The sequence below is a fragment of the Ammodytes marinus genome (assembly GCF_949987685.1).
Source record: "Ammodytes marinus genome assembly, chromosome: 20".
Lineage (NCBI taxonomy): Eukaryota > Metazoa > Chordata > Actinopteri > Uranoscopiformes > Ammodytidae > Ammodytes > Ammodytes marinus.
Window position 1 is genome coordinate 4,674,196 of NC_137224.1, and position 144,179 is coordinate 4,818,374.

General features: G+C 41.8%; 5 protein-coding genes across 5 annotated transcripts; 3 read left to right on the plus strand and 2 right to left on the minus strand.

The window, feature by feature from the left end:
• The first annotated feature begins 25,006 nt into the window (after nucleotides 1–25,006).
• On the plus strand, nucleotides 25,007–45,011 carry col1a1b (collagen, type I, alpha 1b). Its single transcript, XM_080049643.1, has 51 exons — nucleotides 25,007–25,217; nucleotides 26,741–26,941; nucleotides 27,525–27,547; nucleotides 27,734–27,769; nucleotides 28,511–28,603; nucleotides 29,252–29,320; nucleotides 29,493–29,537; nucleotides 29,707–29,760; nucleotides 30,136–30,189; nucleotides 30,619–30,672; nucleotides 30,807–30,860; nucleotides 30,968–31,021; nucleotides 31,143–31,187; nucleotides 31,308–31,361; nucleotides 31,527–31,571; nucleotides 31,801–31,854; nucleotides 32,927–33,025; nucleotides 33,130–33,174; nucleotides 33,424–33,522; nucleotides 33,658–33,711; nucleotides 33,828–33,935; nucleotides 34,618–34,671; nucleotides 34,826–34,924; nucleotides 35,223–35,276; nucleotides 35,380–35,478; nucleotides 35,633–35,686; nucleotides 35,812–35,865; nucleotides 35,964–36,017; nucleotides 36,146–36,199; nucleotides 36,342–36,386; nucleotides 36,493–36,591; nucleotides 36,781–36,888; nucleotides 37,244–37,351; nucleotides 37,627–37,680; nucleotides 37,796–37,849; nucleotides 37,985–38,092; nucleotides 38,215–38,268; nucleotides 38,386–38,439; nucleotides 39,108–39,269; nucleotides 39,358–39,465; nucleotides 39,653–39,760; nucleotides 39,989–40,042; nucleotides 40,189–40,296; nucleotides 40,548–40,601; nucleotides 40,707–40,814; nucleotides 41,008–41,061; nucleotides 41,387–41,494; nucleotides 41,600–41,879; nucleotides 42,266–42,456; nucleotides 42,849–43,091; nucleotides 43,625–45,011. The coding sequence occupies exons 1-51, from the start codon at nucleotides 25,136–25,138 to the stop codon at nucleotides 43,769–43,771; spliced, it is 4,353 nt and encodes a 1,450-aa protein (XP_079905769.1). The 5' UTR covers nucleotides 25,007–25,135; the 3' UTR covers nucleotides 43,772–45,011.
• Nucleotides 44,678–50,302, minus strand: sgca (sarcoglycan, alpha). The gene is made up of 10 exons (XM_080049644.1): nucleotides 50,206–50,302; nucleotides 49,937–50,088; nucleotides 49,340–49,406; nucleotides 49,014–49,212; nucleotides 48,449–48,617; nucleotides 47,866–48,074; nucleotides 47,385–47,411; nucleotides 47,021–47,203; nucleotides 46,353–46,379; nucleotides 44,678–46,218 (listed from the first exon to the last, which is right to left on the minus strand). Exons 1-10 carry the CDS (start codon nucleotides 50,252–50,254, stop codon nucleotides 46,212–46,214), a joined length of 1,089 nt encoding a protein of 362 aa, XP_079905770.1. The 5' UTR covers nucleotides 50,255–50,302; the 3' UTR covers nucleotides 44,678–46,211.
• Nucleotides 50,303–53,250: 2,948 nt separating this feature from the next.
• On the plus strand, nucleotides 53,251–76,258 carry LOC307266549 (neurabin-2-like). Its single transcript, XM_080048593.1, has 11 exons — nucleotides 53,251–53,306; nucleotides 53,561–55,063; nucleotides 65,810–65,942; nucleotides 67,198–67,318; nucleotides 67,616–67,720; nucleotides 70,576–70,708; nucleotides 72,450–72,602; nucleotides 72,719–72,772; nucleotides 73,309–73,538; nucleotides 73,889–73,985; nucleotides 74,726–76,258. Exons 2-11 carry the CDS (start codon nucleotides 53,693–53,695, stop codon nucleotides 74,774–74,776), a joined length of 2,448 nt encoding a protein of 815 aa, XP_079904719.1. The 5' UTR covers nucleotides 53,251–53,306; nucleotides 53,561–53,692; the 3' UTR covers nucleotides 74,777–76,258.
• A 163-nt stretch (nucleotides 76,259–76,421) lies between these two features.
• prdm9 (PR domain containing 9) lies at nucleotides 76,422–80,785 on the minus strand. Its single transcript, XM_080049717.1, has 7 exons — nucleotides 80,748–80,785; nucleotides 80,305–80,400; nucleotides 80,134–80,214; nucleotides 79,573–79,844; nucleotides 79,364–79,431; nucleotides 79,034–79,224; nucleotides 76,422–78,676 (listed from the first exon to the last, which is right to left on the minus strand). The coding sequence occupies exons 2-7, from the start codon at nucleotides 80,387–80,389 to the stop codon at nucleotides 76,560–76,562; spliced, it is 2,814 nt and encodes a 937-aa protein (XP_079905843.1). The 5' UTR covers nucleotides 80,390–80,400; nucleotides 80,748–80,785; the 3' UTR covers nucleotides 76,422–76,559.
• Nucleotides 80,786–82,559: 1,774 nt separating this feature from the next.
• Nucleotides 82,560–87,940, plus strand: fbxw10 (F-box and WD repeat domain containing 10; the record flags this gene model as incomplete). The annotated part of the gene is made up of 12 exons (XM_080049676.1): nucleotides 82,560–83,079; nucleotides 83,455–83,610; nucleotides 84,238–84,368; nucleotides 84,493–84,600; nucleotides 84,685–84,791; nucleotides 85,161–85,364; nucleotides 85,498–85,619; nucleotides 85,948–86,102; nucleotides 86,234–86,376; nucleotides 86,537–86,695; nucleotides 86,812–87,005; nucleotides 87,402–87,940. The coding sequence occupies 12 exons, from the start codon at nucleotides 82,560–82,562 to the stop codon at nucleotides 87,938–87,940; spliced, it is 2,538 nt and encodes an 845-aa protein (XP_079905802.1).
• Between the last annotated feature and the right edge of the window lie 56,239 nt (nucleotides 87,941–144,179).

Consider the following 144,179-nt stretch of genomic DNA (forward strand, 5'->3'; position numbering starts at 1 on the left):
TTTCTATACACTCTAAGCTATAGTCAGAAATGCCATTGTTATATGTACAGAGAGGAATAAACAATTTAAGTTCAAGCCAAAATGATCAGTCGATTCATCCATTCGCCATAATATTAATTGCCAATTATCATGGTAACTGATTTATTATTAGTAATTTTTCAAACAAAAAGCCATATTATTCACATTTTCACATTTTATTCACATCGTGCTGCTTTTCTTTGACACAAATGACAATAGCATTAATAACTTAACATCAGTCATGCAAATATATCCACCAAAGGATTTGATTCTCGGATGAAGAGAAATCAATTTTGAGAGGGGGTGCTTTCATAGCATGTAAATAGCCCAAAAAGGAACTGGCTTGCTGTGAAAAGCACTCCCTCTCAAAATACATTTATTTTCATTTTTCTTCATCCAAGAATCAAATCCTTTGGTGGGTATATTTGCATGACTGATGTTAATAAGTGGAGAAAGTTTCATGGGCGTCAGACTTTCCTTGTGGGAGATAGCAACCCTACCCCAACCCTTACCCTACGGGAAATGAATGGAATTCAATGTAAATAGCCCCAATATGGACTGGCTTGCTGTGAAAAGCACCCCCTCTCAAAATACATTTCTCTTAATTTTTGTGGGTATATTTGCATGACCCCCATTGATTTTCTGTAGGGTTAGGGTTGGGGTAGGGTTGCTATTGTGAACACAAGGTTGACGTCACCTTTCAAGTTGATATCCCAACCTTGTTAGCAAGGAGTTGCTTATTGGGGCGACTGTGGCTCAGTTGGTAGAGCGGGTCGGCCGATGATCAAAGGGTTGGAGGTTCAATCCCCGCCCTGCCACCTGTGTCATAGTTGTTGTGTCCTTGGGCAAGACACTTCACCCACCTTGCCTCGGGTGAATGTCGATAGTTAGCCTGCTATGTGTGTGTGAATGGTAACGTGTAAATGGGAACAGGTCTCCCTTGCAAAAGAGTCTTCGGACTCAATGGGATATACCTGTATAAATAAAGGTAAGATTTTCACAGCAACATTTTTATCAATTTTGAGTCGTTTTTATGGTCACCTGATTAAAGTGAGTCCAATACTCACACACTTTTAACTCTGTTTTTGGTCTCCACCATCTCCTGAGGGAAATATCCATGTCTTTAGCAGCTTAATGCTTCACTATGCTCACCAGCCAGTAGCTAACTTTGTGTGACTGACGTGTGGTCCTGAGCAGGTGGGTTTTATGAACTTTTTTTTACTGGAAACAGGTGTGGCCCTAAAAAACTAATAAAAAACACTATGAGAGCTGTGAGAGTCAACCAAAACAGTTCAGTTGTAGACAAGACAATCAGCTGAAACTCTGAAGCTTCTGGGAGTCGCAGAATCAGGTGATACATTTCTTCACATTGTTTTCAAATTGTATTTTGATACAATGTTATTAAAAAAATCTCAATTATAGCGATGTAAAATTAATCTGCACACGTATCAACAATGAATTGATTTGTGGCAGCGCTAATTTCCGTGTTTTCAAATTTCCGAAAGCAGAAATTGACAACAGGCAAAATAGGCTCACGCCAGAGAAAGACGAAAAGATGTTCATTTGAACCGCTAATTTGAAGATCTTAATAAATGATCTGCGACAGGGAGTAAATACAAACGCCACCTTACATATCCATTTGCATAGTTTTAACATCAACATATATAATCATTTGCAGTTATCAAAGCGCCACCTTGAGGGACTTCTCTATTTCTTCTTCTTTTCTATTTCCAAATGAAAGAGATCTCAGGAATGTACAGGATCTTAGCAGGCCTTTAATTTGACCCTTTCTTAAAGCTGTTGGCTCATTTGATTGCATATTATGTTGCATGTTGGAGCTTTGGATGAGAGAGAGAGAGAGAGAGAGAGAGAGAGAGAGAGAGAGAGAGAGAGAGAGAGAGAGAATGGAGGAGGCAGGAATAGGGAGGCCCAGAGAAAGGAGCTAGCAGGTATTCACTGTGTCTGTCTGCTTCTACCATCAGGCTCCCCTGGCAGCAGGAAACAGCCGACCTTTGACATCCAGGTCAACTTCAGAGATCCTCCCAATAACACGGAGTTCCCTCTTGAAGCTACGGTTTTCTGTCTACGAATTTAAAGATGAGAAACTGGCAAGAGAACTATTGTTATCAAGAAAACAAACGTAATCACCACCTGCTCAACCAATAAGCCGCAACACACTATTATGTGATCATAGTTTACAGTGTTTCAGAGACTGTATCGAAGGTAAGAATCTCTGGCTTTAATCCAGGACTGACAAAGGTAGATATAGTTATCCGGTTATGGACAAGAATTTGGGCATTTAACATATAAGTAATTCAAAAAAAAGTAAATGTTAATACTGAAGGAATCATGTCAAAACCAAATTCTACCTGGCAAAAAAAGAATATTGATCTTGTGGTTGATAAAGAGTTAATCTCTTCACTCTTTCACACCCATCTGCACTATGTGATACAGCTCCTCCTTCCAGCAGATGCTTAAGACATGATCTAGAGCAAGTTCTCACATTTCACCAAACAATCCACCCACCCACCCACACTGCTACCTTCCCCTTGAAATATGCCCACCCCTCCACTGACTAACCCCTATTCTCATCAGCCTAATACATCCGCATTCGTCATAGGCTCTGTGTTTACATGGTGCAGTTGCTTGTGAAGTCGGTGTGGGGGGGTTGAAGCTCTAAAAGCTGGAGACAAAGTTGCACTAGAGGGGGCTCTTCCATGGGCGTCATCCACCGCCTCATAAGGAGATGACTCCTCAACACATGGTTTGGATACAGACAGTATGCTATGGTAGAGTTTATGTGGCATTGTTTTTTCTTCATCCGAATTGAAGGTGTTACATTCTGCACAGATTGTTTTAAAGCCACTGTGCTTAATAAAACCTGTATCATTTGAAAAAGTGACGTTACATGGTGGTACTCTCCAGCCGAAAAGAAAGGAGACTGCACTTGGGAAGGAAAGACCATGGAAACAGATGAAGCTAAAACTTAATGCAACATAAATGTCCTATTCCCGATGCATTTTCCTCCTTTGAGTTTTCACTCCAGAGCCCACTGTTACCACACACACTCTCTCCACATTTTGCACAAGTGTTCCACAGTTTGCTGAGACATGCTCCGGTCTTGATCTTCACACACACACACACACACACACACACACTGTTTACTTTCCCTCTTAGCGCAGATATGAGAAACATGCGGCCAGGAGGTGGCACACTCAATTCCTTCATAAGATACTAAATCTTTTGGTCACATTATGTCAAAATGTGTTCAAAGCTACCAGTGCTGCAAACATAAGAATGACCACTTCAGGATAACTAGACTACTGCAGTCTCAAACACAAACACAAGGGCACAGCGGCTTGCGATGTCATCTGTTGCCTCTCAGCTCTGGTCTACAGCTGACTGACACTAATTCCTCTGCCCTGATCTCCTGTGAACATATCAAGTGAAAGCTCTGCTCTCCCATTGGGTAGGGCTGTTTCTTCTCAATGGCCCCATGTCTGAGGAAAAGGCCTCACAGCATGACGGTCCTAGAGGGGTCATACCTACTTTTTAAAACTTTTTTACTTGGGCACTGATGTTGGCTGGATGACCTCTAGGTTTGGATTACATCCAAAGCTTTCAAGGTGTAAAATATTGGAAGCTGTTGTGTACTCACCATTATTCTATGCCTAAGATGCTGAAATTGACAACATGCTAGTTAGCCCCTTTGTTAGCTACACCTCTAAACCAGAGAAAGACAGAAAGATGTTCATCTGAGCCGCTATCTTGTATTTTAATTAAAACCTATAAACACAAAAAATGTTTCAGCCCTATGTACATTTTGATCCAGTCATATTGTTTCAGTCGCCTTCACTTCAGACATACTGTGGGGCAAAGAAAGAGAAAAGCTCCGGTTCATGATTCATCCCCTCTGAACTCAGATGTTTGGTCTGCCAGCAGGCTGAGTGTGATTATAGTGAAAACGATGCGACGCAGACAAAGACTTCACTTGCACCACAATTACAGACTCCACCTTCTGCCTCCCGATCTAAGAGTTCTTCCTACAGAGACAGCTGATGACCCAAGCCTTTATGTGTGTCATTGAGTGTCTGTGTGTGTGCACATTTTAGCCTATTCTATTTTATTTTTTATTTACTTGCATTATCACTGGCATTGGAATCCTCTTTTTCTACACATGTTTTCACTGGGATGCCTATACATCTATCCCAAATTATATGTGTAGGACTTTAAGCCATTTGTTGTCCAGTAATACCCCCCAGAATATATCAAAGCATTTGAGAGCTGTGAAGTGGTCTTGTTAGATGTATGGAGACTGTATAGTTAGTGGAAGTGTGTGTGGGTGGAATATACGTAGCTACAGGTGATATAAAAGAGGTAGCATACCTGTTATGGCTTGTACTGCCCTGAAGGTGCTGGAGAATCACTTTCCCTCTTTCTTTAAACACACACATACACACACAAACACACACACACACACACACACACACACACACACACACACACACACACACACACACACACACACACACACACACACACACACACACACACACACACACAGCGAATGAGGTGTATTTTTGTATAATTGACAATTGGCAAGATAGGAATTTTTGATTGATAACAGAAAAATGTGGTGAAATAATTATGCCGATGATGAGAGTTTCATTAATGAATTTGTAGCTTTACAAAATATCATTAATCAACTAATGACAAACTCCATCCGCTGTTTAAGGGCTCTGGAGAAGGCTAAAGTATAGGCTACACAAAATCAATGAAAATGTCTCCGCAAAACAACTATATGTGCTATATTTTAAAGGTTCGGAGCTTTGTAAATAATGAATGAAAATCTAAAGTGATAGAACTCATAACTTAAGACTGGACATTTCCAAAGTTTAAACCAATGAATGCATCAGCATGTAAGCAGTAATTTCACATTATATCCATACTATAAATCTTTTTACTCTATAGCGATGCCTTCTTCCACTGTACTGTGTAGACGATGCAATAGTTTCCTTGGAAATGTTGTAGATAAAAGTGCAAACTCAGAGTATAGGCTACCCCTTAAAATGCAGTAAAGAAACAATCAAACTGTTAGTAAATGTGTGTTTGTACTCATTGCTGTTTGCATGTGGCGTTTTGCTTAGAGTGAAAAAGCTGCCTGGATCTGATACGTCACAGAAATGTGTTTTGAGTTGGGTGTTGGGATAGTTACTTACACTAAGTTGTGTGCATTTTGATGTATATCAATCAGGGTAAAGGTGTTATTACCATGCATGGCAAATAATTACCATGAGAAAACGTATATGTGACTATGAAAAAATTTCTTTTTTTCAGTGACTAACAGAAAGTCCTGGAGTCTGACTGTTTCAGAGCTGTTTTTCCATTCTTTTCTCCTTAAGGTTTTGTTTCCGAAGCTGAAGTCACAGCGCAGAGCGGAGCCTAAAGTGATTCCAGATGCTTTAAGAATTAAACTCATGTGTGTGGACAGAACAAAAAGACGTTGCCTTTTTCCCCTCATTTATCCAAGCTACTCTTTGTCAACCATCTTTTTCTTGGATACTTTAAATCACACACACATACAATGCACTCAAGAAGAGAATGTTACCTTCCTTTTTTCTGGTGACATTTGGGTAATAAATGAGAAAAAACAAAAGAAAAAAGCAGCTTCCACTCAAGCTGAGATCTCATATTACATGAGTGTGGAGCAAAAGAAAATTGGAACAAAAGCTATTCTGGTCAGAGGTGGGAGGAGTAAATCAGTGCCATGATCTTTTTCTTCAATTCCAATTGCTGTAAACTGGACAATAAAAACCTAAGCACGTGGCAAGGAAACTATATTGCTAAAGGAATGTGTATGTATTTACAATAACAACCCAAAGACAAAATGTATGTTTTCAACGTATACAGTATGGGCTAGGCAGGGAGAGGCAGAGGGTGGGGCTGGGCTGGGGTGTTGTGTGGGTGGGAGAGGGTGGAGTTTGACACTCGCGAGGGGTCTGCAGTGCACTCCTACCTTGTGAACTCTAGGGAAAGACGCCCCGGGGTGGCAACTCTTTTAACTGGGTGCTTCTCCCCCTCCCACTGCTAAGAGATTTTAAAGGGGATGGGAGGGGAGGGGAGGGGAGGGGAGGGGAGGGGAGGGGAGAGGGGTGTTAAGTCAAATAAAGAACTTCAGCAATGTTGGAGACAGGTAGAGACAGGCAAAAAAATTAAAAGCAAGAGGGAGAGAGAGAGAGTGAGAGAGAGAGATAGAGAAAGAGAGAGAGAGTGAGAGAGCAGCATGTGTTAAACGGAGGTGGAGAGTGAAGATGTGGCAGAGAAAAAGACACAGATGCACTTTGTCTCTGCTCTGGTTTGATGAAAGCGCTTTATAAATAAAGTTGGATTGGATTGGATTGGATTGGATGAAGCATAAACAATCAAACTTTGAGCTACTTTATGTCAGGTTTTATTCTAGCAAGGTGAGTGTTAAAAAAAGACCCCAGAGTGGACCAAGGCAGCATCATAGCAACAGACACTATTAGATGTAATATTATGATTGGGGAAAAGCAGACTTGCATTGGGCGATGGTGTCTTGTTGAGAGGCAGAGCTCCAGGAAAACTGTTCAGAGGAGGAATGCAGAACTGTGAAGGTCTTTAAAAAGCCACCGGGCTGAGGGGAGTGCACTGCTGGAGGGTTACATCCTACATAATCTCACGGGTTAATATCAACTTTCTACTGTGGCAAAATGCGAGATCACAGGTGTTTTGCAAACGGAATTCGTTTTAAGGTTCTTTAAAGCTTCAGTGTGTAGAAAGTATTAGTGATTTTCAGAACAGACTTAGTAGAAATGGAATATAATATTCAATAGTTGGTTTTAATTTAGCGCATTATCACTCGAAAATATTCTTAATATTTTGTATATTTTAGCCTTTCATATCTACATACGTATACTGTAGGAGGGGGTGTGCAGCAATGTTAATACAGTAACACAAAACGGACAGACTTAACAGCCATGCTGGTTTTTAAATAAAGTGGGTGTCCTGGGGAAATGCACCTGCTGGAAAACGAAGAAGTACCATAGAATAAATAACTAAATACATCTTTACCTCATCAGTTGATATTGTGGAAAGTCTGAAATGAGGCAGTAGTGGATGATGCCATCTTTAGTAACTAGCTTCTTGTCCTTGAAGGCCACCGTAGCTTCTGTAAATTCCCCTTACAGGAAGGGTTAGCAAGGGAGCGTCACAATCAAGATTTTTCACCAATAGATGACGCCAAAATACATCTTTATTCCACACAGCACCTTTAAGTCAATATCATAAAAAAAAATGAAAGCTTATCTTGTTGCCCAGCCTACTAACAACCCAGGTGGCTTAGCTGTAGCTTAAGTGCAGTCATTAGGGTCAGGAGGGCTGGACGGGGCAGGAAGCTGTGGATCCTGTCTTAACTGTGGGTGGCCACTGTCATTATCAGGTTAAGTATAACCATTAAATTTAATGAAAAGTCAAACGCCATTCACACTCTAAAGTGATTCTGAAAACGGTAGGCGTCCACTTGACAACCCCGTGATGACATATTCCCACATTTACTCTATGCCACGGGTGTGCTGTATGGATAAAGTATAGTGACATCAGATGCTATATGATAATATATTTAGTAATCTGCAGATTATATTCCGTTGTAGGACCTTCAAATTCTTTCCTGAGCTCGACAATGTGCGTTAACTAAAACCATCTGCTGTGAATGAACTCACAAATGTGCTGCAAAGATGATTCACTCTGTTCAAACACAAGACTTTTTTCTTCTGCAAAGAAAACGAAAAAACTGCAATTGACATTCAGCGACGAAAATATTTAATATGTAAAACATGCTCTTCTAGTCTTATTGGAGTTAGATCTTTATGTTTGTATACATTTTCAAAAAGCTCTCATCTAAGACATACTGTAGCTTTGAGTCCATTGTGTAGTGAAGTAAACAGAAGCAGCGTCAACACAGTTAGAAACTGAGATTGAGTGTTAGTTAATGGTGTCAGAGCCAGAGGGTAGTGCAAGTGCATTTTCTTCCATAGTCACCATACAGACTCAGTTTTGCCAGAGCGGACTGCCCCTCCTTCTCTCCCTCCATCCCTCCATCCCCCTTTTCCCCCGTCTGTGGTCGATTCTTAATTTTTTTTTAGTCTCGACACTGTTTTCGTTCCTCCTCTTTGTGCTCCAGCCAAGTATACTCCCATTGTTGATGTGGCAGGCCTGGGAAATGAAAAGTCTGTGCTTGATGTCAGGCAGAGAAGAGAACCTCCTCTTCTTTCTTTTTGCTTGCAAACGTGGACAAAAGAGAAAAAAAGAAAGATGATTTTGGGAAGCTAACACAGTGACACAGAATGTCTGGGTTAACCAATGGCTAGCGGTGGATGGCAAAGTGAAGCCAGCTATGCCTTAGGAGGCTGACCGTTATGTCTGTTTTATTTCATTTAAATGTATTTGTATGCATTAAGCAGTGATCTTAAAAGAAAGGTGGAGAAAGAGTAGGTTGAGTCTTGCGTCCTAGTCTGTTATTATAGCTCAGGTGCTCATTGGAATCAGAAGCTAGGACCGTCATCCCCAAAATATACTCCTAATAATCCAAACTAAAGATGACTATTTGACTCTTTGGGTTACAAGGAAAAATGTATACTTTAATAGTTCTCGATAAATTATTTGATTTATTTTGTCTCAGGGACCAATTATGAGCCAGGAAAAAGAAGAAAACTTTCGAAATCATCTGCTTCTCCAAATTGTAAATCTGTCCAGTAGAGGGACTGCTAAAACAAATGGCAGAGTTTTTCGGGCTATAGTCGAAGTGCTCACAGTGAGTTTCCATGATGTGGAGAAAGAGAGAGAGAGAGAGACCAGACATCTTGCATTTCATTCCACAGCAAAGCCCAGCTGAACACAAACCAGGGAGGGACATGACACTAATCTAAATATGGGCAACCGGCTTTAGCCAATCACAGCCTGAGCATCCATTATATCCCACCCACTCCCACTCCCACTCCCACCTCACCCTAAACCCTCTACCAGTTCATATTGTAGTTTAACAATGTGACGTGGAGACCTCAGATGCTGCTGTTTCTTTTTACCATCCCTAACCCGTTTGGCTCAGAGTGTCTGATTTTTTCTTTCACTGTATAATCTCTCATGGTATTTCCTCTGAAGAGACCATCATAAAGACTGTGTCCTTGCTGAAATATTGAGACTGTGCTACAAAATGTAACAATATCTGCAGATCCTGATGCCTTGATTGCTATTCAATGTAACAGACAAAAAATGCTTAACCAAAAACCAAAAACCCAAATGTTATCCCCACTTATTTTTCAGTATTTTCTTGCTCAAAAATCATGTCATATTTCTCAGAATCTATCACTTCCAAACTTGCTTATCAAGTCTAATCTTTGATACCAGGCAGCTCCATCTGAGCTGTGACGTGGATTCTTAACCCAGATTGGGCAGTTTGATGTGGGCCGGCCAGGGGCGTGCACAGATTCTCTAAGGGGCAGGGGCAAAAAAATTAAAAAGGGCACCTCCTCCATGTGAACAAGTGTGGAACTATGGTTGGGAGGCCAAGTTGTGCGCGCTGACAGCCCCGAAATATTGGGGTGAATATTATTTTTGGCAGAGTTATTACACACACACAGCTGCTGAAATGCCCCTCTGATGTAACTTTAGGGATTAACTGGAGCATGGAAGTGTCCCGACAGGGTGCCACCTTCAGATTAAAAAGGTAGGGGTTCATGTGATAGTGGCCATATGATTTACAAAAAGCTTTATTTGCTCCAAGGTCACACCAGTAGGGCCATCTTAACTGCTCAGATGCCCCTTGTATGGCCATAGTGAAAATGTGACAGGTTCAATAAACTGGTCTGAATAAGGATTTAAAAGTTGGGCACTTAGGCACTCCAAACTAAAAGGGCAGGGCCCCACCTGTGCACACCAGTGGGGCCGGCCTGGGTGGAGCCAAACCTGGTTAAATTCTTGCAGTGTGCATCTGGCCTTAAAGGTGTTGTCTAGTTGAATTCGGGGCAACAACCCTCCCACAAGTGTGAGCAGCTGTCAGTGTCACATGAATTAGCTTTTTACTGATCACCAACAGAATGTGTTTAAACTTACATTCTTCTTTCTGGTTGAAATGGGTTGTGAAGCTCTTGAACTACGGAGTTTTGTTCACTTACAGTAATAGAGTCATATGTTGCCTTATGCAGTAAATTAATAGCAGCACAGTAGACCTGGCTGTGAGGATGCAGTAATGTCAGCATCTCATAAAGCTTAATTGCCATAATCTCTGTGCTGCACATATGGAACGGCAAGAGGTTTCTTACAGGCAGGGGGTCAGGGTTTACACACTTCCATGGTTGGACTGAGAAGGGGAAGCAGGCTGCTTTATGGAGTAATGCAGTCAATGGGGAGGCAACAATTAGCACTCAAGTAGTTAAGACCTTAAACATTACTGTAGTTAGATTTAATGCCAGTCAGTTTACATTCACTCAGTCAGACTGCTCCATTAACTAACACGTTTAGACATGGATTTCCACAACTAAAGATCCTTTATATCTGTTTTGTTTTATCTGAAAATTATGTTTTTAAATTGTGCATATCACCCTGCACCACATGCATGTGAGGGCCCTTGCATATTAATCTACTATCATGTAGTTTAATGATGGCGGAGGTTCACAACAACATTTTTATGTTAACAGATAACAGATGATCATGTGACATGATCAAGAGATAATATAGTGAAGCTGTGAACACTGTATTTTGCACATCAGTCTTCACAGAGGAAGATTTCCAGTCAGAAACTTAGTCTAAATATATCGATCACGCAGTTTGCCGATGCAAAGACAATGTTCTATCAGATCCCAGCAAAAGCATCGAAAAACCATCTGGGTGTGTCCCTCATGGACACATTCATGGTCCAGCCATTAAACACACACAACATAAATACATTGGCCAGAAGACGGTGCAGAGGAGCTCAAGTGTTTGGAAATGGTTTGACCGGAACATACCATTATGTACTAAATCAAAGTTCACTTTCTTTCACCTTTGTCATCTTACCATTATTAAATTGACATGTGTCAGACGTGAATACATTACCTCATCGTGATGCATCCTGCTGTCTCTCTTTCACTCGCTTCCTAAACAAAAGCAAGTACAACCAGCAAGTGCTTTTGTCTGAAGAGGGCGCTAGAACCAACAAAAATGGAAAGTTCCTCTGAGCTACTTTAATGTACAGATGCCAATTTAAGAAACATTTGAAGAGGTCTCTTATTTTTTTTTCTCCAGAGCTGTATGTGTGTTTATGTGAGGAAACAGTTTGTCTTCATGTATATGTCCAGTCTGTCAATATGCTTCAGGCCTATGCGGATCAATAAAGATCCCGACTATTATAAACAACTACGAGTCAGGACTTCATACTGCCTAAGTTGGATTTTTTTGTGATCTTTCTTTAAGGAGCTTCCTCAGCAAGGATCATTGATAAGGAATTTGGGGAGTATCTGCTCATCCCTGGTCTAGTTGGTAAAATGCTGTAGTTTGTGCATTTATCACCCATGGAGCTGAACTTCCATAGAAACACTTCAAATGTTACTGTGGATTGAAACTGGAGCTCTCACAAGATGGCTGCACTTGAACACCTCCCAAGTTTTTCTACGTTTACCCTGTCATTGAGATCCTTGATTAAACTCTGGCCGGATCAGACAGAGGAGAGAGGCATTGCAGCCAGTCTGTCCCATTCAAACCACCTCCCCCTAAGATCTTCTCTGTCTTTCTCTTGCCTCCAAATGTCTGTCTATCTCTCCCTTTCCCTTCCCTTCAACTTTCTCTGTCTCTCTCTCTCTCTCTCTCTCTCTCTCTCTCTAAAATCTGGGGTGTGACATGTACTGTGTTCACTAAGTGAGAAATCTGGATGTCTTTCTCTGTTTCTGTAGTATTTTCAGCTTGGAGTTTTTAATATAAATTTGTCAAAATCTTTCTGGTAATGGCAAAACTACCTGGAAATAAAGGTCTATTCTAAAACTATCTCCCTCTCTCTCTCTCGCTCTTGACTCATCCCGGCAGGAGACCAGGAATAATAGGAGACAGGAAAGAAAGCTCCACGGCGGCTGAGTGTGTGGGGCCAAGGACCAAGCCCAGTGGCCCTTTTTTCTCCTCCACTCTCTAACCCTCTAATTTAGCATTTATTTTAGGATCAGAGTTTATGGAGCTCCAGTCTCAGTTAAACCCTGAAAGCCTGGGACTCAGTTACTGTGATATTCACTCACTGGCCTCTCCTTTCATCATTGACTTACACATGAGAAGATACAAGTCACTCTGGTGTTGAAGAATAATGCTTAACAAACCCTACGAAGACTAGGCTTTTTTAGGACGTTTTTCACACCTGATAGGCCGCTTCCCTTACTTGGTTCGTACCCGCACACCTATCGTTTCCTCTCGCCCATATCAGTTTTGTAACCGAACTCAAATGCAGCGGCATAAGCCACGTGACAAGGTTCTCCTTGCTCAGTGGTCAGATGTGACAGGGGTCAGAAGCAACAAAGTTCCCGAACTGCTCTTCAATTGTTAAGGGGTGGTAGGATGGCCTAGCCCTAGAGGAAAAGTGGCCGACCAGTAACCAGGGGTTCGATCGGTCCGTTCGATCAGTTCGCTAGTTTGGTCCACTTTTGCTGCACACCCGAATAAAATTGCTGGGTTCTTAACTCCCCAAATAAAATGCAGCAAAGGTGGAAACGGACTTGAGTTTGTTTCAATCGAACCAAACAAGGCAGGAGTGAAAGCGCCCTTATACTAAAACGATCACCGTAAGTGTGTTAGGGACACTTGACCAGAATGACCAGACCTAAATGTATAAATTCTTCATTAATATAATATCAGATCATATTCGAGAGGCAAGGTCATGTCAGGAAACTAGGGCGTAAATGCTCCAAAGCTCACCTGAAGTCAGAACTGTCCAGGTGTCCATGCAACATGACTGCTTGAGCAAGTGCAAATTAATGGTCCGAAAATTACAGTGCTTTGTTGTAATGACAGCACAGGGCTTCAGAGGGGACGGCCCAAAGTCTTATACTTTCACTGAAGAAGAAGAATGGAAGGAAGCCTTGGGTTAGCTGTCAGAATGGGATGCTAGCTTTAGCTAGCTATGCTATCTAGCAGGGACTAAAGCTCATACATGCAAGATTCAAATGTTACAAAGGGAAAATGTTTTAAAATGTTATTCAAAGGATATATTCCTGAAAGTTTGGCATGAAGGCTAGGCTACACACAACAGCTCATCTGAGAAAATAGTGTTTGAATGAACATCCCTTATCAAACTTGGTCAATACACTCTTTCCAATTATCCACAATCTTTAGATAGACTAAAATGTTAAAAGACTATGTAAGAATAGAATACAACATTTGTATAACTTTCACTGCACAATCCAAACACACGCCCCCTCTGACCCCTTCATCGCCGCCCTCCATACTTCCTTTCACATCTGAAAGCCGTTAGTCCTGCATTTTCAGGGTGACATAGGAGGCAAGCGTAAATCTTAACTGCTCCTCCTCCTCTAGCAGCAGCAGCAGCAGCGTTAGCGGCGGTTTCTGAACATGTGGTTGGCACCAAGACACCTCATCATGAATCAAATGTTATCTCTTTAAGAAAGGATCTCAACATGGCAAACAATGCATGTAGTTGCATGAAAATATACACAAATGCCACAGTAAAATAATCAAGAAATGCACAATTTCTTAGCTGATAAGATCTTGTATGAAATTTGACTTGAACTAAGTATGAGGGACATTATTTGGATGTGACTTAAAGCTTTTCTAAGTTTCTTATTCACCATGTAGTTGATCTAGAATGACCAAAATATTAGTCTATTCATCAAACCAAATTGTCAATACTAATACTAGTGTATTCTTCTTGTGGGTATTATTTAAGTTAAGTGTTTATTTGATCTGCACATGTAAAGTGTCCCTGGCTGACTTGAAAGGCGCTCACAAATAAATGTATAATGAAAATGTTTGAGATGTAACACTCTGTTGAGGAGAAAACAAGAATTTACACATATGAACTATAACTCAGTTTGCCACGTTCTTTCAATAATGCACAGATAGGCCAGGATGACTCCTACGACTTCAAGCAGTAACACACAATCTATCAAAAAACGAAGGCAAGTCATGGAAAAAGGTTGCGTCTCCATATCTGTGAAGAACTATAGAAACAGCTTTTAGTATTGTTAGTTCTGCACTTTAATGACTAAACAATACCAGCTTTTTTAGTGTGTTTTTGCAGAGGACCAAGATGTCCACCAGCAACAACTTTCTTTGTTTTCCTCAAACATTGTCTTTGCAAAGTGAGAACAATCGCAGAAAAAATGGAAAGAGACAAAAGCGTTTCACGTGGCAGCATTTCGCTCTCATTCTCCCCGTGGAAAGAAGGAGGTGAAAAGAAGGATGGAAGAAGAAGAAGAAGAAGAAGGAGAAGAGAGAGGGCGGCTGTGGCGATTTTAAATGGCTCACTCCCTCTGCTAAACACTGGGTTCGGAAGAGAAGTCATTTTAGCAAATGTTGAACGTTCGGGGAGGGAGAACAGACCACACACTGCATTCTTCTGCGTTGAGGTCACTTTTTTCTTCTTCTCAACCCTTCTGAAGTACTCAGCAAACTTCGGGGCTGGATCCAATGGAGCAATGAAGGGATCTACTGCACATGCTCAGTAGTGACATATCCTAGTGTTGTTTCCTCATTCCAATACAGACAGTTTACTCAATGCATCAAAGAGGATTTATCAATTAAAATGGTTAAAGTTGAGCTACAATAATTGCTACAAAACATAATTAGATACTCAACCATCTATCATCTTTTTAGACTTTGAGGAAAGAAACGGTAGAATATTGTCCTTTATTCAGACTGATTTTAAAATACTTTTTGAGGAATTGTACTATTTATCCGCCCAAACGACAGTCTTAAAAACCCATGGGTGTCTTTCTAATGTCAGCCTGCAGTTGGTTTGCTGAATAGTGACATACTTTGCTCATATGATAGATGTCTAACATATCAGCTCCCCTAAAAAGTTGATCAATATATCATTAAACTTACTTAGAGACCTATGGCTGCCCTTACTATTCTACATGCTGTCATTTACATATTTTTGATTTGCTAGATCCAATAATGTAATAACATTTTTCAAATTCCAAACAAACCACTAAATACTTTGTCATTCTCTTTTAAGCTACATTTATGAGCATTTTGACCTATCAGCAAAAACATTACTCATTGAGTTAAACTTAACTTTACAAAAACAACTTGGTTAAGGTTAGGGTAAATATTGTGTAGTGGTCAAACAAAAGTCAGAAATGGGGCACACACAGTGGTCTTCCTCATCAGAGTCACATGGTTTGTTGACCCATCCATTCAACCTAATCTCCTCCCAGCGAGGCATGTGGCGCATGTAACAAAATCACACTGATCTTTCACTTTACTATTTGTCTCATTTAAAGCTGATTTATACTGCTTTTCTTTTTACATTGTCTTGTTTTTTTTTGTTTTTTTTACAAATATCGTTTTCTGCAAAACACTTGAATTGTTGTCGAAAGGTACACCAATAAACTTGCCTTGACTATCTTCCACTTTTGCTTTATAATAGACAGATAATAATGAACAGGTCCTTGTTAGGAAAATGTATCTGATTTTAGCCATTATATGCAACGACCAATGGCTGAAATTTTCACCTTTCCAAAATAGCAAATGCCTATCTTACATTGATCAAAGAATACATGCTCACATAAACCCACATGTTGCAGATTATTGCACTTAAACTCGCGCTTTAGGCAGAAATTATTATTGAGTAATAAGTAGTTGATTAATATTGAGTCATTAGTAATGGAATACTTTGCCAAGACTGGCCTGGGCACTTCAATCCCTTAAAACACCGCTTTTCTGACATAAATAATACAAACAAACGCAGCGTGTTGTTTAACACTAGGACCCCATTCCTGTGGTTTCCTGCCTAATCCTGGAGGGAGTCCAAGCTAGGAGACATCTTTTCATCCCTCTCTGCCATGTGCTGATGTAACGTTAAGCACTGGGACCAAGGGGCTCTGAGAAAACAACACTGGCAGAGTGTGAAGAGAGCAGGTAACACTGATTCACAGCCTTGTAACAGGGATGAGACACATGTTCCGTTTGCATCACAGCATATTTAGGGTTGGGTAAACAGTTCAGGCAGTGTTTATTCAAGATTTAGTAATATATGTAGTTAGTTAAAGGTGGAGTTATTGATTCTGGAGAACGTTTGTTGTCAAGATCCCTTCTTGACAAAATCATTTAATATCTCCTCACGATCTGCTACCTGTGCATACTGTGTGCTGAAAAAAAATCTGGTGTTAGTACACAGCCTAGGCTCTGTAAATGGGAATGTAAACCATCGGTATGTAAACAAAGGGGGCCCACCATATCTAGCAACAAACCAGTTTACAGAGCCTATAGGCTGTCTAATAACATTGGAACTATTTGGTCAGCGCATACGCAGGACAGATAGCGGATTTTGACAAAAAGTGATTTTGACAACAAGCGTTCTCCAACATCACTGACTCCACCTTTAAGAATGTTAAGATCATAAATGTATTCAAATATGTTTAGTTAGTGAGTAGTTTCTAAGCTTTAAAAATGTGCGCAGACTATCATTGTCTTTGCAGTGTAAAAACTAGGACGTTGTTCGTTTTCGTTTTTCTGTGGCTGAGGGGAGAGTATGAGTCATCCGACAGATGGGAATTTTTTCCCTACATAGTTACAGGCTTCCCTACTTCCATTTCCAGTCCCTCTCAAGTCTGAGGTTACCTGCTGTCTACTGCTAACTCCCTTTCTCCCTTATTCTCTGTTCTCTAGAAATAAGGAAGCTTCTACACGGACACTAACAATCCCACTCTCCCTGTTAAGAAAGCCTAGATGTGTTGTTTGTGACTCTTTCTACTTTTTTTCCTCTCTTCTACTCATCTTTACCTCCTTCGTTCCTCCCATTTTCCCCTCGCATCTGAACATCTCTGTAGGCAGGCAGTATTTATGAGAGCTTGCAGAGGGGGAGGCAGGCAGGCAGCTGGAGTAACGACATTTCCAGACGGGATCTCTGAGCTCATTTCCCCAAAATCATTCCTAGCTAACTCGCCTTGCAACAGATTCAGACTTCAAGCGCCTCGAAGCTAGCTTTTTAAGGCACTTTCACTGTATAAGTTAAAAGTCAAAATGGTGGAACACAGGAAAAATACAAAGTCCTTAGTATGAATACAGTATAGTTGTATTTTAAGGACTTCAAAATGAGCTCTTTTTAAAGCAGCTGATCTCAAAACAACAACAGCAGTTTATTAGACATACTGATGTGCTTATTCAGATGAGAATGCAAAAAAGCAGGAGGGAAAAGTAGAGATAAAATGGATAAGGCAGAGTAGTTAGAGCGCTGACTAACTTTCCCAGATGTTGAGAAGAGACCCCTGAAGAGACGGCAGGTCAACTGGAAACTACGTTCAGGAAGAAGTGGGAAGAAAACTACAACAGTCGACACTATGGCATCACTTTAGTTGCATTTCTCTTCTAAAAGGCATCAGTATCAGTGAAGGGTTAAAAAACAACTAATTGAGTTGATGATTCATAATAGTTCATGACATATGTGTATACTGTGGAGAGAGAGACACATACACACACATACATGAAAACCTGTGTCACTTTTTCCTTTTTTCTGTGTGTGTGTGTGTGTGTGTGTGTGTGTGTGTGTGTGTGTGTGTGTGTCTCCCATCCAGAGAGGAATATTCCATCCCGACATTGTTGTGCTAACTCCCCTCTCGCTGCATTTACCCGGCTCTTCCACATTTTGGGCTATTGTGGCAGTGAAATATGACACCATGGTGCACAGTGGGGCTCTTTTGGGTTTTTTTGTCTTGTGGCCTCTGACGTTGTTCTTAGGTTTAGATTATTAACATAAGCTTCAGATAAGGCTTCCTGTCTGCTATCAGGCGTCTCTGTAGTGTTTTAGCTTGTGCACATCCTCATCTTTGGACATGGGTGCAATAAGCAATCTATTGCTGTAGAACGGCAAAATACTTTTTATATCTCCAAGGGATCATCTTTGAGTTTGAACCATAAACTAACTAGAAAAATCAACAGTCTCTACTCCAAAGGATTTAGTTTATGAGAGACTTAGACCTGCCCTTCCTAAAGATAAACTTCCACACTCCAGTATTCTCTCTCTCACTGCCTGTTTTTAGTTGCCACGCTTGCCAGCAGCAGCCGTGCACATTATCTGAAGTCAGGGAAGGATCCAGTCATATTTTCCATCCCCTCTCTCTCTTTCTCTCTCTCTCTCTGTGTCTGACTGGATGTCTGCGCCGGTGGGAGAGAGAGAGAGAGAGAGGGGGTGGGGGGGAAGAGGGAGGGATGGAGAGCTGGAGTTTGGAGTTTGGATGGGGGCTGGGACAGTGGAGAAATCCAGATGCAGACACTCACGAGAAGAAAGCCAGACCAAGAAACTATGTCTATATCTTTTGTGTATTTGTCTTCAAAGCTAACAGATAGCTGTGTAGCACATCCTACCTCAAATCCTAAAGAAAATACCTTTATATGAAGGGTAAACCAGTGATCTAACCTTCAAATCAAAAGATTGGCAGTTAAACATTTAGCTGTTACACTGGATGGGCCAATGAAGGACGTGTCACAATGATGGAAGCTATGGGTTCCCCACCATTTTCTCTCACGCCCCAAAGGGGAGGTGAAGTGTCATGGTGGGATGATGGGTGGAGCTTACAAGAGGTTGGGTTTCAACAACAGTTTGAATTATTTAAAGGACACCTATTATGCAAAACGCCCTTTTTCATGGTTTTTCAACATTCATATGGATGTGACTTAAGACTCCCAAAGTATGAGAACAAACAACCATCTCTCTTTTTCTCCACCTCCACCTTTCTGAAAAGCTGAGTTCAAAACCCCCAGTCAGATGTTCATCCCCTTATGATGTCATAAGGGCAGAAGCCACACCTCCTCATTACCAACCTAACTAAGCATTACCTCCACCTGTGATAAGCCCAGGCCCTGTGATTAACCGGCAGTTAAAGTCATGGTCAATCAGAGCAGACTGGGCTTTTGAAAGGCAGAGCAGAAAGGCTCTAAAACGGAGCATTTCAGACAAAGACTGCAAAGAGGAGATTCAGCAATGGCCAGGTCATTCTTGAAAAAGATTTGAATCTCAATTAATTTTTGTGAAGTTTTTTGGAAACTATGAAAACAGTTTTCTAGAAGAAACAAGAAATAAGAATGTATGTACTATTTGGCTTTTCTGTTGACATACAATATAAACATCTAATAGATAAATTCCAGCCATTCATTGCCTTCTAGTGCAGAAAATGTCCTTCCTGAATGTAAATGACTATATACTGTATTCGTGAGAGTGGTGCTCAGCCAGCGTGCACTAACCCCAGCCTGGAGAGTGAAAAGACTAAAGTTGTGCGTTCATGAGATGATTGCAGTTCACATAGGGTTCTACTTGAAGTAAGAGTTAGAAGTCGGCTCCAGCTTTCACCCTGTAATTGAGCATTTACCCATAATGCCGCGTGGAGGTTTTCGACTGATGCTATACGGCTCTGAATGAACTTGCAGAGTCTGGGCCAGAGCTGGAAGGTTTATTTTCACTGAGGCGACGGGTGAAGTCACAGTAGTTATTTGCTCGTCTGTACACGTACACGGCAGACTGGAGAGATGTCATGACTGGGAGTGAGTGAAGGGAGCTCTGCTGGAGACCGGAAGTTTACATACATCACAGTATATTATGCATCTTAAAGTCTGCTTCACTATTGTCATATTACCATTATTAATCTCACATAGTCACATATAAATACATTTCCTCATTGCAGTGCATCCTGCAGTCTCTCTTTCACTCGCTTCCAAAGAAAAATGTCAGGGGTATCGTAAAAACACTACCGCTTTTGTCTTTAGGTGGAGCTGAATTTACTTTATAAATCACGACATGCATGATTTATGAAGTAAATGCATCATTAATCTACTTCATTTTCATTCTCACCAAACAATTTGCCAAACATCTATCTGTTCTTTTGACTAATCTTGCTTTGAATTTCTTAATCACATCCACATTAAAACACATGGTGTTTGTTGTGGTAAATAACAAAGGTTTATTGCGTGAATCCTCTGAATGATCACTGCACATTATCACATATCAGCAGCAGCAGGGAAGCAAAGTGCAGCTTTCAGGAGGTTAGTCTGCAAAATAGACACAAATTAAATTATTTACTTAATATGCACATATCAATTTAAGAGTTTGGAAGCACACTTGATACCAACTATTATGGATTTAAAGATATAGTGTGTAGCGCAGGATTTTATACACATCACTGTACAATTTTCCTCATCATACCCTGTAATTTGATGGAAGCAGGTGGGACCGTATTTGGCACAAAATGTCTCTGTGGAGACATTTTTGAGGATAATTAACAAACACCATAATAGTCTGGAACAAAGATTTAAAGGTGCAGTCACCGATCCTGGAGAATGATTGTTATCAAAATCAGTGAGTATCTCGTCATGATCCACATCCTGTCCGTATACTATGTGTGCAAATAAAAAAGGTTCTGGTAATACACAGACACGGCTCTGTAAACTGGTATGTAAACAAAGGGTATAAAAACAAAGGGGGCCAACCATAGCTAGCAACATGCCGTTTACAGATCCTATAGGTTGTGCATTAACTTTTTTTTTCACACACAGTACAGACAGGTAGAGTATTGTGAGGAGATATTCACAGATTTTTCACAAAAAGTGATTTTGACAACAAGCATTCTCCAGAATCACCAATTCCACCTTTCACAGCAAGTAATAGAAGCCTTTAAGCAAAATGCTATTGAGGCATCGTGTCAAAAGAGACATCATATTTAAAAAAAGCAAAAAACAAATAAATGTCCTTAGGCAAAGGCCCTTAAATAAGGTGGAAGAAAATGAGCCTCCAGGCAGATGTGTGAGAGAGAGAGAGAGAGACAGAGAGAGAGAGAGAGAGAGAGAGAGAGAGAGAGAGAGAGAGAGAGAGAGAGAGAGAGAGAGAGAGAGACAGTGAGGGTTCTGCTTTGTTAAGAGTTTGCAGCAGCAAAGGCTCAGAGACGTACAAGTAGAAACACGTGGACAAGGCCAGGCAGATGCTACGTGTTGCTGGCTGCAGCTCACAGACTTGCTGGGGAATGCGCAGCTTGGGATTTTTTTAGTTACAGTGCAAAGCTCTGCCTCATCCTAATGCTGCTGGAAACCCACTCATGCAAAGATGCCCCCTCCAATGAGATATGATAACATAACACATATTGTAATGGTGGACTGTTATTCAAACTGCACTAATAAATCACTTTGGGGGGTAATGTTGGAATATCTAATTGCAACCTCTTGCATTTCTTTAATTTCCCGATGAAGAAGAGTCCTGGAAAAGCTATGTCCATTTAAATAATATGTCCATGATCTGAACCGGTTAATGGATTTAGCCTACTGCTACTTGCCTCATGAAACATTATCCACTTAAATCAGAATCAGATTTAGATTCAGAAATACTCAATTGATCCCCAAGGGGATATTCGGCAATGCATATTAGCATCAGTACAGTACATGTTTCAAGTATAAAGCTGATCGGACTAAGGCTCATGTAGTATCTACAAGCGACCAATGACAAACTTTGGATTGCCTCCCCAAACTCAAATTATTTTACTCCTTCTCCTTTTATCTACAGCTCAAAGACGGTCTTACAAAGATGGACTTCTACCGATCACCTACCAATGTTGAACGTTTCAGATTCTCTTGGCTGAAATATCTGACTCCAGTTCAATTTTCTCTGCTCAAATATGCAAAATATCTTGTCTCTACCAGTTAAAAATGCATGTTCAAATAGTAGGATATTGAATGAAGCTAAAACTCCATAAACTCATTCTGAGCGCTTCCGCCCAAACCACCAGTCTGAACTCTGAGAGCCACCACAGAAGAAAAAATATATTATAGATTGCAGCAACTCCAAACACCAGAAAATTACCAGTTCTATTTTAACACAGTCCTGTGAGCTTCGGCCTCATTTCCCAAGTGGAAAGTCACTGAAAAAGTTGCATACTGTATAAAAGAATGATTCTGATTTTCATCTAGTGCATTTCACACATTCAGAACATGGAGGAAAGAAAGACAGTAAACCCCATAGCCATATCAAGGGGAGAACAGATTTTGGATACAGCATTTTTTTATTTTATAAATAAATAAAAACTATGTACAGGTCTTAAAAAGGCCTATACAAAATGTATCGTAAATCAGAGTTAACAACATATGAACAAATCCTTCAGCAATAATCTTCTGAGTCGTGCTAACAATGATTAGGGAAAGTAGTTGATGTAAGTACATTAGAAGTTGAGATCTTTGGTCCAGAGTATTATTTATATACTATGAAAGAAGACATGATATGGAAGCAAAATACCCAAACATGTCAAAATGACCAGTGCTTGAAAGAACTATGTCTTTGCCTGCAGTGTCTGGCCTTAATGGGCTGCTTGTGTTTTTCAAGTTAAAATCCCAGAAACAGCACACAGGCACAGGTCTTATCAAATGGGTTTCCCCTAAGACAAACAACATGACTTCCCTATTTCCATTTCATTTAAACCACCCTTAAACCTACATCACTATTTAACTCTGAAAAAATTCCCCTCTAATCCTTCTTTATCTTATCTGAAACAAGACACTGAAATGGCTGTGTCTCTTCTTGAAGCCTCATCCATAGTGACTATGTTTCCCATGTCACTACATTGTCTTCATATGTTCAAGAAAGATGATGTAACTCTCCTACAGACTACAATGGACATTACACAAGTGCATGGTATACTGGGGGTAACCTAGGCTTAACACTTGAATAAAACAAGGTGAAAATAGAGATAACTTAAATGGATATTGTCAGCCGCCTGTCTGTTTGACAGGTGTTTGTCTGTTTTGTGCCACCAAAGACAACACCTGCATTGAGATGTTAATGTATGCATATCAACCTGCACATCTCAAGGGCAGAAGAGAAAAAAATGCATTGAAATCTCATATATTTTCTGCTTTTAGAAGCTAGTATGATGTAGTATACCTTAGCTGGTGTAGCTTGGTTAAGATTTTTTTTGTGATGATATTTTGTGTAATCTTTCAATGATTTAGTCATTTGGAAAACCTTAAGTCAGCTCATTGCAATATTTTAGATGTCATACCAGCTACAAGGTTATCTATGATCGTTAGTAAATATAAAGCAAAAATTTATCTTAGGAATCTCCTATCTACAAGTATCGTTCTTTCTTTTCTAATGTTTGTTTGCCGATGGTCTTGTTTGCTGTTGCAGGTCATTTATGATCAGAGGAAAAATAGCCTGTTTCACAAACATTTCAAAGTTCCTCACAGTCTCTGTACGTACTAAGCTTTGGGAAGATGTATTTGGATATTTTGTGTATTTTTTCAACCATTAGTCGATATGATCCTGAAAACTACTGCATTGAGTATTGCATAGGATAAGGTATGCTGATGATCACAGGGAGAAGTTATAGCCAACATTCCCACGCACCTTTGTGCTCACACATCAATAAAAACATACACAATCTATTCCAAAATGTGATTGTTTCCACTACTGAAGACATAGGTCTGACATGATTTTGCACTAAATGTCCATAATAAATGTCTAGGAGGCTATTTATATTCTTCAATGGTCCCAACCAGTGACAACAAGGAAATGTTCCTTGGGTTGAATGGCTAAAAAAAAAGAAATGAGAAAAATAATACAAGGGCAGAGAGTAAATGAAAGGTCAAAGCGGGCCATTCTCTGTAGCTGTAGAAGCTGCAACGTGTCCACAGTGCAACCAGACTGCTTTGTGGATCTGCCAGGTTTTCTTCTCTCTCCCTCCCTGTCTCTCACATCATGGGATGGGCCTGCCTCTTTTCAAAATGATGGATTGTAACACTGGTTGTTGTAGGCTTCATGTTTTAAAAAGTGTTCATTTTGCTTCTTGATTACTGTATTATTGGAAACAAAGATCAAATGTATAGTTTGTAGCCGACATGTCCTTTGGAGTAGCCTTTACACAAGAGGCGGAGAGAAGTTCAGAAGCACAACAATGAGGGGCACATAACAAGATCAATACATGCTCTTCACTTAACTATGCTGCATATAATGTGTGTGTAAAGATATATTTGATCAGTGATATATGTGTTCTGCATGTCCAGTTTGATGGTGAGAAACTGCAGGTGCTTGACACTTGACACAAGATGTATAGGCCCAGAAGGAAAAATGCCTACATAATGACATTGTAGAACATGTACGGGAGAGACGCTCCACATTAGATTAGGCTAAAAAAGTATATCGTTTTGTCCACGTTCATCTCAGGAACCTCAAATAATCTCCATCTGCGCACCGTGCGTAAATTGCTCAACGTGCGTAAATTACGCACGTACTTTAACTGCTAATAATTGAACAGGAAACAAGGTGTTGAAGATCACATGAAAATGATCTAATTTTAAAATGCATAACACCAATCAATCCGGTACTCAGCTGACCTGAATATCCTCAATACATTGGGGCCTTATGAAGGCTATAAGCTTCAAATGATCTGTTGTATTAATAAAAGCATCCAAACGATTGAAAATCCCCTCAGCGGCACAGAACGCAAAAAAGACAAAACACCCGAAAACACCCCAACAAAAGCCTCAACAAGAAAAGTCCATGGAGGAGCAGAAGATGACAAATCGCGTCTGAACGGCGGAGAGCCGTCGCGTGAACGATCATCACCTCACCATCCACGTTTGAGCTGAAACGTGAACTTGTTTGACATGTTTAAAGACGGCCCCCTCTCTCTGATGAAGGAGGGACCCTGGGACTTGAACATGTACAAGTGATGTGGAGCGCACAGGACCTCCCCAAAAAGCCCAGGCATATAAAAGCCAAGCTAAGTCATTTGTTTAGGCAGTAGGGAGTTTCTGCTAGGGTCTGGATTGGAGTTATACACAGACCGGACCCTACCGTGCATGAGTGGCGTCTGAGGAGAGAAAAAAAGGATTCCCCCTTGAAACAAAGAATCTACATGTCTAATATTTAGACATGTTCAGCTTTGTGGATATTCGGTTAGCGCTGCTGCTCAGCGCAGCAGTGCTTTTGGCCAGAGGTCAAGGAGAGGACGATAGTAAGTATCACTTTCAAACATTGATTTGACTTGTGTTGGGACTGTGGCACCCTAAAGGATGTGGATAGCCCGCAAGGATGCTGAGGACTGATCGGGATACCTGGCTCCAGTGGCCACAGATTGTGAAAGTTGTTGCACTGTGGCACTGTGAGATTTTTTCCCTTCGAAATCTGGAAGCGAATAGGACTTTATAGAACTTTTCTTTATTGTTTTCTGGCGTGCAGTTACATGCTGGAGTGCAATGCTGAAGGGAGCAGCTGCGCTATCTCTGATGCGCAAAGACAAGACATTGGGTTCAAAGGGAGTTGATTGAAGCAGACCACAAGCATAAAACGCATTAGGAATGGCAAACCAATATGATGGAATCTTCATTAGATTAAGTTTAGAGAGTGGTTTTCATCACATTTAGAAAAATTACACCCTATTGCAAAGCATGTGCCAAGGTCTGTAGTTTTAGGCAATGCGGTTTCTCTCATGAGTTTTAACATTAACGCATCAAAAATGAGCAGACGTACTTTGTTGGGGAACCAAGCGATGAAGTGGAGACATTTTTGTTTAGGTTTAAGGCTTTTTTAATGTTAAGCATTTTGCACTAAAGGTTCATAAGAATGCATCATTGAATAAACAACATTTTAATCCAGTTTGTGTAAAAGTGGACAGTGTTAGCTGAAAAAAAAGGAGAATGGAAAAATAGCTTGAGGTTGACGTCGACAGTAAAATAGTCTAGACATCAATTAATCACGACATAGAGGAGAGGGTGCGGATTGTCTCGTTTTGTGGGTGAACAGCGACACCAAGTGGCAAATGCTGGAAGTATGCATCCTTCCTCCAAACCTTGGTCCTCCCACCTGGAGGCCCAACCACATCCAGCAGCCTGAAATGTAATTAGGGCCCAGTCACATTTTCCACCCATAGTTTTTGAGGAGGAAATGCTCAATTATATAGGGACGTTTGCTACATACGTATAAGGCCTTTAGGCACCAATGTTATTCTTTATTAGAAGCTGTATTCCTGCTCACAAATAAGTTTACAAACCCCTGATTTTTCAGCTCATTTTAATTTTGTTTCTTTGATTTACTTGCATCTTAATGAAGCCCTAATCTAACTGGAATGACAAAGGTTAAATAAATTATCTCAAATCAACTATAAAGAGGAATTCTGAGAGGAGGAAGAAATCTGCCAAACATACTGTGTGCTATAGGCCAGAAGCCAGAGCTGATTAGTTCACAGTCTCAGAATGAAAAGAACAATACAGATCTGCATGTGGGGGAAATGCTAAATATTTAATTTAAGGAATAATGTGCAAGTTTTGCAAGCAGTGTTGCTGATGTCTGCTCTAAGCCTATTGGGCCACATCTGGTGACCATATGATGCAGCTTTAGCCAAGGCCCAACCACATTTTGCCAGCTCATAGTTTTACATTTTTAAGAGGTTGTTCATCCTCTTTTTTAGGCTATTTCATCCATCCATCTCATCTTATTTACTGTTACCAAACTCACCGTTGTTTTTACTCTTTTTTCCAGGTCCATTTGGTGGCTGCACAGTCGACGGACAGATGTACAATGATAAGGATGTATGGAAACCACAACCCTGCCAGATCTGCGTCTGCGACAATGGCGAGCCCCTGTGCGACGAGGTGATCTGCGAGGACACCTCAGACTGTGAAGACCCCATCATCCCCGACGGAGAGTGCTGCCCCATGTGCCCCGACGCAGAGTATGAGGGTACAGCAACCTCCATCACTACCTCAACACTACTGTGATTTGATTATTAAGGCGTTTGTGGCGCCCCCTTGTGCCTCTCACCTGGACCTGAGGCCCTAAGCCTTCCCTGCTTTTCCTGAGGACTTATCATTCAGAGAAAAAAGAGATTCGCTTTGGATATACCTTTCGATCATTTATATGCATTCTTTTAACTATGGATTATACCTGCTCTATATGGCGAAGTCTGGCAGTGAATGTGTAATTTACCCGACATGCCTATACCTGTGCAGTGACACTGCAGGGTGCAACAGGGGCCTGCACACGCCACGTCTACCAAAACAACATTATTATTTCATATTGTTCGCCCTTTTCCACAGCTGATTATATTTAGAGTCAAATTCCTATGCTTTTGATTCAGTAATGCAATGAAATACTCTTATTTCATGCCTGTACCTGCCAAAGATAGCTCTGACTTGTATTTTATTGCTAGGATTCACCTGAGTACTTAAACAATATTTTGTAAATGTCCAAAGTTATGATTGTGTCCTTCATGAATGTTCGAGACGTGCTGACATTTTTTTTCTTTTCTCTGTTGGTTTTGTAGCTGAACCACAGATTCCAGTGGAGGTATGTCCCTTTAAGTTTATTTATGATTTTGAAAATATTGTGAATGAGACACAAATATTGCTCTCTCTTTTGAGATCCTGGCAGTTTAGTCAAGTTATCACGCCTGCCTACGTTCTAGATGATACACATAATATTTTGGATAAAACAATACAGCGAAGTCTAACTCCATTTTCCATCTGTCCGTAGCCAACCATTGAAGAAGTTGGCGACAAGGGAGACAGGGTATGTCCACATTTTTATGTCCTTCAATGCAAATCTTGACAGTGTTTTTATAGAATAAAAAATGTATCTATCTGCTATAAGGTGCAAACTGACTGCGGCCATAATGTATAAGCGACTTTGTCTTGATAGATATTTTTGAATGTCGTTTCCACAACAATTTACATTGGCTTCTTCCAACCCGTGCATTTTTGCTTGCGTTTGATTATGTTATCATGTTACTTAAAGTAGATTTTACAGTAGCTGCAAAGGCCTTTGTTGTATATCTCACAAAGAGTTGACAGAAAATGTGAAAATATACACAGTGGTGAAACCAATCTAACACTGGTGAAGCTGCTATGACGTAATTGTGGCAGATGACCTTCTATAATTAGGTCACAAGGTCAACAGGTCATCAAAAGTTCAAAGGTCAAATAAGTTACATTAATTGATTAAGTATTATTAAATAACTGTTCAGTAACAACAGCAAGAAAACACCAGTATTGCCACAGTTTGATTTCCAATAAATTGATACATATGAAATCATGTGAGTGACATTACAGAATGTAGAAGGTAAACGTTTAGGGTTTGCTATAACAAATATAATATAAAATTGATTATTATTTCATAGATAGGACATTCTGAAATTATTTTTTTTGGCCTTAAGTTTAGAGGCAACTTTAAAATGAGTAACATTAACAAAAAGATAAACTAATTAGTATAAAAATATTGCTTACTGTCTCCTTCTGCTTCAATTTTCCACAGGGTCCCGTTGGTCCTCCTGGCAACGATGGATTCGACGGACAGCCCGGCCTTCCCGGCCCACCCGGCCCCCCTGGCCCCCCTGGCCTTGGCGGAGTAAGTATCCCTGATTCACAACATCCACGACATCTGGGATTACACGTTATGCAGATGATTCGATTATGTTTGTTGACGTGACACATCTTAAAGAACCTATAGTCCAGGCTAAAACCTTTGTGTCTCCAGAAACCTCTCTTATACCAATTATTCTTTAGTCATTTAATGAGAGAAAATAGCTGACAAAACTTTGTGATAAAGACTGAAGGAAATCTCTTCCATTGTATTTCATCACTGGTGGTGGCATTAGGCTGGCTGGTTCTCAGGAATACGTCTGGGGAAATTCAGAAAAATCTAGTGTTGCTCTAAGCAGTGTGTCCTTAGTTGACACAAAAAAACGTTGCTTATTTATACAGTACCTTGACTTGTTAAAATGTAACTCCAGATCAAATGTGTGTTTGATCTCAGAGAGTCTTAAACTGCTGCTGAAATCTGCATACTTGTAGCAAGTTATTCAGCTTGACACTGAGTTATTGAGTCACTCCAACAAGTCAATTAAGTCTATACAAATAAACCTGATTGATTGATTAATTGATTGATTGATTGCAACTGTACAATGTAACTGTCAGGAAAAAAATTCCTTGCAATGTGCCCCGTGTGATGCTTCTGTGCTGCATTGACTTATAATACACCTTCTCCCTCTTACAGAACTTCTCTCCTCAAATGGGCTTCGTAGACCACTCCAAATCCAGCAGCGCACCTATTCCTGGCCCAATGGTATGAACGCTTCTGTCTTTTTCTCAACATACATTTATTTCTAGATATCCTCTTTAGGCCTGTTGTTGTTGTTGTGGTTGTGGTTGTGTTTTGCTTGCAGTGTGAAAGTTGTTCATGTCACTGTCAAATAGAGAGGATCATTTTTTCATCGTATTTTCCTCATCATTCACAGGGTCCTCCTGGTATTTCTGGTCGTGCCGGATCTCCTGGCGCCCCTGTAAGTATTCCCCTTATCGTTTGACATGACCATTCAGATTCCTCATTTTGTTTCTAGCCTCCGGTCATGTTATATTGCATCAGATACATAACTCTGCATCAAAGATCAATGCACAAACATCACGGAAGATTTTGTAGTAATCTTTTTTTTCTTTCTTGTTGTCCATCAGGGTCCTCAGGGTTTCAACGGGCCCCCTGGTGAGCCTGGAGAGCCTGGAGCATCTGTGAGTATACAATGTAAAGTTTGGTGTGTGGGGAGGGGGGGGAAATATCAGCGTTATCCATATTAATGAGGCCCAACACTGTGATCTTGGTTCCAGTTCATTAGCTTTCTACCCAGAAATATAAATAAAAGATTTCTTATTCCTAGTGTGATATGGAAAGTTATGATACATCATATATATGATATTGATGTTGACATTACTTCCTGTATTCATGGTTCCACTTCCTGTTGTAATAACTGACCCACTGACACACATCTTGAAGCCCCCACCCCCTTTCATATTTTGCCTTAGTTACATAGTAAACATTAACCGAACTTCACTCCAAATAGCCAACATTCATTTGTCCCTTACCTGGTCATGTATTGTGGTTTTCAGGGTCCCATGGGTTCTCGTGGTCCTTCCGGCCCCCCTGGCAAGAACGGAGATGATGTAAGTGATTTATTGATATTTTGTCTTCCCTGTCTATCCATCTTTAAAAGGCACTTCCTGGGAAGTTGTTCGGTTATTTCTCATGTATTAAGAAAAGGCCTTCATTGCTACCTCCTACACTCATTCATTCATTTCCTTGAAGGTTACATCCTGTAGTCGTTTACATCCACACACTGCTCAACACAATAGAGCTTTATTTGCCACACAACCAGGGTTGGTGGTATTTTTTTCTTTTTGGTACAACATACAGTAACAACACATAATCACAGTAATAAAGTGCAGCCATACCATGTCTCATATCTCACCAACAGAACATACTGAAAAACAAAACAAACACCATAGACAAGACAATTCAGAACTACCACAGGAGGCTACATCAAAAATCCTTAATATTGTTCATTAACGGAGTGAGTTGTGTGTCTCCAACAGGGTGAGTCTGGAAAGTCTGGTCGCCCCGGAGAGCGTGGAGCTGCTGGCCCTCAGGTGAGTGATGCTAATACTTCATCTGTAGTAGCAGAAACGATTTAATATTAAAGTAATAGTACTGGACATTATCACACATGAGGAATCTTCATGCTGTTTAGAAAATGTTTTAAAACATTGTTATCCTCCTACAGGGCGCCCGTGGATTCCCCGGAACCCCCGGACTCCCCGGCATCAAGGGACACAGAGTGAGTTTGGCAAAGCATTGAAAACCAAAACCAAATTTTTTTTAAACTGCTTTGTTGATGTAATAAGCGGTGACTGACTTGACTTTTGTGGTTGATCTTGTGCGCAGGGTTTCAGCGGTCTGGATGGATCTAAGGGAGACGCTGGAATCGCTGGCCCCAAGGTAGGATATAGCAGGATGTGCTGATCATAAAACTGAACTGAAAATAAAAGCTTTACAGCCATTCCAATACAATATCCAACATCAATATCTCACAGCTGATTCTTCTTGTGTTTGTCTACAGGGAGAGTCTGGTTCCGCTGGTGAGAACGGTATCCCCGGCGCCATGGTAAGCTTTTGCACTATTGCAATACATTATCTTCCGATTAATTATGTGTTTGTACTTCAGGATGAGATAAGACTATATGTTCTACCATTGTGAAGCTAATGTTGTAATGTCTCTTCTTAGGGTGCTCGTGGTCTCCCCGGTGAGAGAGGCCGCCCCGGACCTCCTGGCCCTGCTGTAAGCACTGCTTTTTTTTCTGTGTAGAATTTCAACTGTTTTATGGGCTCCTTAAGCTCGGACTGCTAGTAAAAAGACATGCTAAGCTATCTATTCTGAAACCTGTTTGATTTGAGTCCATTCTTATCAAATATCCCTTTGACATGATCTCCTCATCCTCTGCAGGGTGCTCGCGGTAACGATGGCAACACTGGCCCTGCTGGACCCCCTGTAAGTATTACTGTTTTAATAAGGTGCCTTAGTTCTACATGCAAATTGTTGTCAGGTTATGTCACCCACATAAAGTAGTGTGCTGACGTCATTACCTGATGCTATATTAAAGGGTGGGACGCACACCTTTGTAATTAGCATTGTAGTATTAGTATTAGTATTGTAATTTGCATTCAAACGTATGGATGTCCCAGTGAATGTCTACTCACATCATGTCTGTCATTTTCAGGGATCCACTGGACCTGCTGGCTCCCCTGGATTCCCCGGTGGTGCTGGAGCTAAGGTAAGCCTCTTGATAAATACATCTTTCATGTCCAAAATCTTTCATGTACAATACATTTGACCATTACAATAGGGTTGTCCCCTCTAAATATTTTATGATGTGTGTCATAACATCTATAATGAATGATTACTTGTACCTTTACAGCCAGGGACAAATTGGGAAGGCATGACACTATTTTACCTATTTTATTAGCCCCTATATCTCATATCTCATAATAATAATAATAATTGATAGGATACATATAGTACTTTTCTAGACACTCAAAGATGCTTTACACACAAATACAAAAAACAAAATACTGAAAATTGGAAGAAATTAAATACATTAGTTGGAAAACTGCAAGGGTTAAGCGCAGTCACCCAAGATGGACTGTAGGGGGCGTAGAAGGGAATAATGTAACAGTTCTGTCATCCTCTCCAGTCATTAGCCAGCTGGTTTAAAAATATAAATATATTTGGCCCAACACTGTTTGCCCCAGGTGAGCACTGTAGCCACCAGATGGCATCAGTAGATCTATAAGAGAACCTGAACTCTTATTCTAATATCCCGTATATATGTCTCACCTATAATGGGTTATTATTGTAAGAAGCAAGAGGAGAGTAGAAATAGCAACCAGGAATGGGACAGCACTAAAAAGAACATTTATAGTGCATACATCTTTTTTAATCAATGGGGATTTTTTATGTTGTTGAAATATTCCAAGCCTTGATTGTGTTTTGATTATGATGATTACAGCTTACAGTGCATGCAAATCCAAAAGGCTGTATCGCAAACATTTTAGAATCTTCCTAGTTCTAATATTTTGAGATGCTGTGTTTTTAAAATTTTCATGAGCTGTAAGCCTATATTATCAAAAAAAAAATTAAAAAATAAAGACACTGTACCTGTTTTCGTTTAGGTGTTATGAATCCAGAATATATGAAAGTTTCACTTTTTGAATTAAATGACAGAAAAAATACCTTTTAAATGATATTCAAATTTTTCTGAGATGCACCAGCAGTTTTGATTGGTTTAGACCCTTTCAATGTTCAAGCTGCAGTATTCTGAGACCCTGTTGCTTTCCGTTTAACAGGGAGAGACCGGACCTCAGGGTGGCCGTGGAAACGACGGACCCCAGGGTGCCCGTGGAGAGCCTGGTAACCCCGGACCTTCTGGACCCGCTGGAGCTGCTGTGAGTAGATACTGGACCTTCATGTAGTGGCATTCTGTGACATCATTATCAACACAACAGAACTGCTGAATGCACTTCCTCATTCCCTCTTCCTCTCTCAACAGGGAGCCGCCGGAAGCGATGGCGGACCTGGAGCTAAGGGAGCAACTGTAAGTACCACGCTCACTGATCAGGCTTAATCTTATGACTCCCAGTGTTGGGGACTAGTGAACTAGTAGTAACAAGTACTTTAACTACCTATGAAGAGCAAATTGGCACTTTTTAGTTCCGGCAAAAAACTTCTGTGCCATTTTTGTTGTTGTTGCTAAAAAAAGCAAGCTTTAAAAGTATATTCTCCAACACTGATGCCACCCTTCTATACAGTCTAAGATGACACCCTGCCTCTCTCTCTCCTATAGGGTTCTCCTGGTATTTCTGGTGCTCCTGGATTCCCCGGCGCTCGCGGTCCCGGTGGAGCTCAGGGAGCACTCGGTGCTCCTGGTGCCAAGGGAAACAATGTGAGTGAACCGTCGATTGTGTGATTTTTCAGTATTCACACGCGATGTGTGGGGGCAATGTGTGTTCTTTGATGTTATATTTTACAATATGATTTAACATGATCTAAATTAACATGTGTGTGTTTCTGCCAACAGGGTGAGCCTGGAAACCCCGGTGCTAAGGGAGAGCCTGGTGCCAAGGGAGAGACTGTAAGTTCCTGAATACATAATACATGATCCAGCATGCAACATTCATTCATCATGACTAAAATTGTGTGATCATAGGTAAAAAAGAGTGTATCTAAAGACCTTGCTTTCTTTCCCAGGGATCCGCTGGAATTCAGGGACTTGCCGGCCCCTCTGGTGAGGAAGGAAAGAGAGGAGCCCGTGGAGAGCCCGGTGGTGGTGGGGCCCGCGGACCCCCCGGAGAGCGCGTATGTTACTATCTCTTTCACATCAACTTCTGTCAGATTCGGTCATTGACGAAATGATGAAAAATATCGATGTTACCCATCCATTTTCCACTGTACTGAACCAACCAATACATGAGTTAGTAAAGCCACAATCCTCCAAACTCAACAATGTTATTATTTCCTATACTCTATCCATGTTCCTACAAAGCATTCGGCAATATTACAGCACGGTAAATTCCCAAGGGGATTCAAGGGTGAAGTTAGAGAATTGTTACCAGCCAATATGTCCCCCTCAATATTTAGAATTAAAAAAAAATTAAAGACAACCCCCTTCTAGGTAAAACTAAAAGTTCAGGGGGTCGAAATGTTTATACGTAATTTATATATCCTTCTTACCTGCAACTATACATATTACCCAATGATTTCAAACTCCCATAAAGTCGACCATACCATCTTAACCTTGCCGACCTCCCATTAATGCAGTGGCTTCTGACTAGCCTCCTGCATGGCAATACAGACAGGGTATTAATATTAGTAGCTAGCTAGCTAGCTTCTGTGTGTCACTAGTATACAGGAAATAAAGTGTTTGACACTCAGAATTTTCTGATCCCCCCCAGCTTAATTCCCCTAATGTTGAAACGAATCATTCATCCATATATACCTCTGATGCTAACATGGGTGCTATGTCTATTTCTTTCATTAGGGTTCCCCTGGTGCTCGTGGATTCCCTGGCTCTGATGGAGCTGCTGGTGGAAAGGTGAGTGTGTGAATCTACCCAATGATCAAAATGGCCCAGCTTTGTTTTTCAGCTCAGTACATCCTCAAATCATTCAAACCTATGTACTGTATAAACAATTAAAAACTATCATGACTCTTTCTCCTGTGCTGACTCTTCTTCTCTTGTGTTAAAGGGAGCACCCGGTGAGCGCGGATCCAACGGCGTTATGGGATCTCAGGGAGCCACTGGTGAGTCTGGTGCCCCCGGTGGCCCCGGAGCACCTGGATCCAAGGTGAGTTCTAGCAGCCATTTTTCTAATCATGAATATTTACATAAAGATTTGAGATTTGAGATTCAAATAGGGACTTTCTCAAATCTCAAATCTTAGATCTCAAGCTTTTAAATGCACGTAAATGTGTTATTGTAAAACACTTTGAGCTGCATTTGTTCTATGAAATGTGCTTACAAATTAAGTTTAATTATTATTATTAAATTTAGCACTGTGGAGTACATTTAATATATGACTTGTGTGTGTTTTGTTCATCTCCATACTCACCGAATGTTTGTCCTACGTGTCCTTCTCTCTACAGGGAATGACTGGTAGCCCTGGAAGCCCCGGCCCCGATGGCAAAGCTGGACCCGCTGTAAGTGCTGACTCTGGATGAAGATTTTTAGAATAAGGAACGTTAGCTGTAACATATACATTAAAGCATGATAAGCGAGCCTTATTTCTATGATGATTTTTAGGGTGTCTCTGGACAAGATGGACGCACTGGACCCCCCGGCCCCGCTGGATCCAGAGGACAGCCCGGAGTCATGGGATTCCCCGGACCCAAGGGAGTCGCTGTGAGTGAACTGTCGTACACATACTATGAAGTTGTACTATCAGGAAGAAATCAGTAATATGTACATCAATTTATGGATCTAAAAGGTATCGGAATACTGATGCAAAATCCTTTCATACAGCAGATGTAAGTGTGGACTGTTTTTTCCCCCCCAGGGTGAGGGTGGTAAGGCTGGAGAGAGAGGACCCGGTGGCGCTACTGGCTCAGTCGTAAGTACTTGATAATTTTTATTCAAACTTAACAAAAGATGCAAAAGATGTTCTTCGACAAAATAAAAGTGCTATAAAGAGCATGAACACTGTTGATAACCCTTTGGTAATGTTCTTATTTTCAGGGCGCTCCTGGCAAAGATGGTGACATTGGTGCCCCTGGACCTTCTGGACCTGGTGTATGTATCCCTTAGCTTTACTCCCAGTAACCATAAAACGATGACAGTACCACTGTTGAAAGGTTTTCTCATCACTTGGTTTGCTTCTTTGTGTTCAGGGACCCGCTGGAGAGAAGGGAGAGCAGGGACCCGCCGGACCCCCCGGATTCCAGGTAGGTTTTGAAGGCCAGCCTGACCGCTTGTCTTTTGTTTGGTTAGAATATTTTTCTAGCTATTTTCTAGCGATGTCACAATCCCACTTGTTAACCTGTAACATTTTCTACCTTTCTTCCTTGTGCAGGGTCTTCCTGGACCCCAAGGTGCTACTGGTGAGACTGGCAAGCCCGGTGACCAGGTAAGAGAATTGTGAACGCCCCTATCTACATTGTGATACATTTTATTAATTGCACAGGTCTAGTTTTAAGGTTGATGTTCTTGTTACCGTAAACAGTTAATATTAAGCCTTCATGATAACCTTCTCCCCTTGTCTTCTCCAGGGATCTGCTGGTGAGGGTGGACCTTCTGGCCCATCTGGACCCAGAGTGAGTATCTCCTTTATGGTTTTTAGAAAACAAATTGTGTCTCTCCCATTAACGATTAACAAGGTTTATCTGGTCTTAAGCTAAACTAAGTGGTATTATCCTTTAGGGCGACAGAGGTTTCCCCGGTGAGCGTGGTGCCCCCGGAGTGAACGGCCCAACTGGAGCTCGCGGATCCCCCGGCCCCGCTGGTAACGACGGAGCCAAGGTAGACACAACACAAAACTCTTTGGTTGTGCGGTTAGGATGTGTATTTGGTGAATATAGAATCCATCCGAAGAAAGAAAGAACGAAACATACATTACCAAGCAATTCGCCGAAATAAACACATATACCAATCACAGTATTATCAGTGGATGTTAATATGAGTATTTCCACGTTTTGTGTGTGTGTGCAGGGAGAGGCTGGTGCTGGTGGAGCCACTGGTGCTGCCGGATCCCCCGGTATGCAGGGAATGCCCGGTGAGCGCGGATCCTCTGGACTGTCCGGTGCCAAGGGAGAGAGAGTAAGTATCACTTTAAGTTTAAAATGTGTGATATGTAAGTTTAATGCTACTGATAGTGAGAGAAAAATGCAAAAAATGAGTTGTAGTGTTTCTTATGACTAAAGGAAAACCAAAACAGTTTGATTAGCTGATTCTCAAAATAGTTGCCAAAATACTAGTGTTTTATTTATTATTTAAATCCAAGTGAGCCTGAATTAATTCCAGGCTCAAGGACATTTGGCCTGAAGTGGTTCATGTTTTTTCAGCCATATACAAAGTTACAACATAGTTTGGTTGCTCTAACCTAAGCTAGGATGGGTTTAACGTTTTTAATATCATCACAAAGTGTCCTAAATGAACTTCCTTTTCTTCTCAGGGTGATGGTGGAGCCAAGGGAGGAGATGGCCTTGGCGGTAAGGATGGCGTGCGCGGTTTGACTGGTGCTATTGGTATGCCTGGACCTCCTGGCACTCAGGGCGAGAAGGTACGGCCAGACACAACTTTGGGTTTTAAAGCTACAAACATCAGCAAATAAAAAGCTTCATGATCTTTTACTGGTTTGGGGTTTTACCATTTCCAGTCTCTGATCAAAGAATATTTGTCCAACATATTTTTGCTTAATATAATTATTAAAAATTCAGTTCAGTTTTGATTTTTGCTAACTTTGATGTTTTAATTTTCGCCTCAAATTGTATTTCCTGGAACAAGATTTCTATGTTTGTCGGTGAAATAAGCATCTCATCTGCTCTGTGGTTTTAGGGTGAGGGTGGCGCTGTCGGAGTTGGTGGACCCACCGGTCCTCGTGGTGCCCCTGTAAGTTCTTACTCCTTCACAACTGACCAGATACACTTTTGTCTAGATGTGTATCTTCAATATACTAGGGTTGTAAATTGAGACCCTAAATCTCCTCTCCTCATGACTTCCACAGGGTGAGCGTGGAGAGTCTGGACCCAACGGACCTGCTGGATTCGCCGGACCTCCCGTAAGAATCTCCAACTGATTTTTGTTGTTGTTGATAGATTAAGATGCTTTTGATTGTGTCACAATATGACAGCATAGTTTAAGATTCAAAATGCTATAGGAACACGTGTATAACTGTTGTCTCCTCCCACCTCAGGGTGCTGACGGTCAGCCTGGTGCCAAGGGAGAGTCTGGTGACACCGGACCCAAGGGTGAGGCTGGTGCTGCCGGACCCGGTGGACCTCTCGGATCTGCCGGTCCTCAGGTAAATAATCACTGATTATTGACTACTTGATGGTTCGATCGAAAGAACACGATTTGACTGCCAATCCCACAGTCAAAGTGCTTGGTTTCTCCCAATAAATGATGATGATTTTTCGTCAACAGGGACCTGCTGGCCCTCCTGGACCCAAAGGTGCTCGTGGTGGTGCTGGACCTCCTGTAAGTATCCCATCAACACTGGAGATTTTGTAGATTGAGATGACAAAAATAGTGAAATCCCTGTTGCTTTATCTACCTTAACATGTGTCGTCTTTTTTATTTATTTTGCGTGTGTAGGGTGCTACTGGTTTCCCTGGACCCGCTGGCAGAGTTGGACCCCCTGGCCCATCTGTAAGTTTCACCCAGTCTACATAACCAGCAACTATAATCAACACAGTATGGACTTTAGTAGTACTTCTAGTAGTACCAATTTCATTCAGACATTCTAAAATATCAATTTTAAAACTTATCCAACAACAAATAGTGTCTGAAAAGGCTTAGGCTGAAGCAAAAAGCTTTTTTATGCCAATCCTATATCCTAAAAAACTAACTTCTCTTCAACCTGTGAATGTCACCATTAGGGATGGGTCCGATCCGATTCAATATTGGTATCGGGTCTATATACATATATGTTTTAATATATCTAAATTGTTTTAACAATTTGAGAAATTAAAATGTTAAGACCATAGCTAATATAATTCAAAAGTGAAGTTCTGATTTTCTTCTGTAATCAAACTATTCAAAGCAGTTAAGATAAACCTTGTTGCATTTTTGTATGTTTGTTGCTTTTTAAATTAGAATTACTGTTTTGCTTCAGCATTCCTAACCTTACACATAACATCGCCACCAACAAAGAAATGTAAATTAATAATTATGATATCGGACAGTATCGGCATCGGCCAATATCCAAAACCCAGATATCAGAATCAGAGCGTACTGAAAAATAGTGGATCGGTGCATCTCTAGTTAATTACCGTCACAATCTCCTAACCTCTTGAATCCTCTGCATGTCTTTATAGGGCGCTGGTGGACCCCCCGGACCCCCTGGACCCGTTGGCAAAGAGGGATCAAGAGGATCTCGCGGTGAGACCGGACCTGCTGGACGTCCCGGTGAGGCTGGTGGTGTCGGTATCGCCGGACCCGCTGGAGAGAAGGGATCTCCTGGCTCCGATGGATCTGCTGTGAGTGTCTGCAGTAGATGTTCCCGTGAAGGTTTCTGTGGTCCCCCTGTGGTTCTTTATTCCTCTAACCTAAGTTGTTCTCTACCAGGGTCCCAGCGGTGCCCCCGGACCCTCAGGTGTCATCGGACAGCGCGGTAGTGTGGGATCTCCTGGACAGCGTGGAGAGCGTGGATCCTCTGGCATGACTGGATCTCTTGTGAGTATTCGTCATGACCAGGGTCCATTGCATTCTGCTAAATGAGACAGAAAGCTAAAATAACCTGCAGTGTTTCCTATCTACAGTAGTAGGACAAAACAGTATCAGAAATGTACACATGAAAGTAGAAGAAAGGACAGGATTAACTGCAGATTAGAGAACTGACCCTCTCTTGCTTTTTCTTCAGGGTGAGCCTGGAAAGCAGGGACCCTCTGGAATGGTTGGTGAGCGCGGAGCCCCCGGACCCGCTGGACCCCCTGGACTGTCTGGTGCTAACGGAGAGGCTGGTCGTGAGGTATGATGAGGCCTCAATTAATCTGCTGTATAGTCATTCTGAATCAGAAAAAATGCATGGAGAACATGGACAGTAGTAGGGTCTACCTACCAATTCATACAGTCACACAGAATGACTAGCCTAGCATGTGGCTGTCCACCATCCGTTGCCATTGAGCTGTTTGATACAACCACACCCACACAAGTATTTTTTTTTAACATCTATGTTTTCTTCGCTGCTCTTCCACAGGGATCTGCCGGTCATGATGGTTCCCCTGGTCGCGATGGTCCTGTTGGCCCCAAGGTAAGCCTTCTACTTTTCATAAATACCACCCCCAAAAAACACAAACTTTCTGCTATGTTTTTCTTGGCAATTTAGTCCCCAATATAAACACAGAATTTGCCTTAGTTGCATACCATCGCCTAAAGATGAGATTGTGTCTCTTATAGGGAGACCGTGGTGAGGGTGGTAACGCTGGAGCCCCCGGACCTCCTGGTGCTCCTGGAGCCCCCGGAGCCTTCGGACCCTCTGGAAAGAATGGAGACCGTGGAGAGGGTGTAAGTTCTCCTTCCTGCTTATCTTGATCCTGTTTAAAGATTTGAACTAAATTTGGTTAAACAATGCACAGATTTAGCTTAGTTTAGTTTATTGAGATCCCCATTAGCTTCTGTCTTAAACAGTAGCTACTCTTCCTGGGGTCTCCAATTATTCCATAACAATATTACATTAGCTGTGTTTCATACATCCAGAGCATTCAGAATCAACAAGCACAACAACGTTCTGATTTGATTGTGATCTTTCCTTTTAGGGACCCGCTGGCGCTCCCGGCCCTGCTGGCCCTGCTGGTGTCCGTGGTCTTGCTGTAAGTTCATCATAACATAATGTCAATCCATGGCATCAAGATAAAAACCTTCCGAGATGTTTTGTGTGTTGGTGTTAACCTACAGTGGCTGTTGCTTTGATTCAGGGACCTGCTGGTGCAAGAGGAGACAGAGGAGAGTCCGGTGAGGCTGGAGACCGTGGCCACAAGGGACACAGAGGATTCAGTGGAATGCAGGGTCTGCCCGGAACCTCTGTAAGTAGAACTGTCTTAGAAGATTTCACATTTCTTAATTTAAAATGGACAACGCACATAATTCATAGTTATGTGTAGATTACTGCATTGAACAATCTCAATTTTTCTCACTTTAGTGGTGGAATTTAAACTCACTTTCTTGAATTCATAATGCCTCTAACATGATATTCACATTATCATCTTCTGCTTCTAGGGAACCAATGGAGAGAGAGGACCTGCTGGCGCTTCCGGACCTGCTGGACCCAGAGTAAGTACAAACAATAGAGCAGCAATGAATAGGTACACCAATAGAAAATTCACTTTGGAAAAAGGCATATGGAATTGCATACAATACATCAAAGTAACATTAATTTGGCTATACACCTATCTAGTTAAGCTAGAAAGAACTAAACAAACCAAAGGGAACAAGATAAATCAAATAAATACAACTAAAGGAATAACATAGTAAACCCTACAGGTTCTAATTGTAGACACATTTACCAGTTCTACAAAGCATTTCAGAATTTCAGAAAGCGGAACTGCTTTGTATTGATGCCCTCTCATCAAGTGATCATGTGCCTTCTGCTCCATAGGGACCTTCTGGATCAAGCGGCTCCGTTGGTAAGGATGGCATGAACGGTATGCCCGGACCCATCGGACCCCCTGGACCTCGCGGTCGCAATGGAGAGATGGGACCTTCCGTAAGTTGCACTGTTATCTTTGTTTGAAACACAGACTTGTACATCCATCACTCCCTGAATGTGTGTGCAGTTTGTTAACCCCCTCGGTGTCTCCACTCCACACAGGGACCCCCCGGACCTGCTGGAGCCCCCGGACCCCCTGGTGCCCCCGGCGGAGTCCCGCCGCCAGTATTCCCAATGCAGGAGAAGGCCCCCGATCCCTTCCGTGGAGGCCACTACCGCGCTGACGACCCCAACGTGATGCGCGATCGCGACATGGAGGTCGACACCACCCTCAAGACCCTGACCCAGAAGGTTGAGAAGATCCAGAGCCCCGACGGTACCCAGAAGAGCCCAGCCCGCATGTGCCGTGACCTGAAAATGTCCCACCCCGAGTGGAAGAGCGGTGAGTGCAGACCGTACAATTCGATACGATACAATAGGATATTACTTTATCGTCCGAACAAGTCTGAAACATGTTTTGCATCGCAGCAGCTTCATTCACAGCCTCAAAGAAAAGATAAAACAGACAACAAAAGATAAGCATTGAGACATAAAAAAAGGACCCAAGAAAACACAAGTACATTCAACATAATTATATCGACAGAAGACAACATGTAAGGCTCATCAGTGAGCTAAGTGTCCTGCTTTAGATTTTTAATAGTTTTTAGATGTGATAAATTAGAATGCAATCTTTACATGTGAGGTTACTACAACATGCATAACATACGGTTGAAGCATAATGTAAAGGTGAGCTCATATTCAAACTGTTTTATGTTTCCTCTGTTACAGGCATGTACTGGGTTGACCCCAACCAGGGATCTTCTCTGGATGCCATCAAGGTCAACTGCAACATGGAGACTGGAGAGACTTGCGTCTCCGCCAGCGATTCCAGCATCCCCATGAAGAACTGGTACCTCAGCAAGAACATAAGAGAGAAGAAGCACGTCTGGTTCAGCGAGTCCATGACCGGTGGATCCCAGGTAAGAAATCAAATTAAAAAATAATTAATTTAAATTAAAGATGTTGTCATTTAAGTTTGATAAACTTAACAGAAAATGTGTGTAGATGAGGCGGGCTATGTTCTGGTTCTTTTTACGCAATAACTATTTTGAACCACTCAAACGTTCTGTAAAGAGAAAGACTGCTGCCATAGAGACCCTTAGAGTCTGATATGGCCACGGCCACACAGTCCTGTCAAACGGTCTAGGCAGTAAAGAAGCCCCTTTACTCATTTATTTTCAATCAGACTATTGTAAAAGCCTATTGAGACACCCAACTATGATATCATATATTGCTTTTTACTATTTTAGAACAGGTTTCCAGAGACTTTTAACTAAACATGTGTACCCTTCTCCTCCCTTCCGCCACGCAGTTCCAGTATGGCAGCGAGGGATCTGATTCCGAGGATGTCAGCATCCAGATGACCTTCATGCGCCTGATGTCCAACCAGGCCTCTCAGAACGTCACATACCACTGCAAGAACAGCATCGCCTACATGGACTCCGCCACCGGCAACCTGAAGAAGGCTCTCCTCCTCCAGGGCTCCAACGACATCGAGATCAGAGCCGAGGGCAACAGCCGCTTCACATACAGCGTCAGCGAGGATGGCTGCACGGTGAGTTATCCGTCTCTCTAGCTTTTATCTAGGTCTACGGCTGCGTTCCAAAACCCATACTTCCCTGCTATTTAGTATGGTAGAAAGAGATTTAGGATGTCCCAGTACATTTGGTCAGATGCAGCATGCTTAAAGATAACCGGATAACCTACAACATTCGGTCAGGATTTTTAGTGTGGAAGTCAGCATACTTTTTGGGTGATTCTGACCCACAATCCACTGCACACCGGAAGTTAAGTCACATCGACTGAGCCTTCGTGTGAAAACAACCAGCAATGCAACATATACAGTATATAAGCAATAGGCAAGTTCAAGGCTTAAATAAATATGTAAAGGTGTGTCCCAACTGTTTTCCTACTGCATGGAAACTACCTACTGTAATAGTCAGCTGTAGTATGTAAAATATTAACAACAAAGAGTATGCTATTTGGAATGGAGGGTACATCTTTTAGAGATGTTGTCACTAACAACACTCGTACAACACTTTTTTGAGCAATTTTTGACCTTTTTCTCCCTTTCCTTCCTCTCCACAGTCACACACTGGCTCATGGGGCAAGACAGTCATCGACTACAAGACATCGAAAACATCCCGCCTGCCCATCATTGACATTGCTCCTATGGATGTTGGTGCACCTGATCAGGAGTTTGGCGTCGAAGTTGGCCCCGTCTGCTTCTTGTAAAAAGAAAGAAAGAAATATGGACATGACATTGTTGTTTTTTTTCTAGCAGTCATCTCTAAAAATCCTTTTTTTTTCTCTATGCATTCAAAACTCATTCGGCTGCCATTGGTCCACATGCTTAAAAAAAAACCACTCTACTCAAGACGGTGTTTATGTTTTTCCAATCATGAGAAGCTCTTGGGACTGCTACTTCAACCAAAAAAAAAACCCGACCACAAGGACACTTTAAAAAGAATCTTTTGTTTTCCACTGGCAACAAGAAAATAATATATACTTGTGTAAAATTTCCCCCTGGAGATTGAGAGAAAACAAAAACGAAAGATCAACTCACGCAATGAAACACAGGTGACTTTTGCCATTTTTCTACCACTGCGGGAAAGGACATTGAAAACAACAAATGATATGTACCATTTTCTGGTGTTAAATAAATTGTAAAAAGTGTGTAAAAGTGTCTTCTTGTTCTAAAATTCGAAAGAAAAGAAAACACCCGAATGTTGCACAGAGAGCAGAAAAAAAGCACGAGACAAAAGCAGCTCACCTTCATTGCAAATGCGTACATTAGATGGCTACCTCAAAAACAAGAAGTCACGCCCCGTTTTTTTCTTCAATGAAAAGGGTATATTTTACACGAGTCTATTGTGGGGAAATCAAAAAAATCATTCAAAGGTGCTATGAAAGAACCATTTCGATGAGGTCCAGCTATTGGTGTTTGATGGTGAAACTATCGCTGTCATACTGTAATTATTGCCACTAATGCCTGCGGAACCTTTGGTGCTACTAAATTGACTCATGCATTGTCTTGTTGTCTATGCAGTGCAATTGTTTTCTTCTTTAAGTGTTGGTTCAAAGAGGTCCTCAGAAAAGGTGATCACTGCAGATGTAATGCATGCAATCATGTCCCTGTAGATAACAAAAAAGCCAAGTGACTCTATCACTTCCGGGCCCATGTGTTCAGTGTTGATCCTTCTGTCTGTTTGCCCCCCCCCCCCTGTGGAAAAAATAACTCATCTTCACTAAAAAGAAAAAAAATTACAGCACAAATTTCCCACCCCTCCCCGTTTGTTTATGTTGTTTGTTGATGTCTTTTCGCGAAGAGTTTCTTAAAAAAGAATTTGAAGCAGACCCACTTTCATGGTTTAGGAAGAGAGATTCTGTACTTATTTTGTACATGTATAATAAATTGAGATGTTTTTAATTATTTTCTGGGTGCTGAAATAAAGCATGTGAAGTGGTCTACTAAGTTGGCGGATGTTTTCACTGTCCTGTTTTGGCAACTGTTGTGAAACTGAAAAAATCCGGTGTTGAGGATTTGGAAAGCTCTTAAACTGCATTTCACATATCCAGAAAGCCCATAGGAGAATCATGCATGTCCTGACGTTTGAAACAGAGTTAAAATAGCTTTGAGAATCAACTGTTCCACAACAGGTGCACTGATTAAGTTTTCTATTAAGCAGCAGTGAAAACAAGGCCATTATCCAAAATAGTCCAAACAGGCTTTTCTCCACATATCTCCATCAATACACACTACAATGTTTTCTTACCTATACTGTATATACACCCATAAATTCCCTTTAGAAATTTCAGTTTAAAGAGTACAAAATACAGCCGATCATCAGATGTTCTTAAGAAATACAGACACTGCAGTTGTCTTTTTTATCTTTACAATCACCAAAAATAGGGAGTTTTGCATGATAATTAAGTTTGCCCAAACTGTTAACAGGAAAGAGGAGATGTGTGTCTGACCCAAAAACTCTCAACTCAGATGAAGATACACCAGCGACATCTACTGGACTTTTGTGCAACCACAGCTGCTGTAAAGGGAAGTTAGGTTAGCTAAGGTTAGGTTCAATGTCATTGTCTTCTCCCCAATGGCAGGGTTTCATATCCAGGGAAGAAGGGATGTTGCCATTCTAAAAGTTCAAAGCTGAATCATAAGGCTCAGAAAACTACTGCTCTGCACTGATGGTTTGTCCTTTTTATGACTGGTATTGCTTTCAGTAGCAGAAAATGTAAAAGATCTGAAAAGAGATTGGAGCAGTATTCTTTAAATTAAGTTTAATGGGCACGCAGTGGGGCTGTAGTTCCTAACCATTTTGGATTGTGACGCTTTAGAGCAATGCAAAGTTAATTAATTTGGTTCATAAGGGAAACGTTGGAAAATGTTGAGCATGTCCTTTAAACCAGGAAGCTGGACTACACAATGAAGAATGTGGCTTTTGACTTTTTTTTTTATTGGCATTAAAATATAGTGCTATACAGAAAATCACAAAGAGTAAATAAGAATTTGACAACCTACACACTATTAATGCATTGTAATGGCACCTACAGGAGAAATTGAAGCATCATTCGCACTGCAGATATAGAGACACGAGGGGTGGTGACGAGTTACTGTATGAATAACACTCAAAGGTTAACCAAAACACTGTGTCCATCGTTGTTCTTACTTCCTGAAAGAAAGAAAGAAACATGATGAGTTGAAGGCCTTGAAATCATCAATATTAATCCAAAAATAAAATACAGAAGCCTAAATATAGAGCACAATGACTGCAGTTTTGTGGGACCTCCCATGAGAGGGTTTTACCTGGGCAGAGTGTCACTGTAAGGATCACTGTGGAGAGAGGAGAAAAATGATCATTCAAGTTAAGGATACATTTGACTTTCAGGAAAAGTGATTCAAAAGGGAAGTAGCCTAATTGATTTCAGTCACATACAAGTAAGAATAATTAAAGGTGCAGTGTGTAATATCGGTGTATTTGGCGACATCTAGGGGTGAGATTCTAGATCGCAACATTCCCTTTCTTATCCCTCCTTTCGAAGAATTTACAGAATCCACAGTTTCCGTCAAGGACAAGTAACTAGTAACTAAAGATGGCATCATCCAGCACTTCCTCAATACTTTCCATGATATCAAGTGATTAGGTGAAGACACCCACTTTATATAAAAACGGGTAAGCCATTTGTCCCTTCCAGGCTACTGTAGAAAAAGTGGTGGTGCAACATTGCAGAGCGTCCAACTCCTATGTAGATATAAAATGCTCATTCTGAGGTAATAAAAAAAACTTTTATTTACAGGCGATTATACACTAATTAAAACACACTTAAGAATATTATAGTCCATTTCTACCAAGTGTTTTCTGAAAAAACGCTATTCCCCTTACACACTGCACCTTTAAAGCAGTGCAACTAATGTTTAAGACAGTATGAGTCGATCCATGTGGATCAATGTGGATGCATGTAGATTGTCCTTACTGCTGGGCCATGATGAGTGGGATGCGGGGGTTGTCGGAGTGCTCCATAGGTGGAGAGCTCTCCCCGGTCCTGAAGTTGAACATGGGCAGAGTGGACTGAGGTGGATTGACGCCACGCTGTCCCGCCATGTTCCTCAGCTCACCGGTGTTCCCGTGAATGGTTTGTTGGTGGTACAGCTGAATTCTGCAGCACACGGGACATCACATAATATACAGGTGTGTTGTGTTTTTCTTACAGCCATTTCAATGACAGGTTAGACACGTTTATTGTACTGCATTAGTTCACTGAGAGATTCTCACTGATTCAACTAATATGAAGAAAGCTAAAAGCGTCAATCAAAACAGTAAAAAGAGAATGTACTTACTGGTTTGTTCTTGCATTCCTTTTCTCACTATATAGAAAAAAAGAGAAATGTGTCACCTTGTGTCACAAGTTTATCAGGATTAAACAATAGACAAAATATTAGCTTAATTTGCTTAATAGTTCAGTTCACTTATTAAGGCTGAAATAAAATCCAGTCTTAATACACTGCCTAGGATATGTTATTAAAGGGGACCCAACATAGCTAGCAACATACCCATTTACAGAGCTTAGGCTGTGTTTAAACACTGGAATTTTTTTCCAGCACACACACGACGGACAGGTAGTGGATCGTGAGGAAATATTCACTATTTTGACAAAAGATTTTTTATCAACAAGCACTCTCCAGAATTGTTGACTCCACCTTTATAGACCAAGATCAGGGAACGGGAAAAAAAATTTGTTTTGTGATTTGGCGAACTGACCCTTTAACCCAACAACACGGTAAATCATCAATATATAGAGATTGAAAAACCGATGCGTACACTCCCTCCCGTCTGCAGAACATGATGTAGGCCAGCAGCACACACAGGATGATGGCCAGGATCAGGGGCACGATCACCGTGACGATGTAGTCGGGGAAAAAGTCTCTGCTGGGGGGCGACTCTGGGGGGTCGTACTCTCCCCCGTCCTCCAGGATCCCTGAGCCCATGGTGGGGGCAGGGGGGGCGGGCTGAGGACGAGACAGGTCAAACTGTGGGGAGAAGCCAAGAAAAGGTACTTTTATTCAGAATCAGAATCAGTGTATTTATTTATATTTACAGTATACAGTATAGCACAATTCAGACACAAGGCAATTCAAAGTGCTTTATGGGGAGAGGGGGAAGGGGGCATAGAAATACAATACAAATTAAGATATAAGACAATATTGAGATTTCATTGAAGAGAAGATAAAACACAAGATACAAGTCCAGAAAATAAAATGTAATTTTGTATTGCAGAAATACTTTTTTACGTTTCCTATCTCCTTTATTATTAATAAAGAGAAAGGCTTTTGCATACAAACAAACCTCATTGCTCATTTACATATATCACGGCATATACTACTATATATAATGTATGACTCACCAGCTCCGTCTTGCACCATGTGATACAGTTGCTGGGGATGCTGCAGAAGTTACATCCTCCTGGGACCCTGACCTTGGCTCCCGATGAGCACTGCTTCTCATGCTCTGGTTTCAGCACGCTCAGGAGACAATCTGAGAAAGACTGCTTCGACCCCACCTTCACATACACACTGATACACACAAATCAGATGTTCATAAACACGTCCGTTTGCCCAAAGTTAAAGGTGGAGTCAGCGATTCAGGAGAATGGTTGTATTCAAAATCACTTTTTTGTCAAAAACAGTCTGTCTGTACTATTTATGCACAGTGTTAATACACATAGGCTCTGTAGTTGGGCATCTTGCTAGCTAGGGTGGGCCCCCTTTGTTAACATACCCTTTTTTTAATATACCAGTTTACGGAGCCTAGGCTTTGTATTAACACCCAATTGTTTCTGCAGCGCACACACAGTACGGATAGGAAGTGGATCGTGAAGAGATATTTACTGATTTTGACAATAAGTGATTTTGACTGAGTCCACCTTAAAAAAGTGCCAGTAAGGGGTTTGCACAAATCTCTCTGTTTACCCTTCAAAGTGTCCTGCGAGAGGGAGGGGAACTCTGCCGCCACGGTCGAGGGCGTTGGTGAAATTGACGATTTCCAGGGCCTCCGTGTCCCACAGCTTCTGCAAATCCTGCTTTACCTCACTCTGAACAGAAGAGGGCAGCACCTTCTCAATCTCCCTCAGCTTGATGAAGAACTCTGCTTGATAGGGCAGCCGTTCAGCTATGAGGGATAGAAGTGGTTACAACAACCATGTTCACCACGTCCTCTGTCATCATATCATTAGTAAAATCCTAAGGTAAAAATACTTTGAAATTGTGAGAAAAAGAAAAAAAACTGACAGCCATACCTTCAGTGAATGTGATCACGATTATTTGTCTGGTTGTTTCATAGCTCCGCTTGTTGATGGCATAGATCTGTCCGATAAAGAATGAGATTTTGTCACAACCATTGATTTTTCTGCTGTATGTGTGTGTATGTATGTAGAAAACAATTTTGTTTACAACTTGGAACTTTTTTATCATAATATTTCAAGGGATTTTTAGTAAAGATTTGTACATTTTTGTCTGAGCCTGTGTCATTTTTCATGTATTATTTGTTAGCATTTTTTTTTTCAAACGTATAGGTGAGTTTGTCTGGAAAAAAGTATAGTAAGCTGTTGTTGGGTAAGGACAATTTTGAAGATGCTAAACATGACAGGACATGAGTGGATAGATGATGTCGGCAGAAATGAAGCAAAATCAACCTTAACCTCTGAAAAAGACTGTAGTTAGTTGATACTATGAAGAGCATTTTGTGTTTTGTTTGGGGTGTTTAGCCCACTATTCACAGGAAATACAAAACTACAAAACGCACCAACATATACGACTAAAAGGCAACAAATAAGGCCAGAAATAAAGCGCTTCATAAGTCAAACTCTACGTTTATGTAAATGATGACTTCTCACCTCGATTATAGACTTTCCCTCGGATGTTGGCGTGCCGTACAGGAATCCGTTATCAAAAGGATGCCTTTGGGTGAAGCGCAGCCACTCTGGGAGGTCTGGGAAATTCTGCTGGTTGCACTTGAAAATCATGGGGTCATCGTACAAGCGCCCGGCTGTATTTCACACAAAAATAGCAGCAGAGAGGTGGACACAGACACAGAGAAATTAAACTCTAGGTCTTGTGAAATAAATGACGCACGAGTGAATGGATATTTTGATAAATTACTCACGGTAGAGTTTTGACAAAGGTTCAAAGTCATTCTGAAAAGTCTCTCTCATCACTTCATATGTAAATAACCTCCCCACAGGAGTAGTTACTTTGTGCTCTGCATTGGACCCAAGCAGACTGACGGCACAAACTGTGTGGAAGTATACAAAAAAAAAATTGCATAAGATTTAACAGATTCAACAGAGAGAAAGCCTTAAACTTGCAATTACAGTTTAACAACACACAACCCCTAATGTTGAAGTTACACAGTTTATAATGTGTATACAATCCTTGACAGCTGTTATCAGTGTTAACACTTCAAAAACACACCGGCCTGATGATTCAACCAGTGTTGTCATGTTAGTTGGAGTTAAAGAATTTAAGGAGCGAACTTGCCTGCTAAACAGAAGAGCCAGCTCCCGCAGCCTGCCATCTTGTTTGTGTGATTGACAGAGGCAAGTGGAGAGGGGCTTGGTCCCAGCCAGTTGGAGTCATGTCGGAGCTATTTTAGCCCCATTCACCTAAAAACATCCGGGAGGCCTGGCCCGTCTGTGAGTGAGTGAGAGAGTGGGGAGTAAATCAACAGCTGTATTATTCCCTCTGGGGAAAGTGTTCACTTAGTAACTTTAGGCAGGAAAATGGCTATGCTTTAATAAAATAATTATGTAAAATGTAGAACTTTACTTGAGTATTCCCACTTTCTGCTGCTTTATACTTGTACTAGATTTCAGCAGGAGTTATTGAATGTTTTACTCATTCAATGTGTCGAATGTTTTAAGTTACAATGAACTTAATAGTTATATGTTGTTTTAGCTAGGGGTTGTTCCTGATGTTTACTTATACTTTTAATACATGTAATACAATTTGAATGAGACTTCTGGACTTTTACATATGTTTCGAATACTTCTTCCACCCACCAGTCTATAAACTTTTTAAATTTTTTCTTTAGATCTTAGTTTTTCCCAACTGTGCAATTTTTAAATCCAGATTAAAGACATTTCTCTTTTCATGTGCCTATAATTGACTGCTACAACTTGCACTTTAATCATGCTGCACTTAATTTAAGGAAATAGTACTTTGGACATTCTAGTTTTTATTTTATGTATTTTATACATACATTTTATATACACTTTTTTTGGGATATAATGTTATTTTAATGTAGCCTTACTGACTTTTAAATATATGTTCTATGGATGTTGCTTTCTTCTGAATTGCCCTGTGAATTAAATGTGCTTTATAAAGAAGTGGTCTATTGCTAAGTGGTCTATTGCTAAGTGACATGAAAACATGGATTTTCTTACGCTTTTTTTATAAGGAATGTTTGTAATCCTCAGCATTTTTTACACTCAATATTTTTTTAAGATAGTTAATGTAGAAAGAAAAACTGTTCCTCACTTGGTCTAACTCTAAGACTCAAGGACAGGTTATAATTTTCTTAAACCCATTGTTACATACAAATAACATTTTAAAGGAAATCTAGCTAGATGGCAGCACTGCCTTAATAAAAAGTGATGCTCATCCACTTTGACAGCGCTTGTCTTTTCCGTCTATTCCGGCAATTTTCCTTTAATTGTGTGTCCTTCACATTAGACCTTCACCTGCTGTGAGATAAAGTGGCTATCGTGATTAAAAGAAGAAAAATATTTTGTTTGTAAAGGAGTGACATGTTGTTCTTTCCTGTATGGATACCTCATAGATTGGTCAGAAAACCATTTAGAAAACCGCAGATGATGTGGGTGGAGTCAAAAACTAGCTCAAACAATAATACAAAAAATGGGGAAGTGCTTTGTCTACCTTTGGTGATAATATTTAATTGTGTCTGCCAGCACAGATGCGAAATGCAGGAAACAAGAATGTGGCTGCAAAATAACGGATGTGTTATTGACGTGAGTGAGTTTTCTTTTACTGGGTCCTAGTGCCCGCCGAATTCTGACAGCCACAGGAGCACACCAGACTTTTTAGGAACTGGTAAGTGTTCAACCATTTTTATATGAGTTCACCTGTTTTAAAGTTTTATCAAGAGGTTTTGTACACGTGAGAAGCTGTGGAAGGGGCAGTGAACCCTGTTACTGGGATTATTTAATTGTACTGCTGACACATGAAGAATTGTGTTTGATACTATCCACATTCAAATTCGAATTTTAATTATTATGATTATTTTTTATTTTTCCTAATGTTCAATCCTGTCAGAAAGACTTCAGCAACCCTTCATCAACATACTCTAAATGTATTCCGTTCACTTTTAAAATAAGGATATTACATTATATTTTTTCCATTCATTCATTCATACATTTGAATTGTGTATTGGAGTGTCATGGTCAGATTGGTCATGTTTACATTCATAATACCACCACTTGTAGAGACAGAAGATAACTATTTTAAACATTTAACAAAGTTAACTAACTATTTAACCATTTACCATACATATTAGGCTACTTATTTCAATAATAATGTTTTTGAGCCAACTGTTTAGGCAATGTAGCCACTTGCGCACGCTCTGAACCTTTTTTTCTCACTTGCAACTTTTTATCCACAGGCCTACTTTATAGCAGTTAGCATTTTCAGCTAACCATTCAACCAAATCCATCACTTTTAGCTTTCTCAACATTTTTAGCTAACAATTCCCACTATTAATCCATCACCTTAAGCCATTTCACCATTTTTAGCTAACCATTTCTCAATCACTTTTAACATGATAAAAAAAGTATCCCATATCGTTTAGTAGGCTACTTCTAGCTAGCTAACGTTTCTAACCGTTATCCGTTCCTTCTTAATTAAATTATGTAGGCTAGCCTACATTTTTTCGAAGTAGGTGAGGTGTTAATTGACATTTTCCACGCTGTTAGCCCTTAGCACCTGCAGACGACTAACCCTGTCTGATAAATTAAGTAGTAGCTCGCTACAACACCTAAAGGTTAATGCATTTAAAAGAACAATAGCCCAAATAAAGGTAGGTGCAGTAGGCTAGGCTACATAGCCCACAGACAGTAGCAAGGCGGGCACTATGACCCAGCAGCTCCTCCTCCATGCAGCAGCACCGTGCCGCTGTGAGAGGAGACCAGAAATCTGCAGCTCACAGAATGAAGAGATCAAAATGATGCTGCCTGTAAAAAGGGATTAAACGTAAGCAATCTGGCGTCAACTGCGGTAAATCCGCAGCTCGTTACTGTTCTACTTGTATGTGGATTTTTTGTTTTTATGACTAATGCAATAATACGTGAGAGATAGGGTTTTGCATTGTTTTAACTGCAGGGCGAGCTAATGACAGATGCATCGTGCTCACTTTCTCTGTTGCATTGGACGAGTATTGCAGCGGATGCAAGCAGGCCTTTAACGCGATCTGTTGTTTTTGTTTCTCCCCATCTGCCGGTCTATAGTCTGGGCGCCACCACCTCGCGAGGATCGTCTGCTGCTGGTGGATAACCTAATACACATTCGCTACTGGGGGTTGAGAAAGGGGGGACATGCCGTCGCTAAGCATCCGTTGCGCCGCTTGACTTGACCTGACCATGATGAAGACCGAATCCACATCCAAAAGCACCGGCTCCACGCTCCGGAGCCCATCCCCGCACAGGAACGCTTACGAGGCGGGGATGCAGGCCCTGAAGCCCGTCAGTGCTGCGAACGGGGGGGACCTGCTGCAGGACGGCCCCCGGGGGCGCAGGTACGGCTCCAATGTGCACCGTATCAAAAACATGTTGTTTCAGCAGATGACGACCACCCCTCCGGCCGAGGGGGAGGTAGAGGAGGGCGAACGGACCGCCGACACATCGGTGCGTCTCTCCCTCCCGAGAGCTGGTAGTCTAAACGAGAACGTGGACCATAGCGCACTACTGAAGCTCGGATCCACCGTCTCCGAGCGCGTGAACAGGTTCGACGTCAAACCCGAGAATGGGCACCAACGGGCCTCGTCGCCTAGCTACTCCAAGCTGCAGGAGACACGCCGCATCTTCGAGCAGCAGCAACAGGAGAGGCTGCTGCAGGAGAGGCAGGACAAGCTGGCCACTACCAGGGTTCTACTGAAGACAGACAAGGCCTCAGGGTTCCAGGATGGCAGGTTGGATGTTATGGCTCGTTTTAATGGAAGCACAGAGTCACTTGATAGTTTGGACACCAGCGAGGCAGTGTCCCCTACAGTCAGCCAGCTCAGCGCCGTGTTTGAACGGGCATCCGAGCTCCGGAACAACCTGCACCGCCTCTCCCACACCCCACCGCTCCCTTCCAGGGGGGTCAGCGCCAAGGTGGGCGTGTTGAACTCCAAAATAATCACTAAGAGGGTTTGTGCCTTTGCAGCAGGCAATCAGGAGGACGACTTAACGAGCAATCTGAATGGCCAGGAGGGGCCTCCTCCGAGGAGCCCCAGGGGGAGAGGGACTGCCCCGTCTGAAAGTGTTAACGGGGGCCGAAGCATTGGCCAAAGTGCCCCAACTACTGAACACCTAGAGCCAAACAAGCAGAGAGAAAAGACTGTTTCAGATGCAGGTGTTGAGGTCAAACCTGACGATAACTCGGAGGAACCGAGCAGCAGAGCCCTGAACACAACCTTCAACTGTTACGAGAATGGGGAAACTGGGACGGATGAGAATCAAAGCTCTCCCAAGGGTGGTGGTGTGCACAGGCAGGAGAGGGATACAGCTAATGATGCCGGAGAGGGGGAAGACAGGACTGTGATGGACGAGACAGTGGATATCAGTACGTACAGCGCCGTGGGGGAAGACTTTGGGGGAAGCCAGGTAGACGAGGAGGAGGAGGAGGAAGAAGAAGAAGAAGATGACAGCTATGAGCCAGAGTCCAGCAGCATGGAGATCGCTGGGCTGCCTGCGGAGGAGGAGGAGCCCCCTCCCTCCAGGAAGATCCGCTTCAGCACGGCCCCCATCACGGTGAGGGGACACACTGTGGGAACACACATAACATGATCAATAATGATGACATATTATGGTTATTTTTAGGTTAAAAATTGTAATTTGGGTTGCTACTAGAAACTGTTTTCAGGATGTAGTGTCCAAAAAAGCTTTCTATTTCACACAGTGCCATCGCTGAATCTCCCGCTTTTCAGCCTCTGTCTGAAACGCTCCGCTTTAAAGCCCGTCTCTTTAAACCCCGCCTTCCGAAAGCCCATTCTGCTCTGATTGGCTCTAAATCTAACAGCCAGTTTGTATTTAACTGCCAGTCAAATTCCAGGGGTATCTGGGGGTGTGGACTATCACAGGTGGAGGTAGGGCTAAGTTACGTTGGTAAAAGGGGGTGTGGCTCCTCTCTTTATGCCATCTAATAGGTGACCTTCTAATAATTCTAGGTAACACATGAAGATGTTATGTCAGACTTCAAGGCAGATTTCTGATCGATCATGTACATATTTGTGGTACACTGAGACGCTTGTGTGACTTGACCTTAAAGCTTATCTACCGTGGTCCAGTCATATAGCCAGCGCCACTGTCAGCTGTTTTAATGAACTCGCTCAGCTTCTGCCGGTGTCAGAATGATGCTGACATTTTGATTTGATCCTATTTCAACACGGGGCTTTGCACACTATACCAACACCCTCCTGCCTTCAGTAGCCAGTTTGCTAACGGACGGTCCTGCATTCCTACTGTGCAGCTCAAGCGGGCCCCCGAAAGAGCTGCGATGTAGATGCTTATCTGAAATGCAGCGGGTGAGCTCCTTCTGTAAATGATTGCCGGGGGAGGAGGGAGAAAAAAAAGGCCTGGATAATTGCTCTTGTTTTAAGAGAAATGGATACTACACACCGTTGCCAATGCAAGTAGGTCTGCACGATATCAGGAAAACTTGCGATATGCGATAACACTGTTGAATATTGCGATGACGACATCACTTGCGGTAAATAAACAAATACTGAAAGTGTTAATGGCTTTCTTGATTTTGGGTTCTCTGCCAACATAGACCCCAGGCAGTAAGTAGCCTACGCAGACTATGAACAAAATGAATGAACAAATTAAAAGCATTATTTCCATTCCAACAACATGTTATTGTTTATTAATTATTGATCATTTAAGCAGAACATATTCAGCCCCCCCCTTCTACTGCTTAATTACTAGTACGTATACCTCAAATTTCAATGTGATGATGATTCATTTTTGATACATTCAGCAGCCCTAAATGTGCAAGCTGGGTGAGACATGGTGTTTGTGTCTATGTGTGTGTGTGTGTGTGTGTGTGTGTGTGTGTGTGTGTGTGTGTGTGTGTGTGTGTGTGTGTGTGTGTGTGTGTGTGTGTGTGTGTGTGTGTGTGTGTGTGTGTGTGTGTGTGTGTGTGTGTGTGTGTGTGTGTGTGTGTGAGAAAGAGGTAGCTAGTGAGAAAAAAGCCGCGAGATGAGAGAAAAGCAGAGATGAGGAGGAGGTTGGGATAGAGTTGATTTAAAGTGTCTGTCCATGTCTGAGGATTGGTTCAGTGGTCTGGAGAAGAGCATCCTATCCTTTTCGAGCTCAGTACATCCCTACAATGCTCTGCCTTGAGGTCTGAGACACACACACACACACACACACACACACACACACACACACACACACACACACACACACACACACACACACACACACACACACACACACACACACACACACACTCTCTCTGCCTTGACACAGTGCATCATCCGCATTCCCTCACGCAGAAAGCAATTTCAGTGACTAAGGGCTCCTGCCCCGTATCATGACCAGTCAAGTTGAAAAAGTTGCTCTTGCTTTCTCCTCTCATGGCTGCACATCAGCCAGTAGTTCCAAGCCACTGGAGCTTGATGTTTCAGTTTGAGAGTATAAAAAGACATCGGACCCTTAAGATAAAAGAGGTGTGACAAAGATTTGAACTGAGGCAAGATAATTCAGAGCTGAACTGTTTAAGGGTGTGTTTACACCAAAATCTGGTGAAATTATTTGGGAGCGAGCAACATAGCCAAAACGAACAGGCCTCATTAAAATGAGAGAATCTGCCTACCATCACCTACAAACTTCTATGCTTTTTTTCCTAATTGTTGAACCATTCCTTTAATGTCTAACCGTTGGAACTAAGATGGCCGTAAAGGCAGAGGTGTCACGATATTCATTAGTGTTACAGTTTTCAAACTGCTCCACTGACCGATGGTCGGTGGTGATAACGAGCCAAGAAATGAAGCAATTTTCCAGCTAAATACAGAGAAGAAAATAACTGCATGGATATGAAAAGTCAGGGTTACAAAATTTTTATAAAATCAGCTTTTCAAGTGTTTTTTTTTAATAGGAAATCTTTTTAGTCAATTTATTTTGTCTGGCGTCTGGCCTCAAGGATACCCATGCGTTCTGTTGAGAATAATACCTCTTCCTTTCTAAAAAAAAGTATCTACAAATAAAATAACAAAGACATCTTTACTGTGGTAAGCCAATACTGATATCCACCCGACCGGGATGAAAGTAAACTGTATCTGCCATGCTTGCTGATGGCATATTCGTACAGTACATGCCATACTGCCTTAAGCTTGCTATGCCCATCATACGATTGTAGGAATAAAAGGACAAAAACAGACTCCATTCACATCATTATTTTGTTCTCAGGAGAGATCAAAGATGAAGGAAGCATTGTGTACGGCGTGATAAAGAAGTCATAGCTCACAGGCTTTGATAAAGAAGGCAGAATGTGGCTGTGACCCTGCGACCGTCATCGCAGAATAACCTCCTACAGAGTCCTTTCACACTGTATCACTGTGGCCTTTGTTATGGAGATTGATGGGTGGGGGGGGGCAGGTCAGATGGGAGGGGTGTTATTATGCAGCTAAAATGTCATGCGACTGTGTAACGGCTGGCTCTGAAGTCACAGTCAGTGTCAGTTGGTTTCTCTTCCAAACAGGAAGTGTCCATTTTTAGTTCACGCTTCCCCTCCCGTGCTACAATTCAGCTTTCAGCAACAGTTAAAGGTGCAGTCAGCGATTCTGGAGAACGCTTGTTGTCAAAAACACTTTTTGTCAAAATCCTTGGATATCTCCTCAGGATCCACAACTTGTCCGTAACTGTGTGAGCTAAAAAAAAACTGAAGAAGAAGTCTGGTGTTAAGCCTAGGCTCCATATAGGGCTCCATACACTGGTATGTAAAAAAAGTTAATGTAAACAAAGGTGCTCAATGTAGCTAGCAACATGCCTGTTCGCAGAGCCTTTGTGTAAACATTTGATTATTTTTGAGCGCACACACGGTACGGATTGTGAGGAGATATTCCCAGATTTGGACAAAAACGGATTTTGACAACAATCATTCTCCTCAATCGTTGACTCCACCTTTTAAGTCATGTTGTGGTGATGGCGGTTGGATGTCTGGGCCCACGTCCTTGTCCTTGTATTACACTCAGCTTACTCCTGCGTGTGTGTGTCTGTCTGTCTGTCTGTCTGTCTGTCTGTCTGTCTGTCTGTCTGTCTGTCTGTCTGTCTGTCTGTCTGTCTGTCTGTCTGTCTGTCTGTGTCCCCTCAACAATCTCACAGTTCTGCTTGGGGTAGAGTTCACACTAGCTCCTTTGTTTTGCTCCTCCTGACACCCTTTCCCTCGCTGCTTCTTCCCTCCCTTTCGCTCTTTGTCACCAGCCTCAGACTGTAAGTAAAAATAGCAGCATTGTTATTATCCTCGCAGACTTCTCTCGTGCTTTTCAGGGCCGCCTTCTCATCGAAAACGCAGGAAGTTGCCTCTCTCTCTCTCATGTGTAATTGATTTAGCTCGTAGCTTGTTTGTTTTGGCTTTTGTTCTATTTCACTCCGTACCAACACATTAAGTTCCCGATGTGTGTATATAGCCTCCTGGCTGGCATGTTGTGATTTTAAATTATTTATCCCATTGTTGGTAGAAAGCGTCTGGAGGATGTGTGCTGTGTTCCCTTCAAACTAGAAATAATCTGATTTATTTTTCATGCACCAGAATCACCTTGCTGCACTCACTCACTCATCGCCTAGCTCTTAGCACTTTTAATCAAGCCACCATCACCCCCCCCCCCCCCCCCCCCACACACACACACACACACACACACACACACACACACACACACACACACACACACACACACACACACACACACACACACACACACACACACACACACACACACACACACACACACACACACACACACACACACACACACACCGAGTTTCTGCTACCTACGCAGCTCTCAACAACAGTCCTGCCAGGCCGCTCAAAGAACACCTATGATTTTCTATTGTACTGTATCATTAACTCAAACAATGACTGTTCTCATATTGTAATAAACTCAGTGTTGCCGTTGGTGAATTCTGCCAAAACATGTCTTAACGTTGCTACCACAAACTTCAAATAGAGAATGCCCAACATGCAACCTCAGGTCAGCCAATGTGGGGGATTGCACAAGGGGAGATAATACATCACCACGTTGTCATGGTATCCTCAAACTGTCTTATTACTTTGACTCAGCGCGGGCCTGCAGAGTGTCATACAGTGCATTTTACTCACAAACAGGAGGGGATGGGAGACCAGACGGATTATCAGCAAGGTCACCGTGTCCCACTTTCACTGTTCTGCGGCGGTGGTGGGTTGCTAGGCGTTACGTGGTGGTGCGCCCCCCCCCCCCTTCACTCAGGTTACTGCGACAGGCCGTGTTATGCAATGTCTCGCTCTTGGTGTCTGTCTGCGTGTCTCGTCCAATCTGACATCATCTTGTCAAGCTTATAATAAAAACAACAGGCGCTAGCTACTGTCATCTGTGAGGCTGCATCTGTGCTGCAGTGAAGATTGAGACCTTATTATATAACCGTATTTATTGATTGATTAAAGCATAAGGCTGTAGGTTTTTATGATGGTAAACAAATCGTATAAAAAAAAAAAAAGAAGGAGGCGCGTGTCCCCCATGAAGGCTCAGTCCTTGTCGCAGTTGACCCAGGTTAGAATCCGGCCTGGGATGTTCTCGGCATGTCATTCCCCTCTCTGCCTTATTTCATCTCTGTCTCTCCCGAACTCTCAATTACATTTTTTTGAAACCCCCCCCTCCCCCCCCAAAAAAAGACCAAAGCCTTTGTGGCAAACATTACTCAAACTTAATTTTCAGTTATTTATCTTTTTTTGGACTACAGTGGAAAACCAGTGACATAGAGGAATAAACTATATAAGGCTTTATTATCAGTACATAGTTATGACTCACAAATACATTCATCACACCAAACAAATAAAACGACTTATGACCATATACAGTATTTGCTGCCTCCACTGTATAGTGTCATTCAGATCTTTGTTGCTGACCTTATTCTCATGCTGCCGTGTCTCTTAAGCCTTAACACAACTGCTGCTTACCAAAGACTGGCATGCCAAAATACACTGGCTCTCGTGCCACGCAACCGTTGCTATGACAAACGCACCATATCCATGTTATTGGCTGGGGGAGAGAGAGCGGTCCACTGCGAAAACCACATCCATATTTTTCTGTCTGCGTGTTTCACATCTGGGATATGGATTAACTCAGTCAATTGTTTGAGGAGGATTTAAAAGCAATTACCTGCCACTTCTGGACTGGTTTGACCCGTGGTGGTTTTGGGGAAGTGATTAATAGTGGTGGTGTTGTTAAATTGTGAAGAGAATAAGTGGTTCTTTTGGTTTGCACATGCTCAACTTTTGACAGTCTGATTTAGCATCTGACCCAAAGAGTAGTGGAGTCATTTATTCGCAGAGCAGTGAGGCACCCAAAGACCAGATCTCACATTAGGCATGACAAACACTTTAATTCTCCTCTGCACTTGTGGAGAAGCAATGAAGCTCCCATTCCCGACATTAGTTGAAACAATAGAAAGAACAGTACTATTTTCGGAGATTTTTTAAATTACTTAACTACTAACCAATAGCCTGGCGAGGGCCGTGGCCTTTCAAACATATTATTTTTGTGGTATATGGTTTGGGCTCAAATTGATTTGGGACTCATTATACCAGACGTGTTCTGCAGATTTCCCCCGTGTTTCATGATGATTGGACAAACGGTCAACGAGTTATGGGCAATTAGCTGCTAAGCCTGGCCCTTGCAAAGATGTTTCGGTCGATGGCGGTGATGTTTTCCAATCGATCTTTCTCATGTTGTAGAGACACGTGTATCCTAGGCCACCAAGGCTGTGTTGAAAATGTTGTGTTTTTTTAAATGAAAATTCATGAAGAAGTTGAAATAACTGTTTTCGGACTTACGGGGTGAGGGACGTGGCCTTTCAAATGTTCCTTAATATCAGCGCCAACGTGTGGTGGACTGCTTGGAAAGTTATAACACTCCTTGTGCTGTGTGGTCGCACATTCTGTGGAATTTCTGAGTTTCGGCAAGCAACGGTGCGGAGTAGCGTGTGGAAGAAGAAGATTAAGTCTGGAGAATAGACACATTTCTTCTAGCCTTTCTCGTGGGCACATAATGAAAAAGATGGAAAGTTCAGTGCAACAGAATGTGGAGTGGAAAACGCTATTTCTGCTTGATGCAGCTGTGGACGTAGGGGGGGAGGGGTGGGAGGGGGCACTGACTCACTAGTTAAACCACCACAGTGTTACCCAATAACATTGTAGCTCGATGGAGCCACAGTGTAGGAAAGCTGAGGCCTCCAGAGCAGCTCTATCATTTAAACATCTCCTTGCCACCAAAACAGCCTCGTAAAATGGTAGTTGTCGCTCACTGGCTATTTTTAATTCCCCCTACAGTCCCGAGCGGGTGCCCTTTAGAGACACAAACACAATCTGTTGTTAGCTAGTGAGTGTGGCTGTAGCTAGCTGCCCACAGAGCTTTTGTAGGACATCCCAGGCTGGTAGCGCAGGGAGGGGAGGGAGGGAGGGAGTTTCCTGGCCATCTGTTAGCTCCTCTGACCTACTATCTGCTATCACAACTGGAACAGTGGGCTCCTCCAGCCCAGCCCACCCCCCACCACCCTGCTTTTAATCCCAATGTTTGTCTTCCAAAGTTAGCCACCTCGTCGCTCTAGCAGCTCATCTACTGCTCTGCATGCTGATATCGGAGAGGGCTGGGGCAAGTGGTTGTATCACTCAAGATCTCATTAGTCCGCCTGCCCAGTTTGGGATTTTCACTCATTAAGGCGGCAGAATATTTTCCTCCGGGAAGGGAAAGTGTTAAGTCTATATTTCACTCTTGGCAGGATTGTGGCCAGGGTTGCCAGCTCTTGCTAGGCCTATAAAAACCAGCCCAAAAGAAGCAACCTTCTTCTTTTGGGAAGAAATATATCCTGGACCATTTCCTCAACAATTGCAAATAGCTTATAAACATCCACGCTATACACATTGCACATCCTATAATCTTTTCTATTTCTACAATAATAATAAGGGATTTTATTGCGTACACATTCATCAACTTTACATTCGTACTTCTGAAATATAATACACTTATATATTTTTTTAAAGGTAAATACTTTAAATTCCTATATCATATTCATTGTAGCAAACGGAGAAACAGCCAACATTTGTAAGCTACTTTACACAAAAAAAACAAGCCCAAAGTCGCTTGTAAAGAGCAGACTTGGCAACACTGATTTGGGCGTTGCTGGCCTGCATAACAGCCTCGGTCCTGAACTATAGCCCGAGGCAGGAGGTCACGACACATATCTGTTCGTTACTGTGTCTTAACACTGCCACGTGTAGTTAACGCTGCTGTTTTGATCTTCTGAGGCATCGTGGGCGTGAAACGAGGGCACCACAAGCCACCAGCTGTGGCCTCTTCATCTTAAAAAACACCGGGAGTGAAGCGCTGCACACACATGAGGAGCCGCTGTCACACTGGGCAATGCGGGCAATGCTTTGTTACTTAGGATGTAAAACCGTGCGTTTTGTGTGTCTGTAATCCACATTCTGCTAATCCCTCTAAATACGAAGGTAACCTAAATCAAAAGCCATTAGATGTCAATGCTGCTCCAATGCTGTTTGTCATCCGCAGTAGAGTGAGGTCCAATTTGATTCACTAAAACTGAAACTGCACTTCAAATAACACAATCAGTTTGGCTGCAATTAATGGTTTTTATTATAGATTAATCAATGAGTTCCTTTTTCAGTCAGTCTATAAAATGTAAAACAAATAGGTTAAAATACCTATAATACCACATTTTCCATGTCTTTTAAGTTGCTTGTCTTGTCTATAAACAGTTACTTAAGAAAGAACTAATCAATGGATATCAAAATTGTTTTCAGTTAAAGGATTACGGACACTGCAAGGGTAAACTACTGAAACTCAAAGCTTAAGTAGCTGAAAGTCGATTAGACATGATACAGCAGGGCTAACACTGACTGACCTTTGGGCACTACACAAACATAAGAGAGAGAAACAGGTATCACTAAGAAAAAAAGAGAGACGATTTTAAAGTAATAGTTTGACATTATGTAGAATACACTCGTTCATACACAAGGTCAACAACATTCCCATATGTGAACTTTACAATTTCCTCTTTCTTAAAAGTTGCCAGTCTTCAAAACTAAGCTACATTAAGTGGCCACAGGCTGTGTTCAGCATACAGAGAGGTATCTATCTTATCATTTAAAAAAAGCTCAACAGCGTATTCCCAAATTGTTATTGTACTGAAATAAATGTTTATATGCCTGCACTAAAAGGAGAATTTGACACCAGCTAAACTGTTAGGAAGCTTGTGAACTTTATGCTTCGTCACATTCGGTGCTGGCAGTGACTTTGGCTCAAGGCAATAACATTTTAGACCCTATTCTTATGGCTAAAGGGAGGCTAAAAAGAGGAAGCAGAAGCATGTACATTGTTCAATGATGCGTGAAAATACAATGATGCTGAATAAATCTGATAGAGGAGGGGGGCCTGGTTACATTTCAAAGGCGCTGTCAAAACATGAGCGGCTCTTTGCTATGGGGTTGCTATGGAGACGGGGCCCATATGACTGAAGGTTAGCATTGAAGCTACGAGATGCTACTTTGTTAACACAGACGGACAAAACTGAACGGAGAGAGAGAGAGATCTGAGAGAGAGAGAGAGAGAGAGAGAGACTTTAGATAAAGTAAAACGTAGACCCAAGCGAAAAAGTGTTCAAATGTTTCCTTGGAAACAAAAGATAGTGGTGAAAAAAGTTAAGAAATTGGTGCAATAAATGAAGGAATGTGTGAAAGGAGAAAAACCAGGATCGAATCCAGTGTGGCTAGTGATGCATGCATAATTACCTTGGAAGACTGAAAGTGAGGCTTTTAAAGATTCAGCTCTCTGTGTCTGTGTGTGTGTGTGTGTGTGTGTGTGTGTGTGTGTGTGTGTGTGTGTGTGTGTGTGTGTGTGTGTGTGTGTGTGTGTGTGTGTGTGTGTGTGTGTGTGTGTGTGTGTGTGTGTGTGCGCGCGCGTGTGTCTGTGTGTGTGAGAGTGACCAGCAGCTGCATAGGGCCTCCATTAGCATGCGTGAGGTGCGTTATGTAAACTTGTCATGCTGGCAGACCAGAGTGAATGTGTAGGAAGTAGTTGGGCTCTTCAGCTTAAACAGAGGCCCTCTCTCTCTGTCTTCATGAGAGCAACTTCAGTGGTTGAGATTGATGTTTGTTTGATACACATTACCGCTGTGAGATGATACAGCTCGCAGGGCCTGGGGGAAAATGCTGCGGCTGTGTCCGTTGAAAGGGTCGATACATTTGAATCCAATTATGTCTGCATTAACAGTAGTGGTCGGTTGTTATCAAATCATTTTTCCAGCTTGTCTGACTGTCTCCACAACCCGTGTTTGGTGATAAGCTGCAATCATTTTTGCACATTTATTTTATGTTTCTTCAAACTATTGCCTAAACATAATGATATAAATTAAAAGTTGACTTCTTTATTGGCCCTTTAAGAGGCCTGTCCCAAAGTGAGAACCAGCCAAAATGTCCTCACTTTCCAAAAATGTCCTCAATTGGTTCTGCTTCTCACAAAAATAGTTGTACAAGTGTACACACACACGCACAGGCGCCCCCCCCCCCACACACACACACACACACACACACACACACACACACACACACACACACACACACACACACACACACACACACACACACACACACACACACACACACACACACACGGGGGAATTAACATTTACCCTGCTTTCCAGGCTGCACAGGAAGTGATGCGTGTTGTTGTTATCAGTAGCAGTTGCTATATTTGGAGTAAATGAAACAAGAAGCGAGTATTAGCATGAAAGAGTGATACGCCATCATGACTGCACAGAAAAGAAAGCGTCATCAAAAGAAACTCAAACCTTAAGTGGAAGGAGATACATGATACCAAAGGGCTAACAGTGTGCTCACGACACAAACACCACAGACAGACTTAAAGGGATAGTTTGAAATTGTTGTGGCACATGCTTATTCACTTCTTTGCTTAGAGTTAGGTGAGGAAAATTGTTACCACTGTCATGTTGGTGCACTGAATTTACAGCAACAGCAAGGATATGGTTTACTTAGCTTTAGCATAAAGGATGGAAACAGGGGTAAACTGCTAGCCTAGCTCTTTCTGCCCGCACTTTGTTTCTTTTACACCTGCATTTTTAAATAAAGGAACAAAGGTGGGCAGTTATTTAACCATTGGACAGAGGCTAGCTGTTCCCCCCCTTACTGCCATCCTTTATGCTAAGCTAAGCTAACTGACAAAGAAACTCCCAGGTCTGATCCAGTGTGTATGCCTGTACCTTCAGGTGTTTGCCACTTACCCCAACGAGGACTACGACCGGCGTAATGAGGACGTGGACCCCATGGCGGCGTCTGCTGAGTACGAGCTGGAGAAGAGGGTGGAGAGGCTGGACCTGTTCCCCGTGGAGCTGGAGAAAGGTATTGGATATTATGGAGTTATCTACAAAAGCCTGCTGTCTTTTCCCTGGTGCTTACGTATATATGGTGGTTTGGTGTTACATTATATCTTTCCTGCTTTTGCCAGTATGGCCTTGACATTTTGACTTGGAGATCCCTTGGTGAATGCTGACAAAGGTATGAGTTTTGCGTGATATCTGGGGACAAATTCACAGAATGGTATCCCACTGGACAGCTGTGCTTTAGTCTCTCTGTCTATTTTTGAATTCCAATGAAAAAGAAAAAACACATTTCTATCTTAACTTATGTAAAAAGGCCTTTGGTGTTTCCACAACTACCTTCTGTCAGCCGTCCCGTCCCCCACAAGGCAGATAAAGTGCAGTGGTGCAAGATTTACTGTCCATCTCTCCCCAGCGAGCCACATCTCAAACATCCCTTCAACATTATGGCACATTAATATATTTATAGAAGACTATATTTAGAAGTGTGTGTGTGTGTGTGTGTGTGTGTGTGTGTACACAGGGCAGGTTGCATAGGATACCATATGTGTTTAGAAATGATGGGCTGCTGCTGTGCTTATACTTTTCAAATAAACTGAATCATTCAGGATACAATAGACGCTGCAGTTTATGTCCCAGAACAGCAAAGAGAGAAACAGTGCAGGGCAAATTATTATACCACCACCTCCGCACATTACACCTCAGGTTATATCTGGGTGTTATCACTCATTCTGGGTGTTATCACTCATTCTCATGCAATTAACACGTCGCATTTGAAGATGTTAATTATGTTAAGTTGTGCACAACACTTTACAATGAATACATCTATAAAAACAACATATTGAACATTTTAAAAAGTGCAAAAAAGAGGAGCCCGCAGCACTCACTATTAATTTATGATCCCTCTACTACTTTAGAAATATGCCCCTCACTATGTGGTTCGTTGATACGCTGCAAAGATGTGCTGGGCACTGCACCACTAGACCCCCGCATAAACATGGAACCAAAGCCATGTTCGCCACCCCCAGATAATGGTTACAACAACGCCTGACTTACAGTGACTTGACTGTATAACAAATTAAACTCACCCAAACTTTTATATCAAGGATTACAGTTGCAGTAACATCTGGTCTGGTCTGGTATTCATATTCTCTCTCTCTCTCTCTCTCTCTCTCTCTCTCTCTCTCTCTCTCTCTCTCTCTCTCTCTCTCTCTCTCTCTCTCTCTCTCTCTCTCTCTCTCTCTCTCTCTCTCTCTCTCTCTCTCTCTCTCTCTCAGATGGTGACGGCCTGGGCATCAGTATCATCGGGATGGGTGCGGGGGCCGACATGGGTCTGGAGAAGCTGGGCATCTTTGTGAAGACGGTCACAGACGGCGGAGCGGCACAGAAGGACACCAGGTGTGTTTATACACAGTGGAGAAAAAAAGGGCCTTCGCTTTTCTAAACAATTTTGACCCTAGCGAGCCAGGTCAGCTTAGTAGTTGTAGTTTAAACATGTCCAACAGTGAATGCTTCATTGTCCCACTTGTCTCCGATTCTTGGCAACTGCGAATAGCTCCGGCTGCCAAAAACAAGGACTTATATATGGATTTGGCTCGTGTGTGTTTAACGTATAAATATAATGAACAGACAGAGGCCACTAGGGAGCTATCACTGTAAATCCTAAACCTGTCTCTCTTAACCACTCTCCTCCAGGATCCAGGTGAATGATCTGATTGTGGAGGTGGATGGGACCAGTTTGGTGGGAGTCACACAGAACTTTGCCGCCTCCGTACTCAGGAACACCTTAGGAACCGTCAAGTAAGAGTTATAGTGTTTATTAGTATTAGGGGCCTCTTGGGATGTCTCAGAAATGTTTGTGTGTTTTGTCCTTAACTCTGGTCTCCACTAGAGATGTTCATGGTCAACTGTTTAACCATGAGAAGACTTTGAACAGATTAATACTATCAGTTAAACAGTTAACAAAACATGGATTGCCATGAACTACAGACACTCTGAAAATCAAATCAGTTTATATTTCAATAACCCAATATCATAAAATAGCCATTTGCCTCAGTGGACTCCACAGTTTGTACATAGTATGACACCCTCTGCCCTTATGGCGCTTTTCCACCGCATGGTATCAGCTCGACTCGACTCGACTCAACTCGCATTTTTGGCTTTTCCACCGCAATTTCATGGTACCTGGTACCACGTAGCGGCTGCTTTTTTGGTATCGCCTCGCTCTAGGTTCCAAGCGAGCTGAGCCGATGCTAAAAGGTGACGTCGACAGACGGCCGGCCACTGATTGGCCAGAGACTATTGTCTGGCCAATCAGTGGCCAGAGACTACCGGCTTCATTCTGTTGTTTATTCTCCCCAACTCTCCGGGACTTTTGAGTGTATTTACGCCACGTGCAGCCTTTTCTGGCTCTCTTTCATTTGATTTGCATCACAGATCTGAATTTATTTTCCATATATTCGCTAAGCTCACCCAGTGTTGGTTGTTGGGGAAGTTACTTATCATACGAGAGGAGACATGTAGGGCAGCTAGCAGCTAGGCTAATAGTAGCCAGCTGGGACAGACATGATAGCGAGCGATTACATTACAAGCGAGCGATTACAATTACTGAACTGATTACCTCAATAAAATATTCAGGCTGAGACACGGCTTGCATTTGAAAACACGTATCCTGAAACAAGCACTAAACAGTCAACTTTATCATGCCCGTGTTTACGTGCATTGGGATGTACGTGACGCATCCCTACAGCTGACTGTGTGGCAGAGTCACACATCGGGACAACAACCATCCCTTTTAATGGCCCGTAGCAATATTCTTCTACTTCTTTTAGCAAACAGATACAAGGGGGGTATTTCTTAAACATTTTTCATCCGTGTTTTTGGCGGTTGGTTCAGTTAATAGTGCAACAACTGCTCGCAATTTCTGCTCTGCTACTTTGCTCCGGAGTAGGCTTTCAGCCCCTTACGACGACCCCGCCCACGTTCAGCAGGTACTATTTGCGGTGGAAAACGACCCGTGCTGCTACCAAACCAAGTTGAGTCGAGTCGAGTTGAGTCGAGTCGAGCTACATTTGCGGTGGAAAAGCGCCATTAGACCCTAAGCTCACTAAGCACTCTTTATCTAGCACCATAACCAAAATCAAAAGTTCATTTTATGTAATACTCACTGTAAACTACCCACAAAAGGAAAGACATCCCCACAATGCTCAGTTGTATTTGTGTGTTTGTTCCATTGGGGCTTGCTACATGCCTTAGCAGGACATATGTTACAGCTTGCTATGACATCCAGCATTCTTGCTTGAAAGAGATGGTTTCATCTTGATATATACCCACAGCCAGTCTAACAAGCTGGGGCTGACGTCTACCACATCCTGCCCGTTCTGCTCACCAGACTCTAGATTTATATCTCAAAGTCTCCCAGGGTCATGATTACAGCCCTTCAGCATTGAAAAACCTCCTTTTTAGTAGACATCTTGAATACCATCCAATGATTCCACTCTATAGAGGCACAGAAAAACACAGTTATCAGAAACAAATACACTCGCCATCCGTAGTATCATTTTGAAAGAGCCTAGAGAGCTATTTGTAGCACAAGTTCTTTGGCATTTTGGTAGTGCAGACTGTTCTCCCTTTTGTCATCCAAGCTTCATTCATAATTCAGGCTTTTAGTGGTGGGATAATTGTTAGTGTTGTGTGACTTGTGAAAACCAGAGACCTCCATAGATAGCTCATGCATTATGGATCTGCTGCAGTTGATGGCGAAAAGGCAGGGCAAACCAGAGAGCTCTAGACCCTATTCATAAAAAATGTCAGGCAAACAAATAGGCCGAGGGCAGGAAGTCTGTTTGTGGACATTTAATTACCACCGTTAGTGCTGCGAAAATTGAAAGGCTGCAGCGGCCGGGCTTAATAACTGTGTCTTGATTTACTGTATTTCTCTCCTTGTTTACTGTTTACGCACCGGCTTTAATTGGACTTGGGAGATTTGTGAGCCTCAATCAGGAGACATATAGCCTCTATAATGAACGGTGCAATGAGCAGGATTGAGCGTTTTGATTTTAATCACAGAAGAAGAGGGCTACTCCATAGAGACTGCCTTTGTTGAGCTCCAAACAGGAAGCCATTTTCTGTCATCAGAGAGCCAGCACATTCCTCACTACATTCATACATTGCACTATACTAAGTAACTGAATACTAACATATGAGCGTGTTTAAATAGTTTTTTTAACTTTAATTTCTTTACATTTTTAACTATTTTTCTGCCTGTTTTCGCCCTTTGTTTTTTGTTATCTCTTAAATGCGATTTCAATATTTTCTTATGTCTAATCTTGATGTATTTTTAGGCCCCTGTAAAGCACTTTGAATTGCCTTGTGTCTGAATTGTGCTATATAAATACACTTTCCTTGTCTCTCTCTCTCTCTCTCTATATATATATATATATATATATATATATATATATATATATATATATAGTTATATATATATATATAGTATATTATATCTGAAAAACAATTTGTCCTTCTGGAGCCAGTGTTCATGCTTTTTAATAGGCAGGACAAAATAAGGATCATCATGTATTATTAAGCAAGCAAAGCACTATCATTCTATATCACTTGAGCTAGACACTTTGAACATGTGTTTTGTCTGACCTCAGGTTTGTGATTGGGCGAGAGAAGCCGGGGGAGCAGAGTGAAGTGGCCCAGCTCATCCAGCAGACTCTGGAGCAGGAGCGCTGGCAGAGGGAGATGATGGAGCAGCGCTACAACCAGTACATGGACGATCAAGAGGTTAGACTACAATCAGTGGGGGTGTGATGCTTACTCATCAATTTCCCTCCCTCCTCTCCCACCATCACTGGCATTAACACGGGCACTACCATAATCACACTTACAGATAAAAGAGAATTAAATGTGGAGTCAGCGATTCTGGCCAAAGCTTCTTGTCAAAATCACTTTCTGTCAAAATCAGTGAATATCTCCTCAGGATCCCCTACATGTCTGTACTGTATGCCCTCGGATAAAAATATCAATGTTTCTGTTAATACACAGCCTATACGCTCTGTAAACGGGCATGTAAAGAAAGTCGCTCGGACCGACACTTTTTAGTACTTGCTCAATACTAGATATTTTGACAAAAAGTGATTTTGACAACAAGCAATTCTCCAGAATCACTGACTCCATCTTTAATTTAAATAAATAGAAGACTCTTGCTACTACATAATTTGAGACTTATTTTCTGGTAAGAATTTTGAGAAATTTCAGTTTTTGGAGTGAAAAATCTCAATACATTTATCAAAATAAGTAAACAATAAATGGGGCCGAAATTATTTCACTGTTTTCAGCTGAGAGATATTCCAACACAAAGCTACTTGACCACAGAACAAAGGCATCCCTAAATAGCTTTAAAGTTTATGTAACCTTTTCCACCTATTCAAGCACATAATGCCGCCTTAAAATGAAAAACAAATCAGTTTTTGTGCAATCGTTCGTCATCACATTAGGCCCTTAGTTCCCCTTTTAGGATTATGAAATGAACAGAAGTGACCCTGTCATTGTCCTGTGTGGTTATGTTGAGTGTGCGTCTGGCGAAAGGCCATTCTGTAGTATCAGTCTGATCAAATGATAAGCTCAGCTCTGAAATGGGAACAAATCGGGATAACTCATTTGTTGGCCCGTCATGCCCTTTGCATTGTTAATCCACGTGTCTGAAATGTTCTCTCTGTTTTAGTTTTAAAATAAACAGAGCATGTCCTCCAACAGTGTGTGTAGGGTCACTAATAACAACTGAGAGGAAGTTGTCCCATTCAAGCAAGGGGGGTGGTGGGTGGTGGGTGGATCTAGAAAAGCATTAGGTTGGATAGATGTTTAGTTTGCTCTATGGAGTTTTGCGCCATCTAGTGTTCATTTGGTGTCAAAGCACAGTAACGTGTGCTCATAAAGACACTATTAAATAACTTATTTAATTACTTCTCCTGTTTTCTGTGACATTTTATCCAAACATTTAACAATAACTAGATTTTCTTTTTTTTTACATTTATTTTTCTCTTAGAAATCCTCAAATTTCTATAAATTTTCTCCTTGTTTAAAAGCAAAATCTCACCATCACAAACATAATAGAACAATGTGTCCTCTCAAAATCCAATTTATCTTTCTAAATGTTACTGACTTGCAACTTGAATGATCCCTGCTACACACAACCCCCCCCCCCTCCCCACAAAAAAAGATAGGCAACATAATGGTACTTCTTTACTTACCTCTTAACCTCTGGTATCTAGCCATCCATCTTTGTATGCCTAGGTTTTGAATGATCAACGTCTGAGATTTTTTTCCGGTCAACCCCGAAAAATGGAAGTTGATAGAATTTCCTTGTGCTGCTTCAAAAAAGAAAAAGAGAAGATTAAATCATTCATAAGCAGATTGTCTTCGCCCAGAACACTCAATTACTCCTCAGAACACTTTGATGTGATTGATACTACTGAACTAGCCCTTGAGCATTTTATCTAATTATTTTGATCTGGGGTTTTTACAGGGTGGTGAATATGGTACGGATGAGGAAGAGGACGATGATGAAGAGGCCAGTCCGCCGTATCCTAGCGCCATCGAGGTGTTTGACTTGGCTGAGAACGAGGACATGTCGCCCCTGGAGACGGACCCGGAGAAACTGGCTCATAAATACAAAGAGGTGAGTAGTGACCTGCTTAACTGGATCGTTTTCTTGAGTAATCACAGCTTATTTCTTCTGATGTACCTAATATTAACACCTGTACTTAACAATACCAATTCTCTGTGCGATTCCAGCTTCAAATAAAGCATGCTGTGACCCAGGCTGAGATCCAACAGCTGAAAAGAAAGGTGAGTTGTTGACTTAAGATCATTTTAAGTAATTATCTTGTATGAAGGCAAGACACTGCAGACAAGAAACATTGTTTTTCCGAGCTGGTAAATTTTTAGATTTTTGCCTATTTGGTTCCATAATATATCTACTTTTATACTGGTATAAATAGAATGTCCAACATTTACATTTAAGTGTTTGCGTCTGTAATGTAGAACCTGTAATGTAAAAAACTTTAAAATCTTTGAAACAAATCATAATTTAAAAGAGTGATTGATTTAATGTAAGTAATCAACTATCAAATGTTCATGATGTTATCTATAGGTACAATTGTTTACCCTATTCACCTGCAGTGTCTCACCGTAATTGACTGATTTATTTTAAAGTTTGTATTGTTCATAATATAAAACATCGGATGTTTATGGCGCTTTTCCAAAATGCCCAAAGACACTTCAGAATAGCAGCTAAATCCATATTAAACATGTGAATAATACAAGCGTTGCGTGTGATTAAAATGTATGTCTTCTTCATTGGACTCTTCACTCTTTGTTTGCAGCTGCATCATGCGGAGCAGGACAAGCAGCGCTGGCGTATGGACAAAGCCCAGCTGGAGCAGACGCTTCATGAGAACAAGGAGCGCATGGAGAAGCTGGAGGGCTACTGGATGGAGGCTCAGAGTCTGTGTCAGGCCGTGGACGAACACCTCAAGGAGACACAGTCCCAGTACCAGGCCCTGGAGCGCAAGTACAGCAAAGCCAAACGCCTGATCAAGGAGTACCAGCAGAAGTATGTACACTCCCTTTTACTGTTGATCGGTTTGGAACAGATTTAAACAGATGTATTTGACCGATTTGTATTTTATTTATTTTGTATTGTATTGTTTTGATTTCCTTTATATTTTTTTTCAGATTTTTTTATTGTGTTGGGGTGTGGTTTTCATACAAGCCTGTACATGTTTCTGCCGCACCAACACATGTACCTAATGTGTTTTATCACTATGGGTTTTTATATTGTTTGAATGTGAAATAAAAACTAAACTTAAGTAAGACAGCGTGTCTGCATTGACGGGAGCTAGAAGAGTTGTGTGGTGTATTTCAGTTTATAAAACTCACTCGTGCTTTTCTGTGTTGTAACAGGGAGATCGAGTATCTGAAGAAGGAGACCCAGCGTTGTGCACAAGAAGGAGCTGAGGCCTCTCTGCTCAAAGAGGAGTCCGGACAACTCCAAGAGCAGGTAGGGGACGGGACGTTATAGGATTAGACATGCACTGATACGCTTTTAAATATTTTTTTATACAACCAAGAGTACATTTTCATTATGGATGATCAGACTTATATCAGATAAAAGGCTTGCGATTGTATAAACAAGGACATTTCTGAGGCCATCAGTTGGCCTTTTTCAAATCTTACCAAAGGCTTTCAGTCAGCTCAGCATTTGTGGTTTGTCGAGGCCAAACAGTTTAAAGTGAGACAGGCCTTGGACGATGATGAACCAATCCTATTCCTTTCAGGCCTTTACCTTATTAAGATAGGTAGGTATTGATGGCTTGGTCACTTTAATTTAAAGTTGCAAATACACTTTTAAATTGGTTTGATAGAATTTAGTCACAGTTGGAGGCCGTGCTAGTTTTTGTCCCCAAACTCCTTCAGTAATAAGGCCTTTTATACAACCCTAAAAATATGTTTCAATTAAGTGAAAGCTCTAGCAATAGCGACTTAACCTCAAGAGGCCCACATTGAGTCTGTATGTTAGTAGTTAATAGCTCAACGTGTCTCACTACTTCAGCATGAAAATGGTGAAATCTGATGGAATGTAAAGTAATGTAGGAAAGGAATGTAGTTTGCCAGCAAATTGAGAAAAGCTTCAGTTGTATTTTAATATAAGAAAAGGCTATTTAATGAAGATTAAAACACATTATGTATTGGTTCTAAATAATCTATTTGTATTGATATATATTTATCTTCCTCGTGCAGGTGGCTGACCTGGAGTGCAGGGTGGAGGAGCTGAAATCTGAACCTTTATAAAAAAGCCTTTTGTCCGTTCATGTACTGTATATCTCAGACAGCAGAACTTCACTCGTTGAAAGGGAAGATAGTGTTATTGTACTTGCAATGACGTGCAGGGTATTTTTCTTGTCTCCAACTTTGAGCTTGGTTTCTGGTCGCATACTGACTGTATATGTGTCCTCAGGCTTTGTATTTCAGCCACTTTTAACCCTTTTTAACCATGTTGTTTTTATTTCTTTTAACATTTACGGGAACTTGAAGATTGGCTTTTATCATCGTCACAAAATACAGACTCTGTCGAGCTCTAGATTGTGTACTGTTCCATTTTTCATTATCAGAGTTCAGTATTTAATCCCCTTAATTTGTTGTTTTGTGACAGACTGGGCTGTTGCTTTTTTAATTGCCAAAAAAAAATATTCCTTCTTTCTTTTGTGTTATTTTTTTGTTGTTGATGAGTTTGTACAGATGTGATACTGTGTGGGTTTAACAATCAGTTTTTGGTTTGTAAAAAATTTGAATATGTGTATAACATTTAACATAATATAAACTAATGAGATTGAGGGTTTGTTGTATATTTTAACGTGACGGAGGATGTGTGTAATATTGGGGATGGGAGATTGCACTGAAGAAGAAGACATCGACAAGGTGCTTCGGCTAGGGGATGATGTTGGAAGATACGGGACAAAAAGTTGTACAAACAGTAAACCCAACCTTCGTACTGTAGGGGTCTTGTCACTTAACCTTGAGAACCACCTGCTGCCTACCTTTCAGAAGTGTTTATGTGTTTTTTTTTTTACACATTAAGACTCATTACCGAGCGTCCAGCCCCCTAGTTTCAACCCCCTCGCTTCTTTAAAAAAGACAAAAATGAAAAAAAAAAAAAAAAGGACCACACACATGAACAAGCCTACCACAACTGCTGTGCCACAAATGAAAAATGGACTTCCTCTTTCCCCTCAAAATGGATGTTGTCAAGGACTTTGTGTAACTGGTTATTAGTTAGGACTACTGATATATGAGAAACATTACCGGACTGGGATTTTTAAAGAAGCCGTTACCAGCAGCAGCAAACGTTCCATATTTTGAAAAACAGCGTGCGGTGTCTCTAAACCAGCAGCTGCACTTGGACACCGCTGTGTGTAGTAGCACAAGGAAAAACACTGCCAGGTTTATTATAACCTGTTTCAATTTACGCACAGTTTAAAACATGAATTTCAAGGTCTTACTTGTGTCAACTGTCATGCCAGTATGTTTGTATAGTTCAGGTTAAGACTGAAGTATTTTAATTTTACTTAATATTTATAATATAGTCAAAAGGTGGAAATATGAGCTAACAAGGGACAAAAAAAACTGACAAAAGCAATGTTTCAATAGACAGTTATACTGTGTACTCATGTAAAAATATAAGTAGATCTGGATGACTACAACAATTAAGATTAATGAATTGAATAAAAAACACAGGCATGTTATGAGTATTTTCATAATATTAAGGCTTGTACAGTGCACATGCTTTGCATTGTATGTTTTGTGGAATAAATGGTCAACAGTGATGCATGGTATGTCTGGGTGTTTTTATTTCAAAGCAAGATGAGTGTATTGAGTTCCCATCCATTTTATTGTTAACTGCAACAATCCAATGAATGTTTAAATTTATCTCAAATAATTAATATACATTTTCTACAAATCAAAATTCCTTGGTATGTCATTCATTGAATTTAAATGCTATGTACAGAACATTCAAGAATGCAAGTCGAACATTAAGTGCAATTCAATTTCTACACTGTCACCAATTTAGGGTTGACTACAAGTGCATCTTCTGGTGGTGTCTCCTGAGATGGTAGTTCCTTGAAAAGCTCTTTCCACACTGGGTGCACTTGAACATCCTCTGTCCTAAGTGGAGCATCTGGTGAGCTTTGAGGCTCTGCGGTCGGCTGAAGCTCTTACAACACTCTGGGCAGCTGTAGGGCCTGACCCCCGTGTGCTTCCTCTCGTGTCTCTTCAGGTCTCCCGACTGACGGAAGCTCTCCCCGCAGTGCGTGCACAGGTAGGGCTTCTCCCCCGTGTGGGTCCGCAGGTGCACATTGAGCTGGCCTGTGTACGAGAAGCTTTTGCTGCAGTGTGGGCAGTTGAACGGCTTCTCCCCCGTGTGTATGCGCTGGTGTGTCTTTAGACTGTAGTGGTTGGAGAAGCCCTTTCCGCAGTCGGGGCACAAGTACAGCACCTTCAACTCCTGGAAGCACGGGTGAGTTTTTAACGATTTGCCCGGGACGTTTATTCCACAATGAGGGCATGTGCTATCTTTGTCCTCCTCCTCTTCTATTAGCTGTTCCAAGAGGCCTGATGACTCGGGCAGTGTCAGATAGTCGACGGGGTGATGCCTCTTGATGTGTTTGATCAGGTAGCTCTTCATAGTGAAGGAGAACTGGCAGAAGGAGCACGGGAAAAGCTCCGAAGCGCAGTGGTACTTGTCACACCTGTTGCTCTTTTGATGTTGTTTGAGGTTGCCCGGCGACGTGAAGACTTTATCGCAGCGGTCGCAGCTGTAGGACTTTGCGTTTTCGTGCACCGTCTGCTCGTGTCTTTTCAGGAAACCGGACTTTTTGAAAGTGGCGTCGCACTGACCACACTTGTGCTCTCTCTGAGTACACTTATGCGCTTTGAGATCGTCCGGGTTTCCGTAATTTCTTTTACAGAGATTACAGCTGAAACACTTTCGTTTCGGCAGCTTTCGTTTTTTGGCGGCGGGCGACTCCGGTTCGGCGGAGACACTCTCATTCTTAGCTGGGCTGGTCGATGGCTTCTTGCAAACGGGTGCCTTGCGTTTTGGAGCTATGAGCTTGGTTATGGCTGAAATTTTAGAGCCGGCGCCGAGTCTCCGCGGCCTCCGAGGGGGAGAATTTTGGACTGTTTCAACCATTGACTTTTGAGGATTAAAGTCTGGGTCATTATCATCATTGGCAGACTCCGGATCATCCTCTTGCCTATCCACTGTTGTCTCTTCTGGGGTATGCTCACTTATGTGCTCCTGAAGGGCCTCCACTGAGGAGAAAGCCAGCGTACACACAGCGCAGCTAAAAGGCATGGTGGTGGTGGTGGTGGTGGTAGATTCCTCAGTGTCCTTGATGACTTTTTCTCTTGTTTTGGTTTTTCTTGCTCTTCTGTGTTGCTGCAGGTGCCTGTTCAGATCGTGGTGCTGGCCGAAGCACTTCTGACACACGGTGCAGACGTACGGCCGTATCCTATCGTGCACAAACACTTTATGCTTTTTGAGGGATATTTCGTTTGTGAACCACTTACCACAGTCCGAACAATCGTATTGGGACGATTCCGCCTCTCCTGCAGAGGCATCCTCAGGGTCGGTCAGATCTATAACTTCTTGGAGATCCTCACTTGCATCCTTTTCCTGTGTTTCCTCGGTAACAGCTGGATCAGCCGTGTCAAGAAGTTCTAACGTCAGTGTGTCCTTACCCTTACTGAGGATTTTGCTCTTACTAGTATCTATGTTTTGCACTGGCATCACCCTCAACTTCTTGTGAACTAGCTGGTGTCGGATTAGGCCGGACGCCTGGCTGAAACTGCGCCTGCATTGAGGGCAGCAGTACGGACGTTTGTTAGAGTGCACACAGAGCTTGTGCCTCTTGAGGTGAGGGATTTGCTTGAAGATCTTGCCGCAGTCGCCGCAAGTATTGGACTCTACGGGGTCTACCGGTAGCACCACCAGGGGCGAGTCAGCAGTGGAGGCGGGGCTTTCAGGTTCAGGAGCCTCTGTAGCCTCAGTAGCTGGCGTGGGACAGGGACAGTCTGCTTTGGGCTGTGTGTGGAAGCTTTGTGTGTGTCTCTGGAGAAAGGCCTCTGTGGTGAAGGACAGCTGACAGTCTGAACACAGGAAGACCTGAGATGTCACAGCTGAGTCGCTCTCTATAATATAGAAGAGAAGGAGGAAAAAAATAATATTGCCTTGTAAGAAATGTCCAGTGTAAAGGAAATGATACATGTTCCCTATGGAATTGCATTGATACGGAAGAGCATTACTGCCACAGGAGAGCAAGGTTTTTATTTCATTATGCACTTTGAGAATAAAGTGGAAATAAAATGTTTGGGGAAAAAAGACGAAATACAATGTTAAGAATGAAGAAAAATTAAAATAATATTCCTCCTCTCATTTTGTTCTCTCCTGTGGCCATAATACAGCAGTGAAAGGCTAATGGAAAATAGTAAAAAAAAAAAAAAAAAAAAAAAATCATCAATATTGAGATTTTTTTTTTTTTAAGGTACCTGTTGCATTCAACTTCATCAACCACAATTGGCTCCAGGCTTCACTGAAATGGTTGAGCAGTTTGCTGCTGGGCCACACCATGAGCTCATCTCCTGGGTGGATGGTTCTGCAGCAGTGGAACAGGATGCTACCTTTATACTGCACCGCTAGCAGATTGGTCTCCTCTTTATTGCGAGCACAGTTGACGTACCTGTGTGAGAAGAGAGACGGGGAGAAATATTCGGTGTTACATCAGACAATGTGCAAAGTGAGATTCCACAAAGTTAAAATGTAATGCTTTTCTGTCTGACTGAGTGTTACAGAAAGAGAAAGCGAAGTCAACACATTACCTCATCCAGTTTGAGTGTGATTCTCTGGCAGCATCGATGTACTCAAACTCATCTTTTCCTTTGAAGATCTGCAGAACATTTTAATATTTTCAATACACAATACACACACGTCACAATAACCACAATAGGAAGAATCTATAGAGGACAAGTCGAGACTCAATGTTTATCTTTTCATTTTACTGATTTCAATTGAACACATCCGAGCTTACCTCCCAGGAAAAGTCACTGGCCATTTCCCTTGTTGTCACGTCCCCCTCATATGGTCCAAAATGCATTCCCGGAGAGACTGTAGGGCCGTGATTAATGACCCCGACGCCTGCACTGTGAATACTAGATCTGCCTACCATCAGGCCGTAGGGCAGAGTGAGCAGGGCCCTCTGGGGGACCCCCATGCTCGTGTCAAAGTCAAGAATAAAAGACGGGCCGCTGATGTTAGCCGGATCACTCTGGTCATTGAAGAGAGTCAGACACTCCTCACAATCTGGAAGAGAGAGAAGACGGAAGTTAAATGGTATGCTCAGTTATACATATTACTAGCATGCAAATTAACATGGCATATTGTATTGTAACATCCTCTTATAATAGGTCCATGGTAACATCCCAACTTCAATAGCAACTTCTACTTTTGCACAAAGTAAACGTCACACACTGACAAATTGCTTATTTGTTTTTTCTAATTTGTGGTTTTCCAAGATAATGTGGATACTTTGTATTAAGCCCAACAATGCTGACAATATTATGTACCAAAGTTAATCATTTCTCTTGCTTACAAAAGCCACAAGCCTCTGGGTTATCTTCTTCATCCCCCACAGCGTCCAGTAACCTCTGGATTGGCGTTTCAACTGGTATCACTAGAAGAAGAAAAATACAATTATGTTTGAAACCTGTCACCACGTTAAATGTCAAGCTGTAGCTCAGGGTAATGAGGATAAGTATCACACCTTCAGGAGGAGTGTTGTTTTCTTCTGTCATCACAACCTCCTCGGTGGTCTCGACCCACTCCACGCTGCTGCTCCTGCCCGACATGAGTGCACCCTCTGGGGAGATTCAATCAGTCAGTCAATAAATGAGTCTTTATGACAGCTTCTCACACAAATACAACCAAACATGCTAATACACAGGCAGCTAACGTTAGCATGTTATCCTAGCGCACTAAACATCATACAGCAGCCAATGTAGCCGGCTAACATTACATTTTAGCAACATTGGGACAAGCATGGTCGGTGGAACGATTCTAATATTGCTAATATGATAGCATTATCCTAGCTGTGACGGCTGTGACAGAGTTAGTAACTGCTATGTGGCTATCACAGAAGCATCATTAAGATTAACTCTGGCTTTACGATACAAAACAAAGCATTCCGAGTTTACACTTTGGCCATACTTGTTTATAGACCTTTGCACCTCCTCGACCGGCGGCTGTATTCCTCTAACTGTTTTACGTACTATCGTCCAAAACTTAAATTTAGATGTTCACATATAAACCGGAAGCGAGAAACAAAACTACAGACCGACGATGCGGCCCCGGAAGTAAATAAGTCTACCTTTCAGAATAAGGGCACAAATAAAAGTGGTAACGTTTATTGAAAATAACTTATCAGCGCTATCACCATTGTGTGGGGTATTTTGTGTATTAAATGAAACAGTAATATTACTGTGAAACATACCTACTGTCCTTCAATAGATGAGCCATATTGTTTTTAACGGGGGATATAGTCACCTTTGTCTTCCTCATATGCATCGGCGCCGCTGGTGTAGTGGTATCATGGAAGATTCCCATTCTTTCGACCCGGGTTCGATTCCCGGGCGGCGCACGGACCTTTTGATTTCTTTATCGCAACACTATTCATTTCAATCATTTTGACGTAGGCTAATTTACAAGAACCGCTTCTTCAATGTGCTCACGGGCAAATTCGAGTTTACGACGCTTGAAATGACTTGGAATTAGGCCTATATTAAAGACCACTTTTACAATAACCAAAATTGTAGAGAAAAAATATTCTGGGTTAGGGATATGTTTTGCATAACCATTTGGTTGGTTGTAGGCTACATACATTATTTTTTAAAGTCTATGTTCATACCCAACATGCACTGCGGTGAAATACAAACACATGTATTTCGATTTTGGAGGCTGAAGTTGAGTTTTGAGGATTTTGAGATGGTTTTCCCCCAACAATCTCCAGTTAATATTGTTGATCGTTAATATTGTGTTCACTTTTTTGAGTGAATAGGCCTACATTACGACACCATAGCAGTAGAGTATTTACTGTTTGTACTAATATTGCCAGTTTAAGAATAGCTTATAAAGTCTATCTCTTTTAATTATTTATCCAGTAGGTTTCTCTTAACGTTCTTGTTTCCCTTTTAACCTGTAATTTTTTTTTTTTTTTGGTAAAATGTTTTAATTCTTTTATTTAAATGTTGTATTTTTATCCATGTTTTAAATTTGTTCATGTTTTTTTTGTATTTGTATTCTTTATTTGATTTTAACCCTGTGAAGCACCTTGAGTGGCCCTGTGCCTGAAATGTGCTCTATAAATAAAATTGCCTTGCCTTGCCTTAATGAGAAGCCCCCCCTGATATGATAAAGGAAATGATAAGGTCTAGAGCTATTTGGCTTACATTGTTCTTAGTCCTCCAGACATCATTTCTAGCTTGGATGAGCTAATATTACACAACATAAAATCACAGTGACAAATATTTTTTTTTCAGTTCTGTATGTCATTATTTAATTTCAGGTAGGCTAATTTAAAATAGGCTACACATTGTTATGACTTCTGGAATATTGATTAAACGCATTTTTAAACCAAGTCCATATTGTTTTGATCTTATTCAATGCCTTTTGATGGCATGCCTAAAGTAGGCTAGGCTAGGCAAAAACAAGTTGAAGGACTAGGTTACTTTTTACAACTTGGTGGATAATTCCCATAATATAGTCTAGCCAGCAAACTTACTCAAGTCGAGTGGCGTTTCGGTTGTTTTGTGACAAATGATAATATACAAATACGTTTTATATTATTAGCCTATGATTAGGCTACAACTTATTGTAAAATTGCTCACATAAAACCAAATGGGCTAAAGAAGACAGTGGAACTCGTGGGACCTGTTGACTGGCAACAAGTTCAGAGGAAAAACAACAAACACTACACCTGTTGCCTGGTAACCTCGCCGCCAACCGAGAGCACCGCAAACAACTATGAGCTCCGTTTCATTTGGTGGGAGTGTGTCGGCGCACGAGCTGACCTACAAAGCGGCGGAGGGATGCGTAAACATGTGCGGGATGTGTCCGTCATGCGCCTTCGCCCCCAAGCCACCGGGAACCACTCAGTGTCTGTGGAAAGTGTCGGATGAATTCAAGAGGAGATTCTTGGTGGAGCTGGTTCTACGGTGCAGAAACACGCAAGTCCTCGAGAGCGTCCAAAGCGTGCTGGGTGTGACGTCATGGGGTGTATTCACCTACGCCAGGTCGAGGAGCCCGGTGTTACCAGAGGATTTCCCCTGCAGGAGTCACGTCACGGACCCGGCGCTGGAGGGCAAACCGCTCGGCGTGGACATGGCAGCGATCTGGGACTGGTTCAACAGCAGCCCCGACTGGATGAAATCACGCTATCTTTGCCGGCTTTTCTCAATGTGTTACCCAGAGCTGTTACGCATGGTCGCCAATTTGACGAACGTGCTTCTGGTCAGACAAAAACGAGGGTTTCTGCAATTTAATGGTACGCAAAGATCATGATTAGACAGTGCCGCTTAGTTTAGGAATAAAAAAAACAATGTCTGATACTTTTTTTTAATCTGTTGCAAGATATATAAAATAACCTATTTAATTTATTTATTCTAGAACAGATAAAAGTCCTGTGCAAATTTGAGCTAGGCCTATATTTAATTTAAACTGCATTTCCTATGGGTACCGCTAGATGTCGGTGAAGGTTACATATAGCCTATGCCTTCACTTGCACAGTTAGCTAGAGATGGTTTCTCAACACATTTGGTGATTTTATAAAACAAGATATTTGCAATTTGCTCAATAACACACTGGCTTAGCATTGTTAAATAAATGATCAATAATTGCTATCATGTGATCATCTTTTCAGTGAGTGGACGCGATAAAGGTCGATATGACGGTGAGGTAGACTCAGAGGACCCTGCTCTCATGGTGGTTCCTGGGTCCTCAAAGTCTGTGTCTGGAGTGAGTCGATACCGAGACTTCATAAGCTGCCTGCCTGTTGATCTGGCAAAGAGGATACTAGGTAAGTCAACACATAGTATACAATGCTGTCTATGTTCACTGATAATTTGCAGTTCTTCAACAGAAAAGACATTTGCATTCTTGGTATGCCTATATTCAATGTATTTCAGGTTTTCTGGTACGTTATCTTCATTCAAAATAAACATTGCACTTCAAAATACTGTATCCTGATGCAACAGTCAAACAGCAGTGTCTGTTAGTGTCTATTGACTTGTTAGTAGCCTATACATACACAAAGCCATTCTAATGGTACTATGGAGATGCAATTAAACCACTCAAGAATGCTCTTGTTAAATCAGCTCCATTCAAGTGGGTATCCCTCGGATGTAACAACAAAGCCCTGCCAAGCAACAAATTCCCCATCTACTACTGTGACGTCTGTCTGCTCCTCATTTTTACTTATAGTAGGCTACTATTGTGCGCACACACACACACACACACACACACACACACACACACACACACACACACACACACACACACACACACACACACACACACACACACACACACACACACACACACACACACACACACACACACACACACACACACACACACACACACACACACACACACACACACACACACACAACACTACACTGTACATGTGTGTCTGTCCTACCAGGTCTGTTAGATGAGGAAACTCTGAGACGCAGCCTGAAGGTCTGTCGATACTGGCAGCACCTCGCGCAAGAAACCATGGAGGACGTCAAGTTTAGGAAAGTTTTTCAAGATCAGATTAAAACGATGATGAAGGTGGGGTATTTGTGTGTTTACATAACTTAGAAATAATGACCATCAAGTATTCCAAAGTTGTTGTAGTCGTTAGATTATATTAGAAATAAATACATAATCAGTAATTGTTTTTTTCTTGTTCTAGAGGTTCAGAGGCATCAATTTAACCAGTTCCACTTACGCCAAAATCGTTGAAGTCCCCGTCCCTGTCGAGGATAATGAAAAAGTGGATATTTCACCTAGCATCCATAAGGTCAACACATCATACCCTTACTTTTCTAATATTTTGTTTTTGTACCAGACATACAATTGTCGATATGTGCATTGTCTTTCACAGGTCAAGCCATTTAAAGAAGCTTATGCCAAAATCAAAACTAAGATGGTGAAAATGGAAGAGCGAAATGTCTTTTGTGGTGCATTTTTCACCAAGGTGCTGCTGAGCAAGTAAGTGTGTATAAGTAAGGTGTTTCATGTTGCTGGAGGCATATTTAAAATGCATTGTGTGTAGAATGTATTGTCATTTAGAACAGACTTGGTACAAATAGAATATTATATTCATAAGTATGTTTTAATAAGTGTGTAATTGCTTCAAAATAAGGTAGAGATAAGAAGATACCTTGGTGAATGCGCCTTTTAAATCTACATAGGAGCTGCGAAGGCCACCATAGCTTCTGTAAATAGCAAGGGAGCACTGCAATCTAGAATCTCACCACTAGATGTTTTTAAAAAAAAACTCCAAAAACTGTAAAAGTCAAAAATAAAACTGAAAAAAAAAAAAAAAAAATCCCAAACAAATTTGGTTGTGTTGAACAGAGAGGACCATCAGCGTGTGGTGGACTACAGAGGTGGATCTCTGATGGCCATGGGCTCCAAAGACCGCGTGGTTTATCTGTTCTACGTGGCGTCAGGAACAGAACTGGTGTCTGTGCTGAAGGGCCACGTGGGCAGCATCCGGGCCGTCCTGCTGTACGAGGAGAGAGACATGCTCATCACTGCCAGCTGCGACGCAAGTATCAGGTGCATGTCACCATAATAATATCTCAAAATGATGGTTCTAATTCATACACTGCTGAACATTCCTGAGTTGATAGTGTGGGTGTGTTTATTTGATGGTTTGGTCACACCTGTCTGTCTGTCTGTCTGTCTGTAGGTGTTGGGATGTGACGACGGACAGGTGCGTGATGATGCTGTACGGTCACACTGGCACCGTCAACTGCCTGGACGTCCTCGGCGACAGACTTGTCTCAGGAGCTAGAGACTGTCTAGTTAAAGGTAAGCAGCCCTTTGAAGGACTACATTATTGTCCCCATCTAGGATTTTATCCTCAGAAATGATAGCTTATAACTTTTTTTTTTAATAGTGCCAAACTTGCTTCTGTTTGGTCCAATACAACTTCTACCAATCACAATTGCCAAATGGTGAAAGAACAGTGGTGAGATGCAGAAGGTGAAGCTCCTTACAAGCTGGCGCAAAGGCATGTTACAAACTGTAAAAACCTGGAAGATGGACCAACCTCTCAGAGTTTAACACTTCCTATAACCCTGCTGACACATTTTTATAATAACTCAAATAATCTGTCTATTTTCTAATGTTTTGCCAGTGTGGAGTCTACAAACAGGGAAGCAGCTTGAGGAATATATCTTTAAACACTCCAGTCCTGTCCAATGTGTGAAGATCAGCACAAAAGCCATCTATAGCAGCAGTGATCGGGGTTTTATCAAAATATGGGACATCAAGAACGCATCTCTGCTGAGGGTGAGAAGATCAGTCATGTGTTGAGAACAATTTATATTATATATATGATCCTGTGTGTCCTCAACATTTGATAATGGTTTGCATTTGTTTATACTGTTATTAAGTTCACTAATGTACTATTTTCCCTGAAGGTGATCGATGCCCACAAGAGCTCAGTGAAGTGCCTATTCTTCGATGAATGGCACTTTCTATCCGCAGACTTAAGCGGTCAGGTCATGGCCTGGAGCATCAACTGTAAAGCCAAAGAGTGTCTCATGACCTACAACCACCCAAAGTAAAAGCAAGAAAAGTTTGGAGCCAATGGTCCCAGAAAGTGACTTCAACATGTTTATGTTAATTGTATACAATTATAGTGTTGTTGCAAATGTTTTAAATATGTATATATATTTAACTGATAACCTTCAATGTTGAATTGAATGTCTTGTTTTGTTCAGGGAAGTGAAATCCCTGACTCTGGTCTACCTGCGTGTCATCACTGGCTGTGCCGACGGGAAGATTCGCATATTTGATTTCCTCACCGGAGATTGCCTGAGAGAAATCACGGCGGAGACTGAATTCGGCCGAATACAGTCCCTGCACTTCCACGAAAACAGGTCAGATGCACTGTCATGAAAGCATTAATTTTTTTTATCATTGTATTATATAAGTGGTGTTCAGATGTATCCATGCAAGTATGGCCCTCATATTTTGTTTCTACGCCCTCCGATAGTTTATTAGTGAACTCGACATCCAGCGTGAAGCGCTACCAGTTCGCCAAAGTGTTCTGGGATTATGCAGAGTCAACAGAGGGGGGCCAAGGTGACATAGTGGCTCACGATGGTTTAGTTTCTAAGAAATCTCCAGCTCCGCTCAATCAGTTGGCAAAGATTGCTTCACCTACCCCAAAGAAATGTGGAACGCCAAGTAAGCACGCTCAAATTTGTGTCAAAATTAGTAGAAATAAATTTAAATGGAATTGTTCAACCTTTTTTATTTTAAGCTTGTTGCTTCAATCTCAGGTTCAAGACAAGGTGACAGAAACCATGCCTTAAACCGTGCTTGCATTTTTGGAGAAGAAACTGGCAAAGGTTGTTCATCGCTTGTTAGCTTAGCTCAAATACTGGTAGTCAATGGGAAGCTAACTAGCAATAAGTGACCTTTGCCCATTTCTTATTCAAAAATGCACACACAGTTAATGGAATGGTTTATGTTGCCTTGTCTTGAACCTGAGAGTGAGGCAAAAAGATAAAAAAAAAAAAGTTGAACTTCTCCTTTAAAAATAAGCTTTTCCGTGTTGTAATTGAATGTTGTCCTTCTTAGCCTTTACTAAACAATCAGTGAGGATCAGTGAGAAGGCAGCGAGTGCACGGATAAAGAAGAGGGGTCTCCACCATCCTCCGACGCGCGACTCTATCCTCCTCCGGGTTAACACCATGCAGTGCACCGGTGAGCTCAGCATTAACATGGAGTGCAACGCCAGGCTCCGAGATTCCTGGGCTCCTCGAACGCCTCACGACCCTCAGACAACTCCCCAATGGCACACACATGACGGTCCTACGAGAAGGCTCAAGACCTGCGTTCCACTGTTAAACAGAGCTGCCAATCAAAATATGACAAACGCGATCAAAGGTAGAGATATCTCCACTGCTCCCGCCCACATGAGGAGACGTCCCTCTGTACTTCCTAAAAACCCTCCCAGTGCAATGAGGAGGGCGAGTAGCTTCACTGCATTTGCCACAGAGGGGCTACAGTGCTTGCGGATCACAAGACCACAATCTGCTCCAGAACACCCCAAGCAACTGGGTACAAAGTTACCCAGGATCAGTTCCCTGGGTCCATTCAGAAAGGACTCACAGTGACAGACACAGTGCAAAAACTGTCCAAGAGGGACAATAAGCAGGAGAAAAGACTTATTAGTTTTTAAATGATACAATGTGTCTGCAGAACCCCATCAATACTGGAATTAATATGTTATTTTGTAGTCCATTTTTCTTTTAAATGTGATGTTCAATCATACGTCCACTAGGGTTCAGTATTGCACCATATGGTGCTGTACCAAGGGCTATTATTATACAGTAGTTTTGCAGCAAGCTTTAAGTTAAAAACTTAATTTAGAATTTGTTAAGTTTAATTATTTACCAGTAAGTTACATTTTGTTTAAATTTTTGTTCTGCTTACATATACTATATTGTTTACCATTTACAAATTCAATGAATCTTAATATTGGGAGGGAGAAGCACACAGTTTAGTGCACTTTTTATGAAAATATGTTAAATAGTTTTCTTCTAAAGTTTGCAGCAGACCTACTTGAAATAGAAAATGTGTATTTTCACATTATAATAAATGATCTCCTACTGTAGTCCTTCTCCTACAAAAAATAGCTTAAAGTTATATTCTCAGATTCCACCAGTTACAATAATCTGTACCAACCTGCTTTTACATTTTTCATTAAGGTAGGATATTTATCCAATAACTTTTCTTTCGTTAATGAATTATCTTGAAAAAGAAACTGTCTCCTTCATCAATCAAGCAACAACCGATCTTCACTGGTACTTCAAACAAGATGAGTGAAGCCCTCAGACCTAGTGGAGTTTGTCCCATCCAGAGAGAGACCTTTCACCCTGCCACCTGCCCTCTAGCCCTGTGCCTCCAGGGCATCATTAGGGGCGAGGGGGTGGAAGATCAGGGAGAAGGTCCTCTGCTTTTGACAGCAGCAGCCCAACAGCTGGGCACCCCGCGAATAACAAAGGGTTTATGAGGAGAACTGACTGGGTAAGACGTCCCCTCTTTGGAGAATCTCTTCTTTCGGGGGTAACGCTCCGCCGCTAACTAATTTGGTTTGTGGATAATGGTGTCTCCCCCACTTTTCTCCTATGGCGGTGTGACGTAGGCAAACAATGCAGTCCCAAGAGCCTGGCTTAGCTTTCACCATACAGCACAGCTCGCCTATTGTTTCATCAGGTATGGAGTCTCTTGTCCGGGACCGGCGGAGCTGCGGGGGGCTAACGAGCGTAAAATCAAAGCTAGAGTCAGAAAAAAGGGAAAGTCTTCATGGAGGAATGCTTTCAGACCTTCTGCTCCCTGGATCAGGCCCAATGGCCCAAGGGTTGGCTGGTGAATGGAGGGTTCAGGTTTATTTATGCATGAGGAGAAGCTTGAAAGAAATTACTGTTAAAAGTGGAGTCAGCGATTCTGGAGAACGCTTGTTGTCAAATCACTTTGTCAAAATCAGTGAATATCTCCTCCTAATCCAGTGTTAATGCACAGAATAGGCTCTGTAAACAGGCATGTTGGTAGCTACTGTGGGCCCCATTTGTTTACATAAAATTGTTTACAGACCGGTTTACGGTACAGCCTAGGCTGTGCATCAACACCATATTTATTTTCCAGCACACACACAGTATGGACAGGTAGCGTTTCGTGAGGAGATATTGAGTCAATATGACAAAAAACTGATTTTGACAACAAGCGTTCTCCAGAATCGCTGACTCAACCTTTAACCTTCACATAGTTAAAGGGGGAAAGGCGACAAAAGGCGATTCACTGTGACCCAGCCGACCTTAGCCATACATGGATCTACACCTCCAAACGCAGGGTATTTGCATCACAGTTCAGTTGTCAAATTAATTTTTCAACTTTGTCATGCTGTGTCAACAGCGGGTTTGAACTCTTAACTCATTTTAGATTAGTACCGTCTCTCTGGAGCCCGTCAGTCAGGGTATAGAATGTGATTAACCCAAATCATGAATTTGATGAATTATTTTTGTGTATTTGCATGTCACTCAGACGGGTGGCTGTCTTGCCCCGGAGCTGTCCAGATATCACACCGTTACCAGGTCTAACGACATCGGCATCAGATGCAAAAAGCTCAATGAATATGCAAATCAAACCATTCTCATGGGGAAGTGACTAGCGATAAGAACACAGGGACTAAATCTCACCCCATTGTGTTAAAAAACGTACCCTGGACATTGTTCAGAAAAGGCAGACATATAGGCCTACGCGCTGTATCCCAGAAACAGTTGGAGAACTGAAGTCGAGCTTGAAACAAGGCTCGTAATGAACAACTTCAAGGGTCTTTGACAGCGCAGTGACATCAACACATTGGAGCGACGACAAGTGCCTTGATCTACGGACAGTTTTAAACGCCAGGCCACACCACGGACAGCAGCACCGCTTCCAAAACCCGTCCAATCCCTGCTAGGCTTCAGTAGAGCCAGGCGGCAAAGAAACTAGATCCATATGCCTTTCTGACCTCATTTGCAGATAGAGATCATAAGCAAAAGGGGATATGGCCCGAACGCAGGGAGGCAATTAACGGGAACACCATTACGGAGATATAGGACTGATTAACATCCACCACACAGCCAAGCCAAATAGATAAGAGGGCATCTGATTGCTCATTGATTGGATCTCAGCAGTGGTGGTGGTGCCTCTACAAGCAGGGCAGGTTCTTGTATTTTTCTAGAGTTGGACTTCACTGCGCTTTTCAAGGGTCCCTTGATTGAGCCAAAGAAATTGTGCGGTGGAAACCACTATGACCACACATCAGGGTGGATGATCAAAGAGGCTACTGCTGGCTTCTGGCTCCTCGCATAGCCTACATTGCTAACCCCCAACAGATGATCGTGCTAAGTTGTTGCTCACCAATGGCTCAGCGCTAGCACACGTCAGGGAGCAGCGATACAGGCTTTAGAGGTGACACCAGAATTAGTTAAGGTTGAGGTAAAGGCTTTACCCCATACAAAGGGCCATTGTGTAATTGGACTGTGAAGGGAAGGGAGATTTTTTCTTTTTCCCCTATAGTTCTTGATTTTGTTTGTGTTTATTTCATTAAGTTTTAAACAGTTTTCTTTTTCATTTAAGAATTGCCTGATTGTACCATGAGACCATCTGTTTTTACAGCGTGACATCTGGAGCGTGTTTTAAATAATTGCGGAGAGATTATTTTCTATCTGCAAGACCTATTCTATACAAACGACCTATACAGGAACAAACAAAAACAAAATCAGACACAACCGGTGTTCTACCGCCGGAGGCTATGGCTTACTGTGTAATACTACATTCAAAAAAGTTGGAAGTTTCTGTGCCCCCTTATTCACAGAGGGAACTGATCTTCAGGACATGTCCTCTAGGGGGCCCACTAGACCTGCTAAATGACCCTTTCAAGTCCTGAATGTTTCCACTAATTATCAGTGCTTTGGCAGCTCAAGTCTTGCCTCTTCAATATGTCTCCTACAGTCTTTGTTAGGATAATGTCTAGCATTGACTGCATAACCTCATAATAACAGTATTTAGAAAAAAATCTGTACTTGAAATTGCTTGTAAAATTACACTTAACCATTTCTTCTTTATATTACTATAATCAAATGCTTACAAAAGAAATAAGGAACAACATTTCAATGCAGTGTAGAACCAATCAAGCTTTTACAGTTTATTTTAATGTGTCATTTACTGGGTTCTCGGGGCCTGTCAGTCAATGTGAATGTGTTTCGGCCCGTCACTCTTTAAAAGGGAGAAGGGTGTCATGAATTGACCCGCGCTCTCAATGGCCCCCAGTCTTCACAGAACAGCTCCAGACACACGCAGGCGACAGCGTTAAGTGTCATAATTTCACTATTTTCTCAGACATAAACTAGGAGACGTTAAAGTCAAAGGTCGGCCGCATTAAACTTCCCTATTTAGAGGTCAGTAGACCCATTTCGTCTGAAGGGGGGTGGCACCGCGGAACAAGAGGGCAATTCACGGGCGGAAAAGTTATGGCAATCGGCATCTGACACTACTTCCTGCCACAAAAACGAACAGAAAATGAATTGTAACACTGACCGGACTACAAAAGGTCTTCATGCACCACAGGAGAAGAACAAATCACTTATGTGGGGCCAGAGCTGCAGCGGAGGATTAGAGGTCTTGTAGTTTTTCTTGATATCTCACTGAAGGGGAATTTGAAAATGGTGCAGCCAGCATTTTATTTTTTATTTTTTTGGTAAAACTAATCTCTGTCACTACCGAAGAGTATAAATGCCAAAGGGAGAGAGAACAAAAAATTAGGAGGACGTTTTTTTTCTTTCATTTTTGCACTTCCAGAATAAAGACAAAATACAATGTTGAGAATGAACTCGACAGGTAAAGACTGCGGTAAAGCTGACAGATTCAAACTTCTGCTATCATTAAATCATGGGCAAAAGATTACTTAAACACAAACAATGTATCTTTGCTAACGTGGCAAAGCATACAATGGGCTACAACCACATTTTTGATAAAGACCAAACGTTTAGCTTATAAGTTTTGGCCCTAATACTCTTCCATACTGTCCCATACAGTAAATGATGCATACACAGAATGGCTTCTATTTAAAGCTTTGAGAGAGTTTCAACCACACACTGTGAGAGTGTGAGAGAGGGGTTCAGGACAGCTAATGGACATCTTTATCTGGTCTTTCCTCATAGTCAGAGTCACGCACTTAATCACAGTCTTGACAAACAAATAGCTCTGTTCGCTCATGTCAAGTACAGATGTGTGTTCTCCTCTGAATCCTGATACCAGCAGAGCTCTTTCGCTGTTTAGAGAGGTTCCTGTGCCTGATAAGAAGAAAGGGCCCCTGTACCTTGTGGGCCAAAGCAACCGCACATGCAATGCCCACAATCTCTCTTTAATGGGGAGAATTTTACAGCTGGATTTGGATTGTGAAATGGGTTCTGGTTCCTTTTTTTGTGTGTGTGTGTGAAAAGTGAGTCATTTAGTTTGAATTAATCACGAAAACTGCAATGTGGGAATGTGGGTTGAACTGCTGCTGCCCTTGCATAACGCTCTGATGAATGCGGTCCACTATAATTTACCCTCAGGAGGTTATCGTTTCATGCAGAACTCAACTCTCTACCTCACATTATAACTTCAGACTCAAGAAAAGTTCCCCGGAATATTCAAGCAACTCCGGCCTCTTCTTAAAAATCTTCTTTTGTTATGGACCCTGCAGCTGAATTCACTATATCAACCCCCATATACCAGTCACAACAAATGCCACTTTCCAGACAGGAGAACCCAGACTGCTATTTGTACCTAGTCAAAACGCGATGGGGTTCCTACCCTCTCCTCGCTTGACCCCGGCCCAGGAAGAGCCATTTCTGGAGAAGCGACGGGTGTCCTAGCTTAGATATTTCACAGCTCAGCTGGTTCCCTAGCGTGTTGACACAAGTGCTGGGTAATAACACACACGGCCCCGTTGATTCATGCCATTTGTGTTTTTCATTTACTTGTCACGTACGGGATTTCTGTTCGACAGACCTGGGGATAAAACTGACCCATATTAGCGGCAGATGTTTTGGGTCATGGAGTGTAGGAGTCTTATGTGCTTTTCCCAGGGGCTCACGCGGTGAGAGGGGTATCAGTCACGGCCACCAGAAGCATAGCTGTAAGAGGAGGACGAGCATTTTTAGAAACCTGAAGGTAAGAGTTTGTTACTCGAAAGGAGTTTAAGCTTCTGGACTAGTCGACAATATGTAGAAGCTTACAGTTGAAAGAGTAAAATGGGTCTTTCATCAGCAAATACCTCTCTTGGTTTGATTTGCTATCCATGTCTGCAAATAAGACCAATGTGCCCTTTAGCAAAACACTGCACCCTGAACAGTGCTAGACCAGCTGTAAAAAGCAAAGAATGTAGACATACTTTGCTTTTGAAAAGAAAGTTCTTAAATTGGATTGAAGTTGTTGAGCAGTGTGACCTGTTAAGGTGAGGGGTACAACTGCATGGGCTTACTAACAGCACATGGGCCTACACATCTATCTACTTACAAATCCTTCACTCTGAGGGAAAACACTGACACTTCCATAGTACTTTATAATGCTTCATATCCAAATATTCATGAACACAACTTATTTTTGGTCCTCTGAGACAAGCATGAGTCGGGGTCTGGATTCACACATCTTTACTGAACCACTTGACGGCACAAACAATCAGTGGCTTTGCAAAACCTCTCATTTTCAACTTGTTCGATATTTGAAATGCACCTTGTCTGTCAGTGGTGAGTGAGACGCAGATATTGTGATAGGTCTCTCTCCTCTCTTGGCATTCCACGATTCATCGAATCCCGCGCCTCCCCCAGCCTACAGCTGTTAAAACACCCCATATTATTCTCATAATTGTTTCAGCGTGTAGGCTGTTATTTTAATGTGCCAAGCTGGATGAGTAAGGGATAGAAAAAAAAAAAACGCTTGCGGTACAAACGGCAAAACCATTTTCTGACTACTGACATTCTTCTGTGCATTCTGACTTTTGGGCCGTTTCTTCCCCCCTGAGTGGCTGCCTTATTATCAGGTGATTACCATTTAATTTGGTAGTATAAAACAAATGAAACCTGACGTATAGCGCGGTCTGCATTGTGCCTGACCCGCAGACATTCCGTTCAGGCTTACTGGATGATACGGCGTGCTCGTCGTCACATTTGGGTCCGCTGTGTTGAACATTTCTGCAATATTTCTTCTTCACCTCGTTCCAAGTGCAATAGGACACACGGTGATACATCTGTTTGGCCCCGGCTGACATGTCTGATATGCATTTCATAAAGTGTGAAATGGATATGGAGGGAGGGGGGGGGGACCTGGAGTTAACTAGTACGCAAGGCAAACGTTCCCTCAGAAAATGATGGTGATTTTATGGGCTAATATGGATTAACATGTTGTCCAAGATATACACACATGTTTTTCAAAAGTGATTTCTTTCGCTTTCAATGAGAACATTTGCTGTTTTGGTTTCAAGTTTTTTGACAATAGTTTTCTAGTTTCCGCTCAGAAGCAAATAAGCTGTTTTGAAGATCCTTTTCTCTTATACTATCTCTCTGGGTGACATTAGTGCTGATCTAGTGCCTATCTTACATCATTTAAAAAGGTGTTTATGTTACTTAATGGCTTAATGAGAATTAAGTGACTTAAACAGAAAACGTCTTGGCCATTCGTTACAAACCTGTCTCCAATAATCTTTCTCTTTTCTTTCTCTAAAGCACCATGACTCAAAGGTTTTGGCTGCCCAACTCAGTCAAAAGGTGGTTACCTTCCCCAGTACACTTTTAAATAATTACAACCCACCATTTCTTTTTTTTGTTTCAACGTCTGTTAACAGCTGCGAGAGAATTAATTTGAAGGCAATGTGGGAAGAAATGGAGATAAAAGGGACTCTCGAACGGCACAAGTTCAAACATTTTATAGTTCTCGTTCGGAAAAAGGCTCTACAAGGTGAGATAAAGAATGTAACTGATCCCAGTGCAGCTGCAGCTTTTTAACAGTTCGGCGTGTGTAAAAGGTGCTCTAATCGAGGCGTTTGGGTTCGCGCGCTGTTTTCCTTCAACAATAAAAGCATGAAGTAAGAATGACATATGGCCGGAGTTGTCCTTCCCACACAATGTGCACACGATAGGAACATTCTAACATTTTGCAGGCCACAATGAGTGTTGCGTTGGATAAAACTGTCATCTGGTTACAAGTCCTCTGCGAAAGGGGGCCGTGAAAAAGCAAGATTTCATGTTTAGTGGTTGTAATGAAAAGCAAGCAACACACACACACACACACACACACACACACACACACACACACACACACACACACACACACACACACACACACACACACACACACACACACACACACACACACACACACACACACACACACACACACACACACACACACACACACACACACACACACACACACACACACACACACACACACACACACACACACACGTACATGTCCAAAATGTGTGGACGTTGGATTTTCCAGGGAGGTAGATATAGGAATTAAAAAGAAGTTACGGGAAGAATGAAGGGTATCATTTGCAATCTCTTGGCGGATGAAATAAAAAAGTCCAAGACAATTTTCACTAAGCTCTCTCCGAACGCCAAACCACCACGTGTGTACACAAAGGGAAACCTGATGCAGTGTGATAAGTTGGAAATGTCAGGCCACACTTTTCTTCCTGCAAGTGTCTCCGTTTGTGTACTGAGTGCATTGATGTGGCTACATCAAAAAGCCATCTTTACTGCAAGTATGAAGCCAGCTAAGCCTCTCCAATGCAGCTCATGTGTTTTGAATAAACCAGATTCACTTAAGATCGCTTTGCCAAAGAGGCAGTGGAAATGAACCGCCGCTGTCACGAGGAAAAAACGATGTATATACTCTTCCACTGATATTATAGCATAGAAAGAGTCTGTTAAGATACTATACAGCATCATTTACAACCACAAATGTGACTATCTCCAGACATCTTTCTGCTGGTAAATTTTTAAGGAAACAGAATGTGCTTTGGTTTTGGAAATTGCAGCTCCGCTTCAACAGTTGTGATTTCAATTGTCTGGGTTTGACGATTTCACGAGACAAACTTGTGGCATGAAAAAATATGTGTGGGGATTTTAAAATCACATTTTTTAAATAGTTTTTTTCCCCCCACACATCAATCAGCATATTTGTTGTTTTGATATCTCAAAGTAAGGAAGCTACATCAACAAAAAGATTCATATTTTGTGTGTGACTGAAATTATCTGAAAAAAGTCTAGGAATGAGCTGAAATTGTATGTTTAGGTCCTGACATATGTATCAAATTAAGGATATTGACATCACAACAACAGTTTTTAATATTTTCAAATAAAAAAATATAGTTTGGTGAGTTTGTGTGGTTGAATCATTCCTGTGGAAACGGACAACTGACAACTTAATGATCACTTGGTCCCCAAAAGAAAATCGTTTTTTTTAAAGAGTTTTTTCGAATGATACATAGTTGTGTCATCTGCCACATCGCATACTGAGAGTAAACACATCCGCCTTTTGTTAATTTCATGCGACGGCAGAACAGGCAAAGCTGAAGTACAGCTTGTCTGTTTTTCGCTGACATAATGAGTAATGTTAAGAGGGGAGGATACATGATCTTTTTATCTTAACTTCTACAAATCAATCTCCATTTATTTCACTTTTTCTTCTTTCTTGAAGAACAGGTGGTTCCTTTATGCCTGAGTGAGTTCATTGCAGGGACCAGGATCGGCACACTGTAATGCTTCTGGGGCTGTGACATTGAACCGTGGATGAGTTGGACGGCCACCTCGAGTGCAGTAAATTGAATGTAAAATCAAATTTACTTTAAACCAAATGAAAAAAGGTGCACTATTCCAGGACCTGCAACGGAAAACCAGATGCTGGGCGATGCAGTCTCGTGAGTAGAGGCCCTTTTCTTTCAACTTTGACATGGCTTAGAGAGCACGCCACGCCATCTGAAAATTGGAAATATTTTTTTCTGACCACAATTTAACTATTGCTGTGCTTTTGAGATTCTCACGTACAAGAACATACTGTGTGTAGGGGAAAATTTGCAGCGAACACGTTCCTGATCTCATTAATTAAACTTTACCATAGCGAGAGTAACACTTTCCTTTAGCCTCCGTCTCACACGATAACATAAAACGCACGCACAGCTACACATGAAGTATACATGGCACACATCGGGGATGGCCCCTCCTTTTTGTGACTAATCTGAAATGAAACCCAACCTCAAAGGGCAACAGTGGGACTTGGTGGAGACTATAATGTTTTGAAAAAAGGGGGTGAGTCACACTCAAAATCCATCGGAACTGTTCTCCATGGCTAATTAAAATAAACCAGTGGCCTGCAATCACCGATCCAGTTGGCGTTGCGTTATATACAGCCTTAAGAAGAGAAACCGCCATTCTCAGGGACCCAAAACGGTGGCGTGCGTCCCAGGCGGGAGTAAGTTAGTGAGAGAGAGAGCTAGAGAGAGAGAGAGAGTGAGAGAGAGAGAACAGAGAGAGACGGGCTGGACGAGAAGAGGCAAAAGGCCACATCTGGGTTCAACTGTGTCGTGAAAAACACTTTGGAGATGTCTGAGATATCCGCGTAAAAAAAGGCACCCGTGATAAAACTCCAAACATGCAAGCGAATATTCCACATTTGACGGGGCTTCCACTCGGTTAAGTGTTAACCTCTGAAGACAATGACGGCGGATTTGGGCTTCTCCCAAATAGGGGCTACAGCCGTCAACGTGACAGTAGGTTAAACAAATCCCAATTCGAAATCTCATGTGAGGTTAAGTTTTCCCACATGGAAAGGGGAGACATTCCCGGAACAATTGGCACGGCTTGAACTATCAAAACCTGAGATTTTGGGTAACGATACTGTACACTGGCGAGGGATCGATCCCTCCTATCTCAGTCTCCTTCCACAGTTTGGATCGACTGTGTGTGTGTGTAGAGTGTGCCATGTCTATTGTCTGGCTTTTATGGAAATGATCAAATGAACATGAATAACTGCTGACGTTTCTGTCTTTCCACAGCTTACTCATGTGTTGCTGTTCTGTATGCGTACCTTCACATATTCATGCAAGTGCAGAGTATACACTGAAAGAAAGAAAAAAAATCCAAGGGCACTCCCAGACACGATATTGGCTCCTTCTCAATCCTTCCCGCTCAATTTGCTGTTTTTGGTCATAGCTTTATTGAACTAACTCTGTATACCTGGCTCACTGCTTCCTCGTCCTCTGCAACAATAACACAACTGTGCCAGGTAGTTCCTGCCATCAGTGTTCAGGCACTGCCAATGTTGAGTGGGAACAAGGCAAGGCCCTCCAATCCATTTCGGGTATACGTTGATGCCATGTCTTTGGTTTTTCGTATATTTTGAGAGGGAAGAGTGCCACATCCAACTCCTGCTGCGCTGTCGACACCGTACTCTTTCCCCGAGAGGTCGACTGCAGGGTGAGACATTCGCTTTTTGAATAAGGTTGTTTGTCAGTTCGGCGTGCCACACATGCCACTCAACCTCCTATCCACAAATACTGTGACCTTGCTGGGAGCCAGCAGATATACAATTCAGGGTTTTTAATTATTTTTTATGTGCTTATCATTTTGAAATTTATTTTATCGTTGCCCGATGGCATTTCATCATTGGCGGTGGTTCAAACGCGCCGGCAAAGAATAATAATATCAAAACCACACAGCGCAATATACAAGACCAAGAGTGAAGGATAGGAGTCACTTATCATGCCTATTCTGATGTGTAAACAATCCGCTGTAGGTCAGTGTGCTGCTCCAGCACATATAAACACGCTTCGGATGATGAAAAAGGTGCTAACAGGGCCTTGGGCACCAAAAGCCAGTTTTCCATCTTTGCAGAGGGCAGGTAGTGTACTATAATGGCAGAGGATATATGGCGTGTACAGCTTTAAAGGGCAATAACAAACGGTTTCAGTCTAATGGAAATTTAGGAAAAGTTGTATGTGTTTTCAAAAATTTTGAAACTATTCCTTTAACAATATGAGTACATCAAAGCAATATGTTGTTCACCTGAGTTAGCTAGTGTTACGTATGGGCTTGTGTTTTGGGTGTTTTTCTTAGTTTGTTATTTCCCCCCCTCTTAATTTGCCACTGATTGAGTGAGCAGGTGTGCTGCCTCACTCAATCACGCTCAGGTGTTTAATCAGCATAGAAGCAGGAGGAGAACGATAGTCTCTGCCCCTGCTGAACTGCTCACTCTAGTTTTTCTGTGTCCACCCTGACGTTAGGTTTATGCTTTTGTTTTGAGAAATAAATACACATATTTGACTGTCCGACTCCTACAATTTATTTAAAATAAACCCCTCGCCCAATTTGGGGACGTAACAGCTAGCCCTAAGAAAGTTAATAATACCTCCATATTTTCTGTGACAGCGGTCATTAGCGAGCCCTTTGTTACATGCGTCAGAGAAGAAGTAATCACTAGTTTCTTTCTGACTTCTGGAAAAGAGAACTGAACCGAACAAAAGGACATTCACTGGCAAAGACCAATTCCATTTATATATGTAAATTATAATATTGGGCTGACGTGGAACATGAGCTTACAAGCCCCTTGGGGTTCCTGTAATGAAAGAGAAGGAGGCACAAAGTAGAAGAATGGAGGGATTGGTTGGAAAGGAATAGAGAAGTGTCGGAAACCACTTCCCCTACACATTTTCCGAGATCAAAATGGGAGAAACTATTTTTCTGAACTTTCCAAAACTGACATCTCCACATTGGTGCCCACTTTAGGCAGCGATTTTTAAAACACGGCTTTTATTAAGTAGTTTAGCACAGGCATATGGATCATTTGGAACGAGGCATGGTCATTGTTCTTCAACCAAAGTACTAACATTTGTAGTATGTCAAGTTGAAGACTCATTTTTATCTAAAGGTTATCCTGACTATTGTACCAGGCCAGATCTGGAGAAGGCAACAAATGTTTTTCTCATGCTGGTGGGACAAGTAGTTTATTTAACAAACACTATTTGCTATGGTCCCCCTTTTCCAGAGAAGACCACCTTGGATCTGCAAGTCCAATATTACACTAATACAGTTAAACTCCCCTGCCTGCTCCCTGCCTGCTTACTTCCTTCAGAGTTTGCCAGTATACAAACAGAACAACAATCACTCTCTGTGGGAACAACCCTTCAGGGAGAAGCGAAGAGCAAAGCCATCCATGAAATCAACTGTATAAAAGGAAATTATATCTGCGGACCCACAAAGTGCAGAATGGCCTGTAGATAATGGAGCAAATGAAAAATCCAGATAGGTGCCATGGCAACACGGTCCTTTTTAAAACGGCACAAACAAACAGCGGGGGCAGGAAATAGCGAGGTCAAGAGCGAATGCCAATTAAACGATTTTCTAATGCACTTCCTTACAACAGTGACAACAGACAGTCATGCTCCTTAAACTGCCTTTGCTAGCATCGCTGTGAGGAGCAAATTGATAAGGCAAGGCAAGTTTATTTATAAAGCACAGTTCAGACACAAGGCCATTCAAAGTGCTTTACAGGGGTATACAATACATCAAGATGGGAGTTAGAAATTGCATTCATGAGATAAATAAAAACAAAGCTAATACAGGCAGATCATTTGTTAAGAATTGTAAAAAAAAATTGCATTGCATTTAAAAGACAATAAAAACAAGCAAATACGGGGAAAAAATTGAAGACGTGATTTGGGGGAAAAAAAATAGCAGCCGAAAAGAGATCCTGTGTCTTCATTGACAACAGGTAGGCTATAGTATGTAAAACCCAACACTGTTCTTCAGTTAGACATGTTGATTTGGTTTTCTCCCTGTTGGTCAAAAGCTACTTTAATGCAATCTCTACTCTTACATAATTATAATTTCTTATGTGTCGGGGTTTGGGCGAATTCACATTTCGACCTCATGCTCAGTGTCCTGGAGGAAAGCAGATTGTATTTGTTAATATATGGCACTGAGCCTTTGAAGTACAAGCAGAACTCTGGAGAAAAAAACATGAAGCATTCGGAGTTAATACACTTTTGCTTTTACTGTGTCTCTCTGTGAGATATCCTTTTCTTATCTGCAACCCCCAGCTGGCAAATGAATATTAAATATTCTATTATTGGTCAAGAGTTACTGCGAATTCGAATTTTGCTGCCTCTTGTTTAGATATTCTTTCACTTCTGAACAATTGATCTTGATTCTTTATCTTCTTATATACACCCACTCTCTTGTTTAACATACTTGAAAAACTAAAATGTTTTTTTGGAACAAGGTTATATTTTCATTTCTGTGTCTTTTCATGGAAGTTATGTTTAAAAATAGGGAACAGAATTGGATAAAATCCAACGGGCAGAAAGCTCTCGCCTTAATGCATCAGCTAATGCGAAAAAGGTGATGATCCGAATGTAAGATTTACTCCATTAAACAATAATTTTAGCTTTCATTATTTGGCTGCATTTACCAAACAAACGAACATAAATCTTTGCGTGGCCTAAAAGCTCTTAAGCGGTTCAACATTGGAGTCCGTTCACACACCGCAGAGTTTCATGCTTGATTAAAGGTCCATTAGCCATCTAAATATGGTTCATATAAAACATTATGTTTAGATTAAACTTCAACGTAAAAGCACCAGAAAAAAAGTTAATAACATAGGCTAGATTTAGTTTTTGCCGTCCAGATTCCATTTTTCTTTAATGTTTGGGTGGTCTGGATCCCACTACCACCCACTCTTTCTTTCACATTTGGATTATGTCATCTGCCTTTTAAAAGCAAAGTTTGAGAATTTAGGGAAGATCGAAACCACTTTAAAGTCTGTATGGTAAGTAGGCTATGATGCTATAGCCAGCAGCTGGTTAGCTTAGCACAGCATTTAGCCAGAAAATGGGGAAACAGCTAGCCTAACTGCCCATGCCATAACATAACATGACATCGTTGTTACAAATAGTTTTTTATATAAATTAAATAAATCCTAGAACATTAGAAACTCAGTTATAGGTGCTGGCAGGTGAATTGAATTACTTTTCATAATGTCAGAGCCGAGCTAACTGTTTCCAGTCTGTATGCTAAGCTAAGCCAAGCTAGTGGGTTGCTGGCTTCCCCTTAGTATTTATGATACAGACATGAGAGTGGTATCAAATTTCTCACCAAGCTCTCGACAAGAAAGTGAAGTATAATCCATAAAATGTCGAACCATTCCTTTAACCCAGTGACTGAGGTATTGTATATTGTAGCCTTTGTATATTTTCTTAGGCTATATTTCTTCGACGTGTTTTACTTTTTGATGTATTGCTATGGACCTATTTCAGAGTCTGAAATAAAGATTGATTGAAAACATTAAAACATCATTTAGAGATGATAAAAATAATCAACTGACAAACCCATTTCAACAGGTTCTCATGTTCATGTAAGCTTGCGTGGGACATCCCAGCCAGTCTTCAGCCACCTGTGCATGTGAAGAACAAACGCGACTATATTTACCTTCCATCAGAATTCTTCTACACCAGAAAGAGCTTTTGAATGGGACTCTCTGTGTGACTCTGCTGAAGTCTTGAAACTGGATGCTTAGCAGTGGGTCGAGGGGTCTTTTTGCCGCTGTGTACCCCCACAAAAGGTTGATCCCTCCACTTATCATTCCTTAGCCATCAGCAGCTCCACAGCGTAGCGCGACACCAGAGCCTTTTCTGCCTAATACAGTACACACATGGTGATGACAACAACCTCTGATGAATAGGGCCGCGGGCCACCGAGATTAATGGACAACCCATTAAGACTGTACTTCATGTTGGATATGTTTGTTTTGACTCTTTTTCTTTGAGCCTTTCTACAAATCACACAATCTGGTTTGTTTGATAAGTGGGTCTGTGATACATTTTCATATACTGTAGGCCTATGTGGGAACCTTCTGGATGGTGAAGATAAGGTAAACAAACTTAAATAGTAAATTCCTTATGGTTTCCCAGCCTTTCAGTCCAGAGCTAAACGAGCAAAGGGCTTTTAAACATTTTGCCAATCCATTGCCAAAAAGACAAGATGACAATATAAGTGTATCTATGGCAGCAGTGTGGAGCTGTTCAGATGTTGAGCACTATGGCAAGCATCCAGGGGGACTGTTGTGTGACCATAAACTACTTCAGCTCAACAATAAAGATAGATAACAATGTCTTTTTATAGCAGGCAGAAAGTACATATGGAAGAATGAGAGCCAAGTAGGGAGACAGGGAATTTAAAATATTGGAATGAGATCGAAGTAGGCTGTTTTGCACTGGGACGTCAGGCCCAAATTGAGTTAAAATTGTTTAGCGCCCAACAGGAGTGTTGTTTGGCAAGGCTAATGGGTGCTGAGCAGCAGATTTGTAACTCTCGTAATATTTCAATTTGTGACCTTTATGGGGCAATTTCCAGGTGTGCCTATAAAAGTGCTCGTTAAAACCTGAAATATGCTTTTGTGAAAATGTTGGCATTGCCGCCAGAGAAGGATCAAATAAAAGTGAATACTATGAATCAAGCTGAACAGACACACGTCACCAGCAATACGATTAGCAAGAGAGGAAGGGAGATTGTGCATTGTAATAATTTCATGTTAAAGGGAGAATGAGTGATTCTGGAGAGTGCTTGTTGTCAAAATCACTTTGTCAAAATCAGTGAATATCTCCTCACGATCCGCTACCTGTCTATACTGTGTGTGCAGGGGTGGACTGGCCATCTGGCATACCGGGCATCGTCCCGGTGGGCCGGCAGGCATTTTGGGCCGGGCCGGGTCCATTTAAAAAAAAAAAAAAAAAAAAAAAAAAAAAAATTTAAAATCCTTTTTTTTTTTTTTTTTTTTTTTTTTTTATGGACCCTCGGCTGTGTGACTTGGCCGGGCCGAGGGCCCTTCCCTCTCGGGAGTGCCATGGACATATAATTGTGCGTGCAGGCTGTCAACTTCACCTGAAAGTTAAATAAAACTTTGTCCCAGGCCATTACTCATTATGATTGGTTCTAGGCTGGGCCTGGCCCAATCACACACACAGCAGAGGGCCGCCCATTCAGAGGCTGCATTAAATTGTATTATCATGCATTCAACTTCTACTCCGTAATTATGAGCATCTGACGATGGTCAGTTACGTTCAGGGCCGTCGGACTGCGGACAGGCTTGGGGGGCCCAAGGCAGAGGGGGGCTGCACCCAAAAAAAAAAATATATATATTTTTTTTTTTTTTTTTTTTTACTGGCTCAATATAGGCCCCTGATCTTTGAAGGCCCAGAAAAACGTTATTTAGGGAAAAAAAAGATTTCATGGGCCTTTCATTCGTCAGTACATTTATGTTATTTTTTAAATAACATTGTTCGGGGCTACGAAGATCAGGGGCCTATATTGGGCCATTAAAAAATACAAACAAAGGAAAAAAATTCCCGAAGCTGACTGGATTTTTTAAACATGTACATTTCTTCTTTCTGCTTTTTGGTCATCTGTGTCTATACATTATTCCAGCAAATAATAGCCTACTAAATAGCTTACATAGGAAACAGTTGATTTATCCTTAGTTTTCTCTTCAAAGTGCACCAGATTGATGAATTTTACTTTAACATTTGAAAAAAAATCTTCCGGGGGAGCATTCCCCCGGACCCCCCTAGAAGGTCCAGGGTCCACGACACAGTCTCCCAAATTCCTGTGAGAAACACTGTGTGTGTGCATGATTATTAAGAGTCATTAGACCAGGGGTTGTGTTCAAGTACGCGTAATGATTTGGTCATTCATCAATAGAAACATTGTGTTGTTATCTGGCTCAGAGAGTGACCAGTCACTCATACGTTTTGGACTATAGACAAACATAGCTTTTACATGTTTGTATTGTAAGACTGCCTCTCAGAGGGCCCATCAGGACTTCCTGTATAGGGGCCCAGAATTTGGAGCAACGCCCCTGCCTCCACATATCGTATAAATAATCATGGTGGGCTGCCATGGCCAAAAATGCCAGGGCTGAATTTTTGTCCCAGTCCACCCCTGTGTGTGTGCGTTATTAATACACAGCCTAGGCTCTGTATGTTAGGAGCTACAGTGGACCCCCTTTGTTTACATGCATGTTTACAGAGGCTTGGCTGTGTATTTACAACTGGAGTTTCTTTCAGCGCGCACACAGTACAGACAGGTACCTGATTGTGAGGAGATATTCAATGATTTGGCAAAAAGGGATTTAAGACAAAAAGCATTCAACAGAATTGCTGACCCCACCTTTAACTTCATGAGGTGATGGCATGGCTTCACACGCCGTCGTATGGGTGAAGGTGGATATTTTTGACGCAGCTTCACAAAGGCATCAAGCCCCATTCTCAACATTATATGATCAAGCCATTTTTAGTGGCGTGCTGTCGTGTCAGAAAAAAAAGAACATAAGGGTTGCCCTTTAGTCATTTATTTTCAGAGTTTCAAAGGTCACCATTAAAAAAACATTATTTATTATGAAAACTTAATGAGCACCAGAGGAATTGCTCGGAAAACTTGCTGTTGTTTTTCCCAGACCCTTTCTGTGTGTGCCCGAGAGCTAGGTTTGTCACACCAAACTACAAAATTTGTTTGGTTTTGACTTATTTACAATGGAAACTGCTGAAGGGCAAACTGTCTACGCTGGTTGACAAAGAGAGGGTCGAGGGGGTCATGGTGTGACACCATACAGGACCTAATGTGACGTCTTACTAATGCTCTGTATACAGTATACACTAACGTACACTCACACTCTTATACTTTTGAACCCTCTTTGTCATAATGTATTTCCTAACCTTATAACCTCATTTTCAACCCACTCAACTTTATGCCTAACTCCAACATGTATCCAGTGGTGGAATGTTTATGCGTATTTTGTACTTAAATACTGTACTTGAGTACAATGTTAAGATACTTTTACACTTCTATTTAACACGTTTTAATAGTAGGAGAGTTAGTATATACTTATGTAAAATCATCTGAATACACTATCAATCGTCTGCTACTACCTTACCCTTACCTTGACCTACATCAAATTAGAACCTCTACCCTACAACAAAAGTCTTCAATTATCCCTTTGACAAATTGAAGACTGGCTAGTTATACTAATACACATTCCAACACAAGCCAGTGTCACCTTTTGACTTTTAAAATTTGATAGATGGGGAGAAGACGCCTCATTAAATCTTGGGCCTATCACACCGATTGACTGACATGGTCATCAAGCGCTCGCTGTGTGTTGTGCAAATACCTTGTCACTCAAACATGTCATGCATTGTTGACATTTTATAGTCGCTCATCACATTCACATTCATCAACATAAAAGCGGACATAGCCTCCATTTGAAAACAATTTAACAGACATCTGCGATTGCTTGCACGTACAATATTAACCCGGCCCTAAAACATTACAACAGCTGGAGCTGGACAAACATGCCAATCACATTTTATTAAATGTCTGTAGGCTTGACTTGTGGGGTCCGAGACAGAGAATTTACCTGGCACTGACATCAGGTTTGTAAGGCGGACCAGACGTCTCCCTTCACAGCATGAGTTCCCCGGGTCTGCCTGTGTGTGACATGGGAGATGAATGGCACTACTACTGGGCTGGCCAGCGCTAAGGTGTCAAAGACAAATGGGAGCCAAGCCCAACCAATCAGAGACAAGACGCCCCTGTCGTCCGCGGGGCAGTTTGGGGGGGGGGGAGAGTGAGTAATTTGTTACAGGTTTGAATATATCACCGGGATTGACGTGAGCGTAAGTGGATTCAAAGCGCGGTAGACTGAGGGCTACACAGACTTCACGGTGAGCTCATTGTGTATGTATGTTCAACATGGGGAGGAATGATCGCCATATTTTTCTTTATAATATTAAAAAAAAAAGGATTTTGATGATTTCAACAAGTCAACCTTTTTAACACATGAAGAAATGTCATGTAGGAATAGTCAGAACACAGGTAGTGGTACCCTATGTTCCTAGGATTTACTTTTTACTATTGAGAAGAGGCATAACGGTAAACAAGACAAGACCGAGGACAGTACTTCGAGTGACACAAAATATGGCAGCAGCAGTGAGTGAAAGAAAAACACATCAAAAACAGGCAATTTGCATATGAGGATTCACAATGTAAGGATGGTGTGTTGAGGGCAGTGAGGCGCATGTGTGTGTGTGTGTGTGTGTTTTTGTTTGTGTGTGTTCCCAGGATTTTTGTGCCAGAGGAACTTGCTCAACACGATACCCGGACAGAGATTAAGAATCTCATAACACAGCTCTCGGCTTTACTTTCACAAACTTATACAAAGTCCTCGTAAAAAAGACCAGCTTATGGGCACATAAATGAGGATGAGCCTTATGCGAGAGTACGGTCACATCCCACTCTACTCTGCAATGATGTGTATATTCCAGAGGACATTTATGACTCTCAGTAATGGATTGTGGCCCGTTAAAGAATCCTTAACTGTTCCTCTCTTTACTGCCAGGCAGATTTGCGTTTGGCACCGATAGTTTTTTCTCTTGAGAGCAGTAAGGTTTCAATTAAGTGCCACGACCAGTTTTTCGAGTGCCTCCCTAACCTCAAACATTTTTAACTATAGTATTTGTGACTTTATTTTTCTTCACATTGGATGAATAATAGACTTTTCCCCCCCAACCCCCTCACACTAACATCTGCTTTTACTAATAATAAGTCCAAATTTTAAATAATATTTATCCTGCATTGATTTGGAAACATAAATGCTCCACCAATCCACATCGCATTACTCTCACTCGAAACAAAGACCTGTTCTATTCACTTATTTGCTCACTCACTCACACCCACGTAAGAAAAAAAGAAATTCCACCTTCTCACATGAATGCATGCAAATACTGTACTGTTCACGCACACATATACACACGGAGAGCAAAGGCCATTCATCACTTTGTTTATATCAATAATTTCAAGTAATTACAACTCTGTTTTGTCAGGGTCCGTGGAGTTGGAGAGTAAATGCTCGCTAGCCAATTGGCTCTGAGTTATATTTCTCATTCCAGGAGTGGGGGGGAGGAAGTGAGAAGTAGTGGAGGGTTCATGAATAATGCCTCTTGCCATGGTGTAAAAGAGGACAAGATTAATCCCCCCGTGCAAACACCAAGGCCCGTTTTTTTCCTGATTAATTCCACATTTATAATTCAGTAATTGCACAAGCAGGACAGTTGGATATACAGCTAATGAGATTTACACATGCTCTTTGGACCCTTAGGTCTCGCTCCGCTGTAGATTCCTCTTTGTATTGTGCATAAGAAGGGGACGCCTTCATTCAAAAATGCTTTTTTTTTCTATCTTGGAATTTTTTAGCATTGCACGAGGGGGAATGCGATTTCAACAACTAAATGTGCAATTGATAAAAATGTTAAAGCATTTGGGAACATAATAATATCATGTAATATTGTGAATACACTATGAAAAGAAATGAAGATATTTTTGAAATATTTTCTTCAAGAAAAAGAGAAGTGAAATTCTATATTTTTCCTATTGATAACAAATTCCATGAAAAGATCAAAACCAACAATGAATCCCTATTATTTCCCAATAAAATGTATCCTGTGTGCAGCCAAAGCCTGCAGGAGCTTATTCCTTTGTGCCATAGAAGCAAAGCTATTAAAAACACATCTATCCATCTATCTTTCTATCCATCAATCTATCCATCCATCCATCCATCTATCTATATGTGGTTTAATGAACTCAGCCAATAGTTTATTTTGAGTCAATCCCAAATATGTATTAATCCGCAGCTTAAAATAGTTCCAACAAATGTTCACTCACACAATTCACTCCTGTTTGAGAAACGTTTGTTTAAAATCTACAGTGCCAAGCTGTTAAAGGAAATAACTGAGCCTTTAAAAAAAGTAATCTATATAATTCTAACCACTTTTTTACAATCCATTCACTCCTTTATGAAGGGTTTCTGAGTGCCACAGACACTTGGCTTTGGTCTTTATATGGAATTTGTTAAAATAAAAAGATAACACCAGCCTCAATTTCCCCATGACAATTGGCCATACAGTTTCAGGTATGAGATTACAATAACTATAACAAGAAAAATGAATATTTTCTTAGTTTCGGTAACAAAATCAAACAATAACCTTAAATTTGCTGGCACATTAACAGCTGATATTCCTATTTAATAGCAAGAATGAGCTCTTGTTTTGTCAGATCAGCATGAACCGCAACCAAAGTTCAACATCAGATATAAATTATAGAGATGGGAGAGATTCCCATGTTTCTGAATTATGAGAACTCAATTCAGTCCCAAGTAAAAAATACTTGCGCATTGGCAACTTAACACCTCCGCAATGGATTGAGGGTTTACCTAACTTGAACGAAGGACTTTGGCCGATATGATGAATCTACATTTGATGTCAGGGTTTTTAAAGTTGGAAATGGAGAACTTCCAGAGAAATCAGTTCCAAAGTTCCCCCAGTTCACAATTATGACTTGGATGTTGATTTGAACGCTAGTTAAAACTGATACGACACGACACTGTGCCATGGCAGACAGGGTTGTTTTAATTTCTCTGCTCTTGAAATAGCCAATTTAAAACTTACATTTCTGTCCAGTTCAACATCCTTTGGACATTCACAGTCAAACACTCGTGCGTGGAAAGAGAAACATGACAAATTAAACATGTTGAAAAAAAACAGGAGATGGTAGAAAAACAGACTTTCACATACCATCCATATACATCTAAGTGAAGGCAGTGTAAATTAATTTTTTTTTTGGCACTGATTAGTCCCACATTCTCGTCAAAGTTCGACGTGTTGTTTTTATTTTCATGCTCCAGCAGAAGACAGGGACGCGAGGGGAGAGGCAGTTTTCAAACGACCGTGACCAAGACCCATACACCGTAGCTGTGACTTTCATTGCCTCGCATATCATTTCATGAACTGTCCAAAAAGGCACTTCTCTCTCCCTCTCTCTGGACACTCGAACCAATTGAGCATCGGGGGCTTTTCATCTCCTTTGCTCTGCCTAACAACCCGTGTTGGTTCTGTCCAATCTGGATTCAATTCCCGCTCACAGTGAATAATGCCTTTGTAGTCACTCCCCTTCCCCCAACCACAAACACCCTTCATGTCCAATATTTAATATGTACCAAGTGACAAGCCAAGGAAGTAACCAAGAATGTTTCACGCCAGTTATTGGCCCGGGGAACCAATATACAGGTCAAAGGATCGGACACTTTCCCCGAGTTGCAAACCAACGTACAGGGAGTTATCGTGTCTTTAATAGGGCCCAATCATGTGAAGAATGTCATTGTCAAATTCACAGGGCTGTAACGAGAAACTCAGCTTCAACTATTACCCCAAAGGGACCCCCGTTGGTGCCAAAGTGCATTTTTACCACCATTAAGTGAGAAAGCCAAACCGGCTGACGCACAAATAGAGTGTGAAACAGAAATGTGAAATACATCACCTCATCGCCGGAGCCTTTTGCGCAGGCTTACGGGTGAGCGGCATTAATGGTGGCATGTTCCCATCCCACACATCTGGTTCACATGATCAAACAGGCCATTAATTCTACCGTTTCCAAAAAGAGGGAGCAAAAATGGTATGATTACTTACTGCATAACATTCTGAAGGTTAAAGGTACAATCTGTGATATTGATGAAAACAAATGTTACTCCCTGTCACCCAAGACCCAAAACACAATATTACAAACTGCCACCAAGCTCAAATTGATTCACAGGTATTTAAATACATTGAACAACAAGTAATCGATGTCAGTTTTCAAATTTGATTAGTAAACAATCATGCAAAATTCCATATTGCTTTATTTTATAGGTAGAATTGTGTCTTAATAATTTCCAAACAATACTACTTCGACACAGAGTTATTTGGTTATAATTATAGAAAGAAAACCTGTTTAAAATTGGAGCACTTCCATTAAGTAATTGAGGTAGGGCTGGGCGATATGACGATATCATATCGTGGACGATATGAAAGTGTCTACCGGTAGAGATTTGGCCATACTGTTTATATCGCGGAGAAAAAAAGTTCATGTGGCGGGAGCATAGATGGAGCGGGAGGCAGCTGTCCCTCCGAGTCCCTACAGTTACACTGCAGTTACACCGCAGCGCCACACAGGGGCTCTGCAGCAGAGTTCTGGGCTGCAATACAGCTTCTCTACCCTCAACAGAAGAAGCCTCATCTGTTGCTCTAGCTCTAGCTCCGGTGCGCCATCACTACAGTTAACAAACCAACTCCGTGTCACGGTGGCAGAGCAGCTGGTTTTAACGGTCAAAAATGTCATCGGGCAAAGGAAACTTGCTTGCTGCTTCAGCGTGCTGTTGCCGTGACGCAGAGTTGGCTTGTTTTAAGCCGCAAACTACATGGGTTAGCTCTCGTGAGCTAGCTGGCTAATAATGACATCTTTAGCCTACTCAAGGCTTTCCCCCGTGCTGTTATTGTTGGAGACAGCCAGCAAGGCTGGTTTTATGTAACTTTAAAACATGTCAAACTTGAAAATATTATTTGTGTTGAAGCTGGAGTTAAAGTATTACCAGACATTTGCTCATTAGTTAATTTTCACAGCTTTGTTAAATGAAGATGAGCAAATACTGCAGGAAAATTCAAGTCTTTCATTATTTTGATATAGGCTACTATCAATTGGAAAATGTAGACTCTTTGGTTGATGCTGTAATTTTTATTTTGCGCAGACTGACTAAAGCCAGACTGGTGTGGTATTTTGCACCTGTTTTTCTTTTGTATGGAAATTTAAGTTCCAAGCAAAAGATGAAAATAATCTAATGTGATTAAAGTTCAGTACGGTTATTGTAATCCATTGAATTTTAAGGAAAAATACTATATCGTGATATATATCCATATCGTGATATAAAATTACCTATATCGTGATATAAGATTTGGTCCATATCGCCCAGCCCTAATTGAGGTATTAAAAGCAACCGAATACTGATTTCTTACACAGGCAAACTGTTAGTAAGAAAGTGAAGCCAAGTAGATCCAGCAAGATGAATGCTCATAACAGAATGTTGGGGCTACATTTAAACTTTCAACTCTTTTCTTTTTCTTCACCAAAAAGTTTGGATGATGTGTTTGCTTGTTAACAACTTGTGATTGTTGACCTGTATGCCTTCTTGTAGGAGATGTAGGCCTGTGTGTGTATGTATGTAGCAAATACCTTGGTGAGAACAGTGTTTCCAGGATTGCTAGAAAGTACTGCCAAAACTATAAAAGAAAATAAGTTCTGAATTGTGCACTTAGCTGCATGTGTGGAGTTTATGACGTTGAACTACTCGACTCGACTTGAAGAACCGGCTGGGACAAAAACAGATGAATGAGTTATAGTCCTAATCATATTTTGCATTTTTACCCAACAGAAAATAGTTTGAGCCTAATTTAAACAGACGCGCTGTTCGGGTTCGTGTGTGGGAGAGAACCAGACACACTGAAAAAGACATGCATTGGAGACAGATAGATTCAAAGTTCTCCAGGAAACGCAATCATCTGTAACTCGCTTACATTCGTAAACACATCTGAGGACATCACTTTTTTTCCAGGTCTGCGTGAGAGAAAATACCACATAACATAATGTAATGGTGATGTAGAATATGGGCGAGGGCTAGAGTGGTTTAAAGCCTTTGGAAACCTAGTCTAAAAAAGTAAAAATCAATAGTTGGGTGTCTTAATACAAGCTTTTACAAAAATCTGATTGAATATGAATGTGCATTAATATTATACAACTTAGTTTAAAAAAAACTTCCTTTTTACCGTCTTAACTGTTTGACTGTATCAAATGTTCTTCATGGTAACAGTCAGAGATGTGTTCTAATCACTTAATATGTCATAAGAACCAGAGCATAGCCCACCTCATCTAAACCGCATTTCTGTAAAGTTGATCAAACTTAAATGACGCTATCTTTCTCTATTTGGATTGATAATTATGCATAACTCTTTTCAGATGCTTACTATCATGCAACTAACTTCCTACATTGCATAGAAAGATTTTGTGAATTTGGGTGTACAGGGGCATTAAAAAGTAAAATCCTATGACGATGTGTCTCCATTGACTTCCTTTGTGACTCAGTCCCTGTGCACATTTTAAAGGAGTGGACACCTCATTAGTTGAAGTTGTGGAGATGGCTACGCGCCACTGCATAGGATGGGAATAAGTTGAGGCATGATGGACCACACACGTTGCTCCCCCTGACCCTACAGTGCAAGGCCTGTAGAGAAACAGCAGTCCCCTTTTGTCCGCACATTTCCTGAACTTTCCCGCCTCGGCTCTGAAATGCCCTTCTCTCTCTTCAAATGCCCTTTGCAGCAAGACACAAACTAATGGGATTCAGAGGACAACATGCAGCAGCCCTGATAGACAGAGATTTATATAGAGGTGGTGGATGAGTGTGGGGAGAGTGATGGAGTTGTCTGCCGCCCGCCCGCCTGCCGCAGATCCCCAGTCCCCACATCTGTCCGGTTCTACTTGGCAGCACTTCTGAGCAATTCAGCTGGGAGAGAGATATGCAGGTGTTTTTTTTTGTGAGTCTGTGTGTGTGTTTTTTCCCTTCCTCCCTCCAACAACAGATGCATCAAGCTAAGCCGAGCCAGGCAGCAGACGGACGGCAGTGTCAGATGCATGAGAAAAGAAAAATGTTTTGTTCGGGCCCAAGCTGTGCATTTGGGAGACGCAAAGGCTTTCAGCGAGGTGATCAAACAGAGTGGCTGTTTTGCATTTTTGTTTTTCTTTCTTTCTATTTTTTTTTTGGCAAAACAAACGTCCCATCCTCTTTGTTTTGGAACTGAGTCACCTGAGTCCCTTGGGGATGGAGAAAGAAACTTTTCAGATTTACGATGTTTTCCATATAACTGAAACACACAAACAGACTTGCCAGAAATACACTTCCAACAGGCTTGTTTTTGTCCTCCAACTTGATGGGCAAAACAGTCATTTCTGTTAGAGATAGATATAGAAATGTATTAACTTCATGAGTGGGGTTACCCTTTGCCTGTAGCCTCTGTAACTCAGTGCCACATCAAACATGTTCTCATCTTTCCTTAAGCATGGGTTTGCCGCCATGTTGAACCACCATGTTTAAACATTAGCAGAGAACAGACAAACTTAATGACCTTTTTATATACATATACAGTACTGGCTGTCCACCGCGAATGCACCTGTTGGAAGACGAAGAAGTACTCTATAATAAATAACTGAATACATCTTCACCTCATCACTTGATATTGTGGAAAGACTTGAAGCAGTGGAGGATGATGTCATATTTAGTAACTAGCTTCTTGTCCTTGAAGGCCACTGTAGCTTCAGTAAATTCTCTGAAAGGTAGGGGTAGCAATCCTATATCTCACACGTCTTTGTGTGCAAACACTGGCCCATGTACTGAACGTAGCTGAGCTACAATAACAGGGGTAAGTCAATATTTATTTTAGTATTCCCAGTACTTCACACCCTCACTGCAGCATGCTCCTCGTTGCACTGCGTCTCCAAAATACACAAGACTAGCTTTGTTCTTTTAACAATGCTTCCTGCACACTAAATCTGGGGGGTTGTGACCTAACAAGATACTCTCTCCTCCATCCTCTGTTCTCCAGCTGGGTTACTAGTGGGAAGTCATGTTACTGGTACCTGGCCCCTGTCGCGGTTAGAGGAAGCAGGAAATGCTCGCCATAGCAGGGCTGCTTTGTACCCTATGGGAGATAATGGGCACCGTGCGGAGCTAGGCAGGGACGTGCCTCGGGGCCATGTTCCACATCAGCACAATAGCAACCGCATCCACACTTCTGTCTGGACAGGAAGCAGCCTTTTCCTGTCATCCCCCTTTGTCACTTTTTATTTATTTATCCCTGCCCATATAAATCGGACAAATGCACTGCACTGATTTAATAATGGTGTATTTTTCTGTTCCAAGCAAATAAGGTATAATTTAGAGGTCCGCCAAAGTAATTTATTGTGTCGAGAGAAAGTGGTGTGTGTGATATGGTAAAAGAATGGGATAATGTTATGCTAATCAGCAGGAGAGATGGACAGGGCCGTAATAAAGCAAATAAAACAGGGTCAGGGTTTCATTATCTCCCACGCATGTCACGGACCGCAAAAAACGACAGTCGTGTAATGAATCATAAATTCTGTGTGTACTCCGTGGATTACGCCTGGACAGATTTGTCACACGGAGCTGTCAGAAGCAGCGCAATCCGTGCACTGATCTCATCAGCGTTACAGCAACAACAAACAAATCCAATGAAGAGAACAGCTGCATCCCAGACGGCTGTCGTGGTGCGGTGCGGTGCGTGTGTGCGTTTTGTAGCAGGTCCCAGAGATTGCATTTTGTGAAAACCCCATTAGTGGCTGTTGAGTCCAAACAAACAAAATGTGATATCCATCCAAATTTCCTTCAGACCACCGAATCTGGATCACTTAAAAGATATACAATAATGGCTGTCTCACCGTCTTGTTTTTGTAGTACACGTCGTTATCTTTCAATTTCTTTACTGGGCACATTTTTTTCATCATTCGGGGTAACTCATTTCTAAACTGTTGACAGTTTAATTCACGAACGGCTCGATAAATTTGATGTCGGCCACATGCAGGTCTTAACTAAACAAGGCTGTTGGATAATTGCGCATTTGCTGCTTCCATAGTGTTTTTTATGGCCTAGAAGTTTGAGATAAAAGGATGTTGCTATTAATCTGTAACTCTCTTAACGCAGTAAAGATTCAGCCTGGAGGCTCTTAACTGCATAAGCATCGCAAGCTTTTAAATCAACGCTGTTGTGAAAGCCATTCTTTCACATAAACAGGTTTGTGTGTAGCGGATTTTTGGGTTTTGTCTTGTTTTTGGCCCTCTCTCTCTCTCGCCTGACACAGCATTTTGGAGATGCTCAAGGGAGCTTAACGCTTGCTGGAAGTGTCTCTGTTCTTCCAATGTTGGATGGAAATGTCACAAATTTATGGAGTTTGCGCGACAGGCCTGATAAATTCAAACTCCATAAAGTGAAGGCCCATGAAACAACCTCTACCTTATGGGGTTATGAGAATATTTGTCTTTGTTGAAAGGAGATGATTCTTTTAAAACTGTAAATGATTTATTTTAGTGACGTGGAGCAGTTAACTTACAGCCAACATACATGGAGCAACATTGGCACTCACCTGGAGCCATGTTTCTGTCTACCTGATGAATGTATAGTAAGTTTAATATCAACTGTGCATTTATTTAGCCCAGGTATGGTCTCCAACAATGGCATAGTGAAATATCTGCCTCCATGGCAGCTACATGCTTCAGATTGTAAGGTAGAAGTCAGATTGACATAGTGAATGGTTATAAATACTACAACATTGATGCATTTCTATGGAAGTAGACAAATATTAGGGGCACGCCCCTGAACAAACTGCAAATCTCACAAAAAAGATCACATTCCTTTCAAAATTAGAACCGGAATACAAAAGTGAACTGATTTAAGATGATGAATGTTTCATTCGGTTTCGACAAAGTGTCTTTTTCTCAGATCAAAACCTCAGATTGGAGGATTTTTGTTAGAATTGTCACAGTTACTCACAGATAAGTATTTTAACATTAAAAATGAACAATTCTTTAATCTACACTCAACACCTTAAACATTCTATTCTAAACTGGAAGAATGAACCAGACCTGAGAATAAGATTGTTGTGTTTGTGATTCCAACTTTAAAAGATGCAATTAGGACTAGTCCCTTGATGATTCTCCAAATAATTACTTTCTATTGGTAGAGTCCTATTAAAAAAAGCAGACATTCAGGATGAATAGCTTCATTATAGGAACTCATGGTATCACTCAGGAGCCTATCTTTGACACCCTATTTGCACTTTCATAGCATGGCAACCCAAACATCTCCACGGTCTATGTATCATCACATCTAGCTACCTGAGAATCGAAAGCATTTGACAGCGCTATGTTGACGAATGGAAAAAAACCCTAGTCTCTATACAAAAAGATAAAGAGAGCACAGATTCTAGTTTATGAGAGAAAAGGGGAGTTGAAGGGACGAAAACTCAATTTTAATTAGCACCCCAGAGTCCCTGAGCTCCTATAAAAATTCCCAGGAAGGTGGAAAATGATATTGTGCCATTCACGGAGATAAGTGCTTTTCCTGTCGTTTTGGCTTGAACAGAAATGGGTTGTGTGTTGGAGCTGCGGTTAATGTTTACCTGGCTCACAGCCAACGCTTTACTATCCCGTGTTGTCTAGACGAAGGCATTGCAACACAGAGGTTTACCGTCTTTGACCTGGGTGCCTGCTCCTTCTTGAGGTTAAAGGTGGAGTCAGTGATTCTGGAGAAGGCTTGTTGTCTCAAAATCAGTGATTATCTGAAAACAGGCATGTAAACAAAGGGTATGTAAACAAAGGGAGCCTGCAGCAGCTAGCAACATGTCCATTTACAGAGCCTTTGTATTAAGACTGCATTTTTACACAGTAAGAACTGGTCGCATATCACTGAATTTTGACAAAGTGGTTTTGACAACACGCATTCTCCAGAAACGCGTTTTCCACCTTTAACCCATTGGGCATAATGGAAGGCCTTCATTTGAAAGTTTTAGATACTTTTTCACCCCATTGCTTCAATGTCTTCACCAGCCCCATCTTTGTTGACATCTCGAAACATTGGAGAGGGCAGTGTTGGTGTATCCTGATGCCAACACCGAGGGGTCTTCAAAGTTGCGTGTCGGATGTGTTGAACTTGCAGAGAGTACATACGCCTGACGTGATGTATTGCCCAGGTGTCGCATTGAAATTCTCCTGCCAGCGTCCTGCCTGCCACAGACCCGGGTTTGGAATGTGATGAATGCCCCTTCATGGCACAGACATAAGTGCTCTCATAGATTACTGCAACACATCGGACACCGCCTGACACAAATGTGTTTCGATGACGGCTCATCTTTCTTCCCACTCATCTCTCTTTTATTTCCTTTCCCTCGATATGCCAAGGACCTTTGGACAAACAGGGTAAAAATATCGTCCAATCAAAGTCTGAGTTTGGAGAGAGAGAGAGAGAGAGAGAGAGAGAGAGAGAGAGAGACAGAGAGAGAGAGAGACAGAGAGAGAAAAAGAGAGACCACATTGACTGGAGTGGAGCAGGAGAAGTCAAATGAATTCTTCAAGTAGGTTTTGTAATTCTGAGCTCACTGAAAGGACAGCCAGGTAGTAAAGATCCACCATGTTGTAACGTGAACACGTATGTGAGCATTATCAAGATTTGTTCATTCTAGCTTGGATGCGTGTAAGCTCCTCTGGGCATCTGTGGTATAACATTCCACTTTCGCTTTTCACCTGTTGATGTGTTATAAGTGTCGTAATAGATCAAAGTTATTTGCGGCCACTAAGCCTTTGAGTATTCCTTATTTCGAAAGCGGCAGCCCATCTGTCTAAAGCAGAAGTTGCCACACACACCAGGGTATATAAAAAAAACACACCCAAGTGGTATTAACCAAGATGTCCCTCTGGGCATCTCTGGCTTGGTGCTGCACACCCGCGACATCAAACGAACCGGCCCAAGACTCCCTGTCGTCATCTCAACAGGATTAGGCAATCGAAGCGCTTTCTCAACCACATCAAAACGCAAGATGCATGCGGAGAACTTTCCTGACGGCAGCCGGCTATGTCTTGACTTGTCAGCACAGAATTGCTAAAGGAACATTTGTTCACACTCATCATCAGTTGAATATAAGTAGATAGGCTAGGCTACACCCCTTCTGATCATTTGAAAGGGATCGTTAAGAGTGAGAGTGGTGTAATAAGCATCTTGTAGCACATGCACTGTCTGTCCACGCTAAGATCTTGGCTACTTAGGAATGTCACAGCCCTTTTTCACTCCTTTCAAACCACACCACTGCCGACACCATACTACTATATGAACTGGAGCTGCATCTTCCTCTGTGCCGCTGGGAGCTATTTAAGGCAATACAACTGTTTCTTCAAGCACTTCATGGTCAATTTTGAGATTTTTTATTTTTTTTTGCTTCAATAACATGTATTCTTTCAGACTAGTATTAACAAAATGTCGAAAATGTACATTTTAGGTGTTCGTTTTAGTATAGCTTGTCAGTCTGCATCTGAATATTTCTGTGTGTCTTTTTCAGCTGTCTTGCTTATGTTAGCCATTGGTAAACCTACAATCAGGATTCAACTGGTTTCTTCAGATTCCCTGTTCCTAATGATCGGACTGGTGGAGAGCTCAGCCCAGTCACTGGCACTAATGTAAAGCTACGATGATAGTCAGGAAAAACCTCCAAAATGTGACTGAAAAATGATGCATTTATATTAATTTTGGCTTCCAACACTTTGTTTTAGAAGGTGGGGATTTGGTTAAATATTACTGGGGGTGTTGTACTGTGAGGTTTAGACTAGCGGTGCCACAGAAATTTCATTCGACTTATTTTCCCTTCTTTATCCTCATCTCCGCTGTTTTATTTTCTCTTTCTCTGCATGCCTCCTCAACTCTTTCTTTCTGTTCCGTTTCCCTATCTCCCCGCCCCCTACCCTCTCTCTCTCTCCTTTCTGTCGATCAGTGGGACATCCGCGCCTTCCCTCTCCAGTGTTAGAGCTTTGTGATGGGGGTTAATGGATGGGGCAGGATGAGGCATTGTGTCCCGCTGTCGGAGGCGGCCATTTGTTTTGAGTGGGATCAATGTGGAGATCCAGGGTTTTGGTGCTATATGCCTGCTGGAGAGATGATGGGCTCACCACAAAACCATAAGGAAGCCCATCACATCTCAGCATCCACTCGCTTTAATGTAACAATTCCCTGTGCAAAACATTTACATCCTTTGTGCTCAAAGCTGCGAGTGGGCCCTTCTGAATTTTACAGCACTTTTATCTCAGTGGCAAATCGAAGTGAAACAACAACAGATGCTGATTAGGTTCTTGGTGGATTTGAAGATGCCATGAGCGGGACGAAATCCATATTCCTTAATGGTTTTTGCACCCATGGGGACCTAATAAGGAATATTTCGCACAAAACAGTCAGTGCATAAGAAAAAAAACTTATGGTGGAAGTGATGCACCGAATGGCTGCATTTAGCCCAAATTGAATGCCCTAACCTGGAGGTTAGACACAAAACACATTTATTAATTGCTTTGTCAAAGTGTAATATCCAGTTGTTTACATTCCTGGATGTTTAATCTGGATTAAGGGACATTTAGCTGACTGTGTCATAAAAGTGTCAGTTAAAATTGTAATGTCAATGAGAACTGGATGTATTTTGTCATTATACTTTTCCATATGGAAACACGCAGGCACAGAATATACTCTGGTGTTTGTACTAGTATCTGGTCTTCACACAAGCTAAAAAAAAGCAGCTCAGAATCTCACACTGGACAAACTGGTGAATTTTTATTTATTTATCGATGGAGATACCTGGAAACTGTGATTGTGTAAAAGATGAGGTGAAACTTTTGGTTCAAACCGTTTTGGACTGCACCTATATGCTTAAATGTTTCGGACTGACATCTTCAAAGAGGCAGTAAATCTTTGTACATTTTTGTGCTGTTTGGAGAAGGAAAGGATACCACCTTAAAAGCTGTAACCGTTTATGAACAGATGACCTAAACCCACCAGAACCATAGTATTTCTCCCTCTTTAATTCTCTATTTCTTTACTGTCTATTCATTTTTGTATTGAATTGGGTTATATATCCACATCTCATATCCCTTATTGTTTATTCCAAGAGGGAGAAAAAGAAAAACAATACAATACATTCAATAGAGCAGGTAATTGCACTAGGAATTTGATCCCAAACTGCTTTCCTTTGCCCAATTGGGGATTATGAAACACGCTATAAAAGCAACACTGTTCTCTCATTAAGTTGTTGCATAGAAGATGTTAGCGAGTAAATGCCTATAAATTCATTCAGTAGACATGCAACAACATTACTATGCATTCAAAGTTGTCTTTCTGGCCATCATATGAACCTAAATCTGATCTTGATTCTCCTTTTATCTTTATTTTGATCTTCAGGGAAATATCTAATTCTTGAGTTGCTCTACTACGTTCATAGATAGTATCATTGTCTGTCCGCTATACACTTGTTTTTTGCAGAGCTCAGTACCTGAAAGAAGTCTCCTGCTGCTGGAAACAAGGTTGGTAAGAGTAGTGATTACATAGCGAAAAACCAAAACAATGAGCCGGTTAATGCGAAAGAAATCCATAGAGCCGAGGGGAACTTGGAACTTCAGAGTTTTCCAAATAAAACAGATGAAAATTATTATTAAAACTGGAGCTTTTTTGGTTTTCAGAAGCTTTTTGCCCAGGATTCACGTAACCCTTGTCAGAGTTTCTCAAATCTCCATGACAGAGGTGGTGTGCAAAATCCTATTATAACCACTTGTCAGGATGGGCAAACATATGAGGGCAGCAGCCTCTCAAGTTTTGCTCTGTTGTGCCAACATGGGGAACAGTTCCTCTCTCAATTGTGTGCGCTCCACAGAAAGACAGACAGACAGATACTGGTCTCCAAAAACGCTTCCAATGAGGTGCCCCCCCTCCCACCTGTTTCTTCCTCGGGATGGCCCGGCACTTGGCCCCAGCTGTCCTGACAGAGGCTGCAAAGTGATCAGGTCATGCGAGAACCGTGTCATATGAAGCGAAAAACGTCAAAGAGACCGGGGCCCTGTGCTCCTCAACCCCTCCAGGGTCCTCCTCTGTGTGGGATTTGACACACCCTGGGACAGCCGGATTTCCTAAAGCTGCCGTGCAGAATCGGGGATCCGCGTGGGGCGTTTTTGAGAAGGGGGATCGGAGCTCCTTCGGTTTGTTTATTTTACTTTGTCCTGCGCCCATTATCTCATGGATGGAAGAGTTGGAGATTTTGTGTGCTAGTGATGAGCCGCTTGCTCTTCTTCCCTTTGCACGCAATCAGCTGTCCAGATTGTACAAACGCAAACATCAGATTTGAGCCGCCTGGATACCCCATCCCCTGCGAACATTTCGACCTCCCATTAAAACCCATCTCTACGGCTTATACGATTAGAACACTTCATACTAGTTATGAATGTGGGCATCCAGCCATCACCTTGTAGAAGCTCTGATTAAGTACAACTGTTCTCTCACCTCAGGCTGCCCCTTGTTAGGTAAAGTGAATTTTACTAATGCCTGGCGCGGACTAATGCCTTCCTTTACAAGCCTAATAAGAATAATGGCTCGTCATAAATTCTGAGTCATCCTGATCTTATGAGACAGGCTGTTAAATGAGATGTGAATTACATCTTTGCTTCGTACGCACTTACTGTATGACGGTGAGAGCACAGGGATGTGGGGTTGACAGGACTGTATACGTATACATTTCTCTGCAAGTTTATAGTACATTGTTGTCTTCCCCTTCATTCTGTAACTCAGTAAAACCTAGATCCACATACACAGACACACAGACACACGCACACGTCCTCTGCTTACGTTATGCGGTGGATAAATAAGGCCAAGCCAAAGCGTAAAGGCCAAATGAGAGGACTTGAAGAAAATAAATATTGTTGTAATTGTGGAGGCGTGCTGCTTTCAGCACCGAGAAATGCTAGAATAACACGAAATTGAGTCTGACTGTGGCTTGGGTCAGCGGACCAAAACCAAGTGGATTTAAGGGACTCAGAGAGAAACAGATGAATTATCTGATCGTGCACAAGTCAGTGAACACAACCCCGGCGGACAACATCAATTTATTTTCAATTAGCTGCTTGTACCGATCAATATAATGTGACGGAAGGGCCAGAGGTATTTGTTAATCTGAACGACAAAGCAACTTATTGGGCCGAAGGCAGTATAAATGAACAGTTGTCACAGTAATTGAGAAGCAATCAGATTTTCTAACCGAAAACCCTCGCGGCAATTTGTTACTGCACATTGAGAGAAAGGCGCTGTTTGACATTTTCAGTAGTGGGCTATTACCGTGTGGCTAATGCAGAGTGCAGTTGTGTTGTTTGACTTGGCTTTCACCGCCTACCTCAGAATGGCAATAGTCCTAGACGTTGGATATTAGGGCTCAACACCTTCGCTCTTGATACATTGCCTGGGTGGATTGCTATGCAAAATCTGCGGCTGGGCCAGAGGTGGGATATGTCAGCATTTTGCTTGAAAAAGGTCTTGGTGGAAGAGTCCAATTCAAATACCGCGACCAGCCCTTGGTTATACCATTTTATTTATGTCTGTCACCCACAATTTAACACTGGCGTGCACTTTTTGAATATCAGGTCATGAAGATGTCAGCGTACAACATCCCAAAATAATTCGGCGCTAATTCCTCATCTCATCTCCCATTTAGCTGAGAAAACAGGTACATGAGTGAGTGATATTCGGAAAGAAAAGTTACACGCATCGCCCCAACAATGTGGATCCGTGCGGGTTCCAAACTTTACGGAGAATGTTGTGTTTGGTTCGCGACAAGACGTACTGGCAGACGGTCGAGCACCACACTCTGGGCAAACAGAGGTGATAATGATATCCTTGACATTCTCACAAATCTTTAGTTTATTCAAGCAAATTCTGCATTACACACAAGGTCTAATAAGGGCCAATGCATTCTGAAGAGCAAGGTCCCCACAGTCCACTTCAAACCTGATACAGTCATTTCAAAGGTCAGGTTACCCAAAATTATGAAAGGTAATATTTCTTTGCTTACCACTAGGGATTCTTTGGCCTTGCATATATAGTTGTGTCTTAAATTGGCTAGGAAAGATATCTATGGGATCTGGGCTACCACTCGAATACAATGGAAGTAAAGACAAGCATGCTGTTCACAAATACTATTACAAAATCCAACTGCAGCATCTTTCCTAAAAACTCAGTGGGGCAATTCTCCAAGGTTTCCTTTAATTTTTATGGATCAGATTATTCAGCATAACAGAAAACATGTTGCTGTTGAAAACTGATTTAACATATACATTTGGGAATATTCCTTGATCACAAGATGCAACATGTATCGCTGTAAGATGTGATATTTCCTCAAGAGGAAAAAGCAAGGACAATACATTCTTTTGGAAAAGTGAAATGGATCACTTCTTTCGTCATTCTTTAGGTGCAATTTTCTATTGCAGATACAATTTTCCCACAACTGTATTGGGTTAGCAGCAAAAAAAAAAAGCCTAAGAAACAGAAATCTCAAATCCTGGGGGAATGAAACCAAAACTATCTGCATGGTTACAACACAATAAGTGAGTGAGAAAATACTTTTGGGTGGAATGGCCCACCAGTTTTTCCATCTGAGAGAAAAAAAAAGAAAAGTTAAAATAAGTTTGTCATACCAGTCTGCACATTATTTACTGTAGCACTAAAAACTAGTAATATAGTACACAGCTTCACTGCTGTTTGAGGGGGGAATTCCCATACAGGAAACGACAGGGACGGCGAGACAACAAAGGCCAACTCCTAACAGGCGCGTAATGAAATCAAGAATCTCTTGGGCCCGTCCAGCTCCAGTGCTACCCGTCCCTGGAGGTCTGGATAAGAGGTTAAGCTACCCTTCCATCCGTCCTCACAGTTCAGAGGGTAAACTAGCAGAGAAATCGGACACCTGCTTGCTGCGAGTTTCCAGTCCCGTTTCGAGGCTCTCGAGAGGCGGACAGGCGAGGGTTAAATTCAGGCCAAACTCCCCTAATGTTAAAGAGTGGCCTTTGATTGCCCCCCTGTCTGTTTGTGTGTGTAGTGTGTTTCTGCCGAAGGGGGAACCCGACACTGGCGTTGTTATTGAAGTGGTGCAGGAGGGGCTGATAACTGGTCTCATCGGCACGGATCCAGTGTTCCAGCTTTGCCTCTTCGCTCCTATAAAAGACAGTGGCAGGTGTGTGACAGATCTGGGCGTTAGAGGACGTTTGGGACCCCCCAGAGATGACAGCCTCTTGGCTCGTCCAGAGAACTGATTAGGGGCCGGGCTGACGGGGGATGCCCGACCCTGGACTAAGCCTCTGCCCTTCACCAACATTTTTTTCTGTATGGCACTTGTGCTCTTAAATCGCTGAGACTGTTGTATTCGTCTGAATTCCCATTTTATGATGGGGTGTGTGGCAAATAAAAACCAAGGTAAAGACTAAATTAGCCCCATAAGAGCCTCCTTTGTCTATTTCAGATGTGATTAGGTATCTTTTGATTCTCATGTGGAAACAAACTTCTGATCGTAAGTAATGTGAACCAATTTTTAATCCTCACTGGTCCAGTAAGTAGCTCTTTGTCGGTTCAGATGATATAATAGTTAATTGGTGGTAAAAAAAAAAAAAAAAAAAAGACAATGAAAACAACATTAACGTCAGCAAAATCGGACTTGTTTTTGTTAATTCTAGCTGCACCTTTGGACAAAAGCGCTAGTGCCAGCGCCCAAGCCCGTGCCAGCGGTTTTTAAGGAAGCGAATGAAAGACAGACCACAGGATGTATCGTGTTTAGTTCATTTATGACTATGTCATCAATCGTTTTGTCTTATTATAACTATATAAAAATAGCATTCTGTTTGCTGACGGTCTTGTTTGCTGTTACAGGTAGTTTATGATCAACAGAGGAAACATTTGACTGATTCATAAACATTAAAAAGTTCCTATTAAGAGTTTTATATGAAAAAAACCCTGAGAAAACTGTCATCAATAACTACAAAACTTTATACTCAATAAACTAACAATCTTAATTCCCACTATACCTGCCATTTTCACCTTTATGTACATTGGTCTTTTATTTATCATTTTCCTTCACAGTAAGGCAATCGCCACAATCATAACAGCACTTTGTAACCTGTTTTTTTATCCTTCTTATTATTAGCAGCATTACAATGTCAAGGAGCGCCAAGGGGAGTCTAAAGAGGGCCCGGTGGAGAGCGGAGAGAGGGGGGAGCTGAAATATGAGGGGAATGGGATCCTTAACTCTCCAACTCCCACCACAAGTGGCATCATTGTCATCACCTTGTTCTGATTTCATTTCATCTCTCGGCGCCACCACTGCAGGCAATATCTGGGTATTGAGTTACAAGGAGGCCCACCTCTTTATTATTTTCATGGGAACTCAAGGACAGGCAGTCTTGTGCTGGGAGATGAGAGGATATTTATATGAATGCATATAATGTTGTGTTCTCAGTACTCCCGGACATTTAGCGCCTATCTCCGAATAGCATCAGAGGCTCTCAGCTCGACACAGTCATTAATATCAGAAGGGTTTATGTGTTTCATATTGCCTCCATGCCAGCTGGGGCCGCATGCTTGATGAGATGGCTGGTGTTGGAGATGATGCACCATTCTTTTTCATAGCCTCATTCTCAGCAGTGAACTCAGCAGCACGTACTCTACTGCGGTCCAGAGATTATTACTTTGTCTCCGTAAAGGGCAAGCCAGTGGCCAGAAGCAACCGTAAAGCAAGACACTGCAGGCGAAAAACATTGCTTTTTAAAAGCACTGTTCAATTTTGAGATTGTTGGGCCATTTTGCTCCCATTATCTTTCATGCTAGTATAAAGAAAAGGTCCAGAAAGTACATGTAGGTGTTTATTTTTTGCTTAACCTTGTCTGTTTGCATCTGTATATTTGTTCTTGACAACCATCTTTAACAGCCTTTATCTCAAGATTAGTTTTTTCAAAACTCTGAACGAAAAATCTCAACTTCGAAAGCACTTACATCAACTAAACTTTACATTATCATTCTTAGCACTATTCCTAATTTTATTACAGATGAATTTTTTATCAATTGTATGATTTATGATAAAATAAATACAGCAGAAAATGCAGGTTTATTATTATACAAGATGGAAAAAGGCCATATTCAAAATCTGTTTCTTTAAACATAGAACAAAAAAAATATACATAAAATATTAGTTTTAATACAAGTAATCAACTGGCAAAGTTGCACGATGATGTCTATAAGTATACATTGTTACCCTATTCACCTGCAGTGTCTCGCCTTAAACTTTGGTTTGAACTTCTGGCTGAAAATCTCGAGAATGATTGAAAAGATATACTACTACATTTGGCCAAAAAACCCAAGTCATTTGCCATTTGATTTCCTTCCATGAATCTGCATTTCTCCCTGGCTGGGCAAAGTGCCTGAGATGTGTCTGATCGGTTTAATAGCACTGTGTCTTGGATTGCCATGTCTAGCCATGGAGGATTAAGACAGGGGGCTCCAAACAGAGGGGGGGGGGGGGCATTGCTGGAGCAAACAGTGAAATGTTGGCAGGTTAGCAGGATTTATAAGCAGAAGACGTGGCTGATTTCACAAGTATTACCCAGAAAGGTAAAACAACTGGCAGCCGTGACAATTCGATCTACTAATCAATCGGTTAAATGTAAACCATCAACTTTGTGAACAAATCGGTGTTGACACTGGGTTTCATACATGTTTCTCTTGTGTGTGTAATGTTACACCTTTTCCCAACGTTCCCTCAAGTCATTTCCCTGATTCCTTGGAAAGGCCGAGCGGGAATGAGACATGAGATTGTGTTTGATCCAAATGTTTGCTTCGTCCAGGATATGGGGTTGAGTGATGTGACAAGCCCAGCATCTGTAATCCTTGGCAGCTTTTTGTTTCGAGAATCCACACGTAGCACGTCCATCAAAGAGAAGAGCCGAAAGACGTAAAGTTTCAGTCAATGTCACATTTGAATAGTCCTCACTTTTTGTGTGTAAAAAAAAACATAAACTAGAATGATACTGCACGTATCGTAACCTTTTTGGACATATTTTTGGAAACAGCGGTGCGTAAACCTGGAGCCATTGGATGGGAGGTTCCCCCATTACGTCGCTTGACAATTGAGAGCTGGCATTGCTAGTTGACACACTGTTTACTTCTATGGTGTGCTACTGGCTGAAGAACATACTGTATGGACGGGATTACAAGAATTTTTTTTTCCTCTTTACAACTGGTCCAAATAACACTGGTTGTTATCATTAGTCATTAAGGCTGTCTGTCTCTTTACAACATTCAATGTTCGGGTGAACCCATTGAGCTGTAAAGTTTGTATTCTACGCAGACTGTGTAGAAATAAGGTTGTGTGTCACAAGCTAAAGTGACACACTATCAATCAACTTATCAACTACAATATTTCCCTATTTGTACGTGTAGTAAATGTGTAGTAAATGGGTAAGAAGAGCTTAAGTTAAAAAGAGGGGCTAGGGAACAGCTCACAATGTCCGCCACATAGCTTTTTATAGTAATATTATGAACAATGAGCAACATGAATTAACATAAGTAAGTATTAAAAATCTCTGTCTAATATATGGGGTGATATCACTTAAGGAAACAAAAGTGATATCACTTTTTATCTCCAAAATATGTATTGAGAAATATTTATTTCTTATCAAATATGTAGGCCTATTTTAATGTGTTTGCTTTTTAAAAGTTAATAAGTAAAAGATACATTTTGATGACATATTTTAGCCTGGCATAGTCTTCCTTTTGAATACAGATGAAGAATTCAAATGCAGGTGCTGCTGAATAACATCCTACAACAGGGGTCTGACCAGAACTAATGCCCCATAGGTCGGTAACCACGCAGTGCCGGAGCAGCTGCCAGCATTCCCTAGCAACAAGTACCGCCGGCGGGAGAGCGACTCACAGACCCATGTATCCCAGCATGCTTTGCCACTGTGGTGCCCTTCACACCCTGACCCCTCCATAATGGCCGCATGGAGAGATGAAAAGAACCACGTGACACTAGCGGACACAGTCGCCGAGGCCCCACGCTGTTCGCTGCCTTTTCAGAACACAGCTCACATGGAGAGAGCGCAGACACGGGGCAGCTTGGGCAACAAGAGTCAACACAATCGGGCCAGAACAGAAGTCGTGTTCTGTTTTCATCTCTACAAAAGGGATTTGTGTACGTCCATCACATACCTGCGTCTTTATTATAGATGATTCGTAATGTATTAAAGGTGGAGTCAGCTTTTCCGGAGAAAGTTTGTTGTCAAAATAACTTCAAAATCAGTGAATATCTCCTCATGATCCACTATCTGTAGGTGCGTGCACTTAAAACAAATATGTGGTTAATCCATCACCTAGACTCTGTAAACAGGCGTGTTGCTAGCTACAATGGGTCTCCTATGTTTACATACCCATTTAAGGAGCATAGGCAGTGTATTAACACTGCATTTCTTTTCAGCGCATCGTGATGAGATATTCTCTAATTTAGACAAGCATTCTACAGAATTTCTGACTCCACCTTTAATTTCATTGCCAGTTTTAATTTTCCACTTCATTGGTGCAGAATATTACAGCTTCATTATTTTGTTTTGCTTTCGGGAAACATAACTCATCAAAACAGATTCCTGGAGAAGTTTACTAACCAGAAGGAGACCAAATGACAACAGCGCGAAAAACCAATCTGTTGCGGCGCACACTTTCACCTCCATTGTCCAACAACAGTCTCGGCAACAGTTTACTCAGTTTACATTTTACTGTGTGAAAAAGCGCCATCTGTGCATGGTAAAAAAAAGCCCCTGCTAAAGCGCCGTGCCTCTCTCTGCCATCATTCCTACAGTCCCCTCTGTATGGTGACGGTAATGGGACTTTAAATCAGTGGCTTGCACCCTCAGGGTTCATTATAAGGTGACAGCCCATTGTGGCTTTTCTGTGATGACAACAAGTGTTAGGAGAAGGGGAAGGGAGGGGGGACTGGAGAAAGTGAGGCAGATGGTGAGGAGAGATGACAATGGCGCCATTTTCACAGCGTATCCTCCACCTGTGGCGTGACAGAGGCTGGCTGTGACGGGGGCTTTTGATGCCCGCTGAGATGAATGCAATGGATGAACATATCTCTTACTGACAGCCTCCGTATCATCGCTGATTGAGATGTCTAGACGCCCACCACTGAGAGCTTTAAAAAATAAAACTTTTTGAGGCACGGCTCAACTCTTTCTTTTCAGCCATTGGCATTAAACATTTATCTAGTGAAAGGAGCTGAAGACCTTAATGCAGTCAATATGTATAGGCTGATAACTGCATGTGTACTCTTTCCTCACACTTAAAAGGTGAAGCCAGCGATTCAAAGAACACTTTAGTGAATCAGTGAATATCTCCTCACGATCCGCTTAATGTCCACTGTGGTAAAAAGATCTGAAGTTAATACACAGCCAAGGCTCTAAAAACTGGTGTGTAAACAAAGAGGCTCGGACCGACCCACCTCAACTAGCAACATGCCCATTTACAGAGCCTAGGCTGTGTATGAAAACAAAATGTTTCTTTCAGCGCACACAGTACGGAGAGGTAGCAGATTTTTGCAAAAAAAAATATTCAAATGATTCCTCCTCTACTTTAAACTGTACTTGTACACTTAAGTGCACTAAGTTACTTGAATCTTTCCCATCACCTGCTTCTCAAAGGGCTGATCACATAAAAAAAGCAATCTCCCCAGAAACATCTCCTATGCACAGACTATATGACGGGACATTTCACATGTCATAACATCAGCAAAATTAAATCCATCAACAAAGATACGACCATGTGAAAAAAAGAAGAAGAAACATTCACAAAATTCCTCCGAGCAACACATGAAACATTTCTCTCCCTGTGAGCATGTGTTAGAGTGGTGAGCAGCTAAATAATAAAAAAGCCAGACAAGAAGTTGTTTTAAGAGCGAGCAGGTGGTTCCTAACAGTTCAAAGAGTTTAGGGATGAGGTTGTGTTTTTCTTTTTCTTCCAGCAGTGTACTAGCTTCCCCCCCCCCCCCTGGTCCTCCTTCTCCTCCCCACAGTCTGACTTCCAACAGACTTCAGAGTTGCATTATTATCAGCAAAGTGCTTTTAAATCCTGCTCCTGCTCAACACCAGGATGTCTTCTGCATGCTAATCCTCGGGGATACGGATCCGTCACTCCTCCGTTCGTTCTCTCATGCCTGGCGTTCCGGAGACAGCTGGGAAAACAGTCTCTGCTCCACAATCTGAATCTAGTGCACATACAATGGGGATAAGCAGGCCACCACGTAGCTAAGTGCTAGGTCGCAAAAGAGCATTTTTAGTGTTGTAAAAAAAACAACATGGTATTTTTCTGTTAAAGGTGGAGTCAGTGATTCTGGATAATGCTCGTTGTCAGAGTCATATTTTGTCAAAATTTGTGAGTATCTCCTCACGATGCGCCACCTGTCTGTATCGTGCGTGCGTAGAAAAAAAAAACAGCTACAGTGGGCCTCTTTCCTTACACACCCTTTGTTTACATATCGGTTTACAGAACCTTGGCTGTGTATTAACACCGGATTTTTTTTCAGGACAGGTAGAGGATCGTTAGGCGATATTCACTGATTTTGACAAAAGTGATTTTGACAACAGGTATCCTCCAGAATCACTGACTCCACCTTTAAGTTAAAAGGGTCGAACGCTTGTGCAAAGGGCAAATGTTGTTGTTTAGCCCGCGGTGACTGCCTGGAGGTAAGAAAAAGGTCTATCCATTACTTATGTAGCCAGAGCTTGGGTTTGGTGACTGACTGTGGCTTACGGACACAACTATTCCAGCCTATTAAAAATGTATCAGTGCCGTCTAGACAAACGGAGTGAAGAACCACACACACACTATCCTGTAAAGTGGGGTTATGATCCTGGGATGGATTTTAAGTCATTTCAATAATTACTGTACGTAATGTCAATGCGATTTTGATTCCACACTGACTAAGCATAAGTTCCGGTTTCATTATATCACACACAGCTTTTGGCTTACAGGCGAGTTTCTGGTCTCTTTGAAGCAAACGCTTGTGTCATCTCATGTACTTTATCTTAAGAAAAAAAAGAGAAAAAAGTTTAAGTGTTCAAGTTTTAGATGAAGCCGCGGGAGTTCAAAGTGTTAATCTCTACCAGGACTTTTGAGGAAGTGAGCAGCATCACTGAGACTGAGGCTTATTTTCTAGAGTACAGAGAAGAGGATGAGAGAGAGAGGGGAGTTACAAGCTGCAGAGAGGAAGACTGTGTGTGTGTGTGTGTGTGTGTGTGGTGTGTGTGTGTGTGTGTGTGTGTGTGTGTGTTGAAGAGGATAAATATAGAGAACAGTGATAAAGAGGTAATCATCTCCACTCGAAGCATATTTTATCCAGTGGGGTTATAAGGAGGATGGAGATGAGTGAAATCCGCACAGACGTCTCTCTCTCTCTCTCTCTCTCTCTCTCTCTCTCTCTCTCTCTCTCTCTCTCTCTCTCTCTCTCTCTCTCTCTCTCTCTCTCTCTCTCTCTCTCTCTCTCTCTCTCTCTCTCTCTCCTCTCTCTCTCTCTCTCTCTCTCTCTCTCTCTCTCTCTCTCTCTCTCTCTCTCTCTCTCTCTCTCTCTCTCTCTCTCTCTCTCATCTCTCTCTCTCTCTCTCTCTCTACCCACTCTCTTGATCCTCTCTCTTCCTCATCTCCACGTCCGACCTGCAGCCTTGCTTGGCACGCTGCCCGGCCCCTGCTCATTCTAAACCATTCACGGCAATTTTCCAATGTTTCACTGATTCACGCTAATGGCTGATGAGGGTGCAGCGCAGCAAGTATACACAACGAAGCAATGGGTTTTAATTAAAAAGTTTTCACTTAAGCCTATGTTCCCTGTCTCTCTCTCTCTGTCATCTATCAACTTTGTTATGTACCAGTAGAGTTCTTGTATCGAGTCCACACTCAATACACAGAAGTGGGTGAGTTGCTATATTGTTTTTAAAGATAGGGGGCAGTGTTCTAAAGGGTAAAATGCCATCACACATGGCTGGAATACAGTAGAAGTTGACCTGGTACTACTGTGAACTTAAGACAACTTAAAAACAGGCAATAATCTTGACATGTCTTCATTAAGTTTGAATATTTTTTTTTACAAATCTTAATATTAACACAATCAGTCTTAACTTGAGATATTTTGCTAGATAATTACAAAAAAATGCTTTGAGTGGAAAGTCAATGGCATTATTTCGGAGCCATTTTGATTCAAATTGATTTCTGATCATGCCCTTTATAAGCAATTAACGGCATGATACTGACGTCCAGCATAGAATTTAATACATTTCCACTGACAAATGTAATTCAATCTAATACATTTTCTCATCTTTTTTTCTACCAGCAAGTTCCCAATAATTCTCACTTCAATTAAGCTGTTACATTACATATCAATCAACCTGTTTGATAGTGGACAGCCCAGTGTCTCTCCCCTCCCGACGGTGAATCTGTTGCCTGCCACATCAAGACAGAAATAGCTCTTAATAATGAAAGATTGATGTGAAGTAAGCTTGTCATTACATGCTGCAGTAGACAATTAGGTGCCTCCTCCAAACACACAGGCCTTCTCTGATTTTCTCCTCATGGCGCTATCTCTCTTTCTCTCTCTCTCTCTCTCTTTCCTCCCTGCCTTCTCACTTTTTATTCTACTCTGACAAAAGTTGCTAAAGTCATTTACTTTAAGTTGATTTTGTTTGAGTCAAAAGGGACAATGCAACAAGTTTAAATAGCGATTATTTTACAATGGGACCACAGCTCATTAAAATAAATAGCATTTTCGATCAAATGGTGACACACCAGACGTGGGCCCGGCTCATAGTTTTTTCAAAGGGAAAGGTTCACAATAGGGATCAATAGAAAAGCAGTTAAAGGAATAGTTCCACATTTTGGAAACTATGCTTATTTTGCTCTCTAGCTGAGAATTAGATTTTACAGGGCTTAATGGCTTATGGTTATTTTTGAAGCTTTAGGGAGGTGCTGTAAGGTGGATTTGTTTCCTTTGGACAGAGGCAGGCAACCTGCTTTATGTCTATGCTAAGCTAAGATAAGCTAATAAGCTGCTGATTGGAGCTTCACATTTAGTCTACAGACACAAGAGTGGTATCGATCCTCACACAAAAGCTAACTGTCAGCAAGAAAAAAGGAATCAGCACTTCCACTAAAATGTCTGTTCCTCATCAAACTGAAGGAATAAACAAATGTATGAATATGCTTGTCTGCTCAAAAACACACACCTCAAGAAACGGTCAAAATATGTTTACCCAGCAGAGACCAGCTGTAACATTGTCTCACACACACACACACACACACACACACACACACACACACACACACACACACACACACACACACACACACACACACACACACACACACACACACACACACACACACACACACACACACACACACACACACACACACACACACACACACACACACACACACACACACACACACACACACACACACACACACACACAATCTTACAATCCTTTCACTGTTTAACCTACTCCACTTCTCCAGGTGTTCCTATTGAAATGGCAGTCAGCTACCTCCCCTAGCTCCCGTCAACCCTTGGTGCTGTTGAGGCCGTGACAGAGCCTGAATGCATTCATAAACACTGGGAGGACTGACATCTCAATGGGCTGCCTATTCCCCCACTATCAGCTTACAGCCTATAATTATGGCCAATCATCTTGGATCAAGCATGTCTGCGTGAACGGGGCCAACGTAACATCTGCTGCCTTGGCCAGCAGCGGGCCAAGTAGGACTACTCTACTGAAAGGTGAGCTAATTGCGGCTAAGGACGGAGAGAAAAGGGAGCGCAATGTTAACAGGTACCAAAAAGGCTATTCATGAAGCCGGCTAGCACCTGTGCCCTAAAGGTATTTTCTTATCTCCCTTATGCCAGTGCAGAGTTCTCTTATCTGCATTCAAAATATGCTCAAGGGCATTGCTTTAAATCACCAAGGAGTTACATTGAGAGTGCTATAAAGGAAATGCTGGAGCTCTGCTGTTTTAAGAACCCTACCCGGGATGCAAGTTCACCGTAAAGATCCCTATAAATAACATAGCAAGCTTTTTTTTTTTGAAAGCTGTTTGGAAGTTGTTAAAATGTCTGCTGTAAAAGTCACCACAGTGGGCTATAAGTTTGAGGGATTCGGTCATAGGAAAGAATAGAGATACTACTCGCTCGACGGCTTCTATAATGGGAAGCCATTTCCCCCCACACACAATGTTGCAGTTACTGTCAGAGAAATGCCTATACCAGGGTCCACACACACAGCTAAGTCCCATTTGAATAAGTTTACATTGGTTTGCAAATGGCGAGAGCGTTTTTGTTTGAAGTTGCTCAGAGGGGCTATTTATCTTCAAGTAGACAAGGGGAAGAAGAGCTACGTCACACAGAAAAAAAACGTGATTGGCAGCGGTGAGGTCTCTTTTGTGGGCTATGATACAGGCGTTGGTTTATCTCATGTGCGAGCGCCAGACCACAAGACGACGCTCTGTATATATAGAAAACGCCTCGGCCAAAGACGTCTCACAAACACCTCACAACCAAAGCCCAAATGTCATCGTTAGATTTTGGATGTTTTCGACCACAGCGTGTAGTATAACTTTCCATCTTTATTGATCACTTTATTTCGCAGACATGACATGGGAGTGGGTGGTGGTGGTTGCGTTGGATACTCCATTTTGTGGATCATAAAAATATGCCAAACATGATTTTCCTGTTTGTATACTTTCCAATATGTGTTATTATGTTTCTTTCTCCAAGAAGGGAGGAGTGATGAGTGGGAACCCACACTAATAAAGACAAGTCTTTCAGTTTCGTCCACCCCGCTGTCCAAACTCCATGTCTCCTCTACGTTTGCCTACGCCCCAGTCCCGTTGCCTGTCTGCGTAAACAAGTTAATCAGACTCAGAAGTACACGTGGGCGGTAAAACAAGCCCTATACGCTAGGCCTTCACAGATGTCAATCATTTGATCCGGACTTCTGGTGGAAAACCATGCAAACATCACACGAAAATCACACCCTTAGCCGTCGCTCTTTTTTGCTGCAGAACTCAGCACCACAGACCTGGCAACCGCACAAGCAGCAGCCATATGCACCAGAAATAAATTGACACTATTGGCGGCTGAGTTAGACAGCGGCAAACCAAATGGCTTCCCACCACAGACAGCAAGACAGCAGAGGCAACATGTCTCCAGCTCATATGGATTATTATCGAGCTCCTAATTGGTGGAGAGCTGAGCCAGGGTAAATGCCCCGGTCACCCTGTCCGTCACATCCATCATGGACTCCAAAGGCAACGAAACGTCTTAGTTCAAGAGTTCTTATAATCACCGTGGATTAATACAAGTTGAAGTCTTTGGCGTTTCCCCCATCATTTTTCTTCTTGGATTAAGCTAGATGGCCATCGCTCCATTCAATAAACCAAATATGTCAGACAATGCTCACAATATTTCAGAGAAATAGCATTTCTTCCCCTTTCAAATCCCAGTGATTTTTTTTGTTCTAGAAAAAAAATCTTTAAACTGGAAAAAATGCACGCTATTCACCACAGCTTTCCACATAAAATTAATCCAATACAGAACCACTCCTAGGCCACAATCAAGTTTAAATCTTAAGCAATCTCACAACATGTTTTATTTTGCAGTTGGAATTTCCCCTTTAGCTTGCCCCCAGACCACATATTACTCTGACAAAGCCTTTAACATTTTAGTCACCCAAACAGAGCCATTTCCAATGTGACTCCCAAAACTATCAAAGTTTGTCTTTCTAGTGTGATAAAGCCATCTCCAGCTAAGGGGCAAGATGACCCAACCAACAGAACACCAATTTAGATAAAGGGATGAAAAATCAAATAAACAGTAGGCTAGGTTATTTCCATAGCCAAATATCCCATATCAAATAGGCTTAGGCCTAATACGAATAGGACTCTAGGCAGATACAAAATCACTTTACAAAGGGCAATGAAAAATTATTTTTAAGATATTGATCACCATTACCAAAAGTGTCTCAAAGTCTAGTCTACACAGTAGGGTAGCATTCATCTATCAATTATTTATGCATAAAACAGAGCTTAACATTTTGGGTCTGACCATCGCAGTGATGTAAAGTTGCCCAGCACGTATTTGTTGCTAAGCAACATGACTCGACAGAACAGGTGCGTCTGGCTATCACACTAATGAAACCAAACTCGCTCGTTAACCAAAGGTAGAAACACATGCTGCAAGAATAGAAAAGGATTTCATACCTGTATGAGTGTGAGAGATGAGGTGCGTGAAGACAAAGAGCCAAAGCCAACGTACTGTTCACCAACATGGCAAAGTTGTATCACTTCCTGCCTGTCTACCTGCATATGACAGCGTCACGTGACACTCATGTCAAATTCCCACATTAGAACAAAGGTAAAGTTGCTAATTCTAAAGATTATTTAGGTTAAAAAACAACCTGGCTAGCTAAAAAAATCGAGCACTTTAATATTGTTTTGCAGTGTGCGTGTGTATTAAAAAAAATAAAACACATAGGCCAAGCTAATGTAAGAATTGTAGACTACAGACATGACTGTAGCTAGCTAGCAACATCTGGTTTCACATTTGAATTCTGCTCTTTTCTTTGCTTTTTACTCTGCCTCAGTGTCAGCCGGTTTGTGCTGCTCCTATTCTGGAGGAGAACTCTTGTCAGGTCACACAGCGGTTACCTGGAGTGGTGGCTGCCTGAGAGCCTATAGGCCTAAGTGAATGTAAGTGCTAACTGGACTGTCAGCAAATATTCTTTTATTTATGCTTCTACTCTCTCTTTTTATCCATTGTTTTCACTGAGCTGTAAAGTGGAACAACTCTGGAGAGAACATAGGCTACAGACAGAAATAAGTTGTTTACTGTTGTAGTGAGAGAGGGACGGAGCCTGTCATTTGCAAAAAACTTCCAAATACAAAATTAAAATATGACAAGTTGATGCCGGGAATCAGTGATTCTGCAGAATGCTTGTTGTCAAAGTCACGTTATGTCAAAATCCAATGTAAATACACTGCCTAGGTTCTGTAAACTTGTATGTAAACAGAAGGTATACAAAGGGGCCCAATGTATCTAGCAACATGCTTGTTTACAGAGCCAAGTAGACTGTGAATTAACACTGGATTTTGTTCAGTGCACAGTACGGACATGCAGCAGATCATGAGGAGATATTCACAGATTTTGTCAAAAAGTGACTCCACCTTATAAAACGGGAGACATCATTTATTTTCTCTGCCGCCTGGAAGAATTTGTTATCAAGCTAATTTCATTATGAGGCGCACAGAAGAGTGTGACTGTATGAGCCAGCCACGTCCCTTGCCGTCGCTGTCTCCCCCTGCTTTTGTGTCCAGGCAGGCAACACCCTGCTTGACCCCGTGTTTAGTCTTAGAAGGGGGTCATTAAGGGCTTAAGCTGCAATGTAATGAAAATGTTGTGACAACAGCGAGTAAAAACAGGCTTTGGGAGGCAGCTGAGCCTCCACTCAGGGGACCAACAGCAGGGTTTAGAGGGAGGAAAATGATGGTTATCAGCGCACCCTTGAGACCTTGATATTAGCCTTGAGACTGGAGGATGGACTTGATGATAACCCTTAGCACTGCTGAAAGCCTGTTATAGTCCCGGGGTGTCGGCCGTGTCATGGGCTGCACATCAATCCAACAGAGCTGCATTTTAAAACAGTGGCTTGTGAAATATTTGTACAAGAGTAGGGGAGAAAACGTGGCACATAGTTCCATTCACTTGCATTGCATGACATTTTTCGCCTGCACGCACACTTAATCTAAACACTTTTCACAAATATATCTGTTGTATAATATTGTATATTGCTTGCCTGAAAGGTGGAGTCAACAATTCTGGAGAATGCTTGTTGTCAAAATCACTTTTTGCCAAAATCAGTGAATATCTCCTCACAAACCGCTACCTGACTGTACTGGGTGCACTGTACAATGAACAAAGTCTGTAGCTAGCAACATGCCAGTTTAAAGAGCCTATGCAGTGTATTAACACTTCTTTTTCAGTTCACACACAGTACGGACAGGTAGCAGATCATGAGGAGATTTTTGTCAAAAAGTGATTTTGACAACAACCTTTCTCCAGAATCTCTGACTCCACTCCACCTTTGGTAGCTACGGTTGTCTTGATACGAGCAGTTTGTGTAAGGAAATATTCAGCTTTCAGGCAGTGGCTTTTATTCAATATTTGTTCAATAGTGTAAAATAAAGCATAACCTGCTTTCAGAATTGATTCTGTCTCACTAGGCTCAAAAGTGATATAAGCATTGCGAGGAGATCTCAGAGGAAATTGAATTAATTTGGCAACAGCAGTAATGTAATCCTATACGAAAATGCCCGGCTCCCGGGAATTATTCTAAATTTCAAGATCGTATGCGTGCAGCTTGCTAGGAGTTAGCGGTCGCCTTTCCCCTTCTTTTGACTGCATTCATCATAATTCTGTGGCGTGTTGCTTTTGCGGGGCAAGTTGGATGTGACAAATATGAAGAGTAATGTGCATTGTCCCTAGCTCCTTTATCCATGTGCAGACTCCACTTGTTTCACATTTTTTCTTCTTTTTTTTTCTTTTTTGTTTGTTTTTACTGTTAGATTTCCTCCAAGCCAAAAGCACTTCCACATGTTGTCCTAGAAGTGGGGGAATCTCGGTTGCCAAAGTGAGAGTTTTCGCCCTCAGTTTTTGGACTCCAGCCCTTGCTCTCAACCTCTCTTGTTTTGGAGCAGCTGCCTGCACCACCCTGTACTTTTCAGTGAAAAGAAACACCACAGGTATGCTGTACTCTAGCCACTCTCCTACGCTACACACACCCAGTACACAAACTTGCGTCAGTGTCGAAGAACATGAGTGAAGCGCACTGCTGCAGGGAAAAACTCACTTAAGTCGGCCCTGAATAAGTAATAGTTGTAGTCTAAGTCTCTTTAATGACATATTGATTGTATGCTATTAAAACGCAATCTCGAGATGATGCATAGGGATGACTGGTGCCTTTTGGTGGTGATATACAAGTCAACTCTTGAGTCAAACTTGTGATTTTGCAGACAGAAAATAACAACTTAATCTGTTCCGAAATTATTTGTGTTATTATGTGACTAATGCGGAATCAACTCCCGCGGAACGGTTTGTAATTTCGCCCCGCAAAAAAGTCTGTCTTCATCAAAAACGTCTCGTCTAATTATTCCGGCGCTGTTCCAGCAAGTCATTTTTTTCGGGTGCGCGTTTCCCACACTGAATCAAGAGTAAATCAATTTCTTGCTGGGGCCTATTTGTTATCATAACTACTGAAGTGCAACCACAGAGACGTGAGACTGACGGGCCAAGAGGTGAGCCGCGATGAGACAGACATGTTGGTTCATAATTGCTACATCCTATAGCAACCCCTAGACCGCTAACTTGGCAACCGCAGACACACACACACACACACACATAATGCGTTCACATGAGGGACGTCGTGCAGGTTGATACAAACAGCACTTCGACTATACCACCACCGCAAAACAAGCGCATAAAATACCGCCTCCAGACTGCCAGCACATGAATCATGGCACTGTGACATTGTTCGGTGCACCGAGGCCAGATCCCGCAGCCCCCCCCCCTCTCCAATCTTTACACACACACACACACACACACACACACACACACACACACACACACACACACACACACACACACACACACACACACACACACACACACACACACACACACACACTTCCCTCCTGTCTCGTAAATGGGCCAGTCTGCTGCTTTACCAGAAGCAGACAGTGAGCCTGGAGGAGGGTCAAAACTATTATCTCTCTCACAGCAGCAGCAGCAGCAGCAGCAGCGGCTCGTGCAGGAGTTCCAAACAGCAGATAGGATTCTCAAACACAGGCTGCTGTCCTCGCTCAGATTTGCCACCCAGCCTGTCCTTGTTTTAGCCTATAGCCTGTACCATACGCCACTGACTAACATGTTCCACTATGGTGAGACTTTTTAGGCTCTTTTCCTCTGAGGCACTTGTAACACACCGAAACTCATTTTCTAGGCCACTGAGTGTGAGCATGTCTGACACAATTACTTCTGTTTTAGGCCAAAAAAAGTGTTTATCTCTAGAAGAAATGAGGGAAAATGCTGCACTTGAGTAAAATAATTTGTGTTTAGATAATTTCAGGTTTATGTTATAAGAGATCTGCTGACGTGTTTCAGCATGATGCCCTCATCTGAGCGTATCAGTGAGATCTCTTTTTAAAGGACAGAACTAACAATCAGCAATCAGCAGAGAACAGACACACACACACACACACACACTCACACACATTGCGGTGTGTTTAGGATCACGACCAACAAAGGGGAACAATACACAGCATTCGTTTACTTGCAGTATCTTCCCAAACTCTTAGCTCTCAAATCAATTTCAGTCAAACAAATGTCTTTCTCCTTTATCAAATACCCTTCCAACATTTCCAGATTAGCAGAGCATAGTGTGTTATTTTTCCCTCAACCCGCTTACTCCTTACATGTAGCTCCATATTCCTCCAAAAAGAAACATTATCCCTTTTTATAAATTAATCTAAAATACTATTGGTTTAATTTCCTTTAGCAATTTTACTGTTTACACAAAAAATAGTACTAATGGCTCCAAACGTGTGCTATGACATTTAACCTATTAAGACTTCCAGCAGCAGCAGCAGCTTGGTACTGTACTGTTGGCACCAGACAGAATGGCTTCCAGGATTCATTCACTGTTTCTTGCCAAATAGTGACCCTGCCATCAACTCCCCTTTGATGTGCTGGAAGTCTCTGCCATTGTCTGCTCTGCAGTCATCCAGTTTTAGAGATCACATGCTCACCGTGGCTTCATCCTCTTAGTGTTAGCTGATGGATGGCACGGTTTCTTGCTGCAGTCGCTTGTCTATACTTCAGGGTTTGATGTGTTGTGTTTGGGAGATGTACACCTGCCCATCCGTTTTGTACAGTTGTTATACTTAAGCAGCTTCCAAATTGATTCCAAAGTATTGCCATTTAAATCTGATGTCGAGGTGTTTTAGCACTGAGGGTTGCTGCTTGCTGGGTGTTTTTCAATTTTTTGACTTATCATGTTGTTACATTTTAGAAAATGAAGCCTAGTCCATTTATCAAACCCCAGAGTTTTAACGACTGGAGTGGGTGAGAAATTGCTACATTGTTATTGCGTGCATGTTTTTTTAATGCAATATCCCTTGAAGAGCTATTTGTTTATACATCTTGCAGAGGTTATACAACGATGCACCGTTTTTGAACGGTAGCCAAAGATTTGGATTATACTATATTGGTTAGTTCCAGCATAAATACACAGCAAGTAGTGTTAAAGCGTCAACTTGTGTGTTTCGATGGAACAGCCCCTTATTAAATCCCCATCCAAAAATCTGTTTGGAAACTGGCAGCCCGACAATCACGCCAACTTTTGGCAGCACTTGGCAAGGTGTGCCTAGGATTGAAAATAAGCAGGACTGGAACTCCTGCCTCAACCTTTCATTTTCATACTATTTTCCGTAATTTCAATTCATGTGCAATTGAGTGTACAGCACAAATTATGCCTTCAAGGAGAGAGTATATGATGGTGGGGAGTTGTGGTCATTGTGACCAGTATTAACACTCACTTTTGCCATAAGATGTGTTTAGAAGACACTTTGTATGAAATAGTTTGTTTAAAGCACATTGCACTCTTTACACTGTGGATGTATTGCTGTGTTGTGAATGCATATGTAGCTGCCTTGTTGTTACTTCTACCCGCGAGGTGGACTCAGTTTCCACCCCATTACCCACCCATTAACAGCCAGCCGAAGAGGAGGGTTTAGGGCACAGGGTTGATTCAAACCTGCTGGGGTTCCTCTACAGGGTACATGGTGTCAAACTTGATCAACAATAGCAAACTGTAGATGGAATATTTCACTGAACTTAATTTTTGTCTTCTCTAATGGATGGAGTTTTAATATGTAACAGATCGACATTGTCATATTTTTTTTGCTAGCACAGGTGGCGAATGTGCAGTACATCCATCATCTTTACGCAGCTGCCAATGAGAAAAAAAAAGTTCTCGGCAATGGGGGGCTATCACATAAATAGGATGACTTTTTTTCCCGGCAAGCTCCTAAGAATTGTAAACTAGATGTCTGGATTGTAATTTTCTTTTCACCGGAGAATCAATAGCTTCTGCAGCGTTCCTGACTGAACCTGCCGAAGCGTGCTCCTCAGCCTAATGGACCCACAAGTTCCCATCTGTTAGTGAAAGAGATCTCAGCGGGTCCTCTTCCCCTTGCCGTGTCCACAACACAGGATACAGAGCACAGACAAAAAATGCGATGACTTTTTTTTTTATTGGAATTCCGAGAGTCTGCTGGAAAACAAACACATGGCCGTTAACCTTGTGACTGTGGAGAGCAGAAAAACAGTTTTTTACAAGCGAAATGTTACAAGTTGTTTTGTCACTATGTTGCTTTGTTTTCCTTGTCGCGACCTTGGGTGTGGTCCAGTTTCAAATACTCCACTTTTGGGCATTGGGGCGCCATCCCAAGATACAAGGGTGGTGAATCAAGGAGCAGTATTAGGGTTTGCAGATCTATTTGGGCATGATTCAGGTGTACATTTTGGTAATTGTTTTTAAATTACGAACTCTGTTTCTTTTGCTTGAATGCTTTGAGGCTGGGTTGGAAAACAGAGTCAACAGAGCCAGTCATTAACATGCCATGATAAAGTTTTTTTTTCTGGATCGCCCATGTTAGAATTAGTGCCATCTCTGGGAATGGGCCTTTGCTTTGACAGTTCACTATAATTTGACCTATTAAAACCTCAGATGCAACTCTGACGTAATTCTGTCCTGTTGCATTTAGAGAGGCCCAGTCGAGGTTTGATTATTTACACATGAGGCAAAAACAAATTAACCTGTCCATCACCTATCAGGAAAACCTCTGAGAAGACAGGAGCTGCTTTAAATTCAGGTAGCCCTTCATACAATATGTATCCATTCCTTCAAAATCATTGCCCTGGAAAGCTACATGTTAACTCTGGCAGCCTACATCTCCGCAAAGTTCTTATACCTTTGTCCACCACCACAGGCCAGACCACCCACCCTCCTTTTGGAACACACCAACAACCCATTCCCAAAAGCACGTTTCCTCTGAGCTGCATTAAAACTTCCCGATGCGACGGCGCATTAT

Bases quoted from the DNA above. Each gene is read 5' to 3' on its own strand.
- col1a1b (XM_080049643.1), top strand. From the start codon at position 25,136: ATGTTCAGCTTTGTGGATATTCGGTTAGCGCTGCTGCTCAGCGCAGCA. The intron at 31,362-31,526 runs GTAAGCACTGCT...CATCCTCTGCAG, and splicing joins CCGGACCTCCTGGCCCTGCT to GGTGCTCGCGGTAACGATGG. The intron at 34,672-34,825 runs GTGAGTGTGTGA...CTTGTGTTAAAG, and splicing joins ATGGAGCTGCTGGTGGAAAG to GGAGCACCCGGTGAGCGCGG.
- sgca (XM_080049644.1), bottom strand. From the start codon at position 50,254: ATGAGAGAGACTTTTCAGAATGACTTTGAACCTTTGTCAAAACTCTAC. The intron at 49,407-49,936 runs GTGAGAAGTCAT...TTTATCGGACAG, and splicing joins AGGGAAAGTCTATAATCGAG to ATCTATGCCATCAACAAGCG. The intron at 47,412-47,865 runs GTACGCATCGGT...TTTTCTATATAG, and splicing joins TTCTGCAGACGGGAGGGAGT to TGAGAAAAGGAATGCAAGAA.
- LOC307266549 (XM_080048593.1), top strand. From the start codon at position 53,693: ATGATGAAGACCGAATCCACATCCAAAAGCACCGGCTCCACGCTCCGG. The intron at 55,064-65,809 runs GTGAGGGGACAC...CTGTACCTTCAG, and splicing joins TCAGCACGGCCCCCATCACG to GTGTTTGCCACTTACCCCAA. The intron at 72,603-72,718 runs GTGAGTAGTGAC...GTGCGATTCCAG, and splicing joins TGGCTCATAAATACAAAGAG to CTTCAAATAAAGCATGCTGT.
- prdm9 (XM_080049717.1), bottom strand. From the start codon at position 80,389: ATGTCGGGCAGGAGCAGCAGCGTGGAGTGGGTCGAGACCACCGAGGAG. The intron at 80,215-80,304 runs GTGTGATACTTA...TTCTTCTTCTAG, and splicing joins AAACAACACTCCTCCTGAAG to TGATACCAGTTGAAACGCCA. The intron at 78,677-79,033 runs GTACCTTAAAAA...TCTATATTATAG, and splicing joins GATGAAGTTGAATGCAACAG to AGAGCGACTCAGCTGTGACA.